General features: G+C 45.3%; 2 protein-coding genes and 1 non-coding gene across 4 annotated transcripts; 2 read left to right on the forward strand and 1 right to left on the reverse strand.

Annotated features, from left to right (window-relative positions):
• Positions 1-16,321: 16,321 nt before the first annotated feature.
• On the reverse strand, positions 16,322-59,620 carry SLC15A5 (solute carrier family 15 member 5). The gene is made up of 9 exons (XM_035127308.2): positions 59,017-59,620; positions 57,382-57,604; positions 45,343-45,512; positions 41,009-41,229; positions 39,702-39,888; positions 34,831-35,019; positions 32,876-33,007; positions 18,522-18,630; positions 16,322-16,794 (listed from the first exon to the last, which is right to left on the reverse strand). Exons 1-9 carry the CDS (start codon positions 59,387-59,389, stop codon positions 16,647-16,649), a joined length of 1,752 nt encoding a protein of 583 aa, XP_034983199.1. The 5' UTR covers positions 59,390-59,620; the 3' UTR covers positions 16,322-16,646.
• On the forward strand, positions 23,419-23,494 carry TRNAK-CUU (transfer RNA lysine (anticodon CUU)). Its single transcript has one exon. It is a non-coding gene; the product is annotated as a tRNA-Lys (tRNA).
• Positions 32,847-103,515, forward strand: MGST1 (microsomal glutathione S-transferase 1). Of its 2 annotated transcripts, none has more exons than XM_035127312.2 (4): positions 32,847-33,033; positions 100,925-101,073; positions 101,745-101,839; positions 102,546-103,515. In XM_035127312.2, exons 2-4 carry the CDS (start codon positions 100,948-100,950, stop codon positions 102,793-102,795), a joined length of 471 nt encoding a protein of 156 aa, XP_034983203.2. In that variant the 5' UTR covers positions 32,847-33,033; positions 100,925-100,947; the 3' UTR covers positions 102,796-103,515. The 2 variants fall into 2 exon arrangements, with proteins under 2 accessions (XP_034983203.2, XP_034983202.2); XM_035127311.2 differs by lacking the exon at positions 32,847-33,033 and adding an exon at positions 95,997-96,150.
• Positions 103,516-144,179: the final 40,664 nt, after the last annotated feature.

Consider the following 144,179-nt stretch of genomic DNA (forward strand, 5'->3'; position numbering starts at 1 on the left):
ATACATACAAACATACAGTAGATAGAGAGATAGATTTTATATGTGCTTAATGTTTTATTGAAATTTGCCCAGTCAAACCTCGGTTTTCGGACGCCTCGGCTGCTGAACGTTTTGGAAGCCAAAAACCCGGAAGTGAATGCTTCCCTTTTCGAACGCGCCTCAGAAATCGAACGGCTTCTGTGGCGCGTTTCTCAATTTCCCCCGTTGAATTTGCTGACGTCTCTTTGATCCTCAGTTTTCGAATGTTTCGGAAGTCAAACGGACTTCCAGAACGGATTACGTTTGAAATCCGAGGTTCCGCTGTATTTATTTTGTTGTTTGCTGTCCTGGACTCCTTTTGGGGGAAGGGAGGATAGAAAAAAACCCACAATTCTTAACATGCATGTGATGAGATCTTTTTGTTTAAGGTTCAACACTGCAGATGGTGCTATCCAGCATGTATGATATGGATAGGTATCATAGCTGTGTGATAAGCCTGCAAAAGGTCCCAACATCTCCACATAGGGCTGGGAGAAACCCATGTCTGAAACGCTGGAGAACTGCTACCAGCCAGTGTAGAACATATTGGGCTAGATGGGCCAGTGGATTAGCTCTATATAAGGCAGATTCTTATATTCTGTATTGGGTGAGGAGCCAGGAATGGCTGGACATGCTTCCAATGGAGCCCACTTTTCCTTGAGTAATATGCAAAGGGTTTAGTGGCTCTTGAATCCATGCATTAATTTTGATCCTGTTTCCATTGTCACACACCCGCCTGCTGTGCATTCTCAGAAGGAGGTAATTGAGGGCCTGAATTTGAAAAATGACGAGGGTCCTCACAAACTAAATCAGGGCTTGTAGGAACAGAATAGCGCTTTTGCAGGGACTGTTTGAACTAATGACTGCTTTCAAACAAACAATTTAACATCAGCACTTGAAATGATTCCACCAATATTTCCCCTCCAACCCATTTACAATTAAAATTCAAATAGGTTCAGGAATCATTAGCTGCTTACGGAAAAGAAATAATCTTAAATTAAATATTTTTTTGCTTTGTCAACAAGCCAGGTAACCAAAGAGACCCTCAATTTCTTTTAATTGCAGGGAGGGGGGGGGAGAGAATAAAAAAGTTTTAATACTCCAGGTGGATAAAATAATGAAACAACCACTATGCATTTGGGTGCCATTATTACACACAAAAACAAGGTGCTCTCTCCATTCCCCAAGATATTTCTTTCTAATCCCATAAAAGCATCTGTCTTTGATTTCAAGTGGAATACCTGCTGTGGAGGTTGCAATGCAAATCCAATTTGTGTGTAACAAAACCAAATGGGTTGAAATGAACTCTGCATTCTAAAGATGTTTTTGTTTAATCATTCCCTTCCCTTGTCTTTATAATGAATGCATAATCAAGTTATACTTCAAGGGAGGAAAATAAGGGAAGCGAAAGGGAGGAAATGGAATAATGAGGTGGGGATGAAAACAATACCTTAGTGAGTATCTGCTACTGGTGATTGTTGTTACTCTCTTGGAAGGAAGGAAGGAAGGAAGGAAGGAAGGAAGGAAGGAAGGAAGGAAGGAAGGAAGGAAGGAAATGGAACACCAGAGCACAGAGTTATGTGTCATTTGGAAAGATCTATGGTGCTGGAGGAGACTCTCGAGAGTCCCATGGACTGCAAGAAGATCAAACATATCCATTCTTAAGGAAATCAGCCCCGAGTGCTCACTGGAAGGACAGATCGTGAAGCTGAGGCTCCAATACTTTGGCCACCTCATGAGAAGAGAAGACTCCCTGGAAAAGACCCTGATGTTGGGAAAGATTGAGGGCACTAGGAGAAGGGGACGGCAGAAGACGAGATGGTTGGACAGTGTTCTCGAAGCCACCAACATGAGTCTGACCAAACTGCGGGAGGCAGTGGAAGACAGGAGTGCCTGGCGTGCTCTGGTCCATGGGGTCATGAAGAGTCGGACACGACTAAATGACTAACAACAATAAGAACAGCAGCTTCTTTGAAACATGGTACAATTTTGGGGAGAGGAGGAGTAAGGTGCAAGAATAAGTAGCCATATCACTGATGGTGTTATTGAAGGATGCTTGCCTGGACCTCAGGGCTTTGTTCATCAGCTCTTCAGCATCCCATAGCTTGAGACTCAAGAGATGGGCGGTGTCATGTGGCAGCAGGGAGGCCAGAAAACAGAAGCATGCAGGGTTCCTGTGTCTCTTGGCTCCCACCCTCAGACAAAGCACAAGGACTCTCAGCTCAAGGAAACCCAATAGCTGTGTTCAGGAAATCAGTGCTTGGTCTTGGAATATTCACAATCTCGACAAGGACAAAAATTGATAGGGTTGTCCATCCCTAGAACTTTCTCAAATAAGAGATGGGACCCAGGAAGCTGTCTTATCTGGAACAAGATTCGCACAATTTCATTTCATTTCACTTTTAATTTGTATACCTCTGTTCTCAATTACTATACGCAAGGCAGTTTACAGCAACAAAATATACAACACAGAACACACATCTTATAATAATCGGACCCAATACATAAAGTCATAATAAAACATAACTTTAACATGGAACGACTTAAATAAAGTAATATTCAATAATACAATAGTACACAATAAAATTAACTCTCAAAGCACCAGCAAATAATAATTAAACAGAAATTCACTCTTAACAGTTAGAATAAATAACTACTAAACTAGGATCGATAAAAATAACTGCAAGTCACAATGCATGAAACACCACAATGCATGCAAAACCACATAAAAGGATCAAATTGAGAAACAAAGATTCACAACTTATAAATGGTTGTGGGTCATGGCCCAACACTATTAATCTCTGGGACCCTGTTTGGGCAGTGAATTCTTGTTCCCTGTCTAGGCTGGTTGACTTATTTCTGCTGTTTCTGGACCCAGAAAGGCAGAGAAGATTCTCACCAAATATGTCTTGCCTTGTGCTTCAGTCATCGAGACTTACATGGCACTAATTCTCTTTTGCCCCCCACCTTGGGGTGCAAAGAACCTCAACAGAGTCAACCAAACGGGTTAGCTTCCAAAGATTGTCATTTGATCAGACAGATGACAGCATGTGCCAATTTGGAAGATGATTTTTAGCACCACAAACTCATTCTAAACAAGCTGCCACATAGCCAGCAGGCAGAAACTTGTACCTACCAAATGTCCCTATTTTTTTTTTTTAAAAAAAGCATATCTCACACACCGGCGGAGGGTGGAGGGGTGGGGGCAGGGGTAGAAGGCTATTGTTTTCTCCACAGTCTGTCTCTCTGTCTGTCTGTCTCTCCCAGTTCCCAGCATTTACATCGAAAATACAAATTGAGAGGAAATACAAAGTTTCATTTAGTGGTTGCAAGTATGTCTAGGCAAACAGACACACCGAAAAGCCCAGCAACGCTTCACGGCACGGAGTGACTGGATAAAAGAGACACCCCTTGGGAAACAATGTATTGTGACACTGAGGAACTCCGCTGTAATTAATTAAACCATGTGACCACTGGATGTCCCCACGGTTCCTCCAATGCAGTTTAGCGCTCCTTGTAGTCTTGGCAGATGGAAACCGAACGGGTTCTTTCAAAATCTGGGGAGAGGCAGATGACTGAATATCCCTGGATTTTCAGTAATCTGTAGATGCCGGTGCTGATATCATAGAATCATAGAGTTGGAAGAGACCACAAGGGCCATCCAGTCCAACCCCCTGCCAAGCAGGAAACACCACCAAAGCATTCTTGACATATGGCTGTCAAGCCTCTGCTTAAAGACCGCCAAAGAAGGAGACTCCACCACACTCCTTGGCAGCAAATTCCACTGTCGAACAGCTCTTACTGTCAGGAAGTTCTTCCTAATGTTTAGGTGGAATCTTCTTTCTTGTAGTTTGAATCCATTGCTCCGTGTCCGCTTCTCTGGAGCAGCAGAAAACAATATTTCACCCTCCTCTATATGACATCCTTTTATATATTTGAACATGGCTATCATATCACCCCTTAACCTTCTCCTCTCCAGGCTAAACATACCCAGCTCCCTAAGCCATTTCTCATAAGGCATTGTTTCCAGGCCTTTGACCATTTTGCTTGCCCTCCTCTGGACACGTTCCAGCTTGTCAGTATCCTTCTTGAACTGTGGTGCCCAGAACTGGGCACAGTACTCCAGGTGAGGTCTGACCAGAGCGGAATACAGTGGTACTATTACTTCCCTTGGTCTAGACACTATACTCCTATTGATGCAGCCCAGAATTGCATTGGCTTTTTTGCTTTAGCTTTAGGAAGCTCCATCCTTCCTTCCATCCTTCCTTCCCCCCCTCTTCCTTCCTTCCTTTTTTTCTCTCCCTCTCTCCCCCCTCCCTCCCTCCCTCCCTCCCTTCCTTCCTCCCTCCCATGATCCCTAGCTAACAGGACCAGTAGTTGAAGAAGATGGGAATTGTAGTCCAAAACATCTGGAGGGCCAAAGTTTGGGGATGCCTGATCTAAACTCTCTTCCCCACCTCTAGGTTAAAGGTAAAGGACCCCTGGATGGTTAAGTTCATTCAAAGGCGACTACGGGATGCAGCGCCCATCTCGCTTTCAAGCCAAGGGAGCTGGCGTCTGTCCACAGACAGTGTCAGGAGTATGGGCAGGAGTCAGGCTCTGGGGCCTGTAGTGCCTTGCAGGACTGGGGCCTGCCTCAGCTTGTGCTGGGGAAGCAAGGCGTGGCCACACAGGTGAAGACATCAGCTTGTGCTGGAGAGGCAAGGAGTAGTCACCCAGGTGAGGCCACTTGAGATCTCACTGCACCTGGTGGCAGGAGCTGGGAGGGATAAGAGCCCAGCATTTCCCTTCAGCTCTTGGCCACAGCAACGCTATCCGTGCCTGGTTGCCTCTGGCCTCTTGCTCCTTGGACCCATGCCTTGCCAACGCCTTGATTCTTGCTCCTTGGACCCATGCCTTGCCAACGCCTTGATTCTTGCTCCGTGGACCCTTGCCGACGTCTTGATCCTTGCTCCATGGACCCTTGCCTTGCCGACGTCTTGATCCTTGCTCCGTGGACCCTTGCCTTGCCAACGTCTTGCTCCTTGCTCCTTGGACCCTTGCCTTGCTTCTTGTTCCTTGAACCTTCGTCTTGCTTCTTGTTCCTTGGACCTTCGCCTTGCCGACACCTTGCTCCTTGACTCCCAGACCTTCGCCTCTGCCTTGCTCCTTGACCCTGTGACTGCCTGCTGCACCTGTTCCTGCTTCTATACCACCATCTTGCCTCTGGTCCTGACGCCCGCTGACCGGACCGTGACAGACAGCTTTCCGGGTCATGTGGCCAGCATGACTAAACCGCTTCTGGCGCAACAGGACACCGTGATGGAAACCAGAGCACACGGAAATGCTGTTTGCCTTCCCGCCACAGCGGTACCTATTGATCTACTTGCACTCGTGTGCTTTTGAACTGCAAGGTTGGCAGAAGCTGTGACAGAGCAATGGGAGTTCACCCCGTTGTGTGGATTCAAACTGCCAAGTTTCCTATTGGCAAGTCCAAGAGGTTCGGTGGTGTACACCACAGCGCCACCCTCTAATGACTAACCGAGGGAAGGCTGATTCTAGCTGCCTACCCCTTATAATGTGCCATTCTCCTTCGTGGTTGTTCTACTGCCCAGTTAGGTCTTTCAGGATCTGCCCAGCCTATGACATTCGGCACCATCTTGGACCAGGAAGTTCCACTACTGGTGTCAGAGAGAAGAAAGAGGTTCCAGGGAATGGGCTGAGGACTGGTAGCAGCAAAGTATGGCTTCATCTGTGTCATCATTGCATCTATTTGCACTGTCAAAAATCTTTTAAGTGTAGCTCACTTTGGGAATTCAATAGGGTTGAAAAGTAGGCTAAAATTAACCTGAATTGATAAGTGCATTTTTGTTAATTTCATTATATTTATAGCTTACCTTTCTTCTACCATGTACCGCAAGGGACATATATATTTATATGGCTGTCAGGCAGTCACTGGTGTGATCCAGACCTGCAGAGTTTCAGCAGGGTGGTGGCCCAGAGATAGGAACTTATGGCCCTCCAGGTATTACTGGACTAAAAAACCCATCAGTCTCCGCCTGCATGGCCAGTGGTCAAGGATGTTGAGAGTTATAGTCCGGCAACATCTGGAGCGCCGCAGGTTTCTAATTCCTGCTTCAGATAATGGTCTCGTGCCAACTGAAACTAGAGATGGGGGAGAAATTTGAATTTCATTTCACATCTAAAAGTGAACCTACTCAATATATATACATTCCAAAACAGTATGTGGACTGAGACACAGCTGTTCTTTGAAGTGTGCCCTGCCCTGAATTTTGCAACACAGTTCTGAAGCTGTGTAATGTGTACAAAAATGAATATACTAAGGTAATGGGTGCATAAACATGCATATATTAGTGAAATCAACATACAGGAATGAATTATATTAGAGGAAACCAGTTTACAAAAAAAATGTATATCTTGGCAACATATTTAAAAAAGTGTGCATTAGAAGGAACTTGCACTAAAATGCTGACACATTTTTATGAGAATTCTGACGATCTTTCAAAAGCAAAGCTTTTGAGTTCAATGGCTTGGCATCTAGAATAATATTTGGAACCAAGTCCTTCTGCTGTCCCACATCAGCTGCTTTGATTTACCCATCTGATAGCTATTAAATTCAACCAAGTTAAGTCAACAGGGAATTTGGTGCTAAAAATTTACGGAAGATTAGATTAGCGATCTACAGGAAATAGATTGCCTGCTTTGTGGAAGAAAAAAAAGAAGAAGAGAGCTCTCTGTACCTGAAATGTATCGATAGAGCCATTTTTACCTAATAAACTCAATCGGGCAGTGGAAAACATTTGGTTGCAAATTCAGCCCAGCCTCGGCATAAACAGATTGCATGTTGGGTTGTGTTATTATTAGTGCAGGCTGGACAGCTTGAATGTGAGGATAATTTATTCCCTGTACACTTCTAATTACAGCAAAGGAGGTTCGATCAGTGACACACTTGTCCATCTCGTTCTTTCTCGTCTTTCAGGCATGGCTGGGTGCAGTTAAGGAGACAGACCAGCGCAAAGCATACGAGAAACACAACTCTGTCAGGAAAGGACTGAAGTGTTACCGTTAATTATTCTGGACCATGTGCTCGTTTACAACCCATCTAACATGAGAAATTGTCTCTGAGGTGTCAAACAGCATCACTTACGTAAGTGCAGGGGAAGCGATCACAAAATGTTTGAGTGACTGGATTTGGGTGACCTGCCAGAGACCCTCACCAGAAGCTTTGAGATTTAGCTCCCAATTTGTGTGTCTTCAAGTTCGACGCAGAATTTAAATTGGGACTCACTCTTGAAGTGTCTCTTTAAAAACACGCATGCACACACACATGCCCAATTCACTGTTGGGAGAGAAGGGAAAGGGGAGAGATTTGATTCCATTACGATTTAAAGGCAAACCTACCTAATTTCCAAAATAACGCATGGGCCGATTTCTTTTTATGCAGCCATCCTTCAAAATCGGCAGCACAGTTCTCCAGTCAAGTAGCTTGCACATAAATGCATATACTAGGTTAAAGGGTGTATAAAAATGTAGATATTAGTGTAAATAACAAAAAATATATAGGGGGAAATTGCTTTGCAAAATGTACATATGAGGCAAAATTGCATACAAGCACATGTACATGAGGAGAAATCCACTAACGAATTTTCCTGAGGATTTTAAAATATCATAAACTGTGGAAACACAACCTGGCTGCTTGTCTCCAGGCATGGCAGTCGTCCACAAGGGATTCTCATGTGGTGGGGTTGATGTTGCCAGCCTTCAAGTCATGTTTGCAGACATCTTTGTAAGGCAGAGTTGACCTGTCCATGGGTCTGGTACCTGAAGCTAGCTCCCCATAGAACCCATCCTTGGGGATCCTGCTACCTTTGATTCTGTGAACATGGCCAAACCAGCATGGGTGTCACTGAGACAGGAGTGCTGGCAACAGGGGCTTGGGAGAGCACATCATCATCATCATCATCATCATCATCATCATCATCATCATCATCATCATTTTATTTGTATGCCGCCTTTCCATCGTTAAAACAATGCTCAAGGCAGCTTACAACATGACAAGATTTACATAATCACCAACATCACAAAATAAATACCGGTAATACACATCAAAAAGTGCACAACCAAATGGAAAACAATTTCCACATAAATCATAAAATCTAAAAACTAAGAATATAGCATTAATATCAATCACAATATAAAATGACATAGATAAAAAAATAAAAGCAATTAAAAAAACAAAAACAAAAACGGAGCTCTCTCTGCACAGCAGCAGCAGCAGTCCTTTATGGAGCCTGCCAGGCCCTGCCCCAGGCCAGGTGGAGAGAAGAAGGGCAGGGCCCTTCAGGCTCCCAGCAGGTCAGTCCTGGGCCCATCTTTGATTGGAAATCTATCCTGCCATGTGACAGACTATTGGCCCATCCAATTGTCAGCATGGTCAAGCAGTGGCTCTCCTGGATTCCAGGCAGGGACGTAATGTGGAGATGCCGGGGTTTGAACCAGGAACCTTCTGCATGCAAAGCAACTGCTCTGCCAATGAGCAACAACCCTGCTCTGAACTACCCAGGTATTCTAGGTATGAGCTTTTGTGTGCATGCACGCTTCTTCAGATGCTCTGAAACAGAATTCACCAGATCCTTATATATAGTGGGAAGGTGGGGTGGGGTTTTTTCTCAGAAGGGTAGTAGGAGATGGGTGATTAATTCAGTGAGTATGGTAAACCTGTTGATGACTGTTAACAACTGCAATTAGTCCTACAGGAAAAAGCAAGGGATAGTATGCAATGACCAAAAATAGCTTTAGCATGGGTAATGAGACAAGAATCCAACATCTCTATTCAGACCAGGTCAATCAATCTTGCATGCAAACCAAAGCTCATACCTAGAACAAACTTAGTTGGTCTCTAAGGTGCTACTAGACTTTTTTTTTTAAAATTATTTCGCCTGAGCTACCCAGTCATTGCCCTTCCATTGTTAGCTACAAAAGGACTTGTAATTTACCACCCATGCTATCAGGAGCTTTGCCATTTCTTCCTGTGTACATTCTGCAATGTTCTGTTCACACCAATGGGCACGACATAACTTCCAACTATTATCCTTGTGATGACTGATCATATTATGACCCCTTTATTTTATATAATATAAGGAATGAACTTTTTAATTATTTCTAAAACAGTTTTCCATCTTTTTTAAAAAAATTAAAGAGATGCACTGCTACGCTGTAACACTATGCTGCAGTGCTTTAATGTCTCTGCATTATGGCACCACATTGCTACGACACCACCCTGCAATAATGCTGTGGCGCTATGTTGTTATAATGCTGAACCTCTCTTTCATTAAAGAAAATTATAACTGGGGAATTAAAGGATTGATAATTAATTCAATGCCAGATTAAAAACAATTAATTAAAAGATAATGAGCAGATTGGTTAAGGAACAGTAATGGGGTCATAAAATGGTGCTAACCCCAAATTATAATGAACGTGTGCTCGGTTGCTGTAGATTCGTCACTGCCGACACGACAGGCGCATAGAAATTTGCCTTATATCGTCTCAATATTGTCTGCAGTGGCAATGGCTCTCCAGGATTTCAGGAAGAGATCTCTCCCAGTTCTACTTACAGATGCTCTCTCGCTGAGCTATGGCCCTCAGCTATGGAACTATGGGGCTCTGAGCTCTGAATGATAGGGCTACCAGTGGCTACCAGCCATGACAGCTATGTTCTTCCTCCACCGTTGGAGGCCGTTACCCTCAGGTCTTGACTTTGGGCTTCCTGGAGACATTTGATTGGACACTGTGAGAACAGGATGTTGGGCTAGATGGGCCTTTGGTCTAATCCAGCAGGGCTCTTCATACGTCCCTCATATCAAGACCTTGCCATTTTACGAAGATGGATAATAATAATAATAATAATAATAATATATTATTTATACCCCACCCATCTGGCCAGGCCCCCAAGCCACTCTGGCCGGCTTCCAACAGAAAAATTGTTGTTTAGTCGTTTACTCGTGTCCGACTCTTCGTCACCCCATGGACCAGAGCACACCAGGCACTCCTGTCTTCCACTGCCTCCCGCAGTTTGGTCAGACTCATGTTGGTAGCTTCGAGAACACTGTCCAACCATCTCGTCCTCTGTCGTCCCCTTCTCCTAGTGCCCTCAATCTTTCCCAACATCAGGGTCTTTCCCAAGGATTCTTCTCTTCTCATGAGGTGGCCAAAGTATTGGAGCCTCAGCTTCACGATCTGTCCTTCCGGTGAGCACCCAGGGCTGATTTCCTTAAGAATGGATAGGTTTGATCTTCTTGCAGTCCATGGGACTCTCAAGAGTCTCCTCCAACACCATAATTCAAAAGCATCAATTATTTGGCAAAAATAAAACACAGTAATCTATTAAACATTAAAAGCCTCCCTGAACAGGGCTGCCTTCAGATGTCTTCTAAAAGTCTGGTAGTTGTTTTCCTCTTTGACATCTGTTGGGAGGGCGTTCCACAGGGCAGGTGCCACCACCGAGAGCTTTGGAGGCATACACAGCTATGGAGATTGCGCTGCTCTTACATTCTCCTGAAAAGCTTTTTGGTCTAAGAAAAGGCCAAAATACTTAGTCTCCAAAGCACCCTAGGTACAGAATAGAAGCCACATCAGGTAATACTACACAACAACATTGTTCTCAGTGGTATCATGCTACTGTCATTCTCCAGAGCCAGTGTGGCGTAGTGGTTAAGAGCAGTAGACTCGTAATCTGGGGAACCGGGTTCGTGTCTCCGCTCCTCCGCATGCAGTGTGACCTTGGGCTAGTCACACTTCTCTGAAGTCTCTCAGCCCCACTTACCTCACAGAGTGTGTCACAGATGGGGTGTTGGCTACTCCCGAGTAAGCACTCCACACATCCTCTGGATTTTCATATTTTTATTGTGCATGCTATATACAGTGGTGAGATGTCTCAAATCATGTCTGCTCTGCATGGGGCAGAAGCCCACAATGGCGTCTCGTGGGCTCTGACCCCCCTTTTAAGACTCCAAACGCCCCTCCTCCTTGCTCTATGGGTCCTCCGTGGTCCCAAACCAGGCTCCTGAGGTGCCGTTCCCTCTCCTCCCTCCTTTCCAGCCCCTGCTGAAGCTAGCTCCTCCCCTGCTTCCCTGCTACCAACCTGGAGCTGAGCCACCAGGACTCTGCAGAGCCCTGGACCCGTCTTAACCCTTCCTGTTCCTGATTTGAACTCCCAGACTTGCTGCTGCTCTCCCATCTGATGGAAGTAAGCAGAGTGGGCTGCTCTCTGCAAGCCCTCTCTCTTACATCCACCCCCCCTCCAGGCTCCCCCCCCTTTCTGAGGCCTGGTTTGCCTGGTCTGATGTCTGTAAAGAGGGCTGGAAGCCTGACAGGTCTTCCTCCTCTGTAGTGTGTGTAAAATCCTGTTCCCAGTCGGTGCTGGGTGGCTGGTCCGTGTAGTTCCTTCCGTTGTCATCCTCCTCCTCCCTCTGGAAAATTGCTTCCGATTCCCGGAGGGCTCCTTGGGTCTGCGTCTCCCCTGCTCCCCACCTGGGATCGCCCTCCCCCTCTGTGTTCCCTGTGCTACTGACGTGTGGTGGTTTGGGTCTGTGGGAGAAAGGAGCGTGCAGTTCCAGTGTGCGGTCCTCCCCTTGCATGGTGTGCGTGGTTGCCTCCGCGTTTTGGGAAGCAGGAGTGCCCTGCCTGGCCATCAGACATTTTAACCCCCCCCTCCCCCCACCGGGAGCCCGGGCTCGCTGTGGCACTGTAGACCTCCTCCTCTTCCTTTCTTTCTGGAACCTCTTGGCTGCCTTCTCCCTCCACCCTTCTGTCTAGTGTCTTTTGTGTGATTTCCTCCCCCTCCCTCCTGTCAGCGTCTTGTGTTGGATGTGTGTCACGTCCTCTGAACCTTGGGCTTTCCCTAAAGTGTGAGAGCAAAGACCTGTGACCCACGGGATGGACCTTTCTCGCTGTAGGTACTTCCCCCCTGAAGGTGACAGGGTTGATCTGTGTCAGAACCTTGAAGGGCCCCAGCCTTCTGGGTGCCAGCTTCTTCCCCCTTCCCCCCATGGGAAGGCCTTCTGACCACAGCCAGACCCTGTCCCCTCCGTGGAAGACCTTCTCCAGTCCCCCGTGATGGTCTGCCCCCTCCTTGTAAGCCTCATTGCTCCTTGCCACGTCTCCATCCAGTTGTTGGTGTACTGTCTCCCTCCTCTCACCCCATGCCTCAATAGGTGGTCCCCCAATCTCCCCCTCCCCCTGCTCTGGGAAGGCTCTGGGGTTTCGCCCAAGACTGGCCTTACTGGGTGTGAGCCTCGTGAAGACATGTACTGCATGCCCCTCCGTGGGGTTGTCATGATATTGCCTGAGAATCTTCCCTCTGAGGGAGTCCTGGGGCATATACCGGGCATCATTGCTAAAGAGTAACCCCTCTTTCTCTGCAAGCCCTTCCCCTGCCCCTTCTCCCTCCCTCAAGTCCCTCCGTATGTTCTGGGTAAAAGTGTCCTCTTTGGTGAGTTGGCTCAGTTTCTCTTCCTGCATCCCCGCCTCGGCGTCGTTCCATCCGCCTGGGGAGCTGATGTGGTGCGATCCTGAGGATTCTCCTTCTTTCCTGCAGTGCTCCTTGCCGTCTGCATCTCCAAAGGTGAGATCTCCCCGGCGCTGGCTGCCCACAGGGTCATTGTCCATTAAGTCCAAAGCTAGCACTTCTGCGTGCTTGTTCACTGTCATCTTTCGAGAGGGGGTCTGTTGCGTGACCTCACCCTCCTGCAATTCCCTGCCGTCTATGGCCGAGACGCTCATGGGAAGCTTCCTTGGGAAAAGGGGAATCTGATTCTGCCTACCTAGCAAAGTCCACCGATAGGAAATCATTGCTGCTGCCCCTGCAGAGAAGCCCGACTGTCTCCTGGGTCTGGCCTCTTGGCAGCTGCAGACTTACTTCCATCTCTTTGTCGTGCTGTGGGGTGTTACAGGAGGGCTCAGTTGTTGGTGCTCTGCCTGGCCCCTCCCCTCCTGATCTGGCATCCAGGCTTGTGTCTGTGCCTGCCTGCTCTCGCCATTCCTTCCTCTGGGGGCAGTGTTCCACCCAGTGGCTGGGTGCATTGTAAAGGCATCTCCCGCCTTTCTCTTCCCTCTGTTTTCCCGCGTCAGCGTTTGAAAGTACCCGCGCGCGGGCTTTGTCCCTCTGCATCACATCTGGCTGGAGGGGTCTGTGCTGAGCTGTAGCTGCCTTCCAGGGACTGTATGGGAGCTTGTGGCCGCTGCCTTTCCCCTCCGTCTGTCCCCTCTGCCCGGACTCGCCTCTCAGCCTCCTGCACTTCCATGCCACCATGCCTCTCAGCCTTAGAGCCAGCTTGTGCTGAGGGTCGCCCTACAAAGTGCTGGCCCGTCCCGAGTGTCCTCTCTGCTTGTCCAGCCTCCACTCCTCCGGCTTGGCTGTGTTCAGAGCTGCTCGGTTCACTAAGCCTGGCTTCCCCTGTGCCCGGGTGCCTACCTGGTGCTTGAGCCGTTCCATAGTTGCAGGGTGCTGGCTGCAGCTTGCTCTCTGCTACACCCCTCACGCATGCCAATCCTCCCTTGGCATCTCTCTCTTCTGCTTTAGATGCTGCCAACTTCATGCCGGCTGCTACATTTGCAGCCCTCTTCCCTCGGGGTAGCCATCAAAAGATTGTGGGCTTGCTGTCACAGATGGGGTGTTGGCTACTCCCGAGTAAGCACTCCACACATCCTCTGGATTTTCATAGTTTTATTGTGCATGCTATATACAGTGGTGAGATGTCTCAAATCATGTCTGCTCTGCATGGGGCAGAAGCCCACAATGGCGTCTCGTGGGCTCTGACCCCCCTTTTAAGACTCCAAACGCCCCTCCTCCTTGCTCTATGGGTCCTCCGTGGTCCCAAACCAGGCTCCTGAGGTGCCGTTCCCTCTCCTCCCTCCTTTCCAGCCCCTGCTGAAGCTAGCTCCTCCCCTGCTTCCCTGCTACCAACCTGGAGCTGAGCCACCAGGACTCTGCAGAGCCCTGGACCCGTCTTAACCCTTCCTGTTCCTGATTTGAACTCCCAGACTTGCTGCTGCTCTCCCATCTGATGGAAGTAAGCAGAGTGGGCTGCTCTCTGCAAGCCCTCTCTCTTACAGAGTGTTTGTTGTGGGGGAGGAAGGGAAAGGAGAATGTTAGCAGCTTTGAGACTCCTTCGGGTAGTGATAAAGCAGGATATCAAATCCAAACTCCTCCTCCTCCTCCAGTTGCCATCCAGTGGTGAAGCATGGGATGCCAATGCTCTGGGCCGAGCTGAGGGTGGTGGGTGGGTGGGAGGGAAATAGACAAGATTATGCATGGACATTCAACTGCCTAACAGCATCTGTGTCACCCAGCAGAACACAGTCACAGAGATCAGAGAAGTCGCTCTAACATTTGAAACTGGCATTGCATAACCTCTGCAGAAATTTTGTGCGAATGAATTGGGACGAACGCTCATGAAGCAGAGAGACTTTGCTGAATGGAGCCATAGCGTTGGTGGAGGGAGACAAAGGATCCTCTCCTTTTTGGCCTAAGGTCATTCAGGAAGCCTCAGGTCACCCCTCCGAGCTTCCTTGGCAAACTTTCAGCAACACTAGGCGCTGCCCGCGAGCAATCCTTTCAATAAAGAGACTCATCTACCCTCTCCAAAAACAGCAGGCATCAAGAAAGCATTCCTTTCTGCTAATTGGTATGACGACGAGACTACCCTGTTCTTATTTACAAAACTACAGATTTATGTCAAGCAAAGCCAATTATGCTTAATGCTTAAACTATTGCAGGTGCTGAATGACTTTGTTGCTAGGCAGTGGAAATGAAAAATGCTCTTTTAACGCATCTCATTGCAATGGAGAGCATGTGCTCCATCATCAGTGCAAACTCAACAGATGGATAGCTTAATCCCTGCCACTGATCTCTCTGCATCTCTCCCCCCCCCCCATTCTACCTGAAACAATGTCCCACATGCTTTGTCTTGCCCGTAGTACCTGGGAAATGGTTCGAATTCTTTTTTTGAAGAGCACTTCTTAATGTTATCCAGCAGATACATTTAACTCATTCAGAGTAGGCTTGGTAATTTACAGGTTGGGTTTTTTTTTTAATGAAGTTTGCTTTGATGTGCAGGCTGAAGGGGTTTAGCATCTGGTTTGTGGGTTTGGGTTGTGGTCGCTGAATAATGGCTATAACTACACTGGATTAGGGTGGGGCCCTAGCTCAGCAGTACAGCACCTGCCTGTGGATGTAGAAGCTCCCAGGTTCATTCCCCGGCATCCTCAGGTAGGGCTGGAAGAGGCACCTGGAACCTTGCTATCCTCTTGGTGCAGTCCAGTACAGAGCCTATTCCCTACTTCTGTTTCCATTGCTTTCAATGTTCTAAATCTCTCTGAGTGGCTCTGGGCATTACATAATGCCTTGAAATGACAGGGGAGAGGAAGCATGAGACCCTCGGTGTCAGGCTTCAGGGTATCGGCTTCCTCCCCCATGGCAGTAGATAAGCAGAACAAAGGAAAAGGAGTTTTATTACCAGTTAGAAACTTTAATAATCACAGCGAGAGAACAAAGAACCCATCTCCTAGAAATGGCAGTGCTCCCAATTAAGGCTCACTCCCCCCTCTGTCCCAATTGATATATGTCACTTCTTCTTGTAATCTGAGCTTGGAGCTGCTGTGTTTCCTGTTCTGCCACTTTCTGAGCTCTCCAGGACTTTGGGGGAGGGGGTGGTGGTGGATACTATCCAGAGACTGTGAATCTGTTAACTCTCCCTCTTCTAGTGTTTCTTCTGCTAGCTGTTCCCCATCCAGTATTTCCCAGCTTCTGCCTTCTGAAATATGCCCCTCTGCAAACCACCGTTCCAAATCTATACTGTCCTCCTGCTCCTGGGAAGATTCAGGATCAGGAGGAAGGGGTGGCTCCCACCATTTCCCCTCAGTCCAACCCTCCTCAGCACAGTCCCTGACACTTGGCTACAGCCTTCTCTAACCTAGTGTTCTCCAGGTATTTTCAACCCCATCTCCCATCAGCCCCAGCTATGTTTCTGCTGCTTCTCATGTGCAAGTGGACATCTTCCTCTTGCTGCTTTGCATACCATCAGCAAACACAGGTTGGAGTGGTTGCTGAGAAACATATCAGCCACTCTAATGCTTTATTAGTATTATTACCACTACTTCGTGCTTCCTACCCCTTACTGCTGACTGCACTGCCTCAATCGCCTGAACTTTTTGCTCAACAGACACAGATTCCCAACCTTCTGGAACAGGAAACTTACACAGCATTGAGTCGCAAGAGACTTTATTATATGCAAATGTCATTTTCAGAGTGAACTCTTGCACACTCGCACACACATGGAACACGAAGTTGTAAGTATTCCTCTTGCCCACTTACAAGGCACCTGTTGGGGTGTCTCAGTAAAGGGAGCTAGGCCGATGGAAAGCTAAGGATTGGAGCCAAAGTCTGAATGCTCTCGCTGAGATTTCAAACGTTATCTATCTTGTAAGGACATGAAAAGGAGAAACAACAATCCATTTATTGTTAAGTCAGTTCATAAACACAGACAGGAATGTATCATTAAAATCTGACAGACAATACTCTGGTGACTGACTGCGCCGTGTGACCAACCAGTCATTTTCAGAGCAAGATTTCACAGGAGAGTCTCCACGGGAGACAAAGGAGAGGGGCAATCCAGGATGCTGTCATAAAATATAAGCGATTTCTCATGCTGTAAAAGTTGCTCTTGAAGAAGACTCCCTCTGAATCCTTTGTCATAGTCCTGCTGCAGATTAGTGTACCTGCAAAGCAAAAATAAATTAAATCTCCTTTGATGATGATTGATTATTTGTACCCTGCCCATCTGACTGGGTTGCCCCAGCCGCTCTGGGCGGCTTCTAGAGTATAAAGACATTTGAAGCGCAATGCCAGTTTGGATATGCCAGCCATGTTTAATGCCTTCAAGAGCCCAAAAGGGAAAGAACGATGACTATGACTATGACTATTATTAAATTTGTATACCACCCTTCATCCGAAGATATCAGAGTAGTTCATAGCATAAAAAGACAAGATAAAAACACCAAATACACATTAAAAACAAGAATAAGAACAAAGCAATATTCCTCCCTCCCACAACACATTTAAAAGGGCATTGGATGTCAATTAGCGCGAGGCCTAGAATAATAGAATCGGAAGAGACCACAAGGGCCATCCAGTCCAACCCCCTGCCAAACAGGAAACACCATCAAAGCATTCCTGACATATGTCTGTCGAGCCTCTGCTTAAAGACCTCCAAAGAAGGAGACTCCACCACACTTCTTGGCAGCAAATTCCACTGTCGAACAGCTCTTACTGTCAGGAAGTTCTTCCTAATGTTTAGGTGGAATCTTCTTTCTTGTAGTTTGAATCTATTGCATTGGCCCAGAATTGCATTGGCCTGGTTGAAGAGGAACATTTTCATCTGGCACCTAAAGGTGTACAGTGGTACCTCGGTTTCAGTACACAATTGGTTCCGGTAGTCTGTACTTAACCTGAAGCGAACTTTCCCACTGAAAGTAATGGGAAGTGGATTAATCTGTTCCAGACGGTCCGTGGAGTACTCAACCTGACACATACTTAACCCGAAGTATGAGTGTAATTGGTTCTGGAAGTCCGTACTTAACCTGAAGCATACTTAACCTGAAGTGAGCTTTCCCACTGAAAGTAATGGAAAGTGGATTAATCCGTTCCAGACAGGTCCGCGGAGTACTTAAACTGAAAGTACTCAAACTGAAGCTTACTTAAACCGAGGTATGACTGTACAGTATAATGAAGGCGGCAGGTGAGCCTCCCTGGGGAGAGCATTCCACAAACAAGGAGCCACTGCAGAAAAGGCCCGTTCTCATTTTGCCATCCTCCGGACCTCTTGTGGAAAAGGGCCTCTAATTTGTTGAACTGCCTCATGCAGAGTCAAGCCAAAGGTGTAAGCATCCCAGAATTGTGACTGACAGCTGCTCACCTTTTACCTAAGATCAGGGACCTTATGCAAAGAAAGTCCCTATTTCTGTTTGTGTTAAGCCTATTTTGAAAGGTGTTGTTTAAGCCCATCTGACACAGCTATGGTATTCAGGGTCATTCGGCTCTGTTTCCCATCCCTGTTCACTGTAGCACAAGAATGTGAAAGCCCCAAATCAACATAGAACACAGCAGCTAAAACCAGCATCCTTTGCAGCAAAGGCAATGTTTGGTGTATGAAGCACTCAATAGATTGTAACTGAAATTACCTAAAAGCATCTAAAAGACTGGGATTGTATGCCCCAGGCCAGCATCTCTGCAGAGGGCATTCCATCAGGAAGGGCCACCACTGAAAGGGCCCTCTTTCTAGTGGCTTCTCACTTGGGAACTTGGAGAAGGCCCTGTCTGAAAATGCAGCATCATATGTGAATATTCATTCCGTTCAGGCTGGTCAGACAATGCGTCAAGATTTAATATGCTTAATATGCAAGGACAATGCGTCAAGATTTAATATGCTTAATATGCAAGGATTTACCTGTGTGAGATGGCCCAGAAGCCTAAAGTGTTAATCATCATTAGTGAGGCCAAAAAGAAGTAAAACCGCTCCAGTTTACCCTCATTTAGAATATTTGGAAACCAGTCACCTGTTGGGGGAAAGAAAAAGAAAAAACTGTATTTAGATGAGCTCCAAGAAACCCATCAGAAAAATAGAGTGTAGAGTGCCACACCCCTTATAAAATCTTTGAGTTGGAAGGGACCCGAGGGTCATCTAGTCCAACCCCCTGCAATGCAGGAATCTCAGCTAAAGCATCCATGACAGATGACCAACCAACCTCTTCCCTCTTCCATGTGATAGCCCTTAAGATATTTGAAGATGGCTATCATATCTCCTCTCAGTCTCCTCTTTTCCAGGCTAAACATATCCAGCTCCTTCAAGCACTCCTCATAAGGCTCATTTTCCAGACCCTTGGTCCAGACATCTGAAGGCAGCCCTGTTTAGGGAGGCTTTTTAAATGTTTAATAGATTATTTTATTTCATTTTTCTGTTTAATAGATTATTTTATTTCATTTTTCTGTTTAATAGATTATTTTATTTCATTTTTCTGTTGGAAGACGCCCAGAGTGGCTGGGGAAACCCAGCCAGATGGGCGGAGTATAAATAAATTATCATCATCATCATCATCATCATCATCATCATCTTGGTTGTCCTCCTCAGCACACATTCCAGCTTGTCAACATCCTTCTTAAATTGTGGTGCCCAGAATTGGACACATTAATCCAGGTGTGGTTTGGCCAAGGCAGAATAGAGCGATAGAGCGATACCCTCAAACCTCAGAAGGGTCCCTTGACACAAAGCATGAGATTGTCAAATGACTTGCGTGTTTAATCACAAGTAGGGATGAGGCTGGAATCTGTGTGGTCTGCTTCTTACAGTAGATTAACCTGACCCACTGCTTCCCAACTTTCTTGCATGTAAGAAGGTAACTCCCAGTAAGATTATGGATTCACCGGGGGGGGGGGGGCGCTTCGGACCAGATGCTCCTTAAGGTCCCTTCCAACTCTATGATTCTATGACCTCATCAGATACAGCGATGCATTTTTGGTGCCCCAAATGTGTGCACAGATTTACATACGTTCCTCACACACAAAATATTTCCCATTAAAAAAATCATATTGTATTGGAGAATGTGTTGGAAAGTGTGTTAAAAGTGCATATACATAAATGGTGCGCACAAAATTTGCACAGTGGGACACAAAGGAACAGCATGAAATGGGACAGGAATAGGAGGGAGGCAGGTAAACAAATCCATGTCTAACTGGAAGCAAGACCTAAATGGGGCAGAGCAACCCGTTCAACCCCAGCCCTAGTCACAAAGCCCCCAGGGCTAACCTATGATATTTTGTTACCAGAGTTGGAGCCGTAAAAGTTGCCCCCAGGTCTGCATATGCAGTACCTAAGTCCAGTATGTGGAGCAGAAAATTCCACAAGCGCCTCTCCTCTGGCAGTAAAAATACACTGATAAAAAATAGCTATTTGCTTCCTGTGAAGTGCTTTTATGCACATACCAAAGAGGACACAAAAAGATCCTCTCTCACCCAGAGATGGAAAGAAGACACGGCCAGAGAGGAATGGCAAACCAAGCAGATGGACTACACCGAAATGGCAAAGCTGACTGGAAAACTCAGGAACCAAGAGGATAAAAACTTTACAAAAAGATGGGAAACATTTATAAGTTATCTAAGAGACCACTGTAAACAGATGGAAACACTGGCAGGATTTTCATTTCACTTGTAGCGTAACAAATATAATGGACTATATGGAGTGATTTAAAAGTTAAGAGTATGGAAGAATATGTAAAATAAAAAAATTCCTTCAGTAGCACCTTAAAGACCAACTAAGTTTTTATTTTGGTATGAGCTTTCGTGTGCATGCACACTTCTTCAAGTGTGCATGCACACGAAAGCTCATACCAAAATAAAAACTTAGTTGGTCTTTAAGGTGCTACTGAAGGAATTTTTTTATTTTACTTCGATCCAGACCAACACGGCTACCTACCTGTAACCAGAAGAATATGTAGTTTTAAATGTTTAAAATGGGACCCCATGGAAGGTGGGGTGGGGTGGGGAAGTCGTGAGATTTGGAGGAGTCTCTGTATATGGACTTATATTTGGATTTTTATAACCTTGTATTTGTAAAATCAAATAAAAATTATTTCAAAAAGATCCTCTCTCTGGCACCGCTAAGCATGCATGGGGGTCTTAGCAGGTGCCAAGGGACATGTCCCAAGGGCAGCATGGTGCTCACGGGCACCATGTTGGAGAATCAAATGACATCTTCGATATACAGGAACATTTGCTGTGCTAAGCACAGTAAAGGTAGGAAGGATGACCGAGTTTCCACTCCACGACTTGTGGTAGACACAGTGCATCATTGTAGGTTTGGAGGGGCATGCCTCTGCTTCCTCTTTTATAACGTGTACAATCTTTGTATACATACAACCCCACTTGTCACGCGAGGCGTGGAGTGACTTCAGAGCCGGGAGAGACTCTGGAGGGTCCCCTCTTGCTGGAAAACACGTGCAAACCAGTTTTGTATACCAGTTCGTGTTGAAGGCCAAACTGGGAGTTATGCTGCAAGAGCAGCTGGGCCTGTGGAGTGAGGGGTGAGATCTTTCTGCCCTTCTCTTGGACGACTGCAAACACAACTTTGTTAAGCAATTTCCTCCACTGGATCAACAAGAATAAGCTGTCAGTTGCCAGTCGGGTGCCAGCCGAGTTTGCTCCCGCTCAGTTCCTCAGACAAAAACTGCCTTCATTTGTCAGGGTGCAGAGCGGCAGCCCCTCCTCCTCCACTCCCCTTGTCTCACTCCTCAAAGATGCAACAGACTGAGCCGAACTCCCCGAGCTAGGTTTAAAACATATCATTTAACACTGCCAGCTGACTGAGCACCTAGGAACTATATACTTCCCCCTTTAGTAGCTTATAAACTTTTAGAGTCATCATTCATAATCAAGCAGCTTTTCATTTTACACATCCCAGAGGCTGCAAGGACTCGAGGAGAGAATAAGTGTGTCTGACGGGATGGCAGGATTTTATACGGGTCCCTGTGCTTACAGCTTATGGGTGGGAGGGAAATCTATTTTTGTTTGCATATTAATGAGAAACGACTTAAGTTGCACTTCTCAAACCGATATGCAAAGCGAAGCACAGCTAGCCTTTGAAATCCGCACACTTCTGAATTTTGCGACGCAGTTCTACAGCAACAGCAAAAGGCATATATTCAGGAAACAAGAAACAAAAAACACATTGTGTTGCGGGAAGATGCTTGCAGAAAAATACATGCGTTAGGCAATACTGCATACAAAAATGTGATCGTTAGGAGGAATTTGCACTGATGAATGTTCAAAAGGTTTTTCTTTTTTAAAAAAGATTGCTGCAGAAATGCGGAGAGCTGAATTTAAGACTGCGAAAAAGAGAAGCAGAGAGGAATTGAAATGGACAGATTTGCCCATCCTTAGACACAGTTCATTTTGTTGAGTTCAACAGAAAATGGCTAGAATTAGGGAACAGGGAGGAAACAGTTTGATCCACTCTTTGCTGTGGACTGACTGGATCTGACATTCTCAAAACTACTACCGTAGTGGATCAGAAGGCAATTTCCAGTCAGATCACACGTTCCTCCAGATTTTGCAATGCATTTTTCATGCGTCAAAGTCATGCTCAAAAATACATATTTTATGTTAATGTACATGGAAGTATGATTTTTTTTGAAAAGTGTGTATATTTTATGTTAAACATGGATATCTTATGTAAAAAGTGCACACAAAATAAGATCCAACGAACAGATCCAATGCACTGGAAGAAATAAGACCCAACAAATTAAGCTCCAATAAGATGAAAATAGGATGGAATTAGATGCCCAGTCCATCCCAAGCTCCCAAGTTTAGGAATGGGAACTAGAAGCTTGGCATGCCAGGGCTTGGCATGTGTGGAGCAAAGTGGTAGAATCTTCACACCAAGTTGTGAAGCCTGTTTGTTACAGACTCACTTTGAGCTCAAAAAAGTATTTGAAGTATTCTCGAAATGCTTACAGGAATAGGCAGTTCTAGGAGCGGAAGTGACATGCATATGCTTGGAAGTGTGTATCAGAAACAGACCCCAGGCTCAAGTTTTGAAGGGTTCCTAAAGTCAACTAGAGGCCAAAAATTATTTTTCATATTGACAGAATCCTCGATATTTGAGGATGTTCACATACTCCTAAATCATAGCCCTGCGATGTGGGGACTAAGAGACGGACAACGAAATTGGATCCTCTTTGCCCTCATGGTGGCAAAGAAACATATACTGCGAAGCTGGAATGACAAATAACCACCCATACACTACTCAGTTGTCCGAAGACCAAACTGCCCTTTCTACATTTGAATACAAGGCTTATAATTGCCAATCTGATTTAGACATGTTTGGACATATTGACTTCCTATATTAATCTATGCATTTAAGTTAGGATTGATGGAATATTCCTCCCGTTAATGTCAGATGGCAATGTTTTAAATCTGGCTTTCTCCCCTATTTCCTTATGTTATATTTTCAAAATAACAACAACAACAACAACAACAACAACAATCTTTTAAAATATTGATTTCATTTTTAATCAATCTGGCTTTTCAGCAACCGTGTAATTACACTTTAGGAAAATGCTGGTAGCAAGGATCAATCGGAGGCTGAATGAGAGGATCACCATCACACATAGGTATATTTTTATTTCAGAATTTACCTGTCATTGTAAATCCTATCAATTGTAGCTCACACCCAAATGGAACATAAAAACAATGTTCATATTCCCATTTTTAAAAACCCTCCACACATTATAAAGATTTTGAATAGTAGCAGCTAACACAATACACAGCACTACACCTATTATTTAGGTGTAGCCCAGAGGATGGCTCAGTTGGTAGAGCATGAGACTCTTAATCTCAGGGTTGTGGGTTCGAGCCCCACGTTGGGTGAAGGAGTCCTGCATCGCAGCGGGTTGGACTAGATGACCCTTGTGGTCCCTTCCAACTCTATGACTCTATGAAAAGCAATGGGGAGCTGCTTTAAACCCAGTAAAATAGAGACCACATATACCTCCTTAGGGAAGGAATTCTACCGATATGGGGCCATCACTGAAAGGGCATTGTCTATAATTTGATGGTTCTTTTTTGGTACACCCATGCAAAGTGCTTCTGAGATTGATCTTAATGCCTGGGCAGGTACATATGGGTGTAGCTGACCCTTCAAATAACCGGGTCCCAAACTGTCTAGGGCAGGGGTTCCCAACAAAAAATTTTCAGGGACCCCTCATCGAGCCACTCTTGTGACAAGGACCCCCATTAATTCCTAATCCTAAAATTAAAAAGTGAGAGCCAAATTAAGAGTCTTTTTATATTTATATGTTTTTTACAGTTGCTTGAACATCAAATGTATTATCTTCCTCTTCATCTGTAGGCCTTTGTCGTTTTAACGAACCACTTTTTAACCAACGGTCCATTTTTAACTACGCGAACTGTAGCTTCCACGAAAAACGACACTTTGTTTACAAACACTACTGTTTTGCAAAGAGGCAGCGTGCGCCAGGGAGGAGGGAGGGGAATGGAGAAGACAGGGTACCTGCGTAGTAGTGCACAAATGAAGCCGACGCGCGCAAAGCATCTTGGGGAGGTGAGCGTTAGTAGAATGCGTGCGCTGCCTCTTTGCAAAACAGTAGTGTTTGTAAAGCGCCACCTAATGGCACACAGCAGAACTACTGCCTCTATCTAATTCTAGTTTTGCGCTAGACTCTGCTCATGCAGGAAACGGCCAAAGCAAAAAATCTGTTTTCATACGAAATATATTTAATATATTCTAATAGCATCTTGCGGACCCCTCTGGCATAGCTCGCGGACCCCTGGGGGTCCGCAGACCACCTGTTGGGAACCACTGGTCTAGGGCATTAAAGGTTACCAGCAGCACCGGAACATAGTAAGCTGCCTTATACTGACTCAGACCATTGGTCCATCTAGCTCAGTGGCTCTGCAGGTTTCAGAGGGCACATTCCCAGTCCTACCTGGAGAAGCTAGGGATTGAAGCTGGGACCTTCTGTTTGCAAGGCAGATTCCCTACCATGGAGTTGCACCCTTTCCCTGAAATTTAAACTGGACCCAGAAACAAGCAGGGGCCAATGTATGTCCAGGGGCTGCCATACGTCCAGATTTCCCCGGACATTACTGAGATTTCAAAGGCGGAATTGATGCCTGGAGGGAAATTCCGAAAGGCGGTGCTTTGTCCTGGATCTTAGGGAAGTCAAACAAAAAAAAATGGGTTTGGGGTCTTCCTAAAAAATCTTAACAACTTTCGTAAATATGGCAACCCTAAACGTACCTGGTAGTTTCACAGCAGTCTTTAAAGGCTGCCCCATGTACAGTGCATCCCAACAGCCTAACATGGATGTAATGGGGCTCTTATAACCGAGGCGAGATGGAGTCAAAAGGAACCGGTTCTGGGCAGTCTCCTCCACTCTTAACCTCCAACCCAACCCGAGTGTACATATTTGCACTGCAACTTTTTAGAAAAAACTTCTCTCCATAACAAGTAGCACAGGGGGATAGGTTTTGTCATGTGTCTCATTAAAATGTCAAGGGAGGTAGAAAGAGCCTCAAGAAATCCACTTCCCCAGCTTGTACTGAAAATATCACTGTCACCCGTCATCTGTTTGCACTCATCAAATTCCCAAGAAGTCTTATTTTATCATATTCACACCACCCTTCATAGATACATTTTAAAAAATGATTAACGCCACTTAAAGCGCCGGGTGACTATCTCACCCACTTTGCCAGCAAAAATGCAACTCTAGACTAACAAGATGCTACGGGATGCAAATGAGGCTCAAATATCCTCGTCTGAAAGTTCCTCGAAATTCTGCGCCATTGCGGATCTGGGAAATTTGGGTTCCAATCCCCAGGCTAGAGTGCCAGACCTGTCGGATGGACTTGGAGACTTGGCAATATGATAGCATCCCTTCTGTAGCAGAACAACCAACATAGAGTTAACTGGAAGTCTTACTGTAATGCATGGATGCCCAAATTAATCTTTGATATTGGTGGCTTGTGACCATTTGTACTGGCAGGGTGGAAGGTAGGGAGGTGAACAGTAGGTGGAGCCAGAGCCAATGACATTGTAATTCTAGTTTCCCCCTCATCGTTTCCCCTGCTGAATTCTACAAGATCAAAAGTGAGACTAAGGAAGAGGAAGCTTATAGGCAGTGCTACCCTCTGGACTGGTTGCAAGAAGGCAGGCAGGTGGGGGTGGTTGGAGGTTGGTGGTGCTCCAAAAGATCAGTCTCAATTGGCCTTCGGTTTATCACTCAGCCCTGTCCTCTCCCACCAACAACAAGAGTAATGTATTTATGTTCACAGATGTAATATATAATATATAATATATAACCTGATTGGCTGTGTAGTTTTGTGAGAGTTTTCCCTGTGAAGGTCCGTATAGTTAAAGCTATAGTTTTCCCAGTAGTGATGTATGGAAGTGAGAGCTGGACCATAAAGAAGGCTGATCGCCGAAGAATTGATGCTTTTTAATTCTAGTGCTGGAGGAGACTCTTGAGAGTCCCATGGACTGCAAGAAGATCAAACCTATCCATTCTGAAGGAAATCAGCCCTGAGTGCTCACTGGAAGGACAGATCGTGAAGCTGAGGCTCCAATACTTTGGCCACCTCATGAGAAGAGAAGACTCCCTGGAAAAGACCCCGATGTTGGGAAAGATGGAGGGCATAAGGAGAAGGGGACGACAGAGGACGAGATGATGAGTTTGACCAAGCTGTGGGAGGCAGTGGAAGACAGGAGTGCCTGGCGTGCTCTGGTCCATGAGGTCATGAAGAGTTGGACACGACTAAATGACTAAACAACAACAACAACAACAACAACAACAACAACAACAACAACAACGGTTCAGGTATAAACAAAGTTAGCTGCACTGAAGATCCACTTAAATTAATGGGACTTTGCTCTAGGCAGGAAAACCAAATGTTAGAGTATTCCCCAACAGATGGGTCTCCAGCCTCTGCCTGAAGACCTCCAATGTGAGAGAACCTACAGTTCCACAAGATACAGTCATACCTTGGTTTAAGTAGGCCTTGGTTTGAGTACTTTCAGTTTAAGTACCCTGCGGATCCGTCTGGAACAGATTAATCCACTTTCCACTACTTTCAATGGGAAAGTTCACTTCACATTAAGTACACTTCACGTTAAGTACGGACTTCCAGAACCAATTACACTCATACTTTCGGTTAAGTACGCTCCAGGTTGAGTACTCCGTGGACCCGTCTGGAACGGATTAATCCACTTTCCATTACTTTCAATGGGAAAATTCGCTTCAGGTTAAGTACACTTCAGGTTAAGTACAGACTTCTGGAACCAATTGTGTACTTAAACCGAAGTACCACTGTAATTGGTCTCAGAAGTGCAACAGCAGAGATATTACATGTGCAGCTCAAGGGTTAATTCTTTTAGTGTTAAAGTCAACAAGGTAGGAGGCTGGAAGATGGAGGTGTTGGTTAGAAACCAGCAGTGAAATAATATTGACAGATGTAACATATAACCTGATTGGCTGTGTAGTTTTGTGAGAGTTTTCCCTCTGTATGTTTGGTTGAATGTCTCCTTGACATGTACAAGGTGTGAAGTAAGAAAGTGGGCTGCATTCCTTTCTGGGCAACCTTCCAGGTTCCGCATGCCAGTGGTGGGTGAGGACAGAGGCAAAAGTGGGCAGAGCAATGTATGTAAATTTTGTACACAGGCGTTCAGCACACTCCTGTCTTTCCTCCACCCAGGCAAGCAAAAGGCATGATCAGAGTTCAAGGACTCATTCAAGCTGGAAGAAAAACACTCTAGGAAGGTTGCAATGTTATCCTTCCAATAACAAAGCGAAGTAGGTTAAGCTAAGAGATGGTGACTGGCCCCAGAACGCTTCATGAGCTTCATGGCCGAGCGAGAATTTGAACCCAGTTCTTCTGGGTCCATGCCCAACATTTGAACAATTACACTGTAACGGCATAGGTGCACATACTGCAATACCGGAAAGCACAAATGGCTCCTCTGTCTCAAATTTATTTTCTCTCTGAAGTGATTATAGGTGTTAAGAATCCTTAATTGCATCAAAGAAAGAAAGAAAGAATGAATGAGAAAGATCTTGTGACTCGACACATTTGCAGAGCAGCAAAATGGCACCACATTAACATTACTTAACATGTAACATTTGCAACACACACCCGCTCCCGCTACGCCCACCTCAGCTGGCAGAGGATGCATTACAATTTCTTGGCACCTTGGGGAGATTTTTGACCTTAACATTTAGCAAAGAGGAGAGCAGTAAAAATGATAAATTAATTTAAAGGTAGAGGGGGAGAAGAGGGGTGAAAACAGTTGGGAGTGATCAGGTATCGGAAAGAAAAGAAGGTGAAAAGTGAGTGGGGAGTTGGACATAAATTCTCAGATATTTAAAAAGCCTGCCATAAAGTAGATTCAAAGACAACACTTCCCCACAGTTACTGATCCTTCTTGCCCCAAATCAAAATAAATAATAATTTCCTCTGTTTGGGGAGGGCCATAGCTCAGTGGTAGAGCATCTGCTCTGCATGCAGAAGTTCCCAGGTTCAATCCCTGGCTTCCCGGCAACTCTAGAATTGTAGCTCTTGAAGGAGAATAGGGGCCTCTCAGCACACTTAACAAACTACAGTTCCCATAATTCCTTGGGGGAAGCCATGACTGTTTAACAGAGTGATGGCCAAACTTGGCCCTCCAGCTGTTTTGGGACTACAATTCCCATCATCCCTGACCACTGGTCCTGTTATCTAGGGATGATGGGAGTTGTAGTCCCAAAACAGCTGGAGGGCCAAGTTTGGCCACCACTGCTTTAACGTATCACAGTGCTTTAAATGGACGGTGCAGAAGCAGCTCTTAGGACAACTAGCTGCTAGCCATGTACATAGGCCTGGTCTGATTTGGGACACTTCCCTGGCACAACTCTTACACCAGAGACAGTGCTGTTCAGTGGTCGGTCACACTGTCACACCAGCATACCCTCCAACATCCTGCTGATGAAAATCGGAGCACGGCTGGGCCACTCAACACTCTTTAAATGACCCCCCCCTCTGCCAACGCCTCTCTGCTTCCTCCTAAATTTCATCCAGTCCCCACACTGACCCTACCTTCCCACTGGACAGCTCAACAGAGGCCCACCCCTTCTCACTTGGGTCCCCTGTCACTCAGCTCCCTCCTCCCTTGGGGCTCACTACTCCCCCAGCCTGCCCCATCCTGCACCTGTGCTCGCTGTCACCACTCAGGTTGTTTTGTCCTAACAACTGCTCGCTGGCCCTCTCTCCCACTCCACCCACATGAAGGCTGCAGGGTTTGTTTTGCTTCCAGGTGACGTTTCACCGGGGGGGGGGGAGGGGGGACTTCCGGAAGTGGGCGCCACTCGGGCCACGTGGCACAGAGGAGGAGAAAGAGAAGGGGGCAATGCACAGACCCAAGGAGAGAGCATGGCACCCAAAACGCATGTCTTGTGGTCCCACGCTCTGGCCAGGAGCCAACAGACTTGTGTCAGAGTGCAGGAGCCAAAATGGGACACCCCGGGAAAGAATCAGAAGCTGGAGTGTACAAATATCTGTTGGAAATATAAAGAAAAGGAAGGCACTTTCTATCATATGTGGTGGAAGTGCAAGGTAATAAAAGCATTCTAGGAAACCAGAGGCATATCCACTGGGCACAATAGGGAGTGATATCCCACAGAATAAGAAAAGATTTTTTTTTAATATGCCACAGCAGCAGCGAGAATAGTTTTAGCCAGCCAATGGAAAAGCGAGGCAATACCCTCTAAAGAAGAATGGATTTATAAGCTAAGTGAATACACCGAGTTGGCAAAACAAAACTAACAGCAGCCATGAGACCCCAAACATATCAAAATTTAAAACTTTCCATGTTATCTTTTGAAGAATACATGGAAAAATACTGTTCTTAAAAATATGTTAATATGCATAGATTAAATATGTAAAGTAGATGTGAGAATATGGATATATGCCCAGTAAGTATAGATTAAGTAGGTAAAGCAAAGATGAAAATGAAATCAGGAATGGTTGTAAGAGATGAAGATCCTTAGAAATGCAATGAAATAATCAAATTAAAATTTAAGGAAGTTGAGCTGTGGTGGAGGGAGGTCACCGGGCAAGGTCTCTTGTTTGAGTTTGTAGGGACTATATGTATTACGTATATGTATATTTGTGTTATTTGTATGCATTATTTTTTCCCTCAATAAGATTATTAATTCTAGGGGGAGGAAGCATTCTGGGAAATGATATATAATTATCTGAAACAAACAAACAAACAAACCAGAAGCTTTTTTATTAGGAATTTAGGTGCCAAAATCCAAGGGAACAGAAAAGACTGTCTATGTATGCAACGACAGCTGTGGATGCTGCTAGCCCAGAGGTGGAAAGAAGACAAAGTTCCTACCAGAGAAGAATGGCAGATAAAGTTGCTGGACTATGCTGAATTGGCAAAAATGACCAGAAAAATCAGGAAGACCAAAATTTTAATAAGGAATGTATATATTGCAGCAGCCTTTGGCTATAAGCAATAAACTTGATACCATAATAAGGAATGGGGAAAATTTATAATTTACCTTGGAGACCACTGTAAACAGTTAAAGTCGTTAGCGGGATTGCAATAACACTTGTAATGTAACGAGAACTATGGATACAATGGAGATTTATATATATATATATATATATATATATTGGATTATTATCAAAGATTTGACAATGGGACCCACAGAGGGGGAGGAGGGAATTCCAGAGATTCGTGGGAATCTTGTACTTATGGAAGATGTTGTGGCATGGTTGTAAATTTTAACATGTAAAATCAAATAAACAAATGGGGGGGGAATCAGAAGCTGGAATTAATTCTGGGGTGCCCTGTTTAAATTAGGACAGTTGAGTGGTATGCACTACAATTAGGAAGACCCAGGTTCAAATCCTTACTCAGAGACACAAAGCTCACTGGGTGACTGTGCCAGACTCCCTCTCCTCCCCCCTTTCTCTCTCAGCCTAACCTACCCTAGTCTGAGAAAAGGCCATAGCTCAGGAGTAGCGAATACACTTTGCAAACTCAAGGTCCCAGGTTCAATCCCTGGTGTCTCCTGGTAGGGCCTGGAAATCTCGAAGAGTCCCTGCCAGTGTAGACAGTTCTGTCCTAGATTGGCCCATGGTGTGGATTCAGTATAAGGCAGATCCCTCTGTTGCTACCTCACAGGGGGTTGGTAAGATACAAGAGAACCATAAGTGTGTTGCCCGGGGGGGGGGGGAGTTTAACAGTTTTCCTCCTAAATTTGTGGATGGCCAGTTTGTGGGGCTTGTTAGAGAAGCAGGTCAAATGGGTGATTCAAGAGGCAAATGCTGGCAGCGGTTTCACAAAATTGCTTCACATTTCAAAAATAATAGTGTACAACAGATATTTGATACAAACAGTACCTGGTACTCTCAGAGCATCACCTCCTCTAACATTCCACCATGTGAATAATATGTAAACTCTGGGTTGCCTCCTTTGTTAGTGCAACCCAACTCCCTGGAACCACTCCAGCATCTCAAGATGATGTCGAAGTGCAGCATCCAGAGAGTTTAAGAGACAGTGCTCCTCTGAAAGCTATGCAACTTTAAAAAGCTGTTAGTGCGCACTACGTAGCGGTTTGCCAGCGACGCTGCTCCAGCGTCATACGGATGGTGCCAGGATCCCGGCACCATCCGTACGGCTCTGGAGCGCCGCCACCGCCAAACTGCTGCTTGTGCCGCCGCGGTGGGGTGCCGCCTTGTCACCCCTAGAGATGTGGCACAGGGAGCGCACCGCCCCTACGTTGCAATGCCACTGGCTCCGCCCCCTCCCCCCTCGGTCTTTCCCTGCATCTAGTGCAGGCTTCCTCAACCTTGGCCCTCCATATGTTTTTGGCCTACAACTCCCACGATCCCTAGCTAGCAGGACCAGTGGTCAGGGATGATGGGAATTGTAGTCTCAAAACATCTGGAGGGCCGAGGTTGAGGAAGCCTGGTCTAGTGTGAGTTCCTTTGTTGTCTGCTGTAGCGCTGCGTACGTCTGTTAGCAGCTGTGTTCTTGGTGACCCCCCAAAAAAACCTCAACAACTTTGACCTGCTCCCCTAAAAAAAGCTCAACCCCCCCCCAAAATGGTTAGATCACTGGCACTCCCCCCCCCCCCCCGGGAGTAGATCGCTGTCTCTTGGCAGTTGGACGTCCCTGCTATAAACCAAGAGTGAATATGAAAGAGATGTGCAAGGATATGCTCAAGTTGCTAAACCGCAATGCGATGGACACTTTCAAAGTTGGCAGGTGATGGGTGGAAATCTCCTATGGCAGTGATATGGCTACTTTAAATGTAATTACATTTCTTGAAATGTATGAACCCTCCAGGCCTCTCTATCTAGCTGCCAGGACTCCCATCAGAGATGATACTCTCAGGGTATCATTCAAACTGACCCCACCCCTTGCCAACTTCATAATATTACTGACTTTAACATAAGCCAAGTTGAAACAGTGATCCAGCGAGCTCTTCTTAAGTTCTTAACACCACCCATCCTCCTATACCATGGCGAGGCTTAATCAATGCTCATCTTTTTTAGTAAAGATCTCCACTCCACTTTTAGAGCTTGTGTTTCTACATTAAGCTGCATTTTCTTGTTGTTAAAAAAAACCCACCTCTCAAAATACATACATACATGCTGGAAAAGTTTGCTGACTCCTGGTCTACAATAAATGAATCTAAAAAAATGTAAGAGTGGTAAAATTAATGCACCCCTCCAGACTGACTAAACGTTCGGGGTAGTTTTAGGTTTCCTAAGAAGCAGCGAGAAAAGAACGTGATTTCTGCTATTTTGCTCATCCTTAGCTCAACCCCCGTTTAAACAATTCTTTGGCAAATAAATATCCTTTGTATACATATGTGAGGGGGGAAACCTGCTCTGGTGTTCTAGTGTAACCTGAGAATCCCTAGCTCATTTTCCAAGTGGAAGAGAAGGAAGCCCTGTGTAATATATAAATAAATGCCACCCACACTAATTATACTACCTATCAAAATAGGAATGATTCATTACATTTTGATGAATCCGGCTGCAACTTAGTGACCTACCTTAATCACGAAAAAGAGATCAATACACTGCTGGCAGCTAGATTTTGTCATGTGCGTCTAATGGAAGTCAATAGCCAATAGGGAGAGGGCAAAAATCCCTACTGAGAGAGCAGTGCTGGGTGGGGTGGGAGAGAGGGAGAGAGGCACCCATCTTCACTCGGCGTAAAGGCTGTTTTACCTTGTGAGGCAGTGTAAGCTGCTTGAACAAGTAAAGCCTCCATGATGCAGCCAGCTCCATTGAAGAAAGTCAAGGCTTGAAAGGCAACTCCACGAATTCGGCCCGGCACAAACTTGTACGAAATGAAGGAACCTTTCAAGAAGCATGAAAAGAAAGAGGTAGGAAGTGAATCTCTGGTTGGGGTGCAATGGCGCATTATCACAACTGCCTGCTGGGAGTGATATTTTATGTTTTGGATTTAGATCCCGCCCGTCCTCCGGAAGGGGCCCAGGGCAGCAGAGAAACCCCCCATTTGAGAACAAATGCCCAATGCACAAATATTGCTTAAGGTAAATTAAGCTCCATGTACTCGGGAGGGGACAGAGGCAAAATTGCAATGCAGGGACCGTTCTGGGTGGGGCCCTTTGTTTGCTCTTGACAGGGCTGGAGTCAGAAGCAGGTCAGCCGAAAAAGCAGAGCTAGCGAAGTTAACTTTTTATTTAAGGCAACAACCATGCACTCAGCAACAGTCTCAATGGGTCTTGCCCTGTGGAGCAGTTGCCAGGACTGACAGTTCCTGCCTTCTACCCCCTCTAAGTCTCCTCCTCTGCCAGATGTTTTCAAAGCAGTCTCAAACTGTGTCTGGGCTCCATCCTACGCATCACTCTGCAAATCCTTGGAGACAAGGGGGGAGGGGAGCTTGCTCCCCATACTCTTCAGCAGCCTTGTGTCTCCTCCTCTGCTTCAGCCTCTGAGTCAGAACTGCTTTCTGTCACAGACTCTCCCTGCTCTCTAAATCCTGTTGCCCCTTCAGTATCCAACAACCACTCCCACTCTTCTCCCCTCTGACTTCTCCCTAGTGTCCCATCACCAATCCCCAGGCTCTGAGCCTTTCTTAGGGTTGCCATACATCCAGAATTTCCTGGACATACCTGGGATTCGGGCATTGGGAACTGCGTCCGGGTGAAAATCCCTGAAATGTCTGGGGAAACCTGGTTGTATGGCAACCCAGATTGGAAGTAGTTTTTTGAAAGAAAGAAAGAAAGAAAGAAAGAAAGAAAGAAAGAAAGAAAGAAAGAAAGAAAGCTCTAAAAACCAACAGCTTTTCTGTCCGGATTTTCACTTTCTGAAATATGGCAACCCTACCTTTGTCCCCATGGCTTTCCCTTGGGGGTTCCCTGGCTGGTGCCTCCCACCACTTCTCGTCATCCAGCCAGTCTCTGACAGCTCTTAACTTGGAACCTGTCCCACCATTGGCCCTTAGAAAGATCAGGAATGAGGAGCCTGAAGCCCTTTGCATGCTATCGGACTCCAACTCCCATCAACCTCATTCAGCATGGCCAGTTGTCAGGGATACAGAAGCTGTAGTCTAGCTTTGAGGGCCTTCTGGCAGTTCCTTCACTGTGAGAAGTGAAGTTACAGGGAACCAGGCAGAGGACCTTCTTGGTAGTGGCACCCACCCTGTGGAGCGCCTTCCCATCCGATGTCAAGGAAATAAACATCTGACTTTTAGAAAGCGTCTGAAGGCAGCCCTGTATAGGGAAGCTTTCTAATGTGTGATGTCTTACTGTGTTTTAATTTGTTGGAAGCTGCCCAGAGAGGCTACTACTACAGGGAAGGACATCTTCTTGGTCACTGAGCCCCGTGGGGTGGCATCTCTGAACTTGCTTTACACTCTAGCATGGGAGGTCCTGCCTTTCTCTAAATGGATGGAAAGTCCCACTGGGGGTAGTAAATGAAGAATTTTCTCATGGCCGCAAAGAACTCTTGTTCGGCGATCAGCAACCACAAGAATGACAAATTAAACTCTTTCCATGCCAGTGATGAATGAGACTGCTCAGAGAGGCTGTGGAACAGTGCCAGGGGTGAATATTGTGACGGAAGGTGCTTTGGCTGTTCCTGTTCAAGCAGATGCCATTCTGTGCTGAAGCCGGTTGCTTTTTAGGCTAGGAAACGAAACAAAAGAGTCCCCTTACAGGTGGGAGTCGCCAGAGCTTCTGCCAAGCCGAGGAAGATGTATTGTGGGGCCAGATGGATGCACGGCATGGAGGAGACGAGGAGGACTTTGCCTGAAAGAGTCTGTTCCACCAAAGGGAAATGCTTCCTGTGTACCTCTAAAAACCCAGCAACCATCACAGAGAAGGTGGCAGATGCGTAACCTACAACTGGGTACAAAAAGGCACAAAGGAGGCACAGAATCATTTATAAAACTATACCTTGCTTTTGGAATTGCAACTGATATACTGGAAGACAATGAAGACACTCCATTTTGTACTCTGATAAATATTAGAAACTCAGAACTGAATTTCTGCAATCCTTGATTTTCAGCCTGCAAAAGGAGGTCATTTCTCACCAAACAGGGCAACTCTAGTCACATGTCTACTTGCATGTCGGCCACCCATGGCTAGCAGGAGTGGGGCCTCACTTCTGGCTTTGTTCCCAAACATCACATCTCCACGGCTAAACACCCTCTGACCTTCACCTGCCTATCTAGCTACCTATCTATGACTTTTTTTCATCCAGAACTCACAGGAACTGAGTTCCGGCACCGCTTTGATGCATTGCGGAACGGTGGCATGGCACTTGGGGCTGTGCAACAGAGGCTGCGGGTGGCACGATTGGTGTGGCTCAGTGGAGGCATAAGGAGAGAAGGTTTTTTAGGGTTCCCCCCGTAAACAAAGGTCAACTAGTTCTGGCACCTTTTTTCTAGAAAGAAAGCCCTGTATCTATCTGTCTAACAATTGATAACAAATACAAAACAATACAGCTTGTAGGTAATAATAATAATAATAATAATAATAATAATAATAATAATAATAATAATAATACAGTAGTACCTTGGGTTACGAACACGATCTGTTCCGGATCGCGGTTCGTAACCCGGAAAAGTCGCAAACCGAGCGCCATTTCTGCACATGCGCAAAGCGCGCGCGCCGCTTCTGTGCACGCGCGGGCCGAAAACACTTCCGGGTTTGCGGAGTTCGTAACCCGAACTGTTCGCAACCCGAGCGGGTCGTAAACCGAGGTACGACTGTACTCATCTGCATACCCAGGCACTATGGGCAGCCACAAACATATATAAGGTAAAGGTAAAGAGACCCCTGACCTTTAGGTCCAGTCGTGACCGACTCTGGGGTTGCGGCGCTCATCTCGCTCTATAGGCTGTGGGAGCCAGCGTTTGTCCGCAGACATGTGGCCAGCATGACAAAGCTGCTTCTGGTGAACCAGAGCTGTTTAATGTTTTATTATGTTTTATATATGTTTGTATGAAAAATATAAAAACATAATTAAACATTAAACATCTCATATAGGGCTGCCTTTAGATGTCTTCTAAAGGTTGTAAAGTTACATATTTCCTTGGCTCAGGGGTCAATTCCATACCCTCCAACATAAGGAAAAGTGGGACATTCTAGACTCAAATCAGAAACCAGGACGGCGTCTGGGACTGTCCCTGGAAAATAGGGACACTTGGAGTGTCTGGAAGCTTAAGTTTCATTAGTTTCATAGTAGATCTACCCCCGACCCTCTGTGGGGGCTTTTGCCTGACTGGAAGGTAGAGACAGAGGTGTGTGCAAGTATGTGTACACACATACTTGCCTATTGTACACATCCATTGCCCCACCCACATTCTCCTCTGGCTCCATCCACCACATGTATGGGGTTCCCCAATAAGGACTGTGGCCCTTGAAGGGAAAAAGGTTCCTCACTCCTGCAGTAACCTAACCCAGATAGGGTGGTAGGACCAGATTCCTGAGCCATGACAACTTGACATAGCATCACATCTTTTCTTGAAGGTCCACAACTTGCTCCAGATTCTTCCACTTACACACCAAAGGAAGCATTCCAGGGATAGCTTCTCTTCTTATGCCCATTAACTATAACCTCCCAGACATTCTTTTATAAAAAGCTTTCGCAGTGCCACGCCAGATACCTTTTGAAATGTTTAACCTTTCAAACTTGTGCAGCAGCATTAGACTTCAGAACTTCCAAGCCACAACTTGGAGAACCACCATCATTGCTATCTGAACGTTCTTTCCTACGATTCAGTGGAGGAACTGTTTTATTTTAAAATCCCAAGTAATTGCCACCTTCTGTTTCATGCGCTTCTACTCTGCAGCTTTACAACAAACTTAATTAGGCTAATTCTAGTCAGATTAATACTTCCTGTCTTTTGGCACTGGCTGCACCACATGCAATTTGGGTCCTGAATTAAATACTAGGAGAACAGGAAACATCAATTCCTAAGTGTGCACGTCTGTTTTCAACTGCGAGGCAGGATGGGAAGAGTTTCAAATTGGACGAGCAGCTCAGTTGTTAAATCCAGGCAGAAATGAGGAAATTCGCATCTATTCCCTTTGTTCACTGAATCTTAGCACTGAAGTCGGAAGGGGCCAAAAGGAATCCCTGTGTTGGAAACCTCAATCCATTATAGAGATAGGTCAGACAATGCAAGGATGCGAGTTCACGGTCAAAACCAGTGCTTGGAAGGCTCATCTTATTTGATAGGTATGGTTTTATTTCTTAAATTTCTGTCTCACGCTTCCTTCCAAAGGAGACCAGGGGGGCAAACACACAAATGATGAGGCATCTTAAAAACAATTGCAGCACAGGTGCAGACTGGTGAAGATCTCTAGTTAAAAGCTTGTTGGAAGAGGAAGGTCTTCACAGTAGGTGGTCGAAAACTCAACAGAGATGGTGCCTATCTAATATTCAAGGGGAGGGAATTCCACTGTGAGCCCAATTCCTACATTGTGCACAGTGGACCCTCCGGCATTGCAGGAGGGTCTCACCTGCAGAATGCAGTGATCAGCTGGGTATATAAGGGGTGAGATGATCTTTCAGGTATGCAGGCTCCAGGTTGTATAGGGATTTATACACCAGAATCAGCACCTTGATTCTAGCCTAAGGGCTCATCTACACCTCTGCAAGTCGCACACATAGGAAGCATGGGTCCTTGAGGTTTACCGCTTGTCCAGTGCTCTCCATGCATAGTCCAAGCGTTTTCCTGTTTGCCCTGCCACTTCCCTTACTCTTTACCACTGGATCGGAGCAAATGTCAACCCATGTAAAAAATGATTGATGTCCGCTCATCAGGGTTGCTCAGAGTGGCTGGGGCAACACAGTCAGATGAGTAGGGTACAATTAATAAATTGTTGCTGTTGCTGGGCAATGTTTTCAGAAGTCAGAGTTAGCTAAGTTCCTATTAAAACTCAAAGTGAATTTATCTCCCATCCCTACCTGTAAGTCAGGTCACGGTTATCCTCAAATTGCAGACAGAGCTGGTGGAAGCTGAAACAGTCTTTGTCCCAAGTCCCAAAGCAGGATCAGGATTTGAACCAGGGACTTTGGTGCCTTTGCCACTACCCTATACTATGCATAGGTGTTTGATTGCATCTGTATTGGAGGCATTCTCCCCACCTCCAGTTCACCAGACCATTGCTTGGATTGAAGTTTGCTGGATTATCACTTTCCCCTCCATACTTCTCCTTCATAACTCAACAGAATGGGATGAGGATTCTTTCGTGTAACAACCTTGGTCAACAGCGCAGTTGAAGACTAGGAAGCAGGCCACAAATAGAATCCTATTCTCACTCCCAAAACACACAGCTGCGCCTAAATATTCAGAAGGTTCCAAATTGGAGCAAATATATTCGGTGCTTTAGGCAAGGTCTAAATGTGAAAATTACATGCAAGGGACTGTCATGCCCTTTGGAGTAGGATCAATTGTCTTTCAGTAGATGACATGGTAGTGCTCGGAAGACAGTACAAGCATATTTTTTTGAGAACATTTCCCCACTCCCATCCATTGTTTCCAATCCAAAAAAACACATTTGCTCCCTGGTGGAACAGCTGGCTGTGAGAAGAAGAGCTCAACAAATGGTTTGGTGAATCATCAGATTCAAAGAATCACAGAGTTGGAAGGGACCCCAAAGTCATCTAGTCCAACCCTCTGCAATGCAGGAATCAATCCCAGACAGATGGCGACCTTCCATGAAGGAGAGTCCACCATCTTCAAAGGGAGCCCATTTCACTATTGGGCAGCTCTTATCAGAAATGATGGAGAGGTATGGAGTGGCAATCACCTCCTCCCCCATTTTGTCTACACGACGCTTGAATGGCATTGTTGACTGGTGGGCCCATTGGGACTGATAGGATGGAAGATAGGGTTGCCAACATATTCTATGAAGGTCTGACCTCTGACACCAATTCTGCTTTCCTGAAATGTGTTAATAGTTCCCTTTTCAGATGATGTGTGTCTCCCCCCTCCGTACTTCTTAACTCAGTGCAAGGTGGTGTTTAATGAAGCTGGTGCGAAATGGTTGGCAAAACATTGGGCTAAGTTGCAGAAAGACCGGGTTTAGTTTTATTTATTTACAGTACTGATATTGGCGACCCAGCAACAAAATTCCCCATGTAGCTCGCAGAAAATGCCAGATCTCTGCACAGCCATGAGTTTGCTGGATGGCTTGGGGCATACCATTATCTCTCAGCCTAGCCTACCTTACAAGGATGTTGTGAAGGTACAAGGTGTTTATGATCTCCTTAGAGGAAAGGAAAGCTGCAAAATGCAAGGAACAAAATAATTGTACTGTTTTCCCAGCGTAAAACCACACATTGCTCAGGTACTGAAGACGTGCTTAATAATGAAGGTGCCCCTTTACAGATATACTGTCAAGGAAAGGTAAGAATCAATGAAGCCACAATCAATTATACCCAAGCGTTTTAGTTAACAGATCCTCCGCATCACCTCAAAACAATTCATTAAATTTACAAATACTGTTTGGCTGCCAAGAAACACAAAACCAATAGCTCTTGCACATGAAAATTAGTGTATATTAGTACTCACCAATACAGACTGCCGGGAATCGTCCCCTTGTTTCAGGACTAAAGAGACAAGTGTTGAGACACTCCAGCACAGGAGCCAGAATTAAGAATGGCAGGATGCTTATCACATTCATGGCTGCTACTGGCAAGAGAAACCCATTCAGATTCAAATTTGAATTCATTGCCTGCAGATAATATCCTGATGGTATCTACATCAAAAGGGGGAAAGACCATAACATTTGCTTGTTGGCATAATCGGCTTCTGTTTATAGGGGGAACAATTCTCCCACTTTTGTCCATGCCCATTTTAAAGGTGAATGCTTTATTCTAGGTTGATATATAGGAGAAATGAGAAGGCTGTGGTTGAAGCAGGCACAATTTGTTTAATTTTTTGTAAGGATCGCCAAAGCAAGGGGCTGTTTCCTCCTTCCATGAAAGTGAATTCTATAAATTCAGGTTATGCATTGTGTGAAGAACATCCTTTTCTCAGTTCTGAAGTCATTGCCAGGCTGCCTCAGTGTAGGACCCCAAATTCTAGAATTATGGTAGGAATAGAGGACCCTTTCTCTATCGCCGGCCATAAACAAAAAAGCATCTCAGTATTTGCTTTTGTTTTTCTGTACTAAAAACTTGCAAACATTTTTGCCTTTCCTCACCGGGAAGATGCGCTCCAACCTCTTGATTATTTCATTCCCTCTTTTTTTCTATAACCATATTGCCCGGCAGAGGGCACTTAACAATTCAGTTCCAAGCTACTTCCAAGTACTTCAGAATCTGCTGCTGCAAAGCCCCAGCCGCATCTCCAAAGAGCTTGCAAGGATAGTTCCTGGTTTCAAAATTACAAGGCTGTGAGTGGTCACCTTTCAAATTTATGAGCTCATGAGTGAAACAGTATTTTTAGATTGAACCAGATGCAGCGTTGAAGTACGACAGGATCCTGTAGTACAATGACCTATAGTGGCCGTTACGCCCTTCAACTGCCCTGGAAAAACAGAGAAATCTAGTTTTTTCCCCACAAGAGCATGGTGGTCATTTGGGGTATCACAATTCCATGCCATGATCTCACCCCAGAAAAAAATGCGTTTTCCGGGCCGCAATCTCGTGGCACCTCAAAACCCATGTTTTTGGGTGCCATGCCGAAAAAAATGTTTTTCCGGGGTTGCGATCTCATGTGGGTCATGTGACTCACACAGAAGTGAGGCCCTAGAAGATGGCATTCCCATTTTTCACTGCGACGTGTTGGAGGGTATGCATTTTATTATAAATCTGCTTGCTCTTGGATTGTATTTTAAAAAATGGATTTAGAACTACGAGGAGTCACACCCTTACCTGTACAACACATATCCTATAGAGGATTTGGAAGGCAATGAAAGGGAAGAGACGGACAAGCAATTTTGTGCTTTCCACTTGAGTTTCACTGTACTGGCCACCGTAGTTCTCCTTGGCATGGTCTAGCCAGTTTGTGACATCCCCACCAAAGTAGCGGCATTTTACACAGCATACTCTCAGTGCATTAGCAACGACGCCACAGACTGTCAACAGGCCATTACCTATGGAAAAGTGAGAGGAGGCAAAGAACCACAACAGAGTCATTGAATCATCAAATTGTAGAGTTGGAAGGGACCCTGAGGGTCATCTAGCCCAACCCCCTGGGGAAATTATCATGGCATTTTCTGAGATTACAGCTCTGGGAAGGAACTGAGGTCTCCTAATAACACCAAGAACCCTTAACAAACCATTGCATAGAGCTGTACGAATAGTGGCACTGTGGTCTAAGCCATACCCTCCAACTCCCGGATTGAAAAATCCAGGATCAGCGGCGGCGTGGCACCGGAAATCGTTTCTACGCATGTCCAGACATGCGTAGAAGTGACTTCTGGTGCTGGCGCAGCCTGATTTCCGGTGCCCAGACATGGGCAGAGCGGCACCTGAAGTCGTTTCTATGCATGTCCAGACATGCGTAGAAGCGACTTCCGGTGCCAGGCTGCCCGTGTCTGCAGACATGTGCAGACAGCCGGGAGCCGGGACATGGCTGCCGGCAGGAGCTTTATGGGATATAATCAATTCAGGATAACAGCGGGAAACGGTAACAAAATACGGGGGGTTTCCCGTGAAAAACGTGAGACTTGGCAGCTATGGTCTAAGCCACTGAGCCTCTTGGGCTTGCCGATTGGAAGGTTGGTGGTTTGAATCTGTGCAGCGGGTTGGGCTCCCATTGCTCTGTCTCAGCTCCCGCCAACCTAGCAGTTTGAAAGCATGCCAGTGCAAGTAGATAAATAGGTACCACTGTGGTGGGAAGGTAAACAGTGTTTCCGTGTGCACTCTGATTTCCGTCATGGTGTCCCGTTGTGCCAGAAGCGGTTTAGTCATGCTGACCACATGACCCGGAAAGCTGTCTGTGGACAAATGCCAGCTCCCTCGGCCTGAAAGCGAGATGAGCACCGCTACCCCATAGTGGCCTTTGACTGGACTTAACCGTCCAGGGGTCATTTACCTTTACCTTTAAAGCTCCATATAGAAATTGGAGTTGGCTCTGCAGTAGCAAGTATATATGTGTAATACATACCCACCCAAATATACACACAGTTGTTGGACTTTGGTGGCTACACTAGAGGAGCAGATTAAAATGTTTTGCAAGAGATAGTCCTCTCTTCTCACTCTTTCTCCTGGAAAATCTTGGCTCCAGTATTCTATTCTTCTGACCTTGAACTAATCTATATTACTTAATTACGGTTCTTAAAAAGTCTACATGGCTCTCTAGATGATTCCCCTCCCCTTCTCCCAATCTTTGGTCAACTGCCAATTGTCAAAATTATAGCTAGGCGAAGAAATGCAAATGAAATCCCTGCTTGACATATGCATGGCCCACATTTGGAAAGGGAGAGAAAAGCTACCTTAAAATAAAATGCAATCATTTCTTTAAGGTCACCTATGGACTTGAATTATTGACTTGGGGGAAGAATTCCAGACGACTCATCTGATTGGAAGAAGCCAAAATAAGGTTATAAACTCAGCTATTAAGAAGGGGGGGGGAGCTAGCCATGCAACACTCAAGCTGCCTCCTAAAAGGGAAACAGTGAAGCAGGAGAACAATGCCAGCAACAACAAAAAGTGAAAGCCAAACTGCAGCAAAAATGAAAACTTGTGCAATCTAGAGGAAGTAGCGTTGAATGCAAACCTAGGAAACTTAAACCCCAGTGCCACTACATATCTGCAGGCTGATCTTAAATAACTCATTTTTAAAGATGAACTACACTATTACCATTTGCGTATGGAGGCCCCGTAACTACCCTGTAGACAACACACGGCATATTGGTTTGGGATCAAATAAGGCCACAACTTTATTGGCTACAGATGTGAGGTTTGGCCATAGGCATTGTGGTCAGCAACTGCACATGTCCCTCCCCACCCATCCACTGGGAGTGTTTCTAAGGGTGAAGGCAGCCATACTTGCCTATGAAAGTTGCACAGAAATTTGTCCCCCTCTTTCATAATTTTTCCAATGCCATTTCTGTTCTCATAAGTTTATGAAGGATGGTTGAAATAAAACGTGCAAGATTTATTTTCATTTTCTTTCTTTTTTTGGCACAGCGCTGTTTGTTTGCTACAATAAACCCCCAGTATCTCTTTCCTATATGCCCCATTCTGGCTGGAAGGAACACAGGCGCCTTTGTTAGCAGCAGAATTGAAACTGCTCATTTCATCTGCTATGTATAACAAAATACCAGATTGAAGGTAACCAAGGGGTGGGGGTGGGTGGGAAGAAAGAGTTTTCTCAAGAAATTCTTGTCCTGTGCTTAGTGGCCAAGATATACCCTACTTGCTGTCTTGAGAAATTAGCAGAAATTAACAAGATTTATTTTTAAGCAAATATGGGGAAGAACGCCAAGACATTAGCATACTTGCCGACAGTCAAAACAACACAATACACAGACTTAAGGGCCTGTTCTGCTGTAGAAGTTCTTACTGCCTTCTCTGTCGTCCCAGAATGCAAACAGCAAAGGCAGCCAAAAGGTAAAGGCAGATATAATGATATTAAATGGATTGGAAGCAGTCTGGTAACAAACTCGGTCAGTCCAGCACCACTTCCACTCAAGGCCGGCCCTACAATGAGGCAGACTGAGGCTGCCTCAGGTGGCAGATGCAGAGGTGCAGGGAAGGGACAGAACAGTGAGTGCCTGATACCCCTACCCTAGCCTACTGCCCAGAAGGACAGTGGAAGATACGCTCCTTTCACCAGTATCAGAGTAAGGTTCAACTGGCTTCTGTACATGCCTTATGGGAGGGTGCCATCTTGTCCTTTGCCTCAGGCAGCAAAATGTCTTGAACCAGCCCTGCTTCCACTGATGACACCACCAGAGTGGCTGGTTGGAAGCCCAGCATGCATTGTCACACTGTGACCCTACTTAGTCAATTGTCCATGTCCTCCCTCCATTGTTAAGTTTCTTTATCTTTGAACTGGACTTGGGCCAGACTGTGTTATGAAATTCTACTCAATATTTAGCCAGAGCAGAACTCCAATGTATAGTTAGCAGAGTAAAAACTTAAAACACATTGCAGGATCCGCTCAAAATAGACCAGAGGCAATTAATATTTCATCCAGCAAAGCTTTACTGGATTTTAATATTTTGTTGGAAGCCGCCCAGAGTGGCTGGGGGAACCCGGGCAGGGTATAAATAAATAAATTATTATTATTATTATTATTATTATTACTGCTTTTAATGTTTGATGGATTTCTGTATTTTAATGTTTTGTTGGAAGCCGCCCAGAGTGGCTGGGGGAACCCGGCCAGATGGGCAGGGTATAAATAATAAATTATTTATTATTATTATTATTATTATTATTATTGCTACTGAAGGCAAATGAGCATAATGGTCACAAATCCAATACATTCAGGATTGGCACTCTCCATAAGAAATCCAGTTGCAGCACTCAATTTAAACTTACAATAATTTAGAATAAGTCTAAACATTAACACTATGCATACTGTGTACAGAACACCACACCCGAAGGAAAAGAGATAGAAAGAGAAAGTGAAACAGAGGCTACTTCTGGCCTTACTTTTATAGTCAGCAAGACCTTGACCGAAGAGATAGCAGAACCATAGCTGCCAAGTTTTCCCTTTTCTCGCGAGGAAGCCTATTCAGCATAAGGGAAAATCCCTTAAAATAAGGGATAACTTGGCAGCTATGAGCAGAACCAGTTTAAGCCAGCTGTACTCAGCTTCTCTGAAGGAATAACCCAAACATCATGAACCTTCTGCTTCTTCCTTTCACACAGAGAAGCTTCCAGAACCCTCTTGAATTAATAAGAAAAGGAAAGATCTCTATACATCAGATCAATGCTTTCTGCACCAAAAAAATGCAAACTGACAGACTGCCCTTCAAACACAGGACTGTAGTAATGTAGATACATGGCCATCTTAAGCTACTGGCAATACTCAGGGCCTCCAGGACTTTCCCAAGTGCCCTTGATATGCCAGACTGCAATACACACCCCGGCAATAATATATCATGCTGGAATATATGCTTTTGGACACCCCTGAGTACAAATTAAATAGATTCAAACCTGCATTTTTTAGAACTTCAAAGATTTTCTTTCTCTCCCACAACCCAAATTTAACCACCACCACAAAGGATTCTTCACGTAATTTAATGGGTTACCTTTTGGGGGTTGGTAAATCATTTCACTGCGCGCCATATGGATGGTGATCAGAGCCATCAGGACAGACACAAAGGGGATAAGAAAGCCAAGGTTTTTGGCTACCGACTGCTGGATGTATGAAATGATGACCAAGACAATGGCAGAACTTAAATTTTCCAGCCAATAAAACCTACAGGAGAAAAGAAGAGAAATGCCCACAAGAGTCATGTTTGGAGGGATGTGAAGAAGAACCACTATTCATTAGAAGATATCAGTTTGTTTTAAAATTACATTCATTCTGGACTATAGTTTTGGGGGAAATCAGGTCCATTTTTGGCAATGCCCTGTGCCTTCCTTTCCATATTTAAAGGCAGCAACTCCCAAGCTACACCAAAATACTCCCGTTAATCAACAAAGTCCATTGTAGAAGCTCAGATGGAATTTTGTTATTTCAAGATCTTATAAGTGTACTCCATTTTTGTGTGTGCATTAAGAAGTGCCTCTGTGTTCCCTTCCCTGGTTGGCTGTTTTCATGTATCCTCTCTGTTTATAACCAGGAAACTGAATGGTTTGGCCAAAGAGTCACAGAAGTGTTGAAGAAAATAATTCCATGTGCATTGAAGTCAAATATTTATTGGCATCACCAAATCACACAATAAAAAACCCCGAACAGCGCTGGCGGTAGACCGGAAGTCAATCTATTGCAGCTTCTAATCTGTTGCTGCTTCCAATTTATCTTACAGTAATGATATGATAACACTAACTGCAACACCCGCTACCTATAAGATGATCCTATTAATTTAGAATTCATCTCAACACTTTAAAAACAGAGCCAACCGTCCCCTACTCTCTGAAATTCTTCATCCGCCTTCATTGTTCGAAATCATGCAGGCGATATGGGATGCATATGCAATGAAAAAGGGAGAACCTACAAAAGAAATTTTTTTTTAATATTTACAGATAGATAGATAGATTTGTTTCTATGTATCTCGTGAATCTCTCAAGTATGTAGAAACTCCTACCATTTTGTGGAGGATGTTTCCCCATCCAAACAGTCAGACACCCAACCACCAGAGTTTGCCATAGCTGCCAAGTCTCCCGTTTCCCCCGGGAAACCCCCATTTTTCCGGCTGTCCCCAGCCAAAAAAATGGATTTTTTTGTTTTCCCCCGGTTTATTCTGGCGCAGCGGCCATTTTGGAACTGGGCGGAGCATGCTCAGAAGCGACTTTTGATGCTGCTCTGCCCAGTTCCAAAATAGCTGCAGTGTGACTTCTGGCATGCTACTTTCGGTCCGGTCCCTTATTTTTCAGAGAGGAACTTGGCAGGTATGGAGTTTGCTATTAGAGGAAAATATGCTGATCTGCTGCAATGTTCAGTCAATCAACCAGTTAAAAAGGTTGCCCCAGTTTAAAAAAACCAGGCAGTGGTGCTTTTTTAAAATAAAAAAGTATTTAAATACAAGAAGTGACAGTTGCCATCTAAAGAAGAGGCATTCCCCTTTTCCCCACACAGAAGAGAATGCCTCTTAGCATCTCTGACACAGACGTCAAGCTACAGAGAAAGTAAGCTTCCCTTCCTCCAGAACTATCTTTTTGTTCATGCTGCTTTCATCCAATAATCAGTCAATTAAAATTCATACAATTAATCAACTAAGATTTCTTTAATCATACTGACAGCCATAATTCTGAAGCTTCCCCCCCCCACATCTAGTAATTTGAGATCAAGAGTTATTTAAGGACTCCAAAGGTCAGGGCAGAACCTTTACAAGTTGGAAGCCCAGAGAGACCATAAGAATCCCCAGGTTGGCTTTAACTTTGAGCAAAATCATCTTTCATCTTGTTAGAGCAAAGAATGACAGCGGATGAGTCAGAGCAGAGCAGAACATCCGCGCAGAGAGCCTGGCGGAATACAGACAGCAAGCAGCCAAAGGGGGAGAAAACAATGACAGATCCAATTTGAGTAAATTTAACACTACCGAGAACCCTTTGGCGGCTGTCAGGGGTGGTAGCAAAATGTCGGGAGCACCAGGAAATGGAGTTTTCCCAAGGTCACCGTCGAAAGCTCTGAAAATTTCAACGCTGTTTATTTACTTAGGACCATTTCGGCTCCCATTAAACACACGTATACGCAGAGGCACACATTTGTATTGAAAATAAGCCATGCGAGCTTATCTCGTTTTGCTTGAAGATGGCTCAATTTTGCCACAAGGAACAAGGAGGAGTAACAGTTCTGACTTTGCTCACAGAAACGGAGAGTCTTGCATACTCAATTTAGAGCCATTGTGGTGCCGCGGTTAGAGCGCTGGACTAGGACGTGGGGGACAGAATAAGACATTACACCCACCCAAACATACTGTCAGAAAAGAGGCACTGTCTTTTCTGCGCATCCTCCCCTCCCCACATACATAGCTGCCAAGTTTTCCCTTTTCTCACGAGGAAGCCTATTCAGCATAAGGGAATTTCCCTTAAAAAAGGGATAACTTGGCAGCTATGCACCTATGTGAAATAATAGAATGCATGTTCTGGTTATGCCTCCCACTTGGCCAGTTTACGCAGAATAGACCGACTGAAATTAATGAACATGACTCAGGGGTGCGTTCCCCCTCAGAGTGCGGCGAGGTTGTTTTTCCGGTGCATTTCGCAGCTCTTCCCACACCTTGCTGTTCACACCAGCCTGGCTTCATTTGTTTCCCTTTGCCCCAGGGGGCACACCACACCTTGACTAGAGATGAACTAGAAATGGCTTACGGACTCCAACTGAACTGTCAGGAAACTGGTTTGAGGAACAACGCAGCAAACAACAGTATTCTGCAACAAAGCGCAGGATACATATGCATTTTGGAAACGTGATGAGTGCACAGTAGACAGGGGTGTGAACACAGTCTAAGTCATGTCCATTCATTTCAGCGGACTATTCTGAGAGGATATGCAGATATGCAGATATGCAGATGACACAACCTTGATGGCAGAAAGCGAGGAGGAATTAAAGAACCTTTTAATGAGGGTGAAAGAGGAGAGCGCAAAATATGGTCTGAAGCTCAACATCAAAAAAACCAAGATCATGGCCACTGGTCCCATCACCTCCTGGCAAATAGAAGGGGAAGAAATGGAGGCAGTGAGAGATTTTACTTTCTTGGGCTCCTTGATCACTGCAGATGGTGACAGCAGTCACGAAATTAAAAGACGCCTGCTTCTTGGGAGAAAAGCAATGACAAACCTAGACAGCATCTTAAAAAGCAGAGACATCACCTTGCCGACAAAGGTCCGTATAGTTAAAGCTATGGTTTTCCCAGTAGTGATGTATGGAAGTGAGAGCTGGACCATAAAGAAGGCTGATCGCCGAAGAATTGATGCTTTTGAATTGTGGTGCTGGAGGAGACTCTTGAGAGTCCCATGGACTGCAAGAAGATCAAACCTATCAATTCTGAAGGAAATCAGCCCTGAGTGCTCACTGGAAGGACAGATCGTGAAGCTGAGGCTCCAATACTTTGGCCACCTCATGAGAAGAGAAGAATCCTTGGAAAAGACCCTGATGTTGGGAAAGATTGAGGGCACTAGGAGAAGGGGATGACAGAGGATGAGATGGTTGAACAGTGTTCTCCAAGCTACGAACATGAGTTTGACCAAACTGCGGGAGGCAGTGCAAGACAGGAGTGCCTGGCGTGCTCTGGTCCATGGGGTCACGAAGAGTCGGACACGACTAAACGACTAAACAACAACAACAACATTCTGAGAGGAAAAAATGTAGTTTAACATCACCCTGCGAGTGTAGAAACCTATTAATTTTGATTGGATGAAATGTAACCAACTGTGCAAAAACTGATTCACATCCCTGTCCACTCTTGCCTCTGGCTCTGCCCATCACTGGAACACGGCCCCCAGAAAGTTCTCTATGAGAGAATGTGGCCCTTGAGATGAAAAAAATTTCTTCTTGCACCTCCTAGTTCAAAGCAAACTATGCTGGTGGCCATCACCAGAACTTGGGACTATTAAATACATACATAAAAATTATGGAAAAATGGAAAACCTTACAGGACTTGCGACTCTCATTGTGGTATAAAATATATGGAGTTCAGCGCTAGCTGAAAAAGCAACTCATATATTACATGTTAAGATGAGATATCTTTATTGTCATTGTCCCCTTGCGGGAACAACGAAATTACTCGGTTGCTACATCCACTCAGATAAAGCATTCCGCATAATCCAAAATTACAAAACCTAATTTAAAACAGTAAATATAATACAAAATAACAAGTAAAATAAGATGACTTCAAAGTCCAGACTTTCCATTTAAGGCCAAAATCATTCTAGAGAAGAAACTCTTCTCCAGGCTTGAAGGATCCTGAAAAATTCCATTCTGTTTGGTGAGATTTTACCATAGATGCAACCAATACATAGGATTCCCTCTCCACTGCACAACATGAAATTTGGTTTTCCTAATGGTCTAAAGTACTTTAGTTACCTGATTCAAATTTGCATTTGTACTTCTATGCTTCAATGAAAAAAGCAAATGGTTCTGAGGATTCTTCTTTCTTTCTTTCTTTCTTCCATCCAATTTGTCGTGATGGGTGGTATTCAACTTTAGTCCTCAGAGCAAACCCACTGAAGTTGATGGGCATGACTAACTTAGATTCAGTAATTCCAAGGGGCCTACTCTAAGTGGGACTTACTTGAATGCCACCCTATGGGTGAGATTGACCTAACCAGTTCTATCAGCAGAAGCCCTGCAGAAGGACTTCTGCTTGTGTAAGAGGACTCATGTGTCTACTGCACCCCCCAAAATTGGGTAAAGGGATCAGGGGAATCCCCAGGATAGCATGCAGGGGGAGCAAAGGGGCTATTGTTCTGTCTAGAATGCTTGCACAGAAATAATGACTGGAACAGAAAGAATGAGTTCCACCCTATATATTTATCAATACCTCATGTTACAGGTGAGAGAAGGCAGCACTGGGCAGAGGACTACTGCCTTCAATTACAGCCCTGTGTTTTTCAGAATCTCTAGTTTCACCTCTACTGTTTTGTTTTTTAAATACTCTCTATTAATTTCCCCCATAGTTTAGAAAACAATAAAACATAATCGGATGAATCACATTTCAATGGAAAGTAAATATAAATAATAGGGATGCGGGTAGCACTGTGGTCTAAATCACAGAGCCTAGGGCTTGCCGATCAGAAGGTCGGTGGTTCAAATCCCCACGACGGGGTGAGCTCCCGTTCCTCGGTCCCAGCTCCTGCCCACCTAGCAGTTCGAAAACACGTCAAAGTGCAAGTAGATAAATAGGTACTGCTCTCCGGTGGGAAGGTAAATGGCGTTTCTGTGCGCTGCTCTGGTTTCACCAGAAGTGGCTTAGTCATGTTGGCCATGACCCGGAAAAACTGTCTGCGGACAAACGTCGGCTCCCTCGGCCAGTAAAGCAAGATGAGCACAACAACCCCAGAGTCGTCCACGACTGGACTTAACTGTCAGGGGTCCTTTAGCTTTACCTTTTTAAATATAAATAATATACTGTAGATAACTAATGTATCATAGTTCACAGAAGGACACAAGCTAAAAAGAAGGGGAAATGGGGAGGCATTAAAAAAAAATCAACAGAACTATTCCAAAACCACACCATTTTCACGCATTCCCTATATCTGCCGAGATTGCTGTCAAGGAGTGTGGCAGCTGTGTAGTTTCTTACTACTGAACAGGGAGAAGAACAAGGAGTGCTGTATTGGACCAATTGCTTATAATGCTGCTTTTTTCTTTTATTGTGACTTTAAGATTGCTAGCCTGAGAGCAGTGACTGACTTGTTTTTATTGGCCATTCATAAGCCAGACCAGGAGACTTCTCAGTTGAAGGGTGGGTGAAAAACTTTTTCAACAATATATAAGTATGGCATTGCTAAGCAAGACTTCCAACAGCTAAAAATTAACCTGAAGGGAATGATATGGTATTCAAAGCCCAAGGTTTGCTCGGAGTGGTTGGAATCCTTGATCCAGCAACAATGACACATCTCTTTTCTTTTGTTTTATAAAAAAGGGGGAGGCACAGTCAGAAGCATGCTTTCTTTTTCAGAGAGAGAGAAGGGAGGATCCCCCTTTAAGATGATGCTTAGCACCTTCAGTTTTCACAAGCATTGATTTAGATTCCAAAGACTGATTTTTTTATTTCACTATTACAATTTTCGCCTTTCAGCTAAACCGAAGTGTGTCATTTGAGACAGCCATGACACATGCTCAGACAACAACAACTTCATGAACAGGTGTTTGAAGGGGGTTGCAGGTGCGGGGAAACAAAGCAGGTACTGCACTTCAGGTGAAGACATCCCTGGCTCCTCCCCGCAAATGCAATGTGAAAGGTGGCAGACAAATGCAATCTCACTGCGTTTTAAGCTTCTAAAGTGCACATAGCCTAGGGGTGCATTCAGATGTGGAGAATATTGCATAGTTTTTCCCCTGATTATAATGCTAGTGCTTCTATCCTGTTTTGTAACATTGCTTTCACATTGCAGCACATTTTGTGCTATGGAACTGTGGGGTTTTGACTGATATACAGGCAATGACAAATTGATGTGTGCCCAATTGACACGTGACCGTGCACTTGTGGATCGCACCAAACCCAGAAGTGGCTTTAAAAATGGCAAAAACAGCCCCAAAAGAGCCCAGAAAGGGCAAAAAAGAATGAAAACAGCACCTAGTAATTGCACGAGCCTTTGCAAGTGCAATCTCAGGATCCCTTGCACTGACCATTGTGGCTTGTGGAGAGTTGGAGTTTGAGCAAGGAGGTTTGGAGGGAGCGATTATGATGGAGTTTGGTGTCTGGTAAGTGCTGCTGGTTTTTAAATGGGTTTTCCAAGGCTTGCAAAGGTTTAGAGAGTGTTTCAGGCTTTTCCAATGGTGTTTCAAATATACGCGATTTCACGTAAACACACAGTGCCTCGGAATGTAACCCCTGCATAAATGGGGAGTTTCCTATCATACCTGCCAAGTCCTGGACTGCAAAATCCAGGATCGGCAGCCGTGTGACACCAGATGTTGCGTAGACGCAACTTCTGGTGTTGCTTTGCCAAACTATGGGCACCAAAAATGGCCGGCGCTGGCAGTCGCGTCTACGCACTTCCGGACATGCATAGACATGGCTTTCGGTGCCGGCCATTTTCGGTGCCCATAGATGGGCAAAGCAGCAGCAGCAAAAAAGGCCACCAGCAGGAGAAGAATAATGGAGAATAACGGGAGAGGAACCGATACGGGGGACTGCCAGGAAACGGTACGAAAAAATGGGGGTTTCCCGGGGAAAACGGGTACTTGGAGCTATGTTTCCTATACCAGCATGTTGTGCCCAATTTCATTCGCATCAGTGAGCACGGTCTGGCACAGCAGCAAATATCATTGGATAATGTCACCCCATGAAAACAGAAAGGAAAGAACTGCATGGCAATCTACCACCCGAAATTTCATCACTTTACTGCTGCAATTTTCTGGGTTAAGAGAGCAGCCAATGGATTTTTCTGGAATCAGATAACTCAGAAATGAGCTTGGAACGTGCACGTATACCCCCATAGTTTTCTGAAAGTGGCTTTTGGCTCAAATACAATGCAGAAATTAACAGTTAGAGAGGCGTTGGAAAAATGGAACAAACTGCGGTGTGGATGCAGCCTATGTCTGGGCTGCAGACCTGCACGTGAGGGGACCAGCCAATACCTCATTGCCTCCTTTCTCCTTGACTTGGCGATCGTAAAGGCAGACAACACTCTGGATGCAGAATTGATGGTCAACGTAAAGGCCTGCATTGCCAGTGAATTATCTTCTCAAAGCATATAGCTGAATTAGACAGATCCTTATGACCGGCTATCAAGTAAAAAGAAGGCCTGAGCTATAATTACGCGTACTTACAATGAAGAGGCCAAAGACTAAACTTCATTATGCTAGATTTAAGATCGGAGCCATGTGTCCTTTCTTCAAACCACACACTGCTGGAGAAATTAGCTTTTTATTACCTGCCTTCCTTTGCCCAGCAAAAGCCCCAAGCGCCGCCCCGCTCGGTTTACCCCAAGGGTACATTTTACATGCATTAATCTTTCCCTTTGTAATCAACATGAGAAAGTGTCACTTTGATTAAACAAAAAGAAAAAAGGAGGTAAAAAGGAGCCTCCTTTGAATTACTAGGACTGCAGTACAATAAATTCTCTTGAGCTATCGCTCAGATTGGTCTTCAGACTTAATTCTCCAGAGTCTTATTTAATCAAAATGATGTTGCTAATTAAGGATTAAAACCTGGAATTTTATTTATTTATTTATTTCAAAGGGGAAGAATTTTTTTTTGCTTCCTTATTCTCTCCTTCAGGTAGGTCAAGGAGGAGGAATTTGCTTGGAGGAACCAAACCGATCTTGCTTCCTTCTGCAAAGCTGCAATATTTAAGAATGTTTGGATTTAATCCAAAGATGGAGATATGTACCAATATAATCGGGGAGGAGGGGGTGGTTATGGAAGCACTGAAAATATGCTTTTAGAAAACTGTACCACAATGGAAGAAAGCCAATATATTTCTACTGATAATTTAATTATCAATATTAAAAAGTTCAGTGCTATTCGTGAACAGAGATAAGCAAGCAATTTTAATTACACTATAGATACCAATTGATTTGCCGATGCCACCTGTGTGACCAACAGCTGTTTTGTGAATGGCAATTGTTCAATCATGCAATTGTCACTATATGGACTTTTCTGAATTTTATTTCGCTCTGACTCCAATGCTTACAATTCCCCCCCCCCCCAGCCGTGTGTGTATGTGTTGATGAACTCAGCTGTAGCCCATGAAACTTATGCCACGATAAATTTGTTACAAGAAAACAGAAGAGGGGGGTCCCCAAATGAAGATAACAGAAAGCCCAAGTCTCGGGGACCCAGTTACAAAAATAATATGCTTTGTAATTGGGTTCCTGTGACTTGGTCTCTTTGTTATAATAAATTTGTGAGCCTTCGTGGTGCCACAAGGCTCTCTGCTGTTGTTTTTAAAAAATGATATGCAGACGGTAACGCCTTTGGGAAAGTATTTTAATCAGAGGTAACTAAAATGTATGTGTTTCATATCAATGCAGATGAGAGCCACGCAGAGGAATAGGCATTTATTATGACCTCTGCAGGAAATCTATATGGAGCTATTCAGAGTTTGTAAGTCATTGCAGCTAGGCTCCCTGTGCTATTTATTATTAACCCAGAAAGAGGTTGGCTAGTGTTCGACAATGCAATCATTCATATCTATAAAATTATTCCTTACATTTATGTCCCAGCTTTTCTCTAAGGAGCTAAAGATGATGTACATGGTTTTTCCAACTCCCATCTCACTTTACCCTCACAAGAGCCCTGCGAGGTAGGTTAGATGGGAAGATGTGACCAAGCTTAATGGCTGAGAGGAAGATTTGAAACTACTCTTAGTCCAGCACTCTAACCACTAGTAAAAAAAAAAAAGTAAAGGTAAAGGACACCTCGACAGTTAAGTCCAGTCAAAGGCGACTATGGGGTTGTGGCACTCATCTCGCTTTCAGGCCAAGGGAGCCGCCGTTTGTCCACAGACAGCTTTCCGGTTCATGTGGCCAGCATGACTAAACCGCTTCTGGCGCAACGGGACACCGTGACGGAAACCAGAGCACACAGAAACGCCATTTACCTTCCCGCCACAGCGGTACCTATTTATCTACTTGCACTGGTGTGCTTTTGAACTGCGAGGTTGGCAGGAGCTGGGACAGAGCAACAGGAGCTCACCCCATTGCAGGGATTTGAACCACCAACCTTCTGATCAGCAAGCCCAAGAGACTCAGTGATTTAGACCACAGTGCCATCCGCATCCCTATCCTCACTTAACACAACAATGGTAGCCTTGCCTCATGCGCACCTTCCCAGAGCTGCACCAGAACAAAGGTGATTCTTCCTTCCCTTGGGGAAGGTCTATAGCTCAGTGGAAGAGCATCTGCCTTGCAAGCAGAAGGTCCCAAGTTCAATCCCCGGCATCTCCAGGTAGCCACTCCCGTCCTCACTCTAACCACTACAACCGCGCCATCTCATCCACATCCTTCTATGCCAACGCATCTGCTACGATCCCTTTTCCGTAACATCTTTTTGTTTAAATGATAATTATTAGGGGCTGTGGGCCTGCAACAAGTGTGGAATTATTAGCTCTTATGTTGCCATGTTCTCTGATGTTGCACTGGTAGAAAGCAGCTCTGTGAAAGCAGAGCGAGTTGCTTGTGGGGAAACTGTGGCATTTCAGCTGTTTCTGGACTCCTCACACTACCCTAGGATCTTTTTGGTGAGCACTCGTAGCCAAGTAAGATTGTCTTCCATAAACATGGTATTAACAATGACTCTGTAAGTGACTGTGGAGGCCAATTCTGGATCCACATGTCCTTCCACAGTGGGGACATTGGTTTCTGGGTGGGAGTTGATCATGGTGTGGATTTGCCAAGCATGCCTTCCTCTTAGCACGTTTCTCCCTTGCGTCCTGAGTTTGAGTGTCTTCAAAGCCCATGACACCTTTGGTAAAGGCTGTTCTCCAACTGGAGTGCTCTCAGGCCAGTATTTCCCAGTTGTTGGTGTTAATGGGATCTTGAAGGGTTTGAGTGTTCATTTTGAAGCCTGCATTGAGGTATAATCTTGATAGCCATCGTGGAGCGTATTAGTCAGTGATCTGTCCAGCAGTTGTCAGCGCTTGTCATAGCTCTGGTAAGGAGCACATCACAGCAATCTTTAGCACAGACAATAACATAGTCTAAGAGGTGCCAGTGGTTTGACCGAGGGTGCCTCCATGTTTTAAATTTATTTTTCTGTCGAAAGAGTGTGTTGGTAATAAGAAGGTTGTTTGCTGAAGGGAATGTGCTAGGAATGCAAGAATGCACCTGGTGCTTGCTGGGTACACAGTATGCGCCTCTGGGAACTTACAAGAAGGATATGAAAAGGATGGTCATCCCCAGTCATTTGCCATTAGCACCTGGCAACTGAGAAGTATGGACCCTCTGAGCAAGCATGTTGCATTTAAGGGCCAACCTTGATGCAGAGCTAAACACACTAAAAAAAACCCAGTGCTCAACAGCCAACCCAATATCCCTGTCAACAATTGTTCGGTGGAGATTTTAAAACTGGTGACCTTCCAGTGGGGCAGTCTCACAGAGGAGTACCTCAAGCACAATGGAGGGAACAAGGATTTAAAACACATGGGGCTGTGTCCCTGCAGAAGTGGTTGGACTACAACTCCCATCATCTCTGGTCCCTGATCATGCTGACTGAGGCTGATGGGAGTTAGAGTCCGACAACATTGAAGTCAGGATGTACCATTTGGTACGCAGGCTGGGACCCTACCTGCCCGCGGACTGTCTCACCAGAGTAGTGCATGCTCTGGTTATCTCCCGCTTGGACTACTGCAATGCGCTCTATGTGGGGCTACCTTTGAAGGTGATCCGGAAACTACAACTAATCCAGAATGCGGCAGCCAGACTGGTGTCTGGGAGCAGCCGCCGGAACCACATAACACCGGTCCTGAGAGATCTACATTGGCTCCCAGTACGTTTCCGAGCACAATTCAAAGTGCTGGTGCTGACCTTTAAAGCCCTAAACGGCCTCGGTCCAGTATACCTGAAGGAGCGTCTCCACCCTCCATCGATCCAGCGCCGAGGGCCTTCTGGCAGTTCCCTCACTGTGAGAAGCAAAGCTACAGGGAACCAGGCAGAGGGCCTTCTTGGTAGTGGCACCCGCCCTGTGAAACGCCCTCTCATCAGAGGTCAGAGAGATAAACAACTACCTGACATTTAGAAAATACATAAAGGCAGCCCTCTTTAGGGAAGTTTTTAGTCTGTGATATTTTAATGTATTTTGATGTGCGTTGGAAGCCGCCCAGAGTGGCGGTTGGAAGCCCGGCCAGATGGGCAGGGTATAAATAATAAATTATTATTATTATTATTATTATTATTATTATTATTATTATTATTCAGATTAAAAGGTGATGTTCTCAGCTACCAAGATCTTTCAAAGCGACACCCCTTCCCCACCCCTATTCTCCCAATTGCAACAGCGGCAAGCACTGACCAGTTGAAAAACGACAGAAGCTCCTTTTCTCTGTATGCATCAAGGTCGTAAACGCTCAAGGGGCACACAATGGCTCTTATTCCACCTGAGCCAAGGCAGGTGGCCGACAGCCCCACGTAAAAGAGGACCTGCTGCTCTCTTCTAGCCAAGGTGTGGAGGACGTAGTGCTTATCTATGAAAAAATCTTCAAAGGGGAAGGCGACGACAGGTAACAGGGCTGTACCTGCAACATGAAAGGCAGCGTGAGAGAGAAGGGCAGGATGAAAGGGTAACTAAGAAATGAAAGTATTCCTTATGACATTTTTTAAATTAAAAAAAAATTGGGGGACAGTTGTGTAAGCAGACTGTGTTAAACACCCCAAAGGATTTGCCAATTCTCTGTCTGCCCCCACCAGCATCATCAAAAGGACTATCAGGCTGCGTACACACTATTATACCTTTAAAGCATATGTGCTCTTCCAAGCCCACATTTCCAGCAAGTTCACACTCCTGTCTCAGTGACATCTACGCTGGCTTGGTTGGTCTTGTCCACAGAATGGAAGATTCAGGGATCCCCAAGGAGCTGGCTTCAGTCACCAGCCTATTGGCAGATCGACTCTGTGTTACAAATATGACAGGAAGGCTGGCGATGTCAACCGTGCCGTGGGGGAATCCCTTGCAGACGACTGCAGTGCCTGGAGACCGGCAGTCAGGTCCTGTATCCACAGCAGTGACCAGAGGAGGGATGACCGCTGGGTGCAGTGCAGAGAGAAGAAATGCCACGGTGCATCTGCAGTAGCAGAACCGGATGCCTTCATCTGCCTCTGCTGCAACAAAACATGTCTCTCCCATATCTCTACAGTCAAAGGCACACTCCTTCATTGCCTCCCAAGACAGAAGGATGTCAACAATAAGATGCACATGCTTTCTCTCAAAGGATTCTGGGCATTGTAGTTCACACACACACACACACACCACACAGAGTTACAATTCCCAGAATTCTTTGAGGAAGAAAATGTGCTTCAGGTGTGCTTTAAATGTATACTGGATACACAACCACAGTTGCAGGGCATGCTACATCCATGGCAGAAGGTGCTCTATTGCTGCACTGCCGTTTTTGTCCAGAACCACCAAAAATAGTTTGGGAATCCATCATCTACATAAATGACAATCAAAGAAAACAAATAAAGTACCCCAATCAAGTCGCAGGGATTGGATAATATTTTCCATTCTTAAGTCCACATTTCTACAATAGTGGAAATCACAATAGTGATTTTCTTTTCTTTTCTCTTTTAAGTCCTCATGAAAATTCACCAGCATTTCAGTTGAAGTCTTCTAATACACACGACTGTATGCAATTCCCCCTAATATACATACCTTTGCAAAGCAATGCTCCCTATACAACACATTCTTGCATGTTATTTCCACTTACAACTTTTAAACACAATATATCCAAGCACATGCATTTAGCAGACATTAGCTGCAGAACTGCCTTGCGAAATTGCAAAATTCAGAGATGTGCAAATTTAGAGAAATGGCCTTGTTTCAGTTTGCATATAGTTTGCAGAAAGCCCAAATTGGGTAGGTTCGCCTTAGAATGCTAACTGTGTCTGATTTCATCCCCATCCCTGGGAAGAGGCGCTACCAGATACCTACCTACGAAATGCAGAAACGCACAGATATACGCCAGTTTGCTCCGCCCCACCAGGCCTTGGGCAAGCCAGCCCATCAGAAGCGGAGTCACCATGCAGGCGCCTACAAAGCAGAGATTGATCGTGGCCGCCTGGTGGTTGGGATAGCCAAGCTTGATGGTGCAGAAGAGAATCATGTTGCAGACGATGCCAAAGAAGGTGAACTTTTCGCACAGCTCCACGAGCAGCAACCAAATTGTCCCATGGATTTCCTTCCGAGGCTTAGCGCTGGAGACGCCATCGCTGTCTTGCCTGGCTGTGGGCTTTCTGCCCTCCTTCGTGGATACAGGTCTTAGAAGTTGCCCATCTGGCATCAGTTTCATATCAACAAGAGGCATCACTGCTGTTGCTGGAGGATAGTAGCTCAGGGCAAGGCAATCTTTTTTGTGTGAGTGCACTTCGGTCACCCGCTTCTGTAACCGGCACACAAGTGAGACCGTTGCGTTAAATTCCACATATCGCCACAACAATTCTCAGATCATCTTCTTTTACAGATCCAAGCCGTCTATATTAACTTATTTGAGCATGCAGGTTTTTCAGAAACCAATCAGTTTAATTAGCTCGTTATGTGGCAAAAACGACCTCCTCCCTCCCCCCACTCCAACCGCAAAGCAACAATTGCCTATTAAAATTATGTGAATCCAATATAGGAAGCGCAGCAAACTTTATCTGCCCGCTACAGATAAAGGTTTAAATACCGAGGAAGGCTAAAGTACCTCAGCAAAATTCAAGTATTGGGATCAAGGAAAAAAATAATGCAGGGCTAATATTCCAATGCTTTTAATTAAGCAACCGTGGATGAAACTGGGAGCAAAGCGATAAAGACAGGAAGGATGCACATAAGCAAATGAACAATAGCTTATCGTTATAACATTTCTTGTTATTATGCGAGTTAAATTGAGATAAGAAAGTTAATTAGGAGGGGGGAAGTATACACCACTACATTTAAGTGCAGTAAGTCCTATCTCCATCAGCACCCCTCCTGCCAAATAATTGCAATGGGCTAATGAAAACAGGGTAGGGGTGGGAATCGCAAGGGAAATCTCCGTGCAAAATTTATCTGTTTTGACTGTGTTCTGGTCGCAACTGCTTGCTGCGATTCAGAAGGGAGAAAGTGCCTTTTTTTGGAGGGAAGCAATGGTTAGTGGCAAGCAGACAAAAAAGTAAAACTAAAATTAAGAAGTGAATTTCATGCAGAAGGGCAGCAGCCATCGTGGGCTGACTGGGGCAGGCTGTTACAGAGAGGCTCTGAACCAAACTGACTGCTGTTCTGAATCCGAGGTTCAGGGCAATGATGCCTGTTAATCCTATGTTGGGATAGGCTGCAGCTGCACTTGTTGCAAAAAGCTGGCTCCTCCTGGACTGCGAATGCTGTCTACCCCTCCATCCTACACTCGGTGTTGTGCAGATGTGCAAATAAAAGTATATATATCATAAAGATACCATAGTCACACACAGCACACAAATGAAGCACTACGATACAAGTTTAATAGCCATGGAGAATCCTAGGAACTGTAATCTGTTATGAGTGTAGTAGTAGTAGTAGTAGTAGTAGCAGTAGCAGCAGCAGTAGTAATAATAATAATAATAATAATAATAATAATAATAATAATAATAATAATGTATTACTTATACCCTGCCCATCTGGCCAGGCCTTCCCTTCTGGGCGGCTCCCAACAGACTATTAAAAACATGATAAAACACCAAACATTAAAAACTTCCCTAAACAGGGATGCCTTCAGATGTCTTCTAAAAGTCAGATACAGTGATGCCTCGCAAGACGAATTTACAGTAATTCGTTTTGCGAAAAATTCATCTTGCGAATCGCAGTTTCCCATAGGAATGCATTGAAATGTCTTTTTTTGCCCATAAAAAGGTAAAGGGACCCCTATCCATTAGGTCCAGTTGTGACCGACTCTGGGGTTGTGGCGCTCATCTCGCATTATTGTAGCCAGCATGACAAAGCTGCTTCTGGCGAACCAGAGCAGTGCACGGAAACGCCGTTTACCTTCCCGCTGTAGTGGTGCCTATTTATCTACTTGCACTTTGACGTGCTTTGGAACTGCTAGGTTGGCAGCAGCAGGGACCGAGCAATGGGAGCTCACCCCATCATGGGGATTCGAACCGCCGACCTTCTGATTGGCAAGCCCTAGGCTCTGTGGTTTAACCCACAGCGCAGCCTTTTTCAGCCGTGGGCCGGTCCACCCTCCCTCAGACCATGTGGTGGGGTGGACTATATTTTTTTGGGGGAAATAATGAATAGATTCCTCTGCTTCACAAATAACCCTGAGATGGGGATTCGAACCGCCAACCTTCTGATCAGCAAGCCCTAGGCTCTGTGGTTTAATTTAATTTAATTTAATTTAAATTTCTGTGCGTTTAATTTAATTAAATTAAATTTCAATACATTCCTATGGGAAACCACGATTCGCAAGATGAATTTTTCGCAAAATGAATTCGTCTTGTGAGTCACCATTCATCTTGCAGGGCATTCGTCTTGCGAGGTACCACTGTAGTTGTTTATTTCCTTGACATCTGATGGGATGGCATTCTACAGGGCAGGCACCACTACCAAGAAGGCCCTCTGCCTGGTTCCCTGTAACCTCACTTCTCGCAGTGAGGGAACTGCCAGAAGGCCCTCGGAGCTGGACCTCCGTGTTGGGGCTGATTGATGGGGGTGGAGACACTCCTTCAGGTATAAGGAGTGCTGACCTTATAGAGCAGGGGTAGGCAACCTAAGGCATGGGGTCCGGATCCAGCCCAATCGCCTTCTAAATCTGGCCCACGGACGGTCTGGGAATCAGCGTGTTTTTACATGAGTAGAATGTGTCCTTTTATTTTAAATGCATCTCTGGGTTATTTGTGGGGCATCTATTCATTATTTTTCCCCCAAAATATAGTCCACCCCACCACATGGCCTGAGGGAGGGTGGACCAGCCCACAGCTGAAAAAGGTTGCTGACCCCGTTATAGAGCTACGTCAAAGTGCAAGTAGATAAATAGGTACCGCTCCAGCGGGAAGCTAAATGGCGTTTCCGTGTGCTGCTCTGGTTCACCAGAAGCGGCTTTGTCATGCTGGCCACATGACCTGGAAGCTGTACGCCAGCTCCCTCGGCCAATAACGCGAGATGAGCGCCGCAAGCCCAGAGTCAGTCCCTTTACCTTTAAGAGTGGTCTAAATGCATGGTGTGAATGTGATGTTAGGCTCATTGGTCTCCAAGAGTCAATGAATTGCTGGGAAGGTACAAGGAGAGCAACATGGGAGGCAAGGGCTTTGTGGAGCCAAGAAATGAAGGCGCAGCATCTTTGCACAGTGAAAAAAACCCATGCAGGCTCTCCTACACATTCAAAGACATTCAAGACACAGCCCCATCACTCACCACTGAGCAAGCATGTAATTTTTGTAGACGTGCGTTTCAAACATGCAATTTTATTGCACGTACTTGTTTTAAAACCACCGCTTTTGTTTATATTTTTGACAACGTTTTGCGTCAATTTATCTTCAGTGTTTGATTTACATGCGTTTTAAATAAATGCTGCCTATCCTTTTTTGGAGCAAACTGCTTAGAGGCTTTTTCTGAGGAAGCGGTCTAAAAACCTTGGCAACCAAAAAACAAAATTAATTTGCCTTTTTGCAGGGGTCGGGAAGTAGAAGGCTGATCATAAATTCCATATATATATATATATGCTAAAGGGACTTGTCACAAAATCTAAGGGGGTCCCCTGCTGCCCCCACAATTTAGGCACCTTTATTCAACTCTTAATCTCAGACATATACTTCTACACATTTAAAAATAGATACAATTCTCCCTGAAGAACCACCAGTCCTAACAAACAATCATGTCAGGCCAGGACTAATTAACGAAAGAAAGAAGACAATAATAATCCCTGAGTATTATTATTATTATTTTGGAAAACTGGGTCAGGGAGAGATCTTTGGTGGGACAAACAGGGGGGGTCTAATCCTGTACCTGATACAAGCAGCAGTTGGGGTCTGGCCTCTCTTCTTGCTGCCAGTTTCAGCTTCTGACAGTCGGAGCCTTCCGTTCCAAGACACTTTCCCCCCGAAAGGCCTAATCCTGCACTGCTTTAAGCCTCAATAGGGGAAGATTTAAGATTGACTTGGGGAGTGAACCCCAGTGGGACTTCCTTTGAGTAAACATGCAAAGGTCAGAGCACTCTTACCAAACCTGCTGCATAAGACCCGGGAGAGTCAGCAAGCCGGGTCAAACCACCCTCAGGATTTGCATTCCACATTTATAGCCCCTGATACCACATAGCAGGCTTACTCCAAAGCAAATCTCATGGAACTGAATGAGACTTGCTCCCAAGTAGGGAAGGTGAACTAAATATTTCAATTTTGGTTTATCTCAGTTTCTTTCCTTTTCCACTCTCACATTCCCACATTAGTTTGCAAATTAATTCATTAGCATTTGACTTCAGATTTCATGTAATATATTCATTTTTTGTATGCCGTTTTGTCCAACATATACATTTTCCCTAATATATGATGCATTTATCTCTGCAATTTTTTTTTAGTAATATATTAATTTCTATACGACATTTACTCGAGTATATGCACATTTTCGATTGCAAAATTTGATGATGTATGGATTTTGAGAGGCAGCATTGTTCTGGTTCATGTATTGTTTCAGAAAGTGTGAATTAGGTGGGTTTGACTTTAAATTCAAATTGAAACAAAAATCTCCTCCATCCAGACTCGCAACTAGTGTGCATGGGATTGCAGCAAAGGGCTATAATACATCCACATTTGCTCAGAAGCAACCTATCAAATTTAAACATTTTAAATCATTGATTTTAACTTCATTGTTGCGTTCTCTTTGTAAACTGCTTTGAGGCCCCCCTCCCCTACATTCTAGTGGTGCAGCATAATTCCAAATCTGAAAAGAAAACATCGGTGGGCAACTCTGTATATATTTGCAAGAGGAAAGATTTAAGCTTTTTCGCAATATTCTTGGAAGTCTGTTTGAGTCAAACAGGGAGGGGGGGAATTAGGTAAAGAGGGATGGGCGATAACTGCAATAGACAAGAGATATGTGCTAAATCCTTCCTCTTTGATTTCTGGGAGCACTGTTCTCTTTGGTTACTGAGATTTCATTGAGGAGACAGCCTGTGTGTGTGTGTGTGTGTCTTGAGTTTTTATTTGGCGCCATAAGGTCTAGAAACACTTAGAGAAAAAGACTGGCTCTAATGATGCCCGATTAACACCAGACACATACCCTCCAACATTTCTCTGATTAAAATAGGGACATTCTATTCCAATAACAATAACAACCACTCATAACAATAACAATAATGAACCACGCCCATCTGACTGGGTTGTCCCAGCCATTCTGGGCTGCTTCCAACATATATAAAAACATAGGTAAAGGTACCCCTGACCGTTAGGTCCAGTCATGGACGACTCTGGGGTTGCGCGCTCATCTCGCTCTATAGGCGTTTGTCCGGAGAAAGCTTCCGGGTCATGTGGCCAGCATGACTAAGCCGCTTCTGGCGAACCAGAGCAGCGCATGGAAACGCCGTTTACCTTCCCACCGGAGCGGTATCTATTTATCTACTTGCACTTTGATGTGCTTTCGAACTGCTAGGCGGGCAGGAGCTTGGACCGAGCAACGGGAGCTCACCCCATCACGGGGATTCGAACTGCCGACCTTCCGATCGGCAAGCCCTAGGCTCTGTGGTTTAGACCACAGCGCCACCCCCGTCCCCTATATAAAAACATAATACAACATTAAACAATTTCCCTAGACAGGGCTGCCTTCAGATGTCTTCTGAAAGTTGTATAGTTACTTGGCTCAGGGATAGCATAACTCCATACCCTCCAACATTTCTCCAATGAAAATAGGGACGTCCCAAGGAAAAGTGGGATATTCCAGGATCAAATCAGAAATCAGGATGGCTTCTGTAAATCCAGGACAGTCCATGGAAAATAGGGACACTTGGAGGGTCTGTAGATGTGGTGATGGGTAAACTCCCATTCGCTTCCACTGATTTTTTTTGGTCCTCTAGCCTTTCCTGAGCCTTCTCAAATGAGAGAATCACCAAAAAACAAGAGGGTTAGGAGGAGCCTTGGCTGTAGGATGAAGCTGGGAGAAGGAGGTTGGAAGGCTGGCTAGCAGTGGTGATGATGGTCAAATCCAGATAGGAGCCCAGACTCTGCTTTGGAAATGTCTGGGTTTGCCTCGCTGGACATGAGGAACCAGGGATTTCCCCAGTCCAGACTTTGCCCCCAGTGCTAACAAGGAGAAAAGTCCCTTTCCAACACACACACACAATGCTTATAGACGGATCTTTGCTCATAGTTACTGAGAAACAAATGCCATTAAGTTTGAAGATACTTACTTCCTAGTCCGTGGACTGCATTGCCTCAGAGAACAATTTGCCCAGCTTATCTTCACACATTGCAGCTCTGGAGGCAGAAAACTCAGGCTCCCCCAACCCTGGTCTTTGCACAAGCTGTTGTGGCAAAAAGAGCAGGCAGACACAAGCAGGAGAAATACTTTTATTCAGATTGGCTAGAAACATGCTTACAAACTGAGTCCAGTGGGGCTTACTCCCAATTAAGTGTCTGAAGTATACCACTAGGCAAGCAACTTGTGTTTTCCATCTGCAGACTCTCCGCAGCAAAGCTTGTCTAGCAGCCAGAATCATACAGGTAGGATATCCCTTCTGTCAACCGGTTGTCGACACAGAGATGCCAAGTATTTTGTTCTGATAAGGCTCCTGTGCTTTTAACACATATCTGGCATGCAGCTGGTGGAAGATTTCTCCATGTCAGGTAACTGTTAAAGGGACACGCACAAATTGTAAGGGGCTGTATGGGTCCACAGGAGCTAATCTAATCTAATCTATGGTAGGAAAATAGTGGGCAAACTTTTAGATCATTCAGAACTTTTCATCAGGTTCGTTGGAAACTTTCAATGAACTCAAATGCTTGCTCACATTTTGGTTGTGTATTTTGGGAAGAATTCATAAAACTTGGCAGAAGTGAGATATGGGGAAACTGGAAGGTTTTTGGAGTATCTGGAAAGTTTGTCTATTAGGTGGAATCAAGGCTCATAAAAATAATGAGCAAGGCTTTTTAGAAAATGCGATGCAGGCTAGCTCTTTCTTTACCTAGAATCCTAGAATTGCAGAGTTGGAAGGGACCATGAGGGTCACGTAGTCCAACCCCTGCAATGCAGAGATCCTGCCCACAGCTTTCCCTGGGTGGGCGCGAACCACCAACCTTCTGGCTAACAGAAGGTGGCACTGACCTATTGCGCCACTTATTTGAATATGGGGAATTCACAATTACCCTGCCCAGCCATGAGGTTATTGGTCACATTCACACCATGCATTTGAAGTGCATGAGTTCTCCCAAAGAACCCTGGGATTTGTAGTTGATGCCTTCACAGAGCTACGATTCCCAGCACCCTCAAAAACTACAGTTCCCAATATATATATTTTTGGCAGAAGCCATATAATTTAAATGTCTGTTGTGGATGGGACTTTTGGTCCAGCCATCTACGTAGCTGGACTGCTATGGCAGAAAGAACAAAGGCTATGGTCCCAGGCAGACTTAATAGAAATGGATATAAATCCTATTGAAATGAGAAGTACTTCCTAACATAAGAGGGCACTCTGAGCAGGTTGCAGGGAGAGATGAGATGTTAATAGTGTATAAGACACAAAGAAATAAAAACTTGGAGGTTCTCTTTATTTATGCCAAAGGAGGTTCTCTTTATTTATGGCTATAGAGACAACACAAAATAATTAAGCTTTTTTTAATGATGTAATTTAGTCAGAAATGATATTTGGTCACAGATCATAAATCCACAGTCACTGAAGGATTCTCAGGAAGCAAAATACCACCTCCAGAAGAGTGATTTTCCTGAGGACTGCAGCAGGGAAAGAAGGGGTTAAGCCCTCCCTCCACATGCCTGCTCTAATACCATTGTTGGTATTAGAATTGATGCTTTTGAATTATGGTGTTGGAGGAGACTCTTGAGAGTCCCATGGACTGCAAGAAGATCAAACCTATCCATTCTTAAGGAAATAAGCCCTGAGTGCTCCCTGGAAGGACAGATCGTGAAGCTCAGGCTCCAATACTTTGGCCACCTCATGAGAAGAGAAGAATCCTTGGGAAAGACCCTGATGTTGGGAAAGATTGAGGGCACTAGGAGAAGGGGACGACAGAGGACAAGATGGTTGGACAGTGTTCTCGAAGCTACGAACATGAGTTTGACCAAATTGCGGGAGGCAGTGCAAGACAGGAGTGCCTGGCGTGCTATGGTCCATGGGGTCACGAAGAGTCGGACACGACTAAACGACTAAACAACAACAATACCATTGTTGATTATTATCCCTCCCCCACAGCTGATGCAATTTGCATTTTTTAAAACATGCATGTTAAATGCAAAGATGCACTGGACTTCCTGTCTACTTTTCAAATACTCAACTGTACCTCAGGCCAAGCAAATGCCAGGCACACCTGACAGCATTGTAATTTCAGTGAAATTCTCATGGGTGGGGTGTAGGTTCCCCACCCATGCTTACCTTAGGCCAGTTTCACAGTACATAGTTATGGCTTCCCACAAGGAATCTTGGGAACTGCAGTTTGTTAAGCAATTGCTGGGAATGGCAGCTCCCTGAGGTGGAAACTGCAGTGACAGTAACTCAAAGAAGTGACAAGGTTTTAAGGCCAACTGCAAAAGAAGAGCCTTCCAATGGCAGTGGGATGGAAGTTAAGAGGAAGAGGAATTAAATCAGGCATGGGGAATCTTCAGCCCTCCAGATGTCGTCACACCACACCTCTCATCAACCCTGGTGTTGCTGACGGAGGGCGGGTGATGGTTTTTTTTAAAGTCCAGCAACATCTAGAAGGACACAGGTTTCCCCAGCCGCTCATGAGGCAGGGAGTTCCACGTACAAGACACTGCTGTAGGAAAAGGTCTCTCATCTCTTGCCACTAAGGCAGTCCTCAAAATACTGTATGCACAGGCGGTTCTCTCTTAAAGGACAAACAGATACACAAAGGTGGAAAAAGTCACTCAGGCAACTTGATCTTGAGCCATTAAAGGCTCTAGAGCAGGGTTTCCCAAACTTGGGTCTCCAGCTCTTTGTGGACTACAATTCCCATCATCCCTGACCACTGGTCCTGCTACCTAGGGATGATGGGAGTTGTAGTCCAAAAGCAACTGGAGGGCCGAGTTTGGGAAAACCTGCTCTAGATGTCCTGGACACCGCTTTCCATTGTACCAACCGTCAATGCAATAAGGGGGGTCACATGATTCCAAACAGCTGGCTTCGGTCAAGTTTTTGGCAGCATCATTCTGAGCCAATGGAAGTTTCTGAGTAGTGTTCAAGGGCAGCCCCCCCCCAAGGAGTGCGGTGCAGTAGTCCAAAAACGTAACTGAAGCATGCAAAACCACATCTGACCTCACCACGAATGGGTGCATCTGGGGCACCACTCTAAGCTGGCTGAAAGCACTTTCTGGGGCTATAAAGACAGGCACTTATGTTTTGGCACATATCCATATTCAGCAAAGGTTGAAGTCCATTCCAGCGTTCCATGATTTTTGGCACCATTGTGCTTTCCTCTCAACTGGCACCTGCTTTATTATTTCGCGTCTTTGCTCCCTTTCTCTTTCAGCCTCAACCCAAACATATATAATTATATCTGTGCTAGGCAGTTTTTCATATGTTCACAGGCTCTTGTCTTATTGCACCTATTTGACGGTTTTATAATTCAGAGGTAATTGCATTGCAATTATTTTTCATGATGCATGGTGAAGTTTTATATCGTGGAGTTGGCAGATATTCTTTACGATGTTGTTTTCTCTAATGGGTAAATTAGACCTAGTTCTATCATATAGAAAGATGGCTTTTTAAAAATCCTATGACAAACTATAGATTGGAGAAAGCACTCAAGATCCCCCTCCACTTGCATCTGCCAAAAGGGGGGGGGGAGGGATATGTAATTATGTGATCAAGTATTGCCTACAAGTAAAATAATACGATATGTGCATCTGGTTCCCCTTGTCATCTGATAATGATGGATAGTGTCCATTCACAGGTTGGTCTCATGTATAGAACTGGGAAGGAAAATCTCCTTCCATTGCCAGCTATGTTACGGTACTTTAATTAGGTTTACATCAAGTAGGCACCGATTCCTGGGAATTGTAATTGGTCAAGGACTGTTGTGCTCCTCTCTTGTTTGTGGGCTTCTCATAGGCATCTGATTGGCCACAAGATGCTGGTCTGGTCCAGTTCTTATGAGAGGCAGTGTGGTGTAGTGGTTAGAGTGTCAGACAAGACATTGGATGACCAGGGTTCAAAACCTCACTTGGCTGTGTAGCTCAGTTGCGAGTTGTTTTGGTGCAGACTTGGACTGTAAGCCTAAGAAAGCGTACCAGGGAATCTATAAATCCAGCTGCTACCTTGCTGAAACTGACCACTAGCTGCACCCCCCCCAGCCTTTCACTCTGAACACCTCCCACTGAGACTCTTGGGCTTGCCAATCAGAAGGTCGGCGGTTCGAATCCCCATGACGGGGTGAGCTCCTGTTGCTTGGTCCCAGCTCCTGCCAACCTAGCAGTTCGAAAGCACGTCAAAGGGCAAGTAAATAAATAGGCACCACTCTGGCGGGTAGGTAAACGGCGTTTCTGTGCGCTGCTCTGGTTTTGCCAGAAGCAGCTTAGTCATGCTGGCCACATGACCTGGAAAAACTGTTTGCGGACAAACGTCGGCTCCTTCGGCCAGTAAAGCGAGATGAGCACCGCAACTCCAAAGTCGTTCGCGACTTGACTTAACTGTGTCAAGAGGCGTCTGTCTTCCAAAACCTGGAGGTGGCATCTAGCCATCATGACTAGAAGGCACTGGTCCCCTTATTATCAAAGAACTGGCCTCCTCCCCTTTTGAACCCACCTAAATCTCTGTGGCTTAATGCAACTTAATGTAACTGTCAGTTTCTGAAAATCAAGCCATGTTTCCCAAAGCTTCCTTTTTTTTATTTTGATGCATATGATTTCCAAAATAAAATAAAAATAAATTGTTTGTTTTTGTCGGAGATGTGCATGTTTGATCTCCCTCTCTCAGCAATAGGTAATTTAAGCTGGGATAAAACACAAGAGCAATTTATTGCTTTTAGTACGAAATGGATTATAATTAGTTCTGCGCTTGGCAGCTCTGCGATGGATTGAAATACATAGATCTCTATTTACCAAGTCTCCCACAACATTCTGCAGCCAGGTAAATGCATGTTTACTCAGAAGTAAACCCTATTGCTTTGATTAGGACTTCCTCTCAACCCACACATAGGTCTGTCACCTTAGGAAGCCCATGCCCTTGCTGGCAGACGCAGGACTCAAACTCGGGTGTCTGTTTTTGCCAAATTCTTTAATGAATGAGACATAGGCACTGCAAGGTTTAAAGGCACAGCAGGTGAATTGCATGGCTAGGCATGAACGGAGACATTGGCCTAACACACTACATGCCCCCTGCTTCTTCCTTTGGATGAGGAGGGCAGTCATAAACCTTAGTGTAGCAAACTATGGGCCTCTCTGCTCTTAGCTACAAGCGGTCTAGTCCTGTGAGGCTTGTTTTGTTCTGGCGTTGGCATCTCAATGTCCTTGGTGATGGAGGTTCCAGCTCAACATCCAACTTACTTTCAGGCTCCTCCTCTGGAAGAAGCTCCTTACTGATAGGAGTGACAGAGGGAGCTCCCAGGAGGCGTCTGATATCAGGGTGCAGGACACTTTTGTGATGACCAGCTTGAACCTTTCCAGCTAAGATTATGCATATGTTGACTGTAGAGAGTGTGTGTGCCCTTATGGAAATGCTCTTGCAGATTCTTCGAATATAATGCATTACTGAACAACACCTGACTTGAAATTTGGTCTGATTAGGAATTTGGTGTGAGCCTCCATACTTGAACCACCATGGGAAATATGCCCCACCTGTGTTGAAAGGAATGCAGAGTTCAACAGGAAGAAATGTTCCCCACTCCTACCCTGCCCTGCCTTATCCCTTCGTGTCCTTCAAGTTTCTCTCAAGGTTTAGTGTGGTGCTGCAGTTAGTGTCAAAATAGGGCTAAAGGAAGCCAGGTTCAAATCTCCAGTTAGCCATGAAGCTCCCTGAGCGACCTTTATCTACACGTTATCTCTCAGCTTAACGTAACTCGCAGGGTTGTTGTGAAGTGGGGGGGAGGAGTTCTAATTGGCTATTGTGTAATTTAAGTGTGAATATCTCCACACCTGAAGGAGCGTCTCTACCCCCATCGTTCAGCCCAGACACTGAGGGCCTTCTGGCAGTTCCCTCATTGCGAGAAGTGAGGTTACAGGGAACGAGGCAGAGGGCCTTCTCGGTAGTGGCACCCACCCTGTGGAACGCCCTCCCATCAGATGTCAAGGGATTAAGCAGCTATTTGACTTTTAGAAGATATCTGAAGGCAGCCCTGTTTAGGGAAGCTTTTAATGTTTAATGCTGTATTGTGTTATTAATACTTGGTTGGGAGCCACCCAGAGTAGCTGGGGAAACCCAGCCAGATGGGCAGGGTACAAATAATAAATTATTATTATTATTCCAAAGGAAACATGAACGCTGTGTGCCTGAAACTCACTGGACTCTTCACCATGGGTTGGGGTGTAACAGTACAGAAGTTACAAGCAGAATAGCAAATGTGTCTTCCATTGAAAGTAGCTCAAAGCTCAGAGTAGGAGCTCCTTTCTTAAATTGCCTCTACAATGAGGACCATTTCCCCATCTATCTGAAATTCAGTGGATCTCGTTCCCCAGAGGAGTAGCAGAATGCCTGAAAATTCAATGCCATTTGGATGGAAAACACTGAAGCTACAAGCAACAGAGGACTGGCCAGTTCCCCTTTGGAGTCAATCAGCAAAGACTATTGGAAATTATAGAAAAGAATTAACTTTTTCCGAATCAATGGCAAAGCCAATTGAATTGAGGAAGGAAATAGCAATGAAGAGTCTATTAATAATGAAAATGAATTGAGAAACAAAAGACCCCCTCTTACACCTCTGCAAATGACAATCAGAGACCCTAAGGGTCAGAACAACTCAGCAAATAGTAACTCGTTGCCCTTTATGAAAAGAGAGAGAGGGAGAATGATAGGAGAAGGGGAGGCTCAACCATCTCAGCAGACCTTCCCAAGTCTTTGGGTGCTACTTAAGAAGGCGTTATCAGCCTTTTGGGGCCAGTGGACGCATTCGAATTTTGAGAAAGTGCTGCAGGAACCCGTCACAAAATGTTCTGCTGCAAGGGCTGTGGCATAACACAAAATGGTTATTACCACAGGGAAAGGAGCAGAAAAAGAGTCAGGAAGGAATAATGGCATGCCCCCCAATCGTTTTTATTTTTTGTGGGGGGAAGGCAAGTACATTACCCCCCCCCCCACACACACATTGACAGAGAATCTCTTTGCATCTCTCTGCTGTTCACAACAGACGGGAGTGTGGGTCTCCATTTGGAAAAAAAAGTCCTATTGAGTTCAAGAGGGCTTGCTTACTGGTAAGCCTGCGTAGGGTTACAGCCCAGATTTTTCTGCTTCTCTTTTTAAATACAGACAATGAATGCACCACACAGTCACCTCTCTATTTTAAAGGTTGGTGGTTGTGTGTGTGTGTGTGTGTGTGCTTTTACTTAGAAAGCATTATTTTTAAGCATCAGTACCTAAGGCTTGATCTTTCCATTTGACAGCAGGATGTACATTTCAATAAAAATCATTTGCCATTTCCACTCCAAAGTTTCTAATTTTCTCCCCAGGATGGTATCTTGAATTTCTTTTCATCTGTCATGTCAGCGGAAGAGCTGACAGCCCCTTGCTGTTCTTTTCAACCTCCCTGTAAACTTTTGCTGCTGCTGTTGCTGTTGTTTGAAAGAGTTTGGTGGCATCTGCCTTAGCCAAGGTTCCCTTGCTCATCTCTTTAACTTCATGGTGACCCTCAGAAGCACAAGGGGCTGCTCATCGGCCCAACTAGCTCAGCATAGTCTACCCCAGGGATTGCCGACTTCTCTGAGTTTGTGGGCACACTTGTGAACTGGAGAAGCTCTGGGAAAACTGGAGAAAAACAGCTTGCAAAAATATGCTAGAAGTGCATACAAAAAGTTGATATTAGGGAGAAATCTGCACTAAAATGCCGATGAATTTTCATGAAGGTTTTTTTAACAACCCCCCCCCCCCTGCAGAGCTGTGGAATAAGGAATCTAAGATTGGAAAAGTGAGATATCTCACCTCACCTCAAAAAGGATATTATTGAGTTGGTAAAGATTTGGAAAAAAGCCACCCAAATGATTGATGGGATTGATGGGAAAATCCCAGGACAAGGCCCTGTTTCGACAATTCTTCACCAGCAATGTTTTAATGGTCAGAGTGTACCAAGTATGTTTGCAAACATACTTGGGATTTTTTCACTGGAATTTATTTTTATTTGCCTCACTATCATACTGGAATTGATTCCTATTTCAATTCATTACATCAATAAAACCTTTTGAAGACTTACTTGAAATTCATCTTCCTCCCGGCCCGAGTTCTTGCAATTTACTGTTTATTTCTGGACATCTTCACCAGGAGCTGGGACAGAGCAACGGGAGCTCACTCCATCGTGGGGATTCGAACTGCCGACCTTCCGATCCGCAAGCCCAAGAGGCTCAGTGGTTTAGTCCACAATCCCACATATGTCAGTGGATCAATGGGTACTAGCCATGATTGCTATTGACTGCCTCGACAGTTGGAGGCAGCAGTGCTTGTGAATACCAGTTGCTGGAGACCACAGAGTCCTCCTACATGCATCCTACATGCATCTTACTGGCCACAGGATGCTGGATTAGATGGGCCTTTGGCCTGATTCAGCAAGCTGTTCTTATGTTAACCAAGAGAACTGAAATGGACAGATCCACCTCGGAGAAAGCATCATTACTTCTGAGTAGGATTGTGTTGCATGATGCTTCCCCCTGCTGTCGAGTCTCCCTGCTATTCCTAAACACAGAGAAATAAGAGGGATGCTCATCAGGCTCTCTGCTGACAACCCAGAGATAGGTAATGATAGCAATCTTGCTGATAATGATCTGACATCCATTTAATGTCTCTTGTTCTCAGGTCGCTGCAAATGTTGCACAACTTCATCCCTGGGAAAAAAACTCAGCTTCTTTACATAATGTTAGGCAAGATCTATAGAATTTCACAAGCAGAGGGCTTTGGACTAGGCTTGATTAAAGAAAGATTTTTTTATTTTAAAGATTTCTAGGCAAAAAGCCCCCACCCCCAAGAAGGGTGAGTTTTTTTAAAAATAAAACAGAACTACAATCCACTTTTCAATAAAATACCATAATTTATTACAGTAGTTAGAAAGATCTCAAGAGTCTAGCCAAGTGATCCATAAAATTGAATAAGGCTGCAATCCTATTAATGCTTCCATGGGAGAAAGCTCCTATTGTACACAGTGCAACTTACTAGTGAGTAGGCATGCACTGTAAACCATAAAAAAACCCCAACACTTAAAACCAGCATGAAGATAGCAGATAATAATTCCAAACCAGGATGTATTACCAATTCCTACGGTCATGGACTGGTTCGATGCAGAGGAATGGTGGGAGGAACCAGCTGGGGAACCACCATGGGAAGTTCAGAGCCAGGGGGTTGGTGGTGGGACAAGGAGGAGTGGTCAGAGGGAGAAGACTGGGAAGAGGAGGTGTCGGAAGCTGAAGAGGTAACGGGGCTTAGTGAGAGTCTGTGAGTCTTGCAGAGAGAGGTCCAGAAGCAGAAGCTGAAGCAAGAGAGTGGGAAAAGGGAGGCCAATAGGCAGAGATGACTCCAACTGCAAAAGAGGCATGGGCGTCTCCCCCTCCTGCTGTAAAAAGCTCCCCTCATCCATGGTCTCCCAGAACCAGAAGAGGGATGAGAAGGACAGAGGAGAGATTGGCGACATGTAGACATAGCGATCATTTTTTATTTTGAGGTTTGTATTTTATATTCTTTTCGGAAACTGACCTGGAAGCTGTGCTAAAGGGTGGCATATAATTTTTTGAAATAATCACTGTACACGCAATGGAGTACAGCTGTACCTTGGTTCTCGAATGTCTTGGTACGCGTATGTTTCGGCTTCCGAATGCCACAAACCCAGAAGTGTTCCGGTTTGCGAACGTTCTTTGGAAGCTGAACACCTGACACTTCTGAGGCTTCCGATTGAGTGCAGGAAGCTCCTGCAGCCGATCAGAAGCCACCCCTTGGTTTTCGAACATTTTCAGAAGTCGAACGGACTTCCAGAATGGATTCCGTTCGAGAACCAAGGTACGACTGTACTCCAGAAGAGCACATGGCTGGCTGGTGGCCACACTGAACAGGAACACTCAGGGCCATCTTAAGCGCCCCTGGCGCCGTGGTGCACCAGATCTCTCCGGCACCCCCCACCCCATTTCCCAGCGCGGCTGCCACAGGCGCTGCTGCGCGGCGGGTGGGTGGGCGGGCAGGCACAGCGCAGTTGCCGTGGGCGCAGCTGCGCCGCGGACCGGCCGGCCAGCGGGCAGGCGGGCGCAACTCGCGGCGCCCTCCTGGCAGGCCGGCGCCGTGGTGCAGCTGCGCCACCCAGCCTGGCCGTAGGGCCAGCCCTGGGAACACTCCATGGTGTATCATTTTGTTACAGGGCCTAATTAAATGCAGCAGTGTGGATGCTCCTGTTCAGTGTGGCAGCCACCCCCTCTTTCGGAACACTCCATTCCACGCCTCCTGATAATCCACTTTTGCCGCCTGATGGTCAGCATTCCATGCCCACATTTGCATATTTTACAGGGGTGGGGCATTCTTCTGGGAAACACAGCTAGATAGGTGGGGTATAAATAATAACCTTCTTCTTCTTCTTTTTCTTCTTCTTCTTCTCTTCTTCTTCTTCTTCTTCTTCTTCTTCCTCCTCCTCCTCCTCCTCCTCCTCCTCCTCCTCCTCCTCCTCCTCCTCCTCCTCCTCCTCCTCCTCTCCCCTTCAGATTATTTTCGCCTTCATATTTTTTTGTACTTCTGCAATCTTGAGGGGATCCCTTCTTGTACTTCCCTGTAGTGCTGTTTTGGCTATGTAAGGATTCACACTTGGAGAACGAGTTCACTGTTCTTATATGCAATACGGCCAGGGCCGGATTGAGGTTTGATGAGGCCATAAGCTACTGAAGGTAATGGGGCCCTTTATATATATACAGCTGTCTTTTGTCAACAACAAATTGTCACTGTTGTTTTGTGTTGAATATATGTTATATAGTAATTTATGGACCTAATAGGTATCTAAAGCCATTTGCACATAACAAAATATGTATTTTATCAAAGTAATTGTTGAACTGAAAGACAATTAAGAAGAAGTATTATTGTGAGGGACAGGGGATATCGCGAAGTCCCTCCCCTCCTGAGTTCAAGCCCATCCCCGAGCACAGGGGAAAGCAGAGGGAGCTCCGATTCCAGTGAGGAAGCAGGAAGTCGTGTCCGAGGCTCAGGCAAGGTAGCGGAGCCAGGGTCCCAGGTGGGACAGGAAGGGGCAAATAAGGGGGGGAGACCCATCCCCCCAACTCCGGAATTACGGAGAAAGAGGAGGGGAAAGAGGATGGGTCTGCCAAGGCTTTTGTGTTGGGGAAAGACGCGCCAAAAGCCATTCGGAGGTTCTGCAACGTAATGACCCCATCGTTCCGTGTAAATAGCAATGACTTCAGCACTGTAAATACGCAGCACCAATAAAAGAATAAAATGCAGAGCTGCATAGCGTCGTTACTCTGAAGTAGCCTGCTCCGGCCACTGTGACAGCAACCTCCGAATCATTTTTTTGGGCTACTTTGGAGTTGCCGGGATGAGTGTGTCAGAGGCGGAGAAATGGCGGCAGATCGCGGAGAAAGCCCAGCAAGACCTGCAGCAGCTGGCGCAGCAGGCGCAGGGGGAATTAAAGGCAGCTAAAGAAGAAACCAAGAAGGTCCAGGACGACCGGCTACAACTTGCAGAACAGGTGAGAGCGCTCCAGGAAAGAGAGCAGCAATTAAGGGCGGTGGCGGTAGACCTCCAAAACAAGCTGGATGCAGAGAAAAACAAGGCGGGAGGGGCACCCCAAGTCCAAGTGCTGCCAGGAAGGAGAGCCGGGACCCTAGTAAGCAAGTTCAATGGAGACCCGAGGGAATATCATGGCTTTGAGACTGAGATTGTGTATGCTCTTGAGCTGCACCATGATGACTTCCCTGATGATGAGCACAGGGTAGCGTTTATTGTGGAGCACCTTACCGGGGCAGCCAGGGAGTGGCTAAGACCGTTAATCGCAACAAAGAATCCTTGCATGAAGAATGTCAAACTATTTCTAGAAGGTTTGAAAACGATGTATTCGTCCGATAGTCATATGGACCAGACTAAGGAGGAACTTCATAATTTACGCCAAGGAAATATGACAGTTCACGCATATTGGGCGAAATTCACCATGCTGGTGCACAGACTGGGGTGGGAACTAGAGTCAGCCCCAATGCAAGCGGCGTTCTACTTGGGTTTGCATGAGGAGGTGAAGGATGAGCTCTCGAGAGGTCCAAAGCCCAGTAGTATGGATCAGCTGAGCAAAGCGGCTCTGGCGGTGGGGGTGAGACAGGAATCCCGATGGAGCGACAAGCAAGCAACGCGCGCAAAGCGGGCTTGGTTCCCACGGTCGCAGGAGAAGCCACTCCCCCAACAACCCTTTCAAGCCACGCCTGGGGCCAGCCAGGACCAGGAACCCATGCAGATTGATAGCGCGCGCGCGCGGGCTTTTCAAACCCCAGCGGCGCCAAGACGCAAGGAGGGAAGGGGCGGGAATTGCTTTCTCTGCAACTCCCCCCAGCATCTCGTCAGAGACTGCCCACATCGCAGGGAGTGGCAAGGAAAGGCGGGAACGGTTGTGCCCTCCCCCACTGACGCAGCACCACAGCAGGGAAACGGGAAAGCCTGGCTGCAGGAGACAAGGGGCAGCAGCCAGGCACAGTCAGCAGACAACAGCCCCAGCCCGCCCACCCGCACAGAGAGGAGCAGAGCCAGCCCACCCCTCCCAGAGCAGGAGTGGTTCTAGAAGTCACGCTAACGCTCCCAAATGGCTATCCATTGACGGTCCTCGCCCTAATTGACAGTGGTGCCTCAGCCAACTTCTTCTCGAGAACCTTTGCAGAAGAGCACCAGATCCAGCTTCTGCAGCTGGATTTTCCTCTGCACGTGGCAACCATTGACGGCAGAGAGTTGCTGGGAGGGGCCATCACTCATCAAACCCCCCCCCATGAGAATGACGGTGGGAAGGCACTCAGAGACACTGGCATTCAACGTCACCACCATCTCAGACCCCCCCATCGTCTTGGGCATGAGCTGGCTGGCGCGCCACGACCCCTCCATCAGTTGGCACCAGAGATGCATCACTTTTGGATCGGACTTTTGCCTGGAACATTGCATGCAGCACCAACCAGGGGAGGGGCCTCCGATAGCCACGGTGGCCACCATGCACGTCAAAGGGGGTGAGGCGATACCCAAGCCGTACTGGGACCTGCAGGAGGTCTTCAGCGAAGCGGAGTCCGACCACCTACCCCCGCACAGGCCTTTTGACTGCCAGATCAACCTGGTGCCAGGGGCCACTATACCCCCAGCCAAGCTGTACGCCATGTCAGACCAGGAACTGGAGGATCTGCGTGCTTTCATCGACAAGAACCTCAAGCGGGGGTTCATCAGAGAAAGCAAGGCAGCAGGGGGCAGCCCGGTCTTCTGGGTGGACAAGAAAGACACGCAACAGCGCCGTCTTGTGGTGGATTTTAGACGGCTGAATTCAGTGACAGAGCCAGTGGCTTTCCCCATGCCCAGAGTGGATGATCTCCTGACAGCGGCACGCAGGGGTAAGATTTTCACCAAGCTAGACCTGAGGGGGGCGTACAACTTGATCAGGATCCGGGAAGGCGATGAATGGAAAACCACGATGTTCACGCCTCTGGGCTCTTTTGAATATCTGGTGATGCCCTTCGGGTTGCAAGGGGGCTCAGCATGCTTCCAGGCCTTCATGCACCACGTCCTGGGGTCCCTCCTTTTCAAGAACTGCTTGGTCTTCCTAGATGACATCCCTATCTAATCCGCTGACCCAGTGCAGCATGTGAAAGACGTCAGGGAGGTGCTGCAGCGCCTGAAGGAGAACCACCTGTATGTGAAGCTGGAGAAGTGCAAGTTTCACACCAAAGAGGTGGACTTCCTGGGCTACAAGCTGTCAGACAAGGGGTTAGCGATGGACAAGGACAAGGTGCAGGCCATCCTGGACTGGCACAGCCCCAGGACGCGCAAGGATGCCCAACGCCTACTAGGCTTCGCCAACTTCTACAGGAAGTTCATCAAGAACTTCTCTCGCGTTACGGCTCCCATCACTGACTGCCTGAGAGGCAAGCAGAAGTTCAGGTGGACACCAGAGGCGCAAGCAGCGTTCGAAAGCCTCAAGAGGGTGTTCGCCTCGGACCAGAACCTGTTCCACGTGGTTCAGGACGCGCCCCTACGCGTTGAGACAGATGCTTCTGATAAAGCTGTGGACGCCATTTTGTTGCAACTGGACGCCAACAGAGAGTGGAGACCCTGTGCCTTCTTCTCCAGGAAGTTGACCCAGCCAGAGCGAAACTACACGGTGTTTGATAGGGAACTTCTTGCGATCCACGCTGCGTTCCAGCACTGGAGACACTTCCTGGTGGGCGCAAAGCACCCCATCCAGGTGTGCACAGACCACAAGAACCTGGAGTTCTGGAGAAATGCCAGGGTGCTCAACCAGCGGCAGATACGGTGGGCAGAGTTCTTCTCGAACTTCAACTTCTCCATCCACTACATCCCGGGGGAGCAGAATGTCAGGGCGGATGCCCTCTCCCGCAAACCGGAGTACATGGAGGAGGAGGCGCCACCAGCACCCAGGCACATTTTCCCCCCGTCAGCATGGTCCTGCGGAGCAGCAGTGGTGAGCGAGGCAGAACTCACAGCACTGACGGCAGCGGATGAGTTTGCCAACCACATCTTCAGAGAACTGAGAGGGGGGAGGGAGCAGGCAAAAGACTTTGCAGAACGCAGGGGGCTGCTCTTCTACAAGGGTGCACTGTACCTGCCCACCACCCAGCTTAGACGTAAGGTCCTCAAGCAGATGCACGACAACCCAACTGCGGGGCATTTTGGAAGGGACAAGACCGCTCACCTAGTCATGAGACACTTCTGGTGGCCAGGGGTGCGGGAGGATGTCAGAGACTATGTAAGGGGCTGTGACACCTGCCAGCGGGCAAAGGTGGTCAGAGCAGCGCCAGCAGGATTGCTGGAGCCCTTAGCCACACCACACAGGCCATGGGAAGTGGTGTCCATGGACTTCATCACAGACCTGCCTTCTTCCAGGGGCAAGACCGCAGTGTTGGTGGTGGTGGACCTCATGTCCAAAATGTGCCACTTTATACCGTGTGCCAGAGCGGTCTCTGCTGAAGAGACAGCCAAACTGTTTGTTGACCACGTATTCAGACTGCATGGCTTACCTTTAAGAGTTATTTCGGATAGAGGCCGCCAATTTGTGTCCAGGTTCTGGCGGCGGCTCATGAACCTCCTGCAGGTGGAGGTCAGCTTGTCGACGGCTAGACACCCGCAGACCAATGGACAGGCGGAGAGGGTCAACGCCATTCTGCAGCAGTACCTGAGATGCTACGTCAGCCAGAGGCAAACGGACTGGGTGGATCGCCTGCCACTGGCAGAATTTGCCTACAACAATGCAGTGCACGTCTCCACAGGGGTGTCGCCCTTTAAGGCCAACTACGGGCGCGACCTCAGATCTTTCCCGGAGAGGGAGGGGGAGGAGGAGGAGGAGGGCCCGCAAGCTGAGGATTGGGCAGAGGAACTGGAGACGGTGCACCAGCAGCTCAGAGAACACTTGGAGAGAGCCAAGGAAGCATACAAGAAGGGTGCAGATCGCCACAGGCGACAGGGGGAGGTCATCAGGGTGGGGGACAAGGTTTGGCTGTCCTCGGAGGGCCTTCCCACCAGAGGGAGGTGCAAGAAACTGGCACCCAGAAGGTTGGGCCCCTTCACGGTCACGCAACAGGTCAACCCGGTGGCCTTCAGACTGGCACTGCCAGAGGACATGAGGGTGCACCCAGTGTTTCATAGATCGCTGCTGTCGCCGTACAGGGAAAGCAGCAGGCTCCGAGACAGCGAACAAACCCCCGAGGGAGGGGGGGGAGAGGGAAGGCAGGGAGCAACTCAATGAGGCCACGGCCATCCTGGATTCACAGAGAGGGGTGGGGGGCCTGGAGTACCTCATGGCATGGGAGGATGCTCCGCAGTCCCAGAATGAATGGGTCCCGGCCACTCAGATACAGGAGGAATTCTTGGTGGAAGAATTTCACGCCCTCTATCCCCACAGACCCAAGCCCTGGCACATGGAAAGGGAGGGGGAGGAGGAGGAGGCACGGGAGAGCAGCTCACCATGGCGCTGGGAAGCGGAGTTTGAGGAACCGGGAGACGAGGTATGGGTGTCACCGAGATCCACCCAGTCAGAGGCAGAAGCAGATTGGCAGCACATTTTTACCCCCACCAGCTCGGACGCCACGGACTTTTTGGGATTCCAGTCCTCCCAGGCGGAAGGGGGGGGCTCGCAGGACTGGGGGGAGGTGTTCACACCGACGGGCTCGGAAGGTACTGAGTTCTTAGGCTTCGAGTCGTCCCCGACACCTGGGGGGGACTTGGGGAAGGGAGAAGGAGAGCTTGGGAGGGGGGTGGATGTGAGGGACAGGGGATATCGCGAAGTCCCTCCCCTCCTGAGTTCAAGCCCATCCCCGAGCACAGGGGAAAGCAGAGGGAGCTCCGATTCCAGTGAGGAAGCAGGAAGTCGTGTCCGAGGCTCAGGCAAGGTAGCGGAGCCAGGGTCCCAGGTGGGACAGGAAGGGGCAAATAAGGGGGGGAGACCCATCCCCCCAACTCCGGAATTACGGAGAAAGAGGAGGGGAAAGAGGATGGGTCTGCCAAGGCTTTTGTGTTGGGGAAAGACGCGCCAAAAGCCATTCGGAGGTTCTGCAACGTAATGACCCCATCGTTCCGTGTAAATAGCAATGACTTCAGCACTGTAAATACGCAGCACCAATAAAAGAATAAAATGCAGAGCTGCGTAGCGTCGTTACTCTGAAGTAGCCTGCTCCGGCCACTGTGACAATTATTAATAGTGAAATTTTGGGGAGGGCCCCCCCCAAGAGAGTGGGGCCCTAAGCCATAGCTTGTTTAGCTTATACGTAAATCCGGCACTGGATACGGCGAATGAAAACTAGTTTTAAAAATGCTGCCATTTTTGTACAGTTTTGATTTGATGTACAGTTTGATGTACAGTTTTCCCATTTAATCATGACTTATTTGACTGTTCATCCTGTCCTCTCCCCCACCCCCATTATCTCAGCCCCAGTTGAACCACCCAAATAGCCATTTGGTCCCAACGAAGATGGAATTGCATCACTTTTCAGGGGTGGACAGTCCAACAGCGTTTCCATCTCGCACAAGCCCACACTCCGTGAACTGTGTGTCATGTCTGTTGTAAAAGATGCGGCACTTGGAACTGTCAGTCAACTCACTTGTTAGAAACACAAGTGAGCTATGGAAGAATTAATCGGCTGCCTCCTCCCCTCCCCCTCCCCCTCCCCTCCCCCTCCCACCTAAATATAGTAATAAGTAGAACATTGACCCAGCAAGGCAGTGAGCATGGAAGAAGGTCTAATTCGAAGTAATTAGCAATCCATCATCCCCCACCGCTGCCCCTGAAATGTTTATATTGACCTTGGGCCAAATGCATCCCAAGTAGAGGAGCTGTTAATCCTGAGTAATGCTCAGGCCATCTCCACCAAGGCTGGTCCCGGGAGAGGCAGGGAACGCTAAGATGAATTGGGAAGGGTTCAGAAGAAAGCAAGAGGGTTTCTATGTGCAGGGCAATGCACTAAAACACGCCCATGCAGGGATCAAAGTGGCACAAGATGAGAATTCAGTACCAAGAAAGCTGGATTCTGCAACCTGGATAAATTGCGCAAATGAAGTTTCCAAAGATCAGCTTCATTTTAATGCTGGAAATGGACGATTGCTGCTTGCAGACCTGGAGAGGAAAACAGAGCTGTGCATAACATTGAAACCTTGATTCCAAGCTGGCTTGTCTGATTTTATTCCTCAGAGGTTTTCAAGTCAGTCCTTGTAGGTCTATAGCAGGCATAGGCAAACTCGGCCCTCCACATGTTTTTGGGACTACAACTCCCATGATCCCTAGCTAACAGGACCAGTGGTCAGCGATGATGGGAACTGTAGTCCCCAAACATCTGGAGGGCCGAATTTGCCTATGCCTGGTCTATAGAAATATATTTTCCCCCTTTCATTTAAAAATGTGCCAAAGAGACCGTGCTTGTGGAAAGCCAGTGTTTCAGAGGGAAGGTCTCTGAGCAACCTTTCTCCATGGCAGGGTAGTTTTCTTTGTGCAATAATCTTTAAAAAATAATTAAAAATGTCGGAAATTCAAACGTACAACAGGCCACCTGTATTGCAAGTGGTACATTCCTAGAGGAGAGAACCACATTGTTTGCTCTTAGTCCTTGATGTGAGAGTTGTTATTTATGGTTCTGTGCTCCCAAAAGTAAAAACAAATAAAACCCAACAGCCCACTCTGCACATAGAAATCTAGCATCTATTATCATACCCGGAGAGTGAGACACACTAATACTAGTTATAAAATATGAAAGATAACCAGAGCAGGCCAAGGAACACATGATGATTAAATGGGTTCAATACAGAAATAATATCCCATTCCGTGCCTGGGAAAACCTTTAGAACAGAGAACATAAATTTTCATTAAATGTAGCAATTAGAGGGAAATGTCATAAGATCATGGCAGGGGGCTATACTCCTGTGGTTGTAATAAATAAAATACATACAAATTATTCAGAGCTTTGTTGGAAATGCAAAAGGGCAAGTAGGTGATTGTATGTATGTATGTATGTATGTATGTATGTATGTATGTATGTATGTATATATGTATCAAAAGGCAAAGGCCAAAAGGGGAGAAATTATTGGAAAATGATTAGTAAGATGAAAGAGAGGATTATGGGGTACACTTTATTCCTTTCAACCCTCTTATTTACTAAGTTATGTAGATTGGTTTGTTAGATGCAAGCTTAAGTGCACAAGTTGCCTTCAACAGGGGTAAAATCTGTGCTCCTGTGTACACAAATAGTTGAGCTGCACACTCGTAAAGTTATTCACATGCAATGTTCAACGCGTGTACAGTCTGTGTACATGTGTACACAGCAGTTGAGCTGTACAAAACAATGTGTGCAGCCTTGCACACAGATAGCTGTGCGTGTACAGAGAGCGTTCAGTGTAACAAGACAATAGAGAGTAATGCTACTAGTATGATCAGGGCAGCATGAACTATTTGTATTAAAAAACTGAAGGTCAAATACGCTGCCTTTGATAAAGGACTGGTTTGACAAATTAAAAAATTATGCTTTGATGGCAAAATTAACATGTTAAAGGAAGGCAGAGTCAGAACAGATCATTGGGAATGTTTTACTGAGCGCTACTGATGTACACCAGTGCATCTAAATACACATTTTGTTTCTCTTTAATTTAGATGGGTTATTAATAGATTGCATCACCACAAAGCAATGCATTCCTCTGATCCGAAGAGCCAATATGCTTTTGTATATGAAAAATAAAGAAAATATTTGCGCTATTAAAAAAAAAAGAAACATAGCCTGTTAGGCTAAGCAACTGAAGTGGGGCTAGGGTAAACTCTTGAGTGAGCGTGTCTGTAATCGAACTGCACAAGCCAAATTCAGAGGGGGAATTTGCACTAAAATACTGGTAGATTTTCATGGGGACTTTTTTTTTAAAAAAGGGGGGGTATGGGGGAGAAGTGAAAAAGTGGAGATTGTGAGGGGATTGGCAGAGGGTAGAACATTTATGACATTATAGGTATGAAAATCTCTCTGTGTTTTTTTTTTTGTCACCTTGAACATTCAGCTTGAGGATGACTTTTGTGCAACTTGCAACCTGCACTATGAACATCAAATGGGTCCTAATAAGGCTTTTACGTTCCTGACCATGTAAATTTTTTTCTAAGGAACCGACACAGCTGCCTGATTTTCATAAACTCATTGCACGCTGTTATCATAGTATACGTCAAGAACTTTGCAGCCATTCAACCTGCTGTTACAATCAACCAGCCTCAAGACCACATTACAGCATGGAAGCGTTGGTGTTGAAGACCCTCTTCCCTGAAATTTACTGTCCCTGTTGAAAATAGGGATGGGTGAATTGATCAATCTCAATTTCTAATAATAATCTAGTTTATTACATTAATCTAATCTAGTTTATTACATTATAAATTAAATAATTATAGAAGGAGTATTGTGTGTGGTCAATATAGGGTTAGGTACAGATAAGTCCAGTTCAGGCTGAGAAGTAATAAAGGTGGGTTATGGGAGGGAACAAGGGGGTGGGGGAGGGGGGAAGAAGGCATGTATAGTATAGTATAGTATAGTATAGTATAGTATAGTATAGTATAGTATAGTATATTAAAATTGTAATGCAATGTAACTTTTTGTAATTTCTCTTTTTGTTTTTATGTATGAAGGAAATAATTAATAAATAAAATCTCAATTTCTCATTTTTCCTGTCTTAAATTCAGTCAATGACAGGTATTTTGCAGATCTTTCTTCCATTTGCAGCAACATTTCAATTTCTGCAGACTTAGCATCAACTGGAAGCAGGAATTTTTGTTTCTCAGTTTGCCTCATTTCCATACCAGCCTGTGGTTTATTTATTTTTTAAGTCCTCATGGAAATTCATCGGAGAATTTATCCTAACACCTGTATGCATTTTGTACTGATATACGTATACACATTTTGTCAAGCAATTATCCCTAACACGATGTATTTTTGTATGTTATTTTTTACTAATTAAGACATATGTTTTAATGCACATGGAACCCTAGTTTATGCATTTGTGCCCACATGGCTTGTCTGGAGAACTGCATTGCTAAAATTCAGAAAAGTGAGAATTCTGAAGGATCGCTGTGATCCGGTATACATTTTGCTTTGGGAAATATGAATTTGGCAAGTTCACCTTGAAATGCAAACTGAATAGAATTCCTGCCCCCCCCCCAGTTGCAAGACAGCAAGAACTTTCACACCAAGGTCCAGCACCTAAAAATAAACTTCTGCTGAGAAAGCGACTTAGCTCTATTTCCCTTGTTTGAGTTTCCCAACAAAAAACTTTGACCCCTTGCTATTTATCCTGATAACTCACCTCCACCCCATCTAGGGCAAAGATATCTCCACAGTGAGATTAGAGGGCTGCAGGAATCATTATTATCCTGTAGTTATAACATTTTGAACATGATCTACTTGAGGTTATATCTTGGCGTATTTTGATGACATGCAGTTCTTAGTTGTTTTACTTATGCCCCTTTTTAAGAGATACAGTTGTACCTCAGAAGTCGAACGGAATCCGTTCTGGAAGTCAGTTCCACTTCCAAAACGTTCAGAAATCAAAGCGTGGCTTCCAATTGGCTGCAGGAAGCTCCTGCAGCCAATCGGAAGCCCCAACAGACACTCGGCTTCCAAAAATAGTTCACAAAATGGAACACTCACTTCCGGGTTTGCCAAAACGTTCGAGAACTAAGCGGTTCGAAAACCATGGTGCGAATGTATTGTTGTTCAAATGTGTTACTTAAAATGTGGAATAATAACAATCATTGATAAAATGACCTGGTGGAGAATTGTGTGTACTATGTGGAAGGATATTTTCAGGGGGATAAAAAGCTGGCTCATTCCAGTGAGCCAGAGCTTTCTACTTTGTTCCAAAAATGTTAATAGCTTAGGAATGACCAACTGGTTGGCACCAATGTTCTGCCCTATTTATGTTGGTAACAGTCTGTACCAAAAGCTAAACAGATTCATTTATACTTTTTCACAAATTCTCTCTTTCTTTGTCAGTTTCCCTGCCTCCTTGCATCATATAAGGCCTCCCCCCATCCATTCGCAACGATGCACATTTTCCTGCTATACAAATGAGGGAGGAAATGTGAACTGCTTTCATTCATCTTTCCTCAGTTTCATGTAGCCTGGGGCCTCTCTGCCAAGGATTCTTGTTATCACTCAGTCAAAAGTTTGCTATAGAGAGCTTTCTGTTCCAGATTTGGAGACAGGAGCAAACTGTCCCTGGAAACCAGTGTCCGGGGCTGAAGATTCGTCACCACCACTTGTTCTGTGCCACCGGCTCTCCTCTTGGTGATTACTGACCATTCAGAACAACCCTATGAAGTTTTGCAGGGTGGCATAAGCAAAAATCAAAGGTCCCTGATCTCAAGAGGCCCTGCACGGCATTTGAACCCACAACCTATGGATGCAATTTTTTTAAGGAAAGTGCTCTGACAATGTCTCCTCAGCCACCCTGGGTTTGATTGATGAAGGATGGAATACAGATGTACATAAGTCCTACAACTGTTGTACATGGTGTGTGTGTGTGTGTGTGTGTGTGTGTGTGTGTGTGTGTGTGTGAGAGAGAGAGAGAGAGAGAGAGAGAGAGAGAGATATTCTGGCTCAGCATTCAGGCAGTTCTTCAGAATACAGCCTCTCCCTACACAATGCTTCTTTTGAAATAATTGTCCCAGGCGGCTCTTAATGTCTAGCAGAGTCCCGTAAAATCATTAGGAACAATCGTGCACCACAGCAGAAAATCCTTGCCTAAAGAGTCGACCCTGTAGAACGTTATTGCCTTCGGTAGAGGACGGCTGCTCCTGCAAGCCAGCAGAAAAGTTCAGGGTGACAAGGAACTTGCCGCAAGAAGGGGGGGGGCAATGGGGAGGAGAGGAGGTAGGATCTCTCACTTTTTAAGCTGCCTCTGCCTTTGCTGGCTAAGCAGATTCTGATTATTATGACGACTTTAAATTGGTTAAGCAGATCCCTAGCCCTTTGAGGAGGAGGAGGATAAAGCTCCACAAGGGATGAATGAATTCCACGTTAATAGCTGTCTGGGATAAATCTTCCGCCTTTTCTTCCTATTCAGTTTCTCCTGCTCTTTAAAGCGACATTCGCACATTTTGTAGAGGAGCCATTTTAAGGCACGTGAAAGAAATGCAGCAAGGAGGTGAGGAATATTTCTTAATTTCCCTATGGCTTTATATATAACACACACCATCTTTGCACCATCATGGAGCCCAAATGGGAGAGAGCCAGTGTGGAGCAACGGTCAGAATACTGGGCTTGCATGTGGGAAACTGAGGCTCAAGTCTCTCCTCTGTGTATCTGTGTCACTTTGGACAAGTCGCTATCAACTGGCCCCATCTAACAAGGTTTATTTGAGGCCACTCTGGTGCTCTGGCACCACTGCAGGAAGCATTTCTCCCAGCAAACATTTCAGGAGAAGGTACACTAAGTTGCCAGCAGTGGGTTAGGGAACTCCAGGACTGGGACTGACTTAGGAAGACCCCTAGCTAACAACAACAACAACAACAACAACAACAACAACAACAACAACAACAACATTATTTATTATAATAATATTATAATTATAATTATTGTATTATTATTTATTTATTATAATAAATAATAATAAATTTATACCCCTCCCATCTGGTCGGGCCTCCCCAGCAACTCTAGGCAGCTCCCAACAGAATATTAAAAACATGATAAAACATCAAACATTAAAAACTTCCCTAAACAGGGCTGCCTTCAGATGTCTTCTAAAAGCCAGATAGTTGTTTATTTCCTTGACATCTGATGGGAGGGTGTTCCACAGGGCGGGCCTTCTGGCCCTCTGCCTGGTTCTTCTAAAGCAATTTTCTAAATTTCTTCTAAAGCAATTTTCTACTAGTCCTCAAGGTTTTAGGAGAATTTACCCCCCGGTAAATTCGCTGGACACATGGAATGTGTAGAACTAAACATGTATTGCGGCCATCTCACCTCTTTGGAGAATGCGCCCAGTGCAAATTGGGAACATTTCTTGACTCAGAGGAAAGAATGGGATTTCCGTAAGCAAAAAGATGTGGGGTTGTCAAACAACCTTCTTCACCCCAACACATGAGCATTAGAGCTGTTGCTTCTGTCTCAGTAAGTCTCTGCTAGAGCAGGGTTCTTGAACCCTGAGTCTCCAATTGTTGTTGGATATCACACATGCCTGGAAGATAGGGCTGTCGGTGACTACTAGCCACAATGGCCATGTTCTACCTCCATTGTCAGAGCCTGTCTACCACTAATAGTAACTGGGATTCACAAGCGATGAGGTGCTATTGCACTCATGTCCTGCTAGTGGGCTTCCCATAAGCACCTAGCTGGCCATTTTGAGACCAGGCTGCTGGACCAGATGCGTCTTGGGGTGCCCAAACTTTTTTCAAAGAGGGCCAGATTTGCTGAAGTGAACATGTGTGAGGGCCAGCCAAAGTTGTTGAGCTTTTTTAGGATTGAAGTTGCTGAGCTTTTTAAAAGGATTTTACCCCATGACTGCCATGGGGGCCAGATTTAATCGACCAGGGGGCTGGATTAGGCCCCTGAAATGGACTTTGGACATGCCTGCTTCAACCTGATCCAGCTGGGCTCTTTTTATGTTCTCATGGACTCCAGCTCCCATCATCCACAGCCTGCTTGTGCAATGATCAAGGATGATGGGAGTTGTAGTCTAGCTACATCTGGCTTGAAGAACACCGTGCCACAATTTGATGAAACAAGTCTGAAGATGGTAAAAAAAAATTGTTAGGATTTTGAGGGAAAAGATTTCTGATGGGATTTTTGATAGAGTTGAGCACTTATATGCTGCTTTACTGCGTTGCCAATGCTCCTAATTCATATAACAGTTTAAGAACCACTAAACTATACAATCCAACATCCAGTCAAGAAAGAAAGGAGGAAACGCTGACTATTCATTGAAAAAGTTGAGAGAAAGTTGAGAGAAAGAAGGGGGAGGGGGAGGGGGAGAAGGTGGAGTTGCAGAGCAGATGTGCCACCACTAACAAGGTCCTGTCCGGCATCCCGACCAATTTAGGCTCAGACAGAGGCGAGACCTGGCGCAGATTAGTGAGGCCTCTCCTTTTATTAAAACTCAACTACAATAGTATCACTATTCTTGCGAATGGAATTAGTTTTAAACTGTTTTTAATATTGTGTTTTTAAATTGTTACAGTATAACCTTGCAGTGAAGGATGGGTGCAAAGGAACAATAGCAGCAAGAATGGTATGTTCAAGGGAGTTTTTAAAGAGTTGGTTTGGCAACTCTAGCAGTATGTGTAATAATGTATTCCTTTACAAGTGTACAAGCTTAGCAGGTGCAAATTGGGTCCTCCCTGCAAGAGAGGGCACGTGTTGAGGTGGTACCTGGCAATCAGGCCTAGGTGTTGGGGTGGGGACAATTGGAGCAGCCACAACACCCTATTGGTGGTCCCTCTAACGGGGAGCAATTAGGCTATGGGCATGCCAGTCAAAGAGTTAGAGGGACCGCTATTTAACCACTGCATGTTACCTTAGAGATCCTCTTTTCGGGTCTCAGTACACCGGAACGCCCGCCCACCTCTCCCTAATTTTAGGGCTTGCACTTGATCTTGCTATGCCGTTTTGTGTCTCCTGTTTTTGGGGCAGGGGCACAGCAAGAATTTGGCTGATTGGCTGGTGCCATTTGGGTTTTGCCTGTTGTGTAGCAAATAATCACAACTTGTAAGGTTGGCGGATAGGCACTGGTTCTTGTCGATAGGGGTGGCAGGATTCCTAGCCAACCCTATGCATGGGTATTCCTGTAAAAGGAATCCAAGGTTAGTCTTCCCTGAGTGGGGTTGTGCCCTGAGCCTAAGTTCAGGGCTCATCTGGGGGAGGCATGGCAGACACCCCTGCCTGCCTCTGTCTCAGGTGTTCACCCAAGTCTGACTGATGGTTGCTAACACCGGTCTTGAAATATCTACATAGGCTCCCAGTATGTTTCCGAGCACAATTCAAAGTGTTGGTGCTGACCTTTAAAGCCCTAAATGGCCTAGGTCCAGTATCCCTGAAGGAGCGTCTCCACCTCCATCATTCTGCCCGGACACTGAGGTCCAGCACCGAGGGCCTTCTGGTGGTTCCCTCGTTGTGAGAAGCCAAGTTGCAGGGAACTAGGCAGAGGGCCTTCTCGGTGGTGGCGCCTGCCCTGTGGAACACCCTCCCAACAGATGTCAAAGAGGAAAACAACTACCAGACTTTTAGAAGACATCTGAAGGCAGCCCTGTTCAGGGAGGTTTTTAATGTTTAATAGATTACTGTGTTTTATTTTTCTTTTGGAAGCCGCCCAGAGTGGCTGGGGAAACCCAGCCAGATGGGCGGGTTATAAAAAATAAATTATTATTATTATTATTATTATTATTATTATTATTATTATTATTTATTATTTATTATTATTAGCGTAGTCAGTGCATCCTGCAATGCTGCAGGAGCTAGCCGAACCAGAGCCTATGCAACCACTCACTTGATTTGTAATCAATAAAGTCATGGCCTAAATTCTGCTAAACACCAAACCAAAATTCGAGTCCTGTCTGAATTTATTTCTAGGCCAGGTTAAAGGGTCTCCACACACAACAACAGGCACACAGGACATGGTAGCAACGGTAGGATCTATTTCTCCTTGCCTGATGCAATTAGAGGAGGGAAAAGTTTTTTGGAACCCATTTATTACAGGTGCATTTCAGGTGCAGATCCCAGATCATATGGAAGGGGGGGGGAAAACAAAACTCTCATTGCTGACATCCATCAGAGGGTGACACCTTAGTTTCATGAAAAAAAACCCAGAACAAAGAGCTGGGAGTGTTACAATAGAAGTGACAGTTGGCTTTCTGAGGACTTCTAATTAAGACTGCACTTCTTCATGGCCGCATAGCACAGAAGCTACTTAATCACTGGTACATCATCTCAAACCCGTTGCTACTGTAAGCAGATGTACGCAGATCTCGATAGTGCTATCAGCACCGAACACCCTTTCGCAAGGGACAGTGCCTATTAAAATCCAATTAGAAAGCCCCCGTCATAATCTTTGATAAATGATTTTGATTAGTCATGCTGATTACTTAATTAATGGGCCTAGCAAGGGATTGTGGAGTGGGGAGGAGAGGGATCGTTGTGATGGTCGGGGAGAAGAAGACCCCTCAACCTGGTTATTTTCTCAACTAGACCGGCACTGTGAGACAGGTGGCAGCAACAGAAAGGGGGAGTTTACCAGCTTTTGGGAGGCCTGTGAGCACATTTGCAAAGAGGAGAAATTTCCGTGGGAACCACATGCCACTGGTTGTAACCTATTCTGTTGAACACAGTAGAACGCTTATTTCTTTTGAGTATTTTTTTTTAATTAAAAAGATTTATACAGAGGGCCTTCTCGGTAGTGGCACCCGCCCTGTGGAATGCCCTCCCAGAAGATGTCAAGGCAATAAGCAACTATTTTACTTTTAGAAGACAACTGAAGGTGGCCCTGTTTAGGGAAGTTTTTAATGTCTGATGCTGTACTGTTTTTAATATTCGGTTGGAAGCCGCCCAGAGTGGCTGGGGAAACCCAGCCAGATTTGGGGGGGGGGTATAAATAATAATATAGTATTATTATTATTATTATTATTATTATTATTATTATTATTATTATTATTATTACATTATTATTATTACAGGCTAAAGGCCTGTAAGTCGCAGCTGCCCAGTCCCACCAGCATCCGTTCTGTCTCATATTCACACATCACGAGCATAGCAAACTGCTTGATAGAAAAAAAAAACCAAAGAGAAAAAACCCTTTTCATGGAGGAAAACGCTACCAGTGGCTGCTAGCCATGATGGTTATGTTCTTCCTCCACTATCAGATTCATTTGTGCCTCTGAATACCAGTTGCTGGAAATCTCAGGGGTTCAAAGTTCCTTGCTCTGCTGTGTGTACCTTGCCTGGACACTCCCTGATACAAAATCTAGTAGGCTATTAGCATTTACATAAGCACTAGGGACAATAACACTATACCAATTTATACAAGAATGTATGGGAATCTCGTATATTGCTCTTGGTGTGTGTGTGTGTGCATATTTTTACTTTTATTTGTATATTTGTTGTTCTTTTTCTCCCTCTCACTTTTCCTTCTTTTTTTCTGTATAGAAATCACTTTAATATAAATATTTTTAAAAAAATGTATGGTTATGCATGGCGCTAATGCTCCTCCTCTCATGTTTTGATAGGGCGGGAGGTGGGGATGTTTTACGTTGACTTTATACTTTCTGTTTGTTTCCCTTTACAGTTTGAAATCTAATACAAATATTATTATTATTATTATTATTATTATTATTATTAATGTTTATATTGGTTACATAAAATTCTTTCATAGTCCCAGTTCTGTGTTAATATCCCAGTTTATTCATATCATTACTAAACAGTTGTTTGGAAAGCACAGATTTAACTTTACATGTTTGTTCGCAGTCCTACCCAAGGACCATGGAGAATCTTCATAAGTAGAGTTTGGGGTCTGTAATCCTTGGAGATCTCCTTCCCCTAACTGGGTGGTGCTGAGGCTGCAATCTGGATTTCCCATTAAAGCCAGGAGGCCTATTCACTGCAGTCGAGGCTTCAAGAATGAGCCCTTTGAGAGCAACTATTGTCCCCCAATTGCTTGTCTTAATTTTCATTCATGCCAGAAGAGTTTCTAACCACTGGCTAAGCAGCGTGCATTGCTGCTTAACTTCTAAAAGAAAGCGTAAGGTGGAAATTCTTCAATCGCCCATTGGAAAAGTCTGGGCATTTGAATGTAAATTTCATGTATGCACTTTGAGCTCAGAAAGTACAGAATCCAGCATTTGGAGCAGAAACAGACATACGAGAACCTTTTCTATCTGTCACATTTGCGTGGTGTGGCGGTTAGAGTGTCAGACGTGTGAGACTAAGGTTTAAATCCTCACTCGGCCTTGAAGCTCACTGGGTCTGTCAGTGCCTCTCAGCCGAGCCAGTGTGGTGTAGTGGTTAAGAACAGTGGACTTGTAATCTGGTGAACCGGGTTCGCTTCCCCGCTCCTCCACATGCAGCTGCTGGGTGACCTTGGGCTAGTCACACTTCTCTGAAGTCTCTCAGCCTCACTCACCTCACAGAATAAAAAAATTCCTTCAGTAGCACCTTAAAGACCAACTAAGTTTATATTTTGGTATGAGCTTTCGTGTGCATGCACACTTCTTCAGATACACAGTGTATCTGAAGAAGTGTGCATGCACACGAAAGCTCATACCAAAATATAAACTTAGTTGGTCTTTAAGGTGCTACTGAAGGAATTTTTTTATTTTGCTTCGACTCAGACCAACACGGCTACCTACCTGTCACCTCACAGAGTGTTTGTTTTGGGGGAGGAAGGGAAAGGAGAATGTTAGCCACTTTGAGACTCCTTCAGGTAGTGATAAAGTGGGGTATCAAATCCAAATCCAAACCAGCTTCACAGGGTTGTTGTGGAGATTAAATGAGCAGGGGGAGAACTAGGTACAGCACTTTGAGCTCATTGGAGGAAGAGGTGGGGTTTAAATTCAATAAAGAAAGAAAGAAAGAAAGAAAGAAAAAGAAAGAAAGAAAGAAAGAAAGAAAGAAAGAAAGAAAGAAAGAAAGAAATGTAATATACTGCCCTGCTTAACCCACTCTCCTAACTTGCTGGCTGTTTGTGTGAGTTAGCCCTGTGTGGGGTTCCCCCCTTCAGCTAGGCAGGAAATTTGCTAGCCAAACATTTGTCCTCTACTACAAAACAGCCAGAGAAACCAAATGCCCAAAAAACCGCAATGACTGTTTTTCTCTCCCCACCCCGCCGTAACATTCTGTTATGCGATAAGAAACTAATCTAAATAAAAACAAAAAATGGAGAAAGGGAAAAGAAACACAACGACCTCTCTCAAATGTAGTTCCTAACACCTGTCACACACAGAAAGTGATGGATCCTCCCAGCGCTCACCAGGGAGAGCTTTCCTTTCTTTCCCCAACATCTCACCTGGGAGATCCTCATTTCCCTGCCTAGAAGAGAAGAGACTTCAAATTTTCTGCCCATCAATTGGATGCTCCTAAAACAGGGGTCAGCAAACTTTTTCAGCAGAGGGCTGGTTCACTGCCCCTCATATCTTTGGGGAGGGGGCGGACTATATTTTTGGGGGGGAAATGAACGAATTCCTGTGCCACACAAATAACCCAGAGATGCATTTTAAATAAAAGCACACATTCTTCTCATGTAAAAACACCAGGCAGGCCCCACAAATAACCCAGAGATGCATTTTAAATAAAAGGGCACATTCTACTCATATAAAAACACCAGGCAGGCCCCACAAATAACCCAGAGATGCATTTTAAATAAAAGGGCACATTCTACTCATGTAAAAACATGCTGATTCCCGGACCGTCCACGGACTGGATTTAGAAGGCAATTGGACCAGATCTGGCCCCCGGGCCTTAGTTTGCCTACCCATGACCTAAAATGATTGCTGCCTGTGTTATTTCCCCCTTTCCTCTAAGATGCCTTGTTTAAGCAGGAATGTGACGCACAAAGCACATGGCTTCTCCAAAAGAATCCCGGGAACCGTAGTTTACCCTATGGGGAGGTACTCTTCCCAGCACCCTTGACAAACTCCACATTCTCGGATTCTTCAGCTTGTGCTTTAAATGTATGGTGTGTAGGCAGGCCCTCTGCACACGTTCAAAGGCACCCAATGAGCATTTCTGCATTCTGGTTAGTTTCACTATATTCTGGTTAAAGGATTGCGGTGTGTGGGGGTGTGTGCAATAGAAGCATGAGGCCTTGGGCAATAGGGAGGGAAAAGCAGGGCAAAGGCTAACAAGCACATTGCAATGGGCTGTGCATGTGAGTTACCAAAAGCTGTACGACAGCCAAGTGGGAGGGCCAGGGAAGGAGCCCGTTGGGGCTGGAGGGTTTGTGTGAGGCAGAGCAGGAGAAGCTGGGAGGCTCCATTAGGGGAGGGTTGAGGGAGGAGAGTGAAGTGGGCAGAAAAGGGAGGGAGCTGTGTCTGTTGCAGAGAGATTAAAACAGCAGCAGGAGAGTCTTGCTTCCCCAAAAACAGTGGTGTTGTTGTGTGGATCCGGAAAAAGACAAAGGTGTGTTGGCTTTAACGCTTCGCAGAGCGCTTTCCCTTGCAGCAAAAGCTTTTTGCAGGAACGGCAACAATGAAAGAGCACGGTGTGCATGGCTGGACTTTTGCTTTCTGTGTTTTGCTTATGCAACTTCTGACAAAAGGCTTTCTGGTTCATCGACCAGCGTGGGAAGTTGGGGGTGAGGAGACTGAAGTTGCAACCGGATAGATAGACGGGTAGGGAGACAGACAAACAAACGCTTGCCTGGGAGTAAGTCCCACAGAACTCACTGTGGCCTTCTGAGTTGATGTCTGTAGCATTTCACAGGACAGGTGCAATGCATATTGGAAATGTGCAGGCCCTTTAGGGGTCTTGGAATGAAATCTAACATTGTCTCATTGGCCTCACCTCCTACATTTTCTACATTGCCAAACTTAGCATACTTCACTCTTTCGAGGAAAATAGCACCTTATGGTTTGCTAGAGCAAGAAGCAGGGGAGAGGTTGGTGTGTGAGAGAACATGTGAATAGGTGCTAGTGGCACCACTAAATCATTTCTAGGTCTCTAATTGCACGATTTATTTCTGGGCTTTCCTGATTTATTTAGTTAATGCAGTTACCCATCTTAACCTCCCAGTTTTTGAAGAGGAGTAGTAGTAGTAGTAGTAGTAGTAGTAGTAGTAGTAGTTGTTGTTGTTGTTATTGATTTATTATTTTAAGTATGGGATTTACTTGAAGCTAGAGGAACACAGGCCCTGGTTTTACTGAGGAGGCAAACCACTATGTGAGATGGAAAATGCCAGACTGCAAGTCACACGACTGAATGCTGCACCATACAAATATATATCAAAAAATCCCTGCACATAGAAAATCAGCAGGGAGAATGTGGTTTGCTAGTGCAGGCGAGTTTTTAATTCTTGGGTGGAGGAGCCTTTGGTCATGTGAACTTCCCCTTGCATTACTGACATAGGTTTTCCACCAATGAAAATTAGCCATCTTGATCTAGAAAGCCCCCCTGTTCAAATGTCGCCGTGTTTCCCTGTGGGGTTCTAGAAAGCAAAGATTCAAGCAGGTAATTTCTTCAGCATCTGCAGCCATTTATTTATTTATTTGCTCTGCTTTTCTCTCTGCAAGGGGGAACTGCAACATAATGTTGCAGCGTGGTGTACACCTCCTCACTGTTCCAGGAAGACAGACGTGCACTCCTCCAGGATACTGTGCCCTGCTCTCGCCCTGCTTTTCATTCTCCTCACCCCTGCCCAAAATCTCAGCATCCTGTGGTTACTGTGCATGTTCCTTCCTGGGGCTGTTTTTACCTTCCATTCCATGTGAGGGTTTCCCCCTTCCATCACATGTTTTGTAAACCTTGGTTTTCCCCAAGGCTGCGGATATGTCCCTCGTCTGCCTGCCTGTTACCATGTTGGCTACACACAGTGTAGGCTGATCTATCAGAGCAAGCAGACCATTGCCTCCCCGGCTCCCACCTGCCTGCCTTCTTACTTACAACCAGCCTAGCGGCTGTCGGATTCCTGTTCCTTAATGGCTGTAGAACTTGGCATAGAGTTCTAGAATCAGATGGTTCTGCCTGTCATTGGCTCTGGCTCCCCCTACTGTCAGCCTCCCTGCCTTTCGCCCTACCAGCCTCTATGGCCCCCAGCCACCCCATGCTACATAAGTGATGGCACTCACATATGTTCATTGGAAACAGAGGGGCTGATTTTATGAACTGCCAAACGTTTCTGGTTCTTCAAGGTCCTTTACTAAACTTTCCCTCTTGGCACTGATAAAATAAGACAGGTTCTCCCGCTTGAAATGTCCGTAGACCAGGTAGTGGGTGGTTTTGTTTTTTTTGGTGTGTGTTTTTTTTAAAAAAATAAAAATGGATATATTCAAGATGCCTGCCATTGGTTATTAAAATATAATAATCCACATCTCTGCATAGTAGCAAATGATTGACTTATGAAGTGCTTAAGGACTCATTACTTTCTTTCAAAACGAATTGCTTTGAACAGCAAATGCAGTTAATCTTTTTTTTGTGTCTATTTCAGATATATTTGCAGGAGGGGGGAGGGGGGGAGAAGGAGAAATCTCTCCACTTTTCGATGTGAGTAGGATTGAGTGAATTGCACTTATTTTCATAAGCACACTTCAATCAAGCCCAACGAAATGCAAATTATTTGGCCTATCCTCCCCCGGGCCTCACTCCTTCTGGAACTGCTGCCAGTTCCACTCCCCTGCAGTTGCTTGGAGAAACTGGCAGATAAAAAAGTTTTTTGCTAGTCTGAAAGGCTGCCTCCGCCACTGTGGCCATTAGTGAACGAACAGGTGCATTTTCAAGGTTGTGCTATGCAAGTAACTCACAGAAGCCCATTCCTGGGCAGGCAAACACAGCATGTGGGAACGCAGTGGGAAGCTGCCCTGGTTTCTCACTGCTTTGCAATGCACACTAGCATACACCTTTAGTCATTGCAATCTTGGGCACAGGCTTTGATCTCTCACCTTGTTGCTGCTGCAACATTATCCCAGGGATCTCTCCAAAGCATTCCTGCCCAAACCTGCAACACAAAGGTTACTCCCCGCCCACACCAATGGCTCAGCTGTTCATCTCAAAGTTCATTCTTCTTCTGCTTTGCCTTTGCAATGTGGTAAAACCTGTTGCTTTTAAGTTCTCTCTCAAGGATCAATCTAAGCTGGGTTTTGATTACCAGAGCTCCAGGCAGTTTATTCCTGCCTGCACTCTTTCCTCCCTTCCAAACATCCATATCCCACCTTACAGAAAGGGGAGGGGAGGAGCAGCAGCAGGGAACTCTAAACTTGAGAATATATTGTGTATTGGAATGTTTATTTCAGGGATGGGAAATATCAGACCCAGCCAGGGACTGAACATTCAAGCAGTAGTGCAGTGGCAAATCCAGAAATGCAGGGTCCCTTTATAAGAGTCACTGCTGCGCTGCTTTTAAGATTACATTCTTGGCATCCACCTGTCGCTGGAGACAGTGGAAGAGTGTGTCTTTTGGGGTGAAGACAAACTGAGGTCAAACTTTTGGGAGGTTGTAGCGCCTGCAGTTCTTCATATTGCCCATCACGTCATCTGCTTGTTGCTGTCTGTGATGATCTCTCCAGAAAAGGTTTTCAGCTGCACAGTTTTCCTGACTGTTGTTTCCAAAGGCTTTTGCAACCATTCTGCGAGTATTGCCACTGTCAGCAATGAGTTGGATGCTATAGACACAGCTTTAGGCAGTAGTCATTGGCACATCGTCTTGCAATCCGCCGGGCATTGCTCCTCGCCTTTCTCAGTGTAGCAAGTGTCTTTTCGCAGGGTGCACACTTGTAGTTCACAAGAGCCTTGTGCTTTTCTGTGATAGCAGGCTCTGTGTCCTTTATGCTGGCCTCAAACCAGTCAAGAATCTGCTGCCGAAGGAGGACATAGCTGTGCTGTAGGTTGCCTCTTTGGTGTGGTTCCACCTTGCTTTGACACTAGCTCTGGGGCAGTTCAGTAGCGCTTGTTCAATGGAATGAGAGATGTACCCACACAGTTGAGGTTAGAGACTCTTGGTTAGAGTGTGGTGCTGATGGTGCTAAGGTTGCAGGTTTGATCCCCAGTATGAGGCAGCTGCATATTCCTGCACTGCAGAGGGTTGGACAAGATGATCTTCAGGGTCCCTTCCAACAGTACATTTCTATGATTCTACGACTCTTCTGGCAGTGTTGATTTTAGAGCTGGGCAATATATTGATAAATTGTCTGGGGTTCAGATTGCTATATGAGTTTCAGACAATTTGAGCTGGCAATACATTGTGCCAGCTCGTATTGCCTTCAGACAGCAACGGTGCAGGCAGGCAGGTAGACAGAACCTAAGAAGGTTCTGGGCAAACACTTTCTTGGGCCCCGTCTGCCTGCCTGCCTGCCTGCCTGCGCCTTTGAGGAAGCTCCCTGCTCCTCCAGCTCGCTTGAAATGGAGCAGTACGGGGCTTGCTCAAGTGAGGGGCTGGAGGCTTCCCATCCCCCAGCTGAGCAGTCCCACTAAGCCTCAGTGCCCCTTCCGGCTTGCAGAGGTACAGGGCTTACTCATTGTAGCACTGAGCAAAGCATCTGGGCTGCTTCTTCCTCCCCTAAGGTGAGGAAGCAGCAGCAGCTGAGTTACATTCCAGACATTGTGCTACATCAGCATATGACAGTATTTAGCTGCTGATATATCACAATGCTGAAAACCAGATATCACCCAGCTGTAGCTGATTGGAGGCCACACTTTCTGCTTTGGGCTATGGACCCTCTTTGCCTGGAGATGGATCATGCTCACCACCAGGGAGTGATTGGTGTCACAGTCAGCTCCACACACTTCAGTGCCGGTTGCCTGATAAATTGTGGTATATAAATTATTTTAACAAGATAAAATGACTTCACTTGCTGCAAACTGCAGTCCTGCTTAGTTTGGACACTCTCCTTACTCGGTAAAAGTAAAAGGGCTATAGCTCAGTAGTAGAGAATCTCCTCTGCATGTAGAAGGTCCCAGGTACCATCTGTCTCTAGGTAGGGCTGGAAAAGGACTGCCACCTGAAGCCCTGGAGATTTGCTGCCAGTGTGGAGAGTACTGAGCTAGCTGGACCCATGAGGTGATGGCTTCCTGCTTGTTCCTATTCTGCTGAGTGAGGCCCTGGATTTCTGCTTGCAAGTCCTACCTTGTTGACACACCTATCCCATACTCGTACCCTCGCAGTTTGTTTCACGCGTCGGGAATGCTGATATCACACAGTGAATGTAATGTTAAATAACGTTCTCGCTCTCAATTTCCATCCCAGGTCTCCAGAGGATACGGGCCAAAATGACTAAACTTAATGAAATAGTAGACATGGACGTGATGACGGCCTACACTTTCCATGCAGTCATTCTCATCGTAAAAATGATGCTGATGAGCCCTCTAACAGGATACTTAAGAATGAAGAACAAGGTGAGAGAAAATATATGTGTTTGGAAATGGAAAGCCCAATGGCGTTTTTCAAAAGGTGGAAACCCACTAATGTGATAGGAGAGGAAGAGGGTCTGTGGCTCTCTGCAGAGGGACAGGATCCAGAACTGGCTCTTGGAAACCGACTGATACACACAGAGCTCTCAAAATCTTTATTTACGGCTCATTCACACCATACATTTAAAGCAATGGTTTTTCAACCCTGGGGTGCCTTGAATGCAGGTCAGGTGTGCCCTGGGCAACACTGGCCTCTGTCCCTCTTTCCTTCCTTCCCTCTTCTGATGCCCTCGTGCGTCTCTGCCTCCCAAAGACTTGCACAGCTGTTTGTTATAGCAGCAGCCCTGGCTACAAGCTCCCCAGGCAAATGGTGCCTCTGGGGCTGGCCAGGGGGTGCTTCTCAGACCCCTCTTTTTGGGACAGGGGGGCGCAGCTCAGAGACCAGCTGCAGCTGCCCAGAGGACTGTGAGGAGACAGAGCTGACAGGGTTAAAAGCTCTGGTGCGAACTGGATGCTGGGAAGTGGGTGTAACACATATGGGACATTTCTCTCTGTGTTACACTGTTAGTTTCGTTTACGAGCCGGGAAGACGCAATGGCACAGCGTATTGTTGTGGTTGTAAGTTGTTTTCAATGTTGTGTCATTCCCTTGAACAGGCATTCGCCAACCCTGAAGATGCGGCAACATTTGTTAAAGGAGAGGCTGCAAAAAAGTATCTCAGGACTGATCCAGATGTGGAGCGCGTGCGAAGGTAAGCTGAGGGGACTTTTATGAAAACAAGATTATTTTATTGGTTTTGCTTGAAAGCTTTCTACCCCGCTCTTCAGAAGAAGAAGAAAGTTGCATGAAGTAACAATTTGCACACGTTGAAGATGTAGCGTGCATTGTATCTGTTGTGGGTATTCTGTATCCATCAGTGCAGGGATTTATACTTGCTCCACGGGACCGCCCCCTGTGTACCCCTTAAATCTATTCTGGGGCTTTCCCAAAGCAGATTTTGGGAAGATGCAGAGAGGGGAGTGGCAAAGTTCTACTGCAAAACTGCAAATCCTTGCACTCAAAAAATGGGTGCATTTGGTGATTGGTTTATGTTGAGGTACTCAATATGCTGCCTTCCAGATGTTGTTGGGCTACAGCAGGCATCCCCAAACTTCAGCCCTCCAGATGTTTTGGACTACAATTCCCATGTTCCCCGACCACTGGTCCTGTTAGCTAGGGATCATGGGAGTTGTAGGCCAAAACATCTGGAGGGCCGCAGTTTGGGGATGCCTGGGCTACAGCTTCCATCAGCTCAAGGGAGCCTGACCAGTGATCAGGGATGATGACTGTTGTGGATCAGAAACACCTGGACGGCTCTATGTTGGCTACACATCATCTACTACAGAGTTGCTTTGATTGGCAGCAAACAGCCAGAAGAGCTCCTTTGACACTGACTCACACTTTCCTTCTTTCCCCAGACTCCATCGCAACGACCTTGAGAACATCATTCCGTTCCTCTTCATTGCATTCTTCTATTCTTTCACGGGCATTTCTGAAACCACAGCCTTGATTCACTTCAGAATTTTTACTGCGGCTCGACTCCTCCACACCATTGCCTACCTGGTGCCCCTTCCGCAGCCCTGCAGGGGTCTGGGTTTTGGGGTCGGTCTCCTTGTGACCTTTTCCATGATATTCCAGCTTCTGTGGAATGGCCTGAACCTGTTATAAAAAGGAAGCCTGCCCACGTTACCACCATAATTGCCATTCTATGGTGGTTTTCATATTTTTGCCTTTGGGGCATATTTTTCACACCTTCTGCCTCGGGACACCCCCACCCCCGTCACCACAACCTGCCTGCTACAGAACTCCCAAATGCATGGCAGAGCATCCCAGGGCATATTCTAGGGCAGGGTTGCAGAACTTGTACCACAACTCCCATCATCCCATTAGGAGCTGGGACCGAGCAACGGGAGCTCACCTCGTCGCGGGGATTCGAACTGCCAGCCTTCTGATCGGCAAGCCCTGGGCTCTGTGGTTTAACCCACAGCGCCACCCCCATCCTAGAGGTTATAAATTGGTAAAAAGAATTTGACCATTAAGCTGCCCATTTTGAGAGGTTGTTACTCCAGTCATCATTCCTTGAACACCAGTCAGCATTTTGGGCAATGCTGTCAACATAATATAAGCTGCAAGGTTGCTGCATTTTATAGGGTGGTTTTGTTGTTGTTACAGTATATGGTAGCTGATTCTGGGTATTGTGAACAACTTTTTATATGCCTGCAGATAATCTTTCTCCTCCTTTCTCTTTCACACACTGCCTCAACCTCAGAATGATTGGAATGACTTGTACAACACTCTATTGACGGCATGTAGGTATGGTAATTTTCTACAGATGCTATTTTGGGATGTATCTTTTTGAAGCGTGAATAATAAAGACAGTAGCAAAAAGGGGGGAAAGTGTTTGAATTTGGGGGGCTATTTTCGTTCCCTTGACTTCTCTAACTGCAGTCAGCAAATAGGATGTCACAAAGAATCAGAGATTCAAATCAGGGAGTTCTTTGAAGATTATTTACCCTAATAATAAGATATTGCAAAGCAACGCCAAGCCTTGTTGTAAAGGAGACTTTGATGCAAATAGGTGTTTGTAACCAAGCGCTGAAATAAACACAGAGGGCAGAATTTTCTTAGCCCACTGTAAGAGAAAAGAATGTTTTGAGTGTCTTCTACCAGAGCTTCAGCCATAAAGTCTTTGAAGCAATTTCTTTGCCTATAAAAATAGAGCCAGCATTATGAGACCCTTCATTATGCAAATCCAATTGCTGACCAGACGTGATTTGTGTCAAACAGCTATTCCAGACACTATTGCACATAAATGTTACACCGTATACTTCCACTTGCGCAGGTTGCTGCTCATTGACGAAGCATACATGGGCAAGCCTACTGAACTTCAGAATTATTACTAATAGCATATTTTTCCATCTATAAGACGCCCCCTATTTTTGGAGACTCTGATTTAAGAAAATGGGGGAGATGGCCTCCATATATAAGATGCCTCCACATTTTTGACATTATTTCAGAGGGAAAAAACCTAGTCATACATAGAAAAATACGGTAAATTTATTAACCCACCTTCACCGGTAGGTCCCAGGGCATGTTGCAACAATTTAAAATTTGGAATTAAAAACAGTTAAAACCGAGTACAGTCACAGGAATAGGGTGGGCCCTGAAAGTACACATCGAAGCTTAGGGTGAAGAGGCACGTCTTCAGCATTTGCTGAAGCCAGATGTACCTCTGTGGAAGGGAGTTTCACAACTTGGGGGTTGCCACTGAGAATGCCCTCTCATTACCCTGAACTTCTGAGGGAGGTGGTTGACCTTAACGCTTGGGGAGGTCTGTAGGGAAGAACAGGATCTTTCCAGAACAGGGTCATTTGTTTTCAGGCTGTTCTTGGGACAGGGACACTAGTCTGCAGATTGCAAGATCAGAAGGGTGAACTTACTTAAGTTACACAACCCTCCCGTGGAACCATCTCAGACCTGGGGAAGCCAAGAAACAAGAAACAGCAGGCCATCTATCCCCTTGGACAGATACAGTGATTCAGTAGGCTTCAACTTTTTTCACACCACCTTTCCCCCTTTTAATTAGTGTTGTGTCAATAATTTCTCCTGCTCCACCCCCCCTGCTTCACTATTTCCCACCAATTAATGAGAAATTTGGGGGTGTGTGAAAACTCTCAAAGGTCTGCACGGTGCAAGGTTTTCGTTCACTATGGAGGGAGCTACTGGCTGCTGCCTGTGGCATCTCCAATACATTGCTGCCTCCAATGTAGTAGCTTTGAAAAAGTGCATAAATGTTTGGTAAGATTGACATGCATAGAAATAAATGTGCAAGTGCTGCTTAAAAGTGTGTGTGTGTGTGTGTGTGTGTGTGTGTGTGTAGCCAGACAGAGTGGGACCTGAGAAGAAGAAGAAGAAGAAGAAGAAGAAGAAGAAGAAGAAGAAGAAGAGGAGTTTGGATTTGATATCCCGCTTTATCACTACCCGAAGGAGTCTCAAAGCGGCTAACATTCTCCTTTCCCTTTCTCCCCCACAACAAACACTCTGTGAGGTAAGTGGGGCTGAGAGACTTCAAAGAAGTGTGACTAGCCCAAGGTCACCCAGCAGCTGCATGTGGAGGAGCAGAGACGCGAACCCGGTTCCCCAGATTACGAGTCTACCGCTCTTAACCACTACACCACACTGGCTCTCACCACACTGAGAGACACAGATCAAATCTTCATTAGCCCTGAAGCTCTTTGGGTGACCTCAGGCGTCTCAGTCTAACCTTCCTCAAAGTGCTGTTGTTGTCAGGATAAAATAAAGAGAGCCATGTACATTGCCTTGAGCTCCTTGGAGGTAATACTAAACAAATAAATGGGGAATACTGAGTTTGTTGGACCTCCTGTCTGGTTTTCATACAGTACCTCAAATCGTGCTTAATCTGTTCTAAATCACTTGTCTACTAAGCACGGCTACATAAATAGCCACAACAAAATGAGTCCAAATAGCAGCTACAAATCCTCCCCACCACCCCCGCTCCACATGTGGTGTTAAGTTGACTCATTAATTTGTCATTGTTAGCTTTCATTATCACCCTGTTCAAATATTGCATGTTATTGTATTTTATTATTCCTAGACGTGGAAGGAAGCGAGGCACCCCCCACCCAGGCCAGCTATAAATGCTGCTTTTTGTTCAAACAAATGATTTGGAACCACCACTAGATGTCCCTCTTTGGCTTTTCATTTCCTTTGGGGAGGGGAGGCATCCCTTCCAAACTTGTTTTGTGCACAGCAAAACAGGAGTTGGTTTTTCCTGCCTGGCATCAACTTGCGGTGCGGAGAAAGCGGATCGAGAGAAGTTCTTCTCCTCCTTTCACAGTACAAGAAGCTAGGGCACTCCGTGAAGCCGAATGTGTGACGAATGAGGACAAGGAAGTACTTCTTCATACAGGGCAAGGTTAAACTATGGATTTCTCTGGGACAAGCGGCTTTAGCTGCAAGTGGGCAATGTCAGCAAGCAGCTGACCGAGAGCCAGGAGGTCAGAAGTCTAAACTCAGGAGACACAAGGCTGGGATGTGAATCTGGGAATCGGACGTGTCACCCAGGCAAAGTCCCAGCAGGGATGGAGAACCGGTGGTTCTGCAGATGGTCTCAGACACCAACCTCCATCGTGCCCAGCTGGCATGAGCAATGGTGGGGGGTGATGGGAGTTGTGGTCCAACATCATTGGATTGGGTTGGATTAGCTGACCCCTGGGGGCTCCTTCCAACCGTGCAGTTCTATGATTTTATGAACATGTGGTGAACCACAAGGCTCTCATCTCTTCTCTTTCCACATCAGGGGACGTTGCTAGTGACTGTCTTGGGAATGCAGAGTTGCTAAGAAACCCGGGGAACTCTCTAACCTCCCATAATAGTGATATATGGTTATAGTGTGTCTCTTTCTGCTCTTCTTACTTACAACTAGTTCAGTGGAGAGCACGGCCTGTCAGCTCTGGCTTCCCCTACTGTTTGGGCTCCCTGACTTCTGCCCTATCGGTCCAAATAGACACCAGCTCCCACTGCCCTGGGCCTTAGTTTAAGGACCACTGGAGTAAACAACCGAGACTCCATTGCACAGTCCGGTGATGGAATCGCTAATGATGCAGCCCCTTTTAAAGTCATGTTTCTCATTTGGACACCGCACGGCATCCCTATTTGTATTTCATCTCCTTTCCTTGCTACTTTATCTATGTCCTCTCTGGCTGAGATGCAGCCCAGGGGACATTGTTTTAATCATTTGCTGTTCCTACCTGAACTTCCCTGTATGTATTTAGCATCGCTTTGCTTTGAGACAGGAACATATAGAAAAGGTATTTTTAATTCTCACGGCGAGGCTTGATTACTTAAAAGGCATTTTGTTCCCTTCTGCTTGAAAGAAAAGAATCAAAGTCTCCTATATTTTCTCTGCAGAAGAGAAACCGTGCAACTATTTGTTTGGGCTTTCTAAAACTTTTCTTATCTGAATAGATTTCCACCCAACGAAGCCAGAAAAAAGAGTGACATATCTAAATGAGCAATAGTCTTTATTTATGTTACATTTTGATCCCACCCTTTCTCCAAAGAGCTCAGGATAACTTATATTTAACTTCACAACAGTCAACAGTATAAGTTGCTGAATTGCAACTTATCACCAAGCTCAAAACCATGGAGGGACCTGGTTTGAACAGAGATATCGGATTCTTATCTCATTATACATGATAAGCGATCTTCAGCCATCTCAACCCTTGCTTTTTCATGCAAAACCATTTGCAGTCGTTTGCGGTCATCAACAGCTATCAGTCAGTCAATCACCCATTTCCACCACCCTTCTGAGTGATCCCCCCTCCCCATCCCCACCCCTCCCCACCCCTTCTCTACATAAGTGCCTGGAAACTTCCATTTCACTGTATCTGAAGAAGTGTGCATGCACACGAAAGCTCATACCAAAATAAAAACTTAGTTGGTCTTTAAGGTGCTACTGAAGGAATTTTTTTTATAATAATAATATAAATCAATCTGTTATTTTTGTTTGATGATTAACCTCTATTTCAGTTATTTGATTTCGGACTTATTGTTTTGCTAGTTTGAAATATTTGTTTTGTTTGTCTTGTTTTAAATATCAATTATATATATATATATATATATATATATATATATATATATATATATTCACAACAACCCTGTAAAGCAGGTGAGCCTGAGAAATGGTGATTGGCATAGCATCTCCCAGTACTCTTCAGGGGGATTTTAACCCAAATACGTCCAGTCTGAACCCAACACTGGGTAGTTACCCAGTAATGTGTTTCTTGCACCAACAAGGGGATAGGCTGGGTGACCTCTGAGGTCTTTCACAGTTCTTTGATTCTCTACTACATCACAGTGTCTCTACCAAGGTTGCAACAGTAATAAGTTTTGGATTGTGTTACTGTATACTTTTGCCATACTCCTGTTTGCAAAACATTTGAAAGAACTGGGGAAACATTTACGGTAGCTGAAAAACACGACTGGTCACCATGTGACACAGCTCTCTTCAATGTGGACTAGCTGGATGAAAAAATACTTTTTGCAAAGGACTATAGGAAAAAGGCTATGGCCCAGTGGTAAAGGTTCCTGTGCATTCAATTCCAGGCAGGGCTGGGAGTGAGCAATGCATGAAACCCGGGAAAGCAAGTGCCGATCACTGTATACCATACTGAGCAAGACAGACTAATGGTCTGACTCTGTATAAAGCAGTTCCCCATGACTGTATGACCTCAGGTTGCACCCCACAATGGTGGGCCAAGAAAGCAACATTCGCCCCCTGCTTCGTAATATAGCAGCCAGCGGATATTCAATTGCTGCTGCTGCTGCTGGTATTATGTTCCTGCTTATATAACGACATGCATGGAATAACGTATTTGATTTCCTCCCCTCCCAGTAAAAAATCCATTTTGAACATATTCTATATATGTATAGCAATAAATGTACAGCAATAAACAACATCCTCGAGACTTAAACATTTTGATATTTACCAGACAAGGGAAAATTTGCTTTTAACACAAAATCAGTACATAGTTTAAAGCAGCGCTGATTGTTTTGTTTATCACTTTAAAAATGCACCGTTTGGGAGGTGGAGGGGTGAGGAGGAGGGGAGAAGATCCATTTTAAACACTGAATAAATTGCTCTGAGTGGCAGGTCTGGTGGATTATTACCTTCGCTTGCATGCCAAAGTCATTTTCATTTATTAATTGTTGGGATTATTCTATGCTCTTTTTCATTCTCCATCCTACTCCACACATTTACTGGTATTTACTGTCTCCAGGTCTGAGGAAGTGCTGTTAAATGATTCGATGGCTTGTTTAATCCCTAGACTATTTCAACACACACACACACACACACACACACAGAGAGAGAGAGAGAGAGAGAGAGAGAGAGAGAGAGAGAGAGAGAGAGCTTAATTTAACTACAGTATTCTTTCACTTTCTCCTTCACTTCCTCCTCCTCCTCCTTTGTTCTTAATTGTTTTCAGAGTGCTCGACTTCCTTTGGGGACTCACTCAGCAAGCCAGACTTCAAAGAACTGTTACAGTAGAACAATTTGGCAAGATGCTAATTGGGGTTTCTCTCTCACAAAAAAGAAAACAACTTTTCCAATGTTGTTTTACAAGGGCCATGTCGGACGCAAGGCAGAGAAAGTGGCCTTCTGGTCTTCAACTACATCCGCACCATACATTTAAAGCAGTATCATACCGCTTTAAACAGTCACGGCTTCCCCTCCCCGCAAAGAATCCTGGAAACTGTAGTTTGCTGAGAGTTGTTAGGAGACCCCTATTCCTCTCAGAGAGACAATTCCCAGAGTGGTTTAATAACCCCTCTTCCCAGGGGACGCTGGGAATGAGGGGCTGCATAACAAGTCTTAACAAATTACTTTCCATGATTCTGTGGAGGGCGGGGGGAGCCATGCCTGTTAAAGTGGCATAATAGCGATTTAAATGCATGGTGCTGGAAGGTGGGTGGGACAGCCTGGGGCAGACTGGATACCTGACTCCCCCCCCAGCCCTTTGGCCAGGGTTGGTGGTGCAAGTGAATACTACTGAATTGACGAATGATGGCGCTGGTCAATCTACAGTGACCTAAGAGCTATTCAAGTGGGCTGCTGGCATGTAAACACTGCACAAGAGTAGGGATGGGCTGTGCCCTTGGACTGGTTCATGGGACCTGGGATCCCTGCTGATGCCGCTTGTTGAAGAAATGCTGGACCTGGGCAGGGGAACTGCCTCTCCTGCACGTAGGTTAAGAGGAACTGTTTGGGTAGGCCACAGCTTTTGCTGAGATGAAGGCCGGAATTGGGGTTGAGGTAGCTTGAAGAGAAGGGAGTAGGGTGTTGCCAAGGGAGGGTCAAATCTGCCAATTTTGGTTTCTCTCGGTTACTCATTTTCCCTTTCGTAAGCCCCGTTCTCCGCAACAGTTTGCTTAAAAAGAAAAAAAGCTATCATGAAAGTTCATCAGTATTTTTGCATGAGTTTGTCCTTAGATACAAGTTCCTTTGCAATTTTGCCCAATATACACATTTCTGCAAAGCAAATTTCTCCAATATAATACATTTTTGTATGGGATTTTCACCAACGTAGGCTTTTCTTTTCTTTTTTAAAATAATTTTTTGTTCAATTTTCAAATTAAACAAAACATAAAACACACATACACACGAACATACACAAAAATAAAACTTATTAATTGCATCATATATTCCTCATTTAATCTCCTTTCGCTCTGCCGAGCTGTAACTTCCCTCCCTCCCTTCATACGGCTTTATTATTTCACTCTTATCTCGCAGTTTTGTTTTTTTTTTTTTTGCAAACTCAGTCCAATTTCGTAGGATTTATTTCAGTCCTGCAAGTGTCTTTAAACTTGTACAGTTTTTCTCCATATAGTCAATGAATTTACTCCATTCTCTCTGGAACTTTGTCTCTCCCTCAATGGTCGGTACATCCTGCATTTTCCACTTTTGGGCTAATAAAGTTCTCGCCGCGGTTGTGGCATACATAAATAGTCTCTGATCCCCCTTAGCAATCTCATCGTCCATTAGTCCCAATAAGAACGCTTCGGGGGTTTTGGTGAAAAAAAACCCTTTTTCAACTAATTATATAATTTTCCCCAAAATCTTTTTACTGTCTCGCATGTCCACCACATATGATAAAATTGTCCATCTTTCTCTTTACATTTCCAGCATACTTTACTACTTGTCCTATACATCTTAGCTAATTTTACTGGTGTTAAATACCATCTATACATCATTTTCATAACATTTTCTTTCAAGGCGGTACATGCAGTAAATTTCATCGTTTCATTCCAAAGTTCCAACCACGCATCATATTCAACATTATGCCCAAAGTCTTTTGCCCATTTTATCATCACCTCCTTAGTCATTTCACCTTTAGCATACCATTCTAACAAAAAATTATACATTTTTGACAACCGTTTCACTCTGCCTTCCAACGTTTCTATCTGAAATTTAGACCTTTTTTCCCTTCAAAACCTACTTCTTTATCTTTTGAAAACACATCATTTACTTGGTGGTACTGCAACCATCCTCACCAACGTAGGCTTTTCAATGCACATGTCCCCCTAGTGTATGCATTTCGATCCACATTATTCAGCTGGAGAACAGCACTGCAAAATTCGTAGAAGCGCGACTCTCAGAGGATTGCTGAGTTTTGACTGGCATATTGTTTCGGAAAGCATGAATTGGGTAAGTGTCTGCCTTCAGATGCAAACTGTACTGAATCTCTCCCTTCAATCCCTAGTGTTCCTTGAGAAAAGAAACTCCATTCCCATGCAAAGGGTGGCTTCCTCCTAGGGCAGGAGGGGCATGTTTGCTTCAGAAATGGTGAGCCTTAAACTCCTGTGCAGTCTTCTGCCTCCTCACTCCCCGGGTCTGCCATCTTGGCAGTTACCGCTGTTGCCAGATATCTGAGATGTGCTTAAACACTTTGATGAATGGCCCCAGCTTCCTCTTTTATTACTCGCTTTGAGTATTGGTGACACATATGCTCCTTTACAAGCCCACCCTTGTGGTAATTTCCTTAATGAGAACGGCAATTGGAAGGAACATCTTCTACAAGAAAGGAAATGACACACAAGCTCACTTCTCCCCACCACCACCTCTCCTCTCTCCTTCTCCAGTTATTCATTATTCACAATCAAAAGGAAGAATTAGCTTTCAGAATGATCTCTCCAAAAAGGGGGTTATCAGTTTGAAGGAGGCACTTCTGGTACTAGGGGAAAGAGAGAGAGAGAGAGGGAGAAAACTTCAGAAATGAATTGAGTGGCTTACAGGGTAGTTGTCGGAGGCTTATGAGCAGCGGACAGGAATTACATTATGAAGAATTATTAACAGACAAGTCTTGTGGATAACGTATAATTTTATCAGAACAGACATGGAGAATTTGTTCTCAGTGCAAAAATCTCTGCTTTGTTTAAGGCTTTGAGTTGGGGCACTGCTAGGAGGTGAGAGCGGCTGGGGCAACCAAGTCAGATGGGTGGGGTATAAGGAATTAATTAATATACTTGTTAGGGAATTTTATAAGGGGGGCACCCAAATGAGGCTTCATTTGGGAATCAAGATTGGCACAAATGCCCTCAAGGGGAGCCCGTCTGATCCTACAGCACCACTCTGGTATCGCACCAACACGAACCCCTCAAGATCAAGCCCTGTGTAATAAAGGCTCCCTTTCCTACCCTTTCTCTGTTGACTGAGACTCTATGTAACCATATTTCTTTATGAATGAATACCGTGTATCTGTATTTCTAAATGAAACCCCCTTTTGCAACTCTGGCCAAGGGCTCTCAGGGATGCAGGGAACAGCCATAATCCTTTAAGCGAGAGATCACGTAGCCAGGGTGGTGCTCCTCTGCATATCCATAATCCATTCAGGTACCATCTCCTGCCATTCCCAACCCTCCGAAGCCAGAGGCAATACACACACCTGGACCCATTGTTTTCCCCACCAGGTACTCAAGGATCCCCTCCCAGATACTTACTGGTACTTGCTTATCAATGTCCTGGGACATCGTGCATTGTTACCTTATGTTAATCCTGTTTACCTCCTGTTTACCTGTATGCTAATGCCCCTTGCACCTTCCCCTTTTCTGACGTTTTACCCTGTCACAAGTGATATGATGCTTTTGATGTGCATTATGGGATGGTGGTGGGAACTTTTAAAAGTCTTGCAGCCCTGTTTACGGTGTTCAGTCTGGCATTGAACCTGCTGCGCAGTAATAAACCTTGCTGTTTGCTCCGGATCATGGCTGGACTCCTTCCTTTTATACTCCGCAACGACCACAGGCCCTTGCCTGATGAGCTGGGTGGCTGAGCATTCTCGCACCCAGAATTTTGCCCTAACAATACTATTACCAGGATGTGTGTGCCCCCATTCCTCAGAGAATAATGTCACCAGAATATGATTGCAGTGCACAGGAAATGGCCATTGCCTTGGCTCCGACCCAGCACATTTTGGGAGAAATCCAGGACTCCTTAGAGAGAAAAACAACTAACAGGTAAGATGTAAGTAGACATCTGCGCACAGCAAAAAAAAAAAAACTTGAGTTGAATAAGTGTTTTCAAGGATTATGGTTGGATGAGGAGATGGTGAGGTGCTGGGGTGGGAGAAGGTGGGAGGAAGTGGTTGGCTAGAGAAGAAACAGCCGAGGAGACCTGCCTTTTGCTGAATAGTGGGTGTGTTAATGGATATTTATTTTATTTTATTTATTGAATTTACATACCACCCTATACCCACAGGATACGCTCTCACAGACTCTTTTGGACTCTCTTCAGTGATGTAATGCATCACTGAAGAGAGTCCAAAAGAGTCTGTGAGAGCGTATCCTGTGGGTATAGGGTATAGGTATAGGTACATCTGAATAATTGGGAATCTTGCTTGAGCCTCTGTATTGAACCTCCAAAGGGAATTTTCTCCCCCAAAGAACACAGTCAGAGGCACTTACCTGGAAGTAAGAAAGGGATCTTTATTCAGGCAAATAGCAGACTCGACAGCAGGAGTCAAAATTCAGGAGTTCAGGAGCAGGGCAAGCACTGGATAGAAGCGATGAAGGTGTCCCAACATGTCTCCCTGCCCCTTCTGCCAAGCTTTTAAAGACAAGGCATGGTGTGCTCATTCATGAGACTGACTCACCTTGTTGGGATATCTGGATTGCAAGCACACACTTGGTCTGGGAGGGTGGGTCTGCTCAGATGGCATTTGGTTCTAGGAGGCACAACTGAGCCCTCCTGTTCAGTTTACTGTTCAGTCACTGTGACTTCCTGTTCAGCCTCCTACCATGGCTGATCAAAGCCCTCCCCAACCTGCCTGCCATCTTACTTGAGGACCATCTACTGTTGGCCTCCCTGCCTTTCACCCTACCAATCCCAACGAACATTATTATTATTATTATTTGCAGGCCTAACTGGGGATCTGTCTAATGTGGACATGGTTCAGGCATGTGAACTAAGTAAAAATGATGCTGCTGATATTAGTTCAAGCCCTCTGACATCCATTAACTCAGAGTTCCGGCTTCTATACAAAGGATGCTGGTGTCTGACCCAGCGGCAAAAACATTGGCCAGGCTGTTGTTTTTTCCTCAAATTGGCGCGCAACCCAGCTTCATGGTGCATGTGGGAAATTGGACAGTCTGCAGTTGAGCTACTGGTGCGAACTGAACAGCCACACTGAATCTCGGCTTCTGTTCTGAAGCGCGGCAGTAAGTTAAATCCAAAGTGGCTACACCGCAAATAGTCTTAACTTTCTTTAGCATTGTTGAGATTCGAAGCTGCCTCCTAGTATCAGCGTTTCAATCTCAGCCGAGGAGACTGATAACTTATGCACAGTTCTTTAAGAGCAGTCAGGTAATGTTTTCATTTTATGGATAAATGGATTAGGGATTTGTCAGGCCAATTTTGCAGGTTTCTTTCAAGAATATCACAAATCTATAAATTGTCATATTGCTTTTAAACTCAAAAATGCCATAAATATTTATCTCGGGGAGAGGAGGCATGTTATTTGCAGCTTTGCCTAATCGTTTAAGTATTTCAAATATTCAAAACCACTTGTTATTCAAAAAGAGACAGCTGTAGTGAGAGCATAGCTGCCAAGTTTTCCCTTTTCTCGCGAGGAAGCCCATTCAGCATAAGGGAAAATCCCTTAAAAAAAGGGATAACTTGGCAGCTATGAGAGAGAGAGAGAGAGAGAGAGAGAGAGAGAGAGAGAGAGAGAGAGAGAGAGAGAGAGAGAGAGAGATGGAGGGTCGGGCTAGGTTTCATTTGGTCCTGAGCATTTCCAGGCAACCCAATACTGCCTGCCAGAATTTGCATGATGGTCTTGTTAAGGGGGCAATGGCATGGAAAATACTTCAGTTTCTACAATTTTGCCTGGAACAAAATTCCCAGGTGAATCTGGAGGTTCCAACTAGGGCAAATTGTTTGAGGAAAGTGAAATGAGTCTTGATAAAACTAGAAAAATGTATTGGAGGAGGAAGAAATACCAACAACCTCTGATATGCTGATGACACAACCTTGATGGCAGAAAGTGAGGAGGAATTAAAGAACCTTTTAATGAGGGTGAAAGAGGAGAGCGCAAAATATGGTCTGAAGCTCAACATAAAAAAACCCCCAAGATCATGGCCACTGGTCCCGTCACCTCCTGGCAAATAGAAGGGGAAGAAATGGAGGCAGTGAGAGATTTTACTTTCTTGGGCTCCTTGATCACTGCAGATGGTGACATCAGTCACAAAATTAAAAGACGCCTGCTTCTTGGGAGAAAAACAATGACAAACCTAGACAGCATCTTAAAAAGCAGAGACATCACCTTGCCGACAAAGGTCCGTATAGTTAAAGCTATGGTTTTCCCAGTAGTGATGTATGGAAGTGAGAGCTGGACCATAAAGAAGGCTGATCGCCGAAGAAATGATGCTTTTGAATTATGGTGCTGGAGGAGACTTTTGAGAGTCCCATGGACTGCAAGAAGATCAAACCTATCCATTCTGAAGGAAATCAGCCCTGAGTGCTCACTGGAAGGACAGATCGTGAAGCTGAGGCTCCAATACTTTGGCCACCTCATGAGAAGAGAAGACTCCCTGGAAAAGACCCCGATGTTGGGAAAGATGGAGGGCACAAGGAGAAGGGGACAACAGAGGACGATATGGTTGGACAGTGTTTTTGAAGCTACGAACATGCATTTTACCAAACTGCGGGAGGCAGTGGAAGACAGGAGTGCCTGGCGTGCTCTGGTACATGGGGTCACGAAGAGTCGGACATGACTAAACGACTATACAACAACAACAAACAACATCCTTGGGGATGGGAGAACTTCCCTTGGTGACTCTTGCCACATTGTCCTGAATTCTCATCTTCCTGCTATCTCAAAACAGGAACTGCAACAGGCCATTTTATGAGCCTTCGATGTGATTGGTTGCTTACAAGCAGGGCAGGCATGCCCGCTGCATTTGTGGTATTCATATTCAGCAAAGAGGCCGGCTCCCCAGTGCAGCACCTCCAGTAGAAACTGCTGCTCCAGCACCCTGACACAAAGTCCTAATTTCTGCCCTCCTGCTAGTTATGGTAGTCATGCAACGTATTCCCCCATAAAAGAACATGACCTCACCTTGGTTTAAAAGTTTGTGTGCTAAAACAACCTGCACAATCTTGGGTTGAGAGAGAGAGAGAAAAGAGAGTCACATGTAATTTATAATGCTATTGCTAATCTGCAAATTTGAGCTGCATCTGGGATCGTTTGTGAACAGAGATCCATTGGGCTCTCCAAGTTAACTGCTCACCGGAGTCCAAACACACCATGCATAAACTCTTAGGTGGCCGCACATTAGTTACTGTATGTTTCCAGAGAAAACAAGATGTTTTATTGCTTCATTATTTGTTATTTATAAAGCTGGGCAGGTCCCTTCCCATGATTCATGCAAGATTATTGTCCGTCTGGCTCTGGCAGCTCCCCCATTACACTATGTTAACATATTTCAATAAGTAATCAATTTGGCTTTCCGTATGCTATCGGAACGCAAGTCCCATTACTTGCACCATATTTATTTTGGGTGATAGGTTGTCCATCTTAGTCTCAGGCTACCCTTTTTGCATTTGCCATTTTAGGATAAAATACTTAAAAAGATTTGCATTTAAAAAATGAACTCAAGGATTGGACCGCCTCCAGACAAAAACAAGTAATTATGTCATTTGTATTGCAAAGCAAGAGCGGCTGTAAAACATCAGCATACTTGGAGGGAAGAGAGAGAGAGAGAGAGAGAAAAGATTGATACTCTCAAGCTCTCTTACATTACATGTGAAATAAGAGGCACAGCAGGGGGAATAAACTTGCTAGGTAGGTTGGCATATGAGTTCCTTGCAATCAGGAGTACAGAGGAGGGCAGTTTTGTGGTTGTCCATAGCATAATCAAGAACACATGATGGAATTCACTGTTGTGCTATGGAGATCTCTCCATCAGAGCAAGCATTTCTGCTCATCAGATGGAACAATTGCCCCTCCCCTCGTCTCACACAGTGCCCGGGCGGAAATCACTGAAACGAATCTGGACGTGGCAGTGTCAACAACTTTGCTCAACAAAGGACTTGTGCCAGAGCGCCAGACCAAAAGACCCTCACTCTGGTGCCCGTCCTGGATCAGGAGCTCAAAAATTTGGACAGTGTGCCCTGGCAGCTAGTAGTGAACACCTCCTAGCATGGAATTGATTGGTGCCCAGTAACAGGCGCCAGTCGCAAACCTGGTCATGGCATTCTGCAGCAGCTGTAACCTCCAGACCAGACACAAGGGAAGCGCCACATTCTAGGTTCCTGGTGGTGGCAGCTCTGGGCACTAGTGAATTCTAGCAGGGACAGTAGTTTGTGATATAGTGCCTCTGCTGCTGTTCAAAATATTCTTAGAAGTCCACACCAGTGAACACATACAGATCTCCTTGTTGTGCTTTTAAAAATCATACCCACCCACCCAATAATCAGGACCATTGTGTTAATTTGGTTTGCTTCTTCTCCTGGTAAATTGTGGTCTCATCACATGATAATGCCAACCAATCAGGGTTAGTATTCTGGTGCCTTTCAGCTCGGCATCTGGTTCTTTTGTTTTGGTGTTTGCCAAGGGTGGGGGTGGGGGTGGGAGCTGTTCAGTTTGCTCAGCCTGGTGAACTTCTCTCAGTGCAGCTGAAGAATCAGAAAGAGGTTCCTATCTGGGCGGAGACACATCTGATTGCTACTTGCCAGAGTCATTTTAAAACGGGAGCCAAATGAATCAGACAGACAAGGCACACTGTGGAAAATGAAAAGTTGCATTTATATTATAATTCAAATTGGGGTTTTTTTCTTGTGTGTGAGAATCTCCGACGTTTTCACGACGCACCCATAAGGAATCAAAATGCACAGGAATACCCAGTTACAGAAACTAAGGGGAAACTAACTTGGCACTTTTATTAATGAAAATATTCAGAAAATCAATTTTTCAACAATTCACAGCCAAGTCTAATCTTGAATAAGGAGGACTTTAGGATTTAGCCAACAGTTTTAAATTGCAGAAGGCCCTGCTCTGTTTGCCAAAGGTCTTGCGTGAATATGAATAACTGTGATTCAATCCCATTCCTGTCTAACGATTTTATTGATATTTGTCTTGCCTCCATCTCCTTTAAATTAAGGTTTGGGGCCCTTTCTCCTGGCCACAAAGTTTGCATTTGGGAGGGGCAAGCTGTTCTCCTATTGGCATAAGGAGATTTCCATTGATCATTTCCTTTAATGCATTCAGTCTTCCCTCTCCCTTTCCCACACCTCCCACATTAAACCTTGTGCAACATCACCAAAGATTTATTGTCAATGATTTATTAAAATGTAATCTGCAGGTTAGTCTGTATCATAAAATGAAATCTGTGGGCTATCTTGGTATAAACGTGCAACCTACTTTGTCAGAGAAAACAAATGATTAAATCTTCATTAGTATGGGCAGAATTTGATAATGAATTTTTTAAAAAAAGTCTATTATGACCCCCCCAAAAAAACCCTCCAAAGGATTAGGATACTTATAGAGTAAAGCAATACACTGCTTAATTATCATTTGGGGGGCACAATTCTCCTTAATGGTTACTTCTCTTCATCCCACCCCCCCTCTCCAATCCTATACTTTAATTTGAATTAGCCAATCTTGTTTAATTTTTCCCTAGGAAAGGTTTCCGCTTGCCCTAGCAATATTATAGTTGCTAATTCAATTACACTGAAATAGTTTAATAGAAAATATAATTGCTTATTCATACAGAATACCCATTAAGGAAGTGCAAAGGCTTTTACCTCCGGGTAACTGCATATTAGTACTTTGGGGACTCAGGCAGGAACGCTGGAGAGGAGAAGGTGCCGGCTGATCTCTAATTGTTCATCACCTGCCTCCCAAATAATATGAATGGACCCAAACTAAATGACCACTCATTACAAGTTTCAATTTAGGAGCTTGGCTGGGGTCAGCAGATTGCTTATGCTGATCGCAATGATTTGAAGTTGTGATTACCATAAGCAATTTAAATTTTATCGATCCAACCTTCTGAAAGTTGTAATTGAGCATAGATGTTGGGCCTGTGGCTCTCCAAACTAAATTGTACTCTGAAGCCCTTGCTGGATTACTGGAAGAATCAATAAGCAGTCAGTCACGTTAACAATGAAATAGCTCCATTAACATACAGCACTATTGGTGAAACTTTATTTAGGGAGGGTGTTGCACTCACTTCATTGTTTTATCAATGAATCTCCGTTGTCGGGGGCTAAAGTATTGCTTTTGTTTGTCTAATGAATTTGTGTTCTCCTCCTCCTACTCACTAACTATCATCCGCAAATCCAACTTTATATTGCAAAGATTTTCCCCCCTTTTTTGGGGGGTGCGTAACAAATAGCCCCCCATTGCTTGGAATTGTGGTTCGCCCCTCGTATTGCCTTGGAAATAATTCAGGACTTTCAATGTAAACTATACTATTAAAGTTTGCTCTAATTCAGCTTTCTCCTCTGCAGGACCATTGATTGCGCCTGGGCTGCAATTTATGTGATTTTCGGCAAGCCAATAGTGGACTGGTCGCTCGTAGATCATTTCGCCAGCCTGCTGCCTCTGCACATCCATGACTTCACCAAAGATGCTGTCCTGACCATAAGATGAGACTCCCAGTCCTGTACCATTATGGGGTCCTTTAACTTGAGGTTGGAGCAGGGGATAGAAAGGGGAGAACTGGAAGTTTCCAGTTTGTTGAATGAAGTACAGTGGTACCTTGGTTCTCAAACTTAATCCGTTCTGGAAGTCCATTCCAAAACTAAAGTGTTCCGAAACGAAGGCGTGCTTTCCCATAGAAAGTAATGCAAAATGGATTAATCTGTTCCAGGCTTTTAAAAAACAACCCCTAAAACAGCAATTTAACATGAATTTTACTATTTAACAAGACCATTGATCCATAAAATGAAAGCAATCAACAATGTACTGCAGTCACACAATCAATCAATAGCTGAATTGGGTTCCATACGGTCACAAAAACGAAGCATAAAAGCCGCAAAAACAAAAACGCAAAATAAATAGCAAAAACAGACAGACCTCAGTGTAGCGCTCAGAAACGGAAGTGTAACACTCAAATTGGAAGCGTACCACTCAAAATGGAACATGTTTGGCTTCTGAAAAAAGTTCGCAAACCAGAACACTTACTTCTGGGTTTGCAGTGTTTGGGTTCCAAGTTGTTTGAGAACCAAGGCACCACTGTACAATAGTGCTTTAAATTTATAGTGTGGATGGGGCCACAATTAGAATTAAAGGCCATGGTGTGTCTTGGTACGTCTGAATGTAGAGATTTGTTTCAATACCAGAACTGAACTGAGTTAACAGACCTTTCAACTCCTGCACAGAGTCAGGTCTACATTCCTGTCTACCTTTCCTGTACTGTGCAACAGGAACATTGGAAGTTGCCTAATACTCAGCCACACTGTTGATTCATCAAGGGGCTGTGTGTTCTACAGTATACTGACAGACATTAGCCCAGCCTCAGGCATGATATATCATATTCACTCACCTAATCTCCCCAGGTTCCTTAGATTTCAGTGTACATGGCTGACATAGTTTCAAGAATGTTGCCACACTCATAAGGACTAGAAACTCATTTTTTTAAAAAATAATAATTACAGGCTCAGATTTCTCTGGAAGTGTATGTGTGCACCCCTACTTTCTGTGCCTTTTCTGCACTGTGGAATTACGACACGCCGAAAGCTCTCAGCAGATTGAATTACCCCAGGAAAGCATTTCCTTGTGAACTCTTGAGTCTTCCACACCCAGAGTTCTGAAGTTTTTAGGTCATTTCTAAAAGGAATTGTAATCAAATAGAGTGGGGGAGGTGGAAATGAACCAAAAAGAAAGAAAGAAAAGAAAAGCTTTTATTGGGAGCCCTTTTACACTAAAAACAATTAAGTTTTGAGATCCATTTAATTTTTACTTGTTTTAAGCACCGTCATAAACATCTGCCATCTGGTGCAAAAATTGCTTCATATGGCAGGTGGAGATTTATTTTAAAGTCCTTTGTCTTTCATACTTTTCCCGGCTGCATTTTCCATCAGGATAATTTCAACTTGCAGGTATTTAAATAGCCATTATTCGCTATAATGGAAGAGGCACAGTTAAAAGGATACACTCTGGATAACTGCTTTCATTTCAACATCATAACACGTTGCTTTCAGTAATGGTGTGAAGCAGGTATCTGTGGTTTCCTGGCCTTCTGCGTCCAACTACGGCCGGGGTTCTGATCTTTAAAAGGCACAGAGAAACTGCAGTGACAAGTGGTGTCATGGAAACCTTTTGTTGCACCCCACCGTCGTCCAGATTATAGCACATCACGAAAAGAAAACAGGAGCAAAACTAAGTGATCTGCAGATCAATGGGGAAGTCGTAAGACGATAATATTTTTGATTGCCCATTTTGGTAGAAATGCTTAATGGGCTTCTCCCTCCGATCAACAGGGAGGGAGTCTTCAGATACGAAGCAGTGTGCATGCACACGAAAGCTCATACCAATGACAAACTTAGTTGGTCTCTAAGGGGCTACCAACTCATACCAATGACAAACTTAGTTGGTCTCTAAGGGGCTACTGGAAGGAATTTTTCTATTTTATTTTTATTTTATTTCGACGGCAGACCAACACGGCTACCTATCTGTAACTTACTCGATGAAAATCAGTTGCCAAGACTGAAAGTCCCCACTTCCTCACAGCCGCCTAAGTCCTCTACTCTCCAAGGCTTTTTCCAAGCAATCGGAGATTGGGCCTGCATGCAGCTAACCTCTCCTCTCCTCTTTTCATGCCTCTTCTGGTTCTGGGAGACCAGGGGGCAGGAAGCGTTTCTTGAGGTACTTCTAGCAGTATAACAGACACTCCCCTCCTGACTGAAATGAGACCCAACCCACAGCTCTACTTCTCACTCATACTCAGCCCTCCAGTTAACCTCTTCCTGAATACTCTCACAACACTAACTGTCTTCCTATCTAAGCTAGGAGACTCCTTTCCCTAGCTTTAGATATTTCCCTCAGAGTGGATGCTATACCTGAAGGAGCATCTCCACCCCCATCGTTCAGCCCGGACACTGAGATCCAGAGCCGAGGGCCTTCTGGCGGTTGCCTCACTGCGAGAAGCAAAGCTACAGGGAACCAGGCAGAGGGCCTTCTCGGTAGTGGCGCCTGCCCTGTGGAATGCCCTTCCATCGGAGGTCAGGGAGATAAACAACTACCTGACATTTAGAAAACACCTAAAGGCAGCCCTGTTTAGGGAAGTTTTTAATCTGTGATATTTTAATGTATTTTTGTATTTGTTGGAAGCCGCCCAGAGTGGCGGGGAAAACCCAGCCAGATGGGCGGGGTATAAATAAATTAATAATAATAATAATAATAATAATAATAATAATAATACACACAGAGCAGAACCAATGCTCTCTCTTTTCTCCAACCCTCCCTCCTCAAAGCTCTCTTAAACCATCTCTTCAACTATCTCCCCAAAACTATCTCCTAAACCAGTGCTCCCCAACCTTTTTATCACCGCGGACCAGTCAACGTTTGATAATTTTACTGTGTCCCGCTGAGGGGGGGGGCGTTTATTGTTTATATTTTATTTAGATTGTTTTGATTTAATAATTTTAATTTAATTGTATTTAATGATCCTTAGGTGGCCCGGTACCAATTGATCCACGGACCGCTACCGGTCCGTGGCCCGGGGGTTGAAGACCACTGTCCTAAACCATCTGAGTGCTCTATTAGAAACTGCTCCTTTTATCCCTCCCCCAAAGTGCTGTCTCCACCCCCTCTGGCTTGGTAGCCAATCAGAGAGCAGCTCTAGCACTCTGGTGGAATTCCGAGGTACTGCATCACCAGACTCTGGTCCATCACAGCATCACTCAGCAGGTACAGGTCAGAGGCAGTCGGCCGGGCAGAGGGATTTTCTCCACCCAAGTCAACCCCAGCCCAGCCCGACCTGGCACAGAGTGGGTTTAGATTGCACCCTTAGTCTGTCTCTTTCCTGCTTGCAGGTTTGGTATTGGAGATGCTGATTGGGGAAGTTGAAAGGAAGATTTTCCAGTCCCCTTTAATAACCTCATTCAGGAAATCAGCCAGAATTTCCCTTTCAATCAAGGCAATAGACTTGTCGGGATAATATATTGTGCACGTGAATTCCTTTGGCTGAGTAAAGCTGCATGAAGAAGCTGCTCTAATTTGCACTGTTTTTGTTGCCCTTTGATTTGGAGTGACCATGCTCTCCAAGGCGAGAGTCAAAGGAAGGGGATGATGGGGGGAAGAGAGAGAAGCTGATTAGTTTTCACTGCGCCTTTTATGCATCTGAATACCTTAATCAAGTCCCTTCTAACTTTTCTTGAGTTGGGTTTTGCTGTCTCTCAACATGCTTTATGTGACTTGAATAAAGCACAAATTGCAACACAATCTTGGCACTTATGCATTCTCTCTCCCCACCCCCACCCCCCGGAAAAAAAAATACAAATAAAATCATCCCCTTCGCCTTCACTTGCATTCCTTTTGTGTTTGTTTTCAGCACTGATTCCCGTGATTGTGTTTACTGGCATTGAATGTCGAAGCAAAAAAAAAGCGGAGAAATATTCTCAGAAAGCAAATGGGAATTTGTAAATGTAAGTATTCGTGAGGGGCAGGAGAGAACCCAACAGCAAGCCTGACTCTTGCAATTCCATCCACTCATCGAATCATGGACAAGGAACATTCGCATAACCTTGCAAATCAGAAAAAGCATCTTGAGGTTCTTCAATCAAACCTGTAAACGTTGCAGATATACAATACAGCTTCCTGGGGGAATTGTGCTAGGTACTTCTGCCTCTTGTGCTTAAGACCTGGCATGTGACACAGTTTATCTGATTTATTTCTTTAATATATACTGTGCCACCCCATCTGAATCCTGGCGAGATGGAGGCATAGTGGGTGGGTGAGTCTCAAGCCTGGATAACTAGTCAATTACCTGCTTTGGATATACTTCCTCTGAAAGGGCTGGTTCATAATCTGGGTTGTTCCTGAATCAATCTTTGGCACTAGAGGCCCAGATGACCTCAGCGGCTAGGAATGTCTTCAGTTTCCGGACAAAGATAGTCTGACCACTGTCAGGGCAGTCTCGAGCAGGTCGCGCGGCCTGGTGCGAGAGGGCCGGAGATCGCTCTGGCGCCCTGCCCTTGCAGGGTGCAGCATGGTTTCCGCGCGGCTTTGCCGCGCGGCGCCCTGCCTACCGGCCCGGCGCCCTCGTGCACCGCACCACTGAGGGTCTACCTAGAGCCGGCCCTGACCACTGTTGTCCATTCACTGGTAACAAACTTAATAATCCTCATCCATTTGACGTGACATTTTATTCTATCATGTAGTTTGCCACCCTTCGCAAAGCATCTTCCAGAAGCACCTTGAGGCTTTGTAACCTCTTGTGTCACATGATGCTGGAGAGAAGCAAAAAGAAAGAAAGAAAGAAAGAAAGAAAGAAAGAAAGAAAGAATTCTGCATTTATGCCATAATCTTGCGAGTGCATGGAATGCGCCCAGAGCGATGGCATTCTTAATGTGCGCTTATGCTAATCTGCCAAACCATCAGTATATGTTGTTTTATAAATAGTTACCTTTGAAATGGAGCATTGTTTAAAGCCAGATGGTTGGCTTGAAGATTCATTCTTCATTTTTTGCTTCTGTGGTGAATATGCAGATTTACAAGTTGCTTTCTATTTTCCCACAGCTCCGTCTAATATTTACATTCGGATAATGCTGATAAGGGGGCTGGAGAGGCCAGACGTTAAAGAGAAAAGAAAAGAATGCAATATAGGGCATAGTGTTTGCTTCAGAAGTGAGTGCGTGAGGCAATAAAGGTGTACTAATGGGGTGTTAATCTTGTGTTCCTCCCTCCCTCTACTTTTCCTGCTACATGAAAGCCACTGTGATTAGAATAGGGGTGAAATGAACATAAGTATGATAAATGATAACTTTCTCGTGGGAGTAAATATATGAGAGAGAGAGAAAGAGAAAGAGAGAGAGAGAGAGAGAGAGAGAGAGAGAGAGAGAGAGAGAGAGAGAGAGAGATTTGCTAATCAAGCCGGGCAAAGAGGGCGAACATACTCTGAGAACACCCGTCTGGAAACGAGTCTAGATTCAAAAACAGTTCACTGGAGTTGCTACTGTAAACGGAGAACAAAGAATACTATAATGTGAGCTGGTTAAATCGTAGGAGGGAAAGGAGCTTCAGAGACCATGGTTTGTTTTTATTATTTTTTAAAAATGATGGTACAAACGGATTTGAGTAGGAATGGTGGTCAAATCTTACACCCCACCATATTTCCAGAAATGCAACTCAAAGCAGTTAAGGAAACAGCAGTCATGCAACAATGGAAAACAGTGCATTGCACTTCGTTCCAAGCGACAACAGAAGCCACAAAACCCAAGTGTTAACATGTTAAACCAACGGCAGCAACAGTTAAAATGTACATGGAATGGGGTTTGAAGAGGCAAGTTTCTCCCAACTGTCTTAAATGATGGAGTGGGCACAGCGACAGCAAATGGTAGTCTTCTCGGGGTTGTGGGATCTGGAATAGTGCCTCATGAGGAGAAGGGGAGAAGAGCAGGGCCGTCTTACCCCATTAGGGTTAGTGGCGCCCTGTACCACGGCGCCCGCCCATCAGGGGCGCCCAGCAGCGGGAGTCCAGGACTGATCAGGAACAGCTGTGAGGGCATGCTGGGCGGCGGCGGCTCTTCCTACGGCCAGCTACGCTCTCTCACTTCCTGCCTGGGAGAGGTGGCAGCAGCGGCAGCAGCACACAAAGCTATGCAGCGCCCTTCTCCCTCCTGCCCGCCCCGCAGCAGTAGTGGGACTGCTGAGGAAGCCCGCACGGCAAGCGAGCCTCGAGCTGCCCAGCGCAGGGGGCGGGGAGGGGGAAGGGGCACTGAGAACGTCTCCCCCACCCCTTCTGCACCATGGCGTTAGATATGCTTAAGACGGCCCTGGAGAAGAGGCTGACTGGGGCAGGCCAAAGGCCCATCTAGTCCAGCATACTGTTCTCACAATAGCCAACCAGGTGCCTGTGGGAAGACCACAAGAGGAATCTGAGTACAACAGGAATGATACCCAGCAACTGGTACAGAGGCACACTGCCTTCAACATAGCTGGCTTGTAGCCACTGAGAGCTTTTCCTTCAGAAATTGGCCTGATCCTCTTTTAAAGGCATCCAATACGGTGGACACCAGAATGGACTTCATAGCTGAAGCACGCACCATGTGAGGAAGCTTTTCATTTTATTAGTCTCTCTGAACTCTCTCTAGATTCTCCTAACCTCGGTTTTAATTGGAGACCTAGAGATGTGACGATAGACTGCTCTGCCTCCTTTCTTTAGCAAATGTTTTGTGCCACTGGGGAAATGGTAATTCTGTGTTGATTTGTTTTGGATGTTTGTATGCGATGCCAATAGGGACGTGGGTGGTGCTGTGGGTTAAACCACAGAGCCTAAGTCTTGCTGATCAGAAGGTCCCAGCTCCTGCCAACCTAGCAGTTCGAAAGCACTTCAAAGTGCAAGAAGATAAATAGGTACCACTACAGTGGGAAGGTAAACGGCATTTCCGTGTGCTGCTCTGGTTCACCAGAAGCGGCTTTGTCATGCTGGCCACATGACCTGGAAGCTGTATGCCGGCTCCTTCGGCCAATAACGCGAGATGAGCGCTGCAACCCCAGAATCGGTCACGACTGGACCTAAAGGTCAGGGGTCCCTTTACCTTTACCTACGTGATGCCAATAAAAGGTTTGATGATGATGGTTTTGTTTGTCCCAAAGATCCCAACATTCAGCTTCACTTGATGGTCCCCAGGTTCTCGTACTATGAGATGTGGCCGTTTCCATTTCAAGAACAAGCTCTTGTTTTCAGAAAACAAGCATTTTAAGGTTTTTTTTTTAAAAAATAGTCACAGCGGGACCCTAATCCCTGGCTCTACCTGGCTTCCTTGGCTCTGCCCACCCAAGATCCCCTTTGCCATACAATGGAGTTTTGATGGTCAGCATCACACTTACTGTGAAACTATGATTCTAGGGAGAGAAAATGCCCTTTAGATACGATGACCATAACTGGCAGATGGAAAACTGGAAGTCCTTTTTATTTTTCTTTATTGTTCATTTTCCCCCCTTTTCTTTTTCTGTTCTCTCTTTCCTCCTTTTGCTTCCTGCTCTCCCCCCCCCTTTCCCCTTCTTTCTTCTTCAGCTTCCTCCACTTGGGCACAAGGATTGTACACTCATGTAGGTGGTAGATGGTTGATGGAGGGACCCTTGGGAGAATTCCTACTTCACCTTGCCATCCTACAGGGTGGAACTGCAGTCTAAACCACTGAGCCTCCTGGGCTTGCTGATCAGAAGGTTGGCGGTTCGAATCTGTGCGACGGGGAGAGCTCCTGTTGCACTGTCCCAGTTCCTGCCAACCTAGCAGTTTGAAAGCATGCCAGTGCAAATAGATAAATAGGTATCGCTGCAGCGGAAAGGTAAACAGCATTTCCATGTGCTCTGGCTTCCGGCACAGTGTCCCATTGCACCAGAAGTGGTTTAGTCATGCTGGCCACTTGACCTGGAAAGTTGTCTGTGGAGAAATGCCAGCTCCCTCAGTCTGAAAGTGAAATGAGCGCCACAACCCCATAGTTGCCTTTGACTGGACGTAACAGTCCAGGGGTCCTTTACCTTTACACTACAGAAGCTCACCTTGGGCCAATCATTCTATCATCTATCTATCTATCTATCTATCTATCTATCTATCTATCTATCTATCTATCTATCATCTATCTATCATCTATCTATCTATCTATCTATCTATCTATCTATCTATCTATCTATCTATCTATCCATCCATCTCTCTCTCTCTCTCTCTCTCTCTCTCTCTCTCTCTCTCTCTCTCTCTCTCTCTCTCTCCTTCTGGACTGTTTATTTTGATGTGCTGACCCTGCCTTTCCACTTAAGAACAAAGTGCTCGAGGTAGCTAAAGGATACCCTTCACTGTTTCTAGTTAAACTCTGTTCCACGCTCGTGCCTATTTTTATTTATGTATTTATTTATTGTTAAATCTGATGGTTTTAATTTTCACTTGTAAATCACCCAGGGAACGTTTGTTGCTGGGCAGCATATAAATATTGTAAATGCAATGAAACTGGAATCGGAATGCCAGCGTTCACCATCCTAAGTCCTGTGGAATGTCCTTAAGAATAAGAATACAGATCACCATTACTGCGTACATGCTCCCCAGCATAGAGATCCATTACACCTAAATATTGCAAGACTGTCTTCGGGCTTTGTGTATTACAGCCAGGGAGAGCATCTGTCCTGTGCCTGATGATTACATCATGCCGTAAGATACTTAGTCAAAGGGAGTGCAATCTGGCAGCTCACAGCTCCACATTAGAGTAGTTTATATGATAGCAGTCAAAGTCAATTGGTGTATTGTTTGACCTCTCCTCGCCAAAGCAATATGGTGCCATCTGCACATCTTGTATTCACATCATATTATGCATTAATACGGCTTTTTCGATGCACAGTTTGCTTTGTGCTTTGGTGTATAAATATTTTAATATTTGCATTCGGTTGGATCGTATCCCCCAAAGTATACTCGGAAAAATAAAACCACTAGGATGCTCCATACCTCCATTCTGTAAAGCAGAGCAGCAGACTTAAGTCTTTATTTCTTCACTCTATTAAGAAACAACAACAGCCTCTGAGCAGGTGGATTTAGCTTCCTGGTAAGATTGCTGATGGCTCAGGTTTAGCAAAGTTTCATTTTACTTCTCTTGCAGCAGATGTCCTGCAAGGAGCTGGGCTTGTTCAGGTTTCCCAAAGCTCTTGTCAATGAGCACACACTAGAACTATCCTCTTGCAATGGGCTTCGCTTTAGATGCAGGAACAGCAGCTCTCAAACCAGGTTTGTTTCATTGTCAATAACATTATTTAGGTTCTAAAGTTTGAGAAGTCCCAGCGGTGGAATAGGGCTTTAGTACGGCAGCAGAACATGCTAAGGCAAAGCCTGGTTCCCAAAGATTGGACTAAATTTACAGACTATTTGAAAGACAATTGCACTCAAATGACTACGTTGGTAGGACTGCAAGAAGCTTTGTAAGATATAAAAATGGAGAGTCGTTGTAATATGGATTTTAGTTATGTTTTAGTAATAATTTAAGTCAGTGATTGATTAATGAAGTATAGATATTGGAGATGAAAGTTAGAAAATCGTAAGAAGGGTTTGATGGAAGTCAATGGCCTTAAAAAGCCAAAGAAGGATAAAATATGGAAAATAATGTGATGAATGTTATTATTGTATTGTTAAAAATTAATTAAAAAATTATATGGCAAATATAATTTTTTTTGCCATTGGTCTTTAAATTGATCATCAGGGTTTAAGAAGGAGGGTACCAATACTGAGCAATGATGAAACCTGGTGGAAGACATCTTCCATATGCTCCAAATGTTTACCAGGCATATTTTTTGTGCCTATCTGTGTCCCTAGCTTGCTCCTGGGTTGACAGATAGAGGTACCTTTTAAAAAGCCTTTCAGCATGTGCACACCTGCACTCTCACCAAGGCTGATATTTGGCTCTGTTCTAGCTCAGACAGCTGCGGAACCTGGATGTAGCTAGCACATCGGCAGCGGCGGCAGGATCTGTCCGCTCTAGGAAAGGTTACAGCTGGCACGCCAGCCAAAGCTGTGCAAAAATTACTCTGGCCCAGAGGAAGCAGGTCCAACAGGGCAAGTGTAACAATCCCCCACCAGTCTCCATCTCTCTGAGTCAGGGAACGGCTCTGCCTGTGATTGGCTCTGGCTCCACCAATGTGTACCAGCCACCACTGATTGAGCCACAGCAGCCTATCCAGGAGCAATGCAGGGGCCAAGGTACACTGCCAAGCCAGGGAGGTCCCCATTAAGGAGGATTTTATCTCAATCTGGAGCAGACAGAATGACCGCTCCCCACATCAAATGGGAGGCGCCTTTTGCGTGGTTGCGCACAGCCCCCCCCCCCCGGATCCCAATGCGACTCCTGGTAGTTCAGGCTGGCCTCATCCTCCCCAGGCTGGATACCTGGAGGTATCTGTCTACCTCAGCCAATCGCCCAATCCTGCTTGGGGAGGCGTTGCCAGGGGATTGGGCAGTAAGGGGAGGGACTGTCCTGCCCACCGTCCTGAATCTTACCTGTGAAGCGGCAGTTGGCTCCAGAGCTTCTCCCATCCTCCCCTCCCTCAGTTAAGTCTTCTTTTGCAGGTTAACCTATTCTCCACAGGTATGCATGCACTGCTATGTAAGGGTCACTGTTGAAAGGACGGAAAGGAATTTTCCTGCATTGGCAGGTTTCGCCTTTCCTGTAGCAAAATGTCACAACTTTGGCGGTTTCAGGCCTTGGGCGGAATCCTTTATCTTCCTAAAGGGGGGGGGGGCTGAAGTGGTAACCTCCCGCAGTTTGGTCAAACTCATGTTCGTAGCTTCGAGAACACTGTCCAACCATCTCGTCCTCTGTCGTCCCCTTCTCCTAGTGCCCTCAATCTTTCCCAACAATCTGTTCCAAGGATTCTTCTCTTCTCATGAGGTGGCCAAAGTATTGGAGCCTCAGCTTCACGATCTGTCCTTCCAGCGAGCACTCAGGGCTGATTTCCTTAAGAATGGATAGGTTTGATCTTCTTGCAGTCCATGGGACTCTCAAGAGTCTCCTCCAGCAGCATAATTCAAAAGCATCAATTCTTCGGCGACCCGCCTTCTTTATGGTCCAGCTCTCACTTCCATACATCACTACTGGGAAAACCATAGCTTTAACTATACGGACCTTAGTTGGTAAGGTGATGTCTCTGCTTTTTAAGATGCTGTCTAGGTTTGTCATTGCTTTTCTCCCAAGAAGCAGGCATCTTTTAATTTCGTGACTGCTGTCACCATCTGCAGTGATCAAGGAGCCCAAGAAACGGGGGGGGGGGGCTCTCTGCTTGAACATATGTTCTCCAGAGCCAGTCCAATCCCCACACATTCTGGATAACCCTGAAGTCTCCCCGGCTGGGGGCTGGGAAGGATAAACACCCAATGCCTGAGCCAAGGTCTTCCTACATCTGAAACTTAATAAAGTTGTGGCCAATTTTAATCCCATGGCACATTGTCTTGAGTCATTATTCCGCTTGGGGGTCACCTGGGGGGGGGGGACTCGGCCTGTCCACGCAATACCTGCTTAGGACTGTAGCTCAGTGGTTAAAGTTTCTGCCTTGCATGCAGAAAGTCTGCACTTCAATCCCAGGGATCTCCAGGTAAGACTGAGAAACACTTCCTCCAGAGACCCTGGAAAGCGACTGCCAGGCAGTGTAGACAATACTAAGGTATACTGACCAGTGATCTGACTCAGTATAAGGTAGCTTCCTATGTTCCGTCCAAGTTTCTTCTACTTTTGTGTTTTAAAAAACTCCCTTGAGGCTCTGACATTCTCAAACCTACCTCCCCGCGCTGCCTTCTCCATCCATTCCCCGTCCCCTGTAGCTGCCATGAATGTAAGATTGTCCCTGCAAATCAGAAAATCAATCAGAAAAAAAGGATAGCTATCAACAAATCCGAGCTAACTGTACAGATGGTGGCATAACACCATGCAATGCCTACTCAAATAGTGGGTAAGTGAGCATTTTTAGATGCCCCACACGTGAAATAATTCAGCGCCTCTGCTTCACATCAGGGCCACGTTTTATTCCAGCGTCGCAGCATTCATTCGATTTGTCTTCCCACAGATCAAGTGGGAAAATGAAACTTCTTCGAGTCATGGCTGAGATAGGATTCAGCTAAATGAGGTTAGCAGAAAATGCTCTCCTGGAGGAGAGGAAGGAGAAAGGCGAACAGAAATGTCCACAAATCAAATTGTAACAGATAAAATAAATAAATAAGGAAAGTAACCCCAAACTCGCACCCACCCATTCGCTTTACACGGTTGTAAGTGTCTAACGGGTTTCGGTTTGTAAAAAAAGAAAAAATAGCATCTGAAACGAAAGGGGCTGTTTATGGAACCTTTAGATATTTTGTTGAAGTTTCGCTTCTTTACTTTTATGGCCAGTAGCAAAAAGATAAATAAAAAAGAGTCGTTGTGTCAGAAAAATAAATTTGATCTTCTCTCCTTTTTAGATACTCTACAACTTTGGCAATTTCCCCCTCCCCCCCCCTCTCCCAGGTACTGCAGTTTGAACCTTTAAAAAAAAGGGGGGGGAGGGGGAGAGGGGAGAAAACCTTCAGAAACTGCGAGTCCTTTCATTTTTCTGTTTGAAAAGATCTATCTGAGTCATTGGTAAGAGGAAGGATTAGACAGACGACTCTTTCTAGCTTTTCATTTTAACTTTATCTAATAGATGCCTTTCCGCTATGCAGTGACTCGGGTCACTTTTTAAGAATGGCTTTAATTTTTGTAGCAAAGGGGAAGATAGCATCAGTTATCCCTGATAAAAGGAATTAATATATGAACCCTGCTGTATAGAAAATGAAAAAAATACGGGGAAAAAATCAAATCAAGGCATTTAAGAGAAGCTTTTTATTCCTGCAAGGAAAGCATTTGCTACACACCCCCACCCCCACCCTGAACCACCACAAGATCCATTAAAAGTATTTATGGATAATAAATAGCTCCTAAGGAAACATCAGTAGATTGTTGGGAGAGGTGGCTGTGCAGGGGACAACCATGTTGACCAGGGATGGGGAAGCTATGGCCTTTCCAGATGTTGCTGGACTACAACTCCCATCACCCCTGAACTTTGGCTAAACTCCCTGGGATTAATGGTGGTTTGGTGGAATGAATGCTTCAAGCCATACATTTAATTCTCAATTTGGTTTGTGTGTGCAGGAATTCTTCTATGCATTTCAGGCTTTCTTCATTTCAGGGATTGGGGAACCTTTGGCTATCCAGTTTCTGATGGACTGCAAATCCCATCATCCTTGATCATTGGCCATGCTGGTTGGGGACAACAGCTGGCACCAGGTTCTCACCCCTGTTGCAGACCATGCAGATTCCGGTGAACATTTGGGGGGAGAGGGGGTATACAATCATAGAATTGTAGAGTTGGAAGGGACCCCAATGGTTATCTAATCCAACCCCCTGCAATGCAGGAATCTAAGCTAAAGCATCCATGACAGATGGCCACCCAACCTCTGCTTACAAACCTCAAAGGAAGTTCACAACCCCCTTGAAGGAGACCGTTCCACTGTCGAACAGCTCTTACTGTCAGAAAGATTTTCCTGATGTTTAGTCAAAATCTCCTTTGTTCTAACTTGAAGCCATTGGTTTGAGTCAGACCAGACACCCTTAATGTACTTTCCCCCCTTTCCATAAACTCTCACTGGGCTTGCCACCATTGCTGCCAGCTGTTCACTCACCAAGGTGAGCAAAGCAGGAGGCATCAGCTCATGATTGCAATCGCTACCAGTCACTTGTTCATGCTTTCTTGGCCAGAGAGTGGGTGAGCAGCAGGTGGCAGCTAGGGGCGCCTGAGGAACTTGGCCTTCACAAATTCCAGTGCGGACTGATCTGAGCCACACCAGCTAGACTAGTGCAGCTCAGAACACAGGAACCCACCAGCTTTCTCACTTCCCGAGTGTTCAAGAGGCAGTTCTTGGCTCAAAGCAAAATGAAAATGTATCAAAATACATTTAGAGATGCATAGTTTGAGAGAACACATTTGGAAACGTATGCTTAAAATGTGAATTTTCACACATTTTTTTCTAATCACAGGTTAATGAAACTGGAACAGAAATGACTTAAGGGTGAACATGTGCAAAAATTTCTCAGTCTGGGAATAAAAATGTTATGCCCATTCCTAGTGGTCAAAGCTGCAGCAGAGCCAGGGGCCTCATGGCGGTGGCCCCCAGGTGGGGAATGAGACTCAGCAGGTGCCCAACCATTCTAACCCCTGATGCTGGCCTTAAACAGCTGGAAAGGGTCTAGTGGTGGGTGACACATTTTGGTTGGGGCAGATGGGAGCTGGACTCCAACAGCACTCGGGCAACCTTCCACCCCATCAAAGACCTGAAATGTACCAACCAGATTTTCTCCGGGGAGATGCTTATACTCTTTCTGCACCCCCAGATTGGCTCATCCAGGGTCCGATCCAGGGCTCAGAGAAACCTTCCCAAACCTGATGCCCTTCAAATGTTGTTGGTACCCAACGTTTGTGTCTCCTTGTGTTGCTGCAGATGCACCATAGCGTTTCTTCTCTCTGCCCTCCTTCCAGCAGTCATTCCTCCTCTGGTCACTGCTGTGGATGCGCAAACTGACTGTGTGCCTCCAGGCACTGTGGTTGTCTGCAAGGGATTCTCACATGGCAGGGCTGAGGTTGCCAGCCTTCGTGTCACATTTATAGATACCTTTGCAGCACAGAGTTGGTCTGGTGCCTGCAGCCAGCTCCCTATAGAGCACATCCTTGGAGATCCTGCCGTCTTCCATTCTGTGGACATGACCAAGCCGGCGTAGATATTGCTGAGCCAGGAGTGTGAACATGCGGGAAATGTGGGCTTGTGGGAGCACATCCTTGGTTGAGACTCTGTCCTACTATGAGATATGCCCCAAATCTTCCTGACGCAGCACATGTAGAAGGCATTGAGGCATCACTCCTGATGCTTGTAAGTTGCCCATGACTCACTTTCCTACAGCAGCGAGCACAACATGCAAATCTAGTAGACTTTCATCCTGGTTTTGGTCATTAGCATCATATTCTCCCACATCCTTTTGGAGAGGCGAGTCATTGCTGTAGCTGTCTTGCCAATGTTTTCTCCTAAGAGACTAGACACTCACAGGAAATCCCCATACTCACTGTCTTAATATGCTCATCCAACTTTGATGTGCGGAGCCTGTGGTCTTCCAGATGTTGTTGGACTACAGCTCCCATCAGCCCCACCCTGCATGGCCAATGATCATGGATTAGGGGAGCTGTAGTCCAGCAACATCTGGAGAGCTATGGGTTCCCCACCCCAAGTGTAAGCAAATCTTTATTTAGGGCCTGATATTGCAAGAGGTTTGCCAAGTGGTTATTTCTCCTGAGACATTTGAATACAAAAGAAAAAGAGAATTATGTTTCTAAATAATTTTTACTCACCAATAAATTTATGAGATTTGGTCATTTGCTCAGCTTATCCTAAAACTAGGAGCCTGCTACATTCTAAAATCCACTTATGTCTTCTCTCTCTCTCTCTCTCTCTCTCTTAAAGGGGAGGAAACAGTGAAAACAATTAAGATTATGTCAGTGCTGAAGATAATAAAAGAGTCTTAGGTCTGCCTTCCGCTTTTCACCTGTCTTTCAAAGATGATCGGGTCAAGGGAGTTAATGGCTAATATTTGACTTTGAGGTAATTCTGCAGAAAGAACTTAACGAGATGCTACGACCGCCGCCTGCATTTCCTTGGTATCACTTTGAGCAGTATTTCAAAGTACTTCACAGGTCAGACACAACTGGGAGATAGATAGCTTAAGAGGCAAAAAGCAGACTATTTGGTATTAACCTGTGACCCAGCTGATTTGACAATTAGGTCCATTCTAAACAGAGATGATTTATCAACGGTCTGCTTACCGGAGGAGGAATATATATATACATATATCTGTGCACTCACTGGTAGCTGAGCTGAAGAAATAAAACACAAGAAGCTGCTTCTAATTTAAATGAGGTTGCTAATGGTATTATAAAGAATCTGCTTGCAAGCGTGGAGGGATATTTTAGAGTCTCTTCACACACAATATGTATTCCTTTTGTTGAGCAGGCTTAATGTACACTGTGATATAAGGGTGGGTAAATCTATCAATTTCACTTTCAGATCCTCATTTTTCCTATCTTAATTCCTACATCAGTTTGCAATTAAAAAAAACAATCCTCATGAAAATTCATCAACATTTTTGTGTGAATTTCACCTAAGAACAAACTTCTTCTTCTTCTTCTTCTTCTTCTTCTTCTTCTTCTTCTTCTTCTTCTTCTTCTTCTTCTTCTTCTTCTTCTTCTTCTCCTCCTCCTCCTCCTCCTCCTCCTCCTCCTCCTCCTCCTCCTCCTCCTCCTCCTCCTCCTCCTTTACACCTTTTTGTATGTAGTTTTAGATGATATGCACATATTTCTCTGAATACAATGCATTCTGTGTGCCTTGTGATTCATGAACACTTTATCCCAGTATATATGTATATGCCTTGTTGTGAACCACCCTGAGACCTCCGGGTATAGGGCAGTGTATAAGGTGAATTAACAACAACAACAACAACCTGGATGGAGAAATCCATTGCAAAATCAGGAGAACTGCGAATTTTTTGTACTGTTTTGGAAACTGCTAATCGGGCACATCCACCTTTAAATGTGAACTGAATCGGTTTTTTATCTCCCATCCCTACTGTAATATGGGGGATTATGTGTTTGGTTTGCATTCATTCCTGCGCTTGGGGCACCTCAAGATCTGACAGCACCCTCAGCAAAACACCTGATTCCCTCTGGCACGCTGGAAACTTGCTGGATGATTCTTTTTCCTTTTTTTTCACCCCCAGAGTTCACTCTGGGATAGAAAAATACGCTTGCATTTTCAGAATAGAAAGGGTGCTTTGGGATCACTTCCTCTATTATTCCCTTACACCCATAACCTGCCTTTCTCCCATTGTTGTTGTTGTTGTTTAGTCGTATCCAACTCTTTGTGACCCCATGGACCAGAGCACGCCAGGTACTCCTGTCTTCCACTGCCTCCCGCAGTTTGGTCAGACTCATGTTCGTAGCTTCGAGAACACTGTCCAACCATCTCGTCCTCTGTCGTCCCCTTCTCCTTGTGCCCATTATGGAGCCTAAAGCAGTGCAAATGTGATCACCTATTCAGACACTGACTAGACCCAGACTTTCCGGAGCACCTGTCTTCATCTTGTACGTGTATCACAGGAAGAACAGTCATGGCTCAGAATTTTATGCATCGAGGACTGTTAGGATGTGTTGCATTTTTAGCAATGTTTGGGTTACTAAGTGGAGGGGGAGGGGGAACCCCTTTGTTGAGGAAGGGATGGTTAATCTAACTGCCGAGTATTCTGCATTCTCTCTCTCTCTCTCTCTCTCTCTCTCTCTCTCTCTCTCTCTCTCTCTCTCTCTCACACACACACACACACACACACACACCGCCCCCAGAAACAACCTCGCAGCAGACAATTCACAGCTCCCTCTTTCACAATAAAGATTTTATTATTATTATTATTTTATTTTAGTGGTTTCCATAAGACAACTTCAATGAAAGTGGCTGTCATGAGATAATCACACCTCTGGGGGATTATAGGCATCTGGCTATGATTTATAAGATCCCAAAGGATTGATTTCCCCTCCCCCCCACTTAAAGATAAACCACACTCCCCGCTGTGTTTTATGATTTGGAAAATATAAGCCCTGCCGTTACTGCGTACAAAGACCATTTAAACTCAGGGCTTTTGTTTGCTCCACCATCTCGTAAGTTTTAACTAACAAGTGGAACGCTGGGTCTAGGGTTTAAAGAGAGAGCAATTGCCAACAATGTAAGGGGAGAAGTGTGTCATTGTCACTCGTTCCTCAGTGACCCAGTTTGTTTCCTCCACTCCCCCCCCCAATTTTTTTTATGAGATATGCCTGTCTAGCCTGCAAGGGAAGCAATTGCCTTGGGAATGGGCTGATGGAAACCACAAGAGGGGAGAGTGCTATTGTGCTTGTCTCCTGGTTGCCAGTTTCCCACAGGTATCTGGGGAGATGCTGGACTAGATGGGTAATATATCTGAAGGAGCATCTCCACCTGTATCGCTCAAGGCTCTGAGGGCCTTCTGGCAGTTCCCTCACTGCAAGAAGTGAGGTTACAGGGAACCAGGTAGAGGGCCTTATCGGTAGTGGCGCCCGCCCTGTGGAACACCCTCCCATCGGATGTCAAGGAAATAAACAACCACCTGACTTTTAGAAGACATCTGAAGGCAGCCCTGTATAGGGAAGTTTTTTAATGTTTGATGTTTATCGTGTTTTTAATATTATGTTGGGAGCTGCCCAGAGTGGCTGGAGGGGAATTAGGTCCCCTATGTTGGCCTACTTGAAACTCCAATTACTCTCAAGGGTATTTCAGTATTTGGTGGGCTGTTCTCTAAATCCATCTTTACTGGCCACAGTTCTACTTCTCGTAAGGAGCCACTGACTTTTATGTTTGATGGGTCCTGTTGAGCCACATTAATTGGAGATTAATGTGCTCCCAAATGGCTTCCAAAGAAGGACCCATGTAAATGTGTACAAGGCTGGATATATCAGGCTAGAGTATGCTTTGAAGGCACATGATGAAAATAAGCAGACCTAGGTCTGGCCTAAAAATTGATGCTTTTGAATTATGGTGCTGGAGGAGACTCTTGAGAGTCCCATGGACTGCAAGAAGATCAAACCTATCTATTCTGAAGGAAATCAGCCCTGAGTGCTCACTGGAAGGACAGATCGTGAAGCTGAGGCTCAAATACTTTGGCCACCTCATGAGAAGAGAAGACTCCCTGGAAAAGACCCTGATGTTGGGAAAGATTGAGGGCACTAGGAGAAGGGGATGACAGAGGAAGAGATGGTTGGACAGTGTTCTCGAAGCTATGAACATGAGTTTGACCAAACTGCGGGAGGCAGTGGAAGACAGGAGTGCCTGGCATGCTATGGTCCATGGGGTCACGAAGAGTCGGACACGACTAAACGACTAAACAACAACAAGGTCTGGCCAGCATCTAGAACCACTTGAGATCTGTGATGGAAGATCGAAATGTGAGGAAATGAATAAATGAATTATAAAAAAGGTAAAGGCAAAGGACCCCTGACAGTTAAGTCCAATCATGAACGACTCTGGGGTTGCAGTGTTCATCTCGCTTTACTGGCCGAGGGAGCCGATGTTTGTCCACAGACAGGTTTTCCGGGTCATGTGGTCAGCATGACAAAGCTGCTTCTGGCAAAACCTGAGCAGCTCACGGAAACGCCGTTTACCTTCCTGCTGGAGTGGTACCTATTTATCTACTTGCACTTTGACATGCTTCCAAATTTCTAGGTTGGTGGGAGATGGGAGCGAGTAATGGGAGTTCACGCCGTCGCGGGGATTCGAACCACTGACTTTCTGATCGGCAAGCCCTAGGCTCTGTGGTTTAGACCACAGCGCCACCCATGCCATTCTTTACAACTGAGTGTTTGTGTATGTTAAGGATGAAATTCTCACCTCCCCACTTTTGTGTTTGTGCATGTGTGAGAATTTTATTTTATTTTATTTTATTTAAGCGCTCTTTAACCCAAGCCAAGACCTATTTTAACTGAGGGAATTTAGCAGAGCTGGTATAGCAAGTGTTGCTCAAGGCAAAGCAAGTGTGTTTTGCATTTTGTACTTTGAATTTAATGACTGACCTCCCTGTTTCAGTCTATGAAAGTTTTAAATGGCAATTAAGAAACAAAACCCCACACAACCAAAACCAAAAACATCCTAATGGCTGGACAGTTCTCCCTCTATCACACCGTTTGGAACAGTTTATATGGATTTTCAAACCTCCCCCCCCCCCACCCACCATCCTTGCTCAAACCAGGCTCTCGTTTGAAAATAAAACCAAAACAGCTAGCGACTGCAGCAACAAAATATTGTATAAATCTGGTTATAGGTGCATACAGAGAAAACAGAGGAAATATACAGAAGGTTTCGGGGATATGATTTATTTGAAGCTATGTATGTATGATTATCACCTGCCCTGGCAATTCCCTAACAAGGTGTGCGAAACCAGTCGAAGAACCATATTATCAAGAGACACCTTTGAACTGATCTGTCCTGAAGAATAACCTCCAGGAAGGTAAGCAGCATAAAGGGGAGGCGAGGGGTGGGGGTGGGGTGGGGGCAGAGAGAAGAGAGAGAGAGAGAAAGAGAAAGAGAGAACAGCCAACTTTTTCATGTTTGCTGGGCATGCAGTACATCTCTGACTTCTGAAACATTTCCCCCCCAATTATTTTTGTAAAGTATTGATTGCAATTTAATTTTGCAGTCCCAACATGAGAAGCGCTTCCAGCCGAGGTGTCTCACAGGAGATTGTAATCAGGGTCTAGCCTGAAGGTGAAGCACGAATGCTGTGTGTGTGTGTGTGTGTGTGTGTGTGTGTGTGTGTGTGTGTGTGTGTACATATATATTTATCCCTCTATTCCTCCACTCTCCATCAGTACCACGATTGGAGCAGAGGGCATTCTCAAGCAGATTAATTTTTGACGATGGGATCGATGGAAGATGCTTCCCCCCCCCTTCCCTTACCTCCTGACATTGAGCCATCTAATTTGCTGTTTATCTTTGGCTTATTGAGTTTTGAGCATTGTTAAATCATACCTTTCAGCTGTTTAATTTTGGAGGTGAATTCTGCTCTCCCTTCCTGTGCCTCGGCATAACTCTTCCTCCCACCCCCCACCCCCCGCTAAAAATGAACAGGGTGATGGGCTTCCTCCGCCCCCCCCATCTCTCTTCTGACACCAGGTTACTGCTTCTGAGTCTGTTAAGCGCTGCAAGGTAGCGTTATAGCACTTTCTGGCCTCTTTTTCTGTGCTTTTGGCCATAGATCAGATCATCTCTCGGGAAATCACGACTTGCCATTATTATTATCCCGAGCACCTTCATCTATTCTCCCTTGTTTCCTGACTCCATCGCTTGATGAACTGCCTAGAAGTGACGACACCTTTAACTTTAGGGGGGCTTGCCATTAACCCTTTCAGGGCCACAAGGCACCGTGCTCCCTCTCCCTCCCTCTCCTCCTCCTCTTCTCTTTGATAACTCATTGGCTACGTGCCTGGCTTTCAAAGCTTCTTCTTCTTCTTTTTAAACTCAGTTCTTGGTGATAGAACGCAGCATTGCCTTCGTGAGCTGTGCAAACAGCACATTTTAAATAAGAGCAATACAAGACAGACACATGGAATTAGGCATGAACCAGACTTCCTAACTGCAAAAGTCCATGGTTTGAATTACGAATGGTGTTCCCCGGCCCTGCCTGTGCAAAGTGATTATTTTTGAGAAACATTTTTCTTGTTATTTATCTGAAGGGTTTCTCTCCACCCCCCACCCCCCAGTTACAAAAAAAAAGCAATGCACTAACTGGCGTGTCATTAACCAACATTACATTCAGCATTTATTTCAAACATAACTACCAATTTTCACTTCTATATTCTGTTTCTGGAGTCACAAGAGATCAAATACACTGAAATTATAGCATAAAATCTCCCTCTCTCTGTTCACACACACACACACACACACACACAACGTGGGGGGGGGGGCCTGAATTTAGCAGGCCTTTTATATATCCTCTTTTTATAGTCAACAAGAAATGCGTAACATTTCCCCCATAAATCATCTTTGAAATGAGGGTGCAAAGCAGCCCTAATTTACATAGATATTTTGTCCATTATAAGCAATCCCCATATTTTGTCAAACCACCCTTTAATAGTTGGTGCCTGGGGGCATTTCTGCTGCGAAGCCTGTTGAAATTTGGCTGCTTTTAACAAAAGGCCTATTAATTCACATTGTGTACCAGGAATACTGTGTTTCTCTACGTAACCCAACAGAATGGCTAAGTGGGTTCAAGGGGATCGTAAACCCTGTAATGGACTTTATATAGCTAATGATCCAATCCAGCAAAAGAATTAATTGCAAGATGGGGAACTAAGTGCAGTGTAGACAGAGACAAGGACCTGGAAAGTACAGCTGGACAACTGTCACTCAGTGTGACCCCTGTTCACATCGTAGGCTGTGTGGTTGTAGATGAAGCTTCCAGTTTTTCCAGATTGGAGTGGGCACCACATGGCAGGTGTGGTGAACCTTTGACCCTCCAGATTTGCTAAACTACAACTCCCATCATCCCTAACCAGGATGACCAATGGAGAGGGATGATGGGAGCTGTAGTTCAGCAACGTCCAGAAAGCCAGAAGTTCCCCACCCCCTGATGCACTGGGTCATTTGTTATATGTGCTATCTTGCTGCGTGCACACTTAGAGCCAGAGGTGTCATCAGGGCAGGGCTTTGGGAAATGGAAATCTGGGGCCCCCCAATGCTGCAAGGCTGGCTAACCACATTTTGAATGTCCTCAATTTCTATTCCCCCCGAATTTATCTTCACAACAACACTGTGAAGCGGGTGAGGCTGAGAGACAGTGACATGGCCAAGTTCAACGGCTGAGTGGGGATTTGAAATCTGGTCTCCCAGGTCCTAGTCCAATGAGGGAATAATTTATTTAACCTCAGTTTAGAACTGAGATGGTGCGACAGGCTAGATCAGGCATCCCCAAACAGGCTAGATCAGGCATCCCCAAACTGCGGCCCTCCAGATGTTTTGGCCTACAACTCCCATGATCCCTAGCTAAGAGGATCAGTGGTCAGGGATGATGGGAATTGTAGTCCAAAACATCTGGAGGGTCAAAGTTTGGGGATGCCTGGGCTAGATGTTGCTGGACCTCAGGGTCCCATCTGCACTATTTGATTTAATGCAGTATCAAACCACTTCAAACTGACATGGTTTCTTCCAGCGACTTCTGGGGACTATACAGTAGTTTGTTAAGTGTTGTTAGGAGACCTGCTCTTCTTCCAACAGACCTACAATTCTCAGTGTGGTTCAGCAATCAATCCCTCTTCCTGGGGAACTCTGGGAACTATAGCTCAGGGAAAAGAATAGGGCTCTCCTACCATTCTCTCTCTCTCTCTCTCTCTCTCTCTCTCTCTCTCTCTCTCTCTCTCTCTCTCTCTCTCTCTCTCTCTCTCATTTTTATTGGTTTTACATTTTACACTATATAACCACATCACTGTTATCTACTTTACTTTTTCACTCTATTAGAGCCTTCCCTCCCTCCCGCCACATAGTTTTCCAAGTTAATCTTTATATCTTAGCATTTGTACCTTTTTCAACCCATTTTTCACACATTGCAATTATCTCTTATTTTAGTAATGAGGAATAGAACAATACTTTGTTTAGTTGGAGTTAAATACCACCTGTACATCATTTTCATCACATCCTCTTTCAATGCTCTGCAAGCAGTGACATTTATACCTTCATTCCATAATTTCCCCCCAAGATTCTAGTTGAATATTATAACCAAAATCTTTAGCCCATTGTATCATTAAAACTTTAACCTTTCCTACCAATTCTCAGCACCCTCAACAAACTATGTTTGGAAGAATTCTTTGGGGGAAACCATGACTGCTTAAAGTGCTTTAAATGTACAGTGCGGATGTACAGTGCGTAATGTACAGTGCATAATGTACCCTGACTTAGAGCCCTGACTTAGAGCTTGTTATATTATGACACCATTTTTGAACGTTCAATCTTCTTTTTCCTGGGCTGATTCTGATTTAGCCATTCCCTGCTCTGTGAAACATTCCCATTGGCGATGCTTAATTTAGCCGTGGTCTTGCGCCTTAACTTTGTGTTGAAACAAACCCATCCCTGGTCACTTCTGCATTCTGTAGAAGACCAGAATGTTCTTGACACTTGATAAATATTAAACAGTTGTAGTATTCATAGGGGGAACGCAGGGGAGGTGAAATCCCTCGTTTTCACACACACACACACACACACACACACACACACACACACACACACACAAGATTCACTGATTTTCTCTAATTGGGAGCTTCAGCCACCTGAATGAGGTGGAATCATAACTCTGTGAAAAGTGGATGGCCTTGTGGAGGCAATTCTTTAAATATGGAAAGTCCTGGCCATTAATTCATGAGTAAGGCAGCAGAGAGAGAAGCATATCGCCATGTTCTGAGGCTCATTGCCTCAGGGCCAGCAGAAGCAAATGTGTCTTTCGGCTGCCAGAGAGCAAAATGAGGGCGCAGTAGCTGGCGCAGGCATGCTGTGGGGTGAATCTAAATCCTACTTGCACTAATAAATCTAAATTCCATTTAAACCACGGTTGACCGTAGGGTGTGTTCCTGACCCCCAGCATAGCCTAAGATCCTAACTGATTCTAACTGTCCAGTGGCCAGAATTAGGGCCTTGAGGACATCAATGACATCCATTAATATCCTGAAGGAAACCGAGGTGAA

This window comes from Zootoca vivipara, chromosome 10 (genome assembly GCF_963506605.1).
Source record: "Zootoca vivipara chromosome 10, rZooViv1.1, whole genome shotgun sequence".
Taxonomy (NCBI): Eukaryota; Metazoa; Chordata; class Lepidosauria; order Squamata; family Lacertidae; genus Zootoca; species Zootoca vivipara.

What these genes read in the sequence shown, in the direction of transcription:
- SLC15A5 (XM_035127308.2), bottom strand. Translation starts at nt 59,389, where the DNA reads ATGCCTCTTGTTGATATGAAACTGATGCCAGATGGGCAACTTCTAAGA. An exon ending in ATAGGATATGTGTTGTACAG is followed by an intron (nt 39,889 to 41,008) that starts GTAAGGGTGTGA and finishes CTTTTGATGTAG; the next exon opens with ATACCATCAGGATATTATCT. An exon ending in ATTCCCGGCAGTCTGTATTG is followed by an intron (nt 35,020 to 39,701) that starts GTGAGTACTAAT and finishes TTTTGTACCCAG; the next exon opens with TTGTAGGTTACGCATCTGCC.
- MGST1 (XM_035127312.2), top strand. Translation starts at nt 100,948, where the DNA reads ATGACTAAACTTAATGAAATAGTAGACATGGACGTGATGACGGCCTAC. An exon ending in ACTTAAGAATGAAGAACAAG is followed by an intron (nt 101,074 to 101,744) that starts GTGAGAGAAAAT and finishes TCCCTTGAACAG; the next exon opens with GCATTCGCCAACCCTGAAGA. An exon ending in GATGTGGAGCGCGTGCGAAG is followed by an intron (nt 101,840 to 102,545) that starts GTAAGCTGAGGG and finishes TTCTTTCCCCAG; the next exon opens with ACTCCATCGCAACGACCTTG.